General features: G+C 39.7%; 1 protein-coding gene across 4 annotated transcripts; it reads left to right on the top strand.

Moving 5' to 3' along the window:
* Positions 1 to 31,340: 31,340 nt before the first annotated feature.
* Positions 31,341 to 114,359, top strand: IGF1 (insulin like growth factor 1). 4 transcript variants are annotated; one of them, XM_008004439.3, is made up of 4 exons: positions 31,341 to 31,662; positions 36,148 to 36,304; positions 90,071 to 90,252; positions 91,772 to 93,851. In XM_008004439.3, exons 1-4 carry the CDS (start codon positions 31,600 to 31,602, stop codon positions 91,994 to 91,996), a joined length of 627 nt encoding a protein of 208 aa, XP_008002630.1. In that variant the 5' UTR covers positions 31,341 to 31,599; the 3' UTR covers positions 91,997 to 93,851. The 4 variants fall into 4 exon arrangements, with proteins under 4 accessions (XP_008002630.1, XP_008002633.1, XP_072877143.1 ...); XM_008004442.3 differs by lacking the exon at positions 91,772 to 93,851 and adding an exon at positions 107,309 to 114,359 and having other exon boundaries at positions 31,346 to 31,662; XM_073021042.1 differs by lacking the exons at positions 31,341 to 31,662; positions 91,772 to 93,851 and adding exons at positions 33,037 to 33,480; positions 107,309 to 114,359.
* The last annotated feature ends 29,820 nt before the right edge of the window (positions 114,360 to 144,179 follow it).

Here is a 144,179-nt window from a genome sequence, read left to right as displayed (position 1 = left end):
TCATTATATGTCTAGAGTTTTTGTTTGTTTGTTTTTGAGACTGTGTCTTGCTCTATCATCCAAGTCAGAGTGTAGGTACAGTCATAACTCACTGCAACCTTGAACTCCTGAGTTCAAGCTATCATCCCACCTCAGTCTCCCAAGTAGCTAGGACTATAGACAAGTTAACACTAGGTTCAGCTAAGTTTTATAAAATTTTTTTGTAAAGATGAGGATGTTGCCCAGGCTGGTCTCAAACTCTCAGCCTCAAGCAATTCTCCCACTTCAACCTCCCAAAGTGCTGGGATTACAGGTGTGAGCCACCGTGTTCAGTCTTAGATGTTTGTTTATAAAAAATCTGAAGGATGGGGCACCCTCAATATTCAACCAGAGAGGCTTGATTAAATAAATTATGGCTACTCATAAAATGGAATCCAATTGAGCTACTAGAAATCTCACATAAAATAAGAAAGGATAATCTATTGCTAAGTGAATAGAGCTAATTATAAAAGAGCATAGTACATTTTTTTGGTTACAAAAATGCACCAAAAGTTTAACATTGGTAATATCTGCATGGAGAGATTATTGATGATTTTTGTCATCCTCTGTGCTTTTCTACATTTTCCAAAATTTTTGCAATATGTATAAAGTACTTTCAAAATTAGGGGTAGAAAGAATGTACCTCTTTGTTTCTAAGTACTTAACACATAAGTAACTATCTAAATAGCACCCTGCCACAGGAGAACAGAGCAGAGAGCAGAGACTTCTGAAAATGAGGGAGACACTAATGGCCATTGTTATATCATTGTTAGCAAAGGTCTGAGGATCAACCTTGTTGCAATTTCCATGTTCTGCATCAGTGCATATTTAAACGATGTTGTTGTGAGCTTTCCAAGCTACGTGGAAAAGATTCCCATGACCCAGTTGTATTCAACTCAGTGCATAACACAAAGGAATGTCTGGGTAGGAAGGAATCTTTAAAATCATTTTGTTTTGCTCTTCCCTTTCTTAAGTGAGGCATCCAAGCTCAGAGAAATCAAGTGAATTATCTTAGGCCACCAAGCTGGTCATGTGTATGACATTCTGTATGGCATTCTGTACTAAGTACATTGGGGTTCATAGGATGAATAGCGAAGGATTATCACAGATTAGGTGGACTTGTCACAAAACATATCAATTTGGAACAAGTTGATATATAGACAAAAGCAGCAACAAGCCAAGATAAAACTATTTGCCAGCATTCCTCTTCAAGAGAGCACAGTGTCTGTTTCAAGAAATGTTATGATAGGCTTACTTGGAGTAGACGCTGAGGCCCTGGGGCCATGAAATGGGTGGTACCATGGCTTCAGGAAGAGGGGCAAACTCCTCTGTACAAGAATTGTATTTGTTCCTCAAAGAGGGAGGGAGGGGAAGGAGGAAAGAGATGAGAAATGTCAATCATAAAATGTTGGTGAGTAGATCTTTTTTTGTGAACTCAGGAAATAGCTGAGTTCTGTACACAAGTTGGGGCAACCAACAGGCTTACAAGCTCACCCAATTTTACCAACGACCTTCCCACTTTTAGCAGTGATAGTCCTGTGTCCCATGAGCCCCTCAGTCCTGAGCAAACCAGGGTGGTTAATCCACCAAGGGCAACATGTGGATGGGGAGTTAGAGGACTCTTCTAGTATCTGCATTACAAAGTAAATTTTTACAAATCCAAGAGACTGTCAAGTTTTGCAAAACATTGTCAAATTTTGCCAACAGGTTAAATGAGCAAAATGAGAATGAGAACATCTCTTCTTATATACAAAGAACCTATAATTTTTCAAAAGCCACTGCCTAAGTCATAACAACACTTTAACATTATTGATAAATGTGAGAGCCTTGATTAGGAAGCTTCTCTCTTGCCATTCCTGTGCTCAAAGAATAAGGATTAAATTCCTGCCCTGCTTATTGGGCAACTCACCAAACATCTGTGATGTATGTAGAAATCACAACTTCTGTAAATAAAACCAAACAACCATATGTAAAATGGAGATATAATTATTGCACTCTTTCAAAGTACTGAGGTTTAAATGAGTTCGTATGAGTAATGATTACTTAAAAATTGTTAGTTTCTCTGGCTTTGGCTGGTTAGAGCCAAAAGGGCTGCTGTTTGCATTTATTTTCCATTTTCAAATCTTCTGCAAATACATGAATATTGAAAGCAAAAGAAAACTGAAGGGGAAAAACTCAACAATCATTCTGCTGGGCCAGAAGCTGCTCTCCAGTCCCCAGAAGCTGCTCTCCAGTTCCCAGAAGCTGCCAACTTTTCCCACTCCCAGGTTTTCCCTCTTTTTCTTTCCTAGTCCCTCCTGTTCTCAGAATTAGAATTTGGGTTGCCACTCTCTGTGCTCCTTTTACTTCAGAGGACAATGCGTACTCAAGAGAAAGAGTCAGACCAGGAGGGAACAGATGTGCCTTCCTCCTGGTCATTCCATTAAAGCCACCTTAAGGTTTGGCTCGACTTTCATATAGCCTTTCTCACGGTATCTTTGTAGATGCAATAGTAAGATGGAGTAAGTGGGAACTGATGTAAAGATGTCGGTTGAACAATAATACTATCTACTAAACTCCTAAGTAGCAATTAGAAAAACCCAGTTCTAGTGGGTAGAGAAAAATGATTCTCAATCCTGAATGAGAAAAGAATCACTAAGAGAATTTACCAAAAAGAGGGATGCGTAGGGACCCATCACAGGCTTTCTCAGTCTGCAGGACTATATTTCTAACAAGTACCTGTATATTTAAACTACCTCCTAGGGTGATGCCAATGTACTGCCTGGGTTGAGAGCCCTGAGTATAGCATATGTGAGGTACAGTGGGTCTCATGTGAGTGGTTCTGAGACAAGTGGACTGCAGGGCACACTTTGAGAAAGGCTGTGGTTGAGAGCACTGGCTCTGGACTCAGCAAGACTTGGGTTAGAATTCCAGCTCTGCTCGTATGTAATTAGACACATTACTGAACTGAGTTCCCGCTTTCCTCAGACATGAATTGGGAATTAAAATAGGGTTTACCTTGTGTTTGCTATGGATGAAAGGAGAGAGTATTTGTAAAGTGTTTAGCAGCATAGAACAAATTACACTGTAAACAGTTTTTTTTTTTAAAAAGTCAATACTTCTTTTTTTTTTTTTTTTTTTTTTTTGAGACGGAGTTTCGCTCTTGTTTCCCAGGCTAGAGTGCAATGGTGCAATCTAGACTCACTGCAACTTCCACCTCCCAGGTTCAAGTGATTTTCCTGCTTCAGCCTCCTGAGTAGCTGGGACTACAGGCACCTGCCACCACATCCAACCAATTTTTGTATTTTTAGTAAAGACGGCATTTCACCATGTTGGCTGGTCTCAAACTCCTGACCTCAGGTAATCCTCCTGCCTTGGCCTAAAAGTCATTACTTCTAACAAGTCACTTATTCCTCTTTGGGCCTGAGCATCGTCATCCATAGTATGGAATAGAGTGTACTCAAAGAGGTCATCTATAAGGCCCCTCCCAGTTCTAACTTTCTATGATTGACAAGGATATAAAGCAGGAATTGGCAAACTTTTTCTGTAGAGGAACAGATAGTAAATATTTTAGTCTTTTCAGGCCATATGGTCTCTGTCACAACTACTCAACTCTGCTGTTATAATGTGAAAGAAGCCATAAACAACATGTAAATTAGTGAATGTAACTGTGTTATTATAAAACTTTATTGACACAAACAGGCAATGGACCATATTTGCCCCTGGGCTGTAGTCTACCAGAACTCTGATGTAAAGGATAAAAGGAGAAGGTAGGCTCTCTCCACTCTGTGCTAATCAAAACAACTGCAGTAGTGTGTCTTCTCCAAGATACTACACTTTTAGAATACACTGAGGTACACAAAGGTTAAATAATATGCCTGATTTAGCTTATATGTTTCAAATATGGCCATTCTCGTCTTACAATAAGACTTAGACATTCTTCTCACCAAGAGCTGGGGTCTATGTCTCCTCCTTTTGACTCTGGGCAAACTTATGTCTATGGCACAGGTGGTACTACATGACTTTTGAACCTAGGTCATAAAAGGTGATACAGCTTATACCTGGTTCTCTTAGGACTCTCATCTTTGTAACCTAGACATCATGCTGTGAGAAAACCTAGCTCACCCTATATATTAGTCTGTTTTCAGGCTGCTGATAAAGACATGCCTGAGACTGGTTAATTCATAAAGAAAAAGAGGTTTAATGGATTCAGTTTCACATGGCTGGGGAGGCCTCACAATCATGGCAGAAGGCAAAAGGCACATTTTATATGGAGGCAGGCAAGAGACAATGAGAGCCAAGTGAAAGGGGTTTCCTCTTATAAAACCATCAGATCTTGTGAGACTTACTCACTACCATGAGAACAGTGTGGGGGAAACCACCCCACGATTCAATTATCTCCCACTGTGTCCCTCCCAAAACATGTGGGAATTATGGGAACTACAATTCAAGATGAGATTTTGGTGGGGACACAGTCAAACCATATCACCCGATGAAGAAGTTCACATGGAGAGGAACTGGTAATCAACCCCAAATCGCCAGTTCTGTGAATAAGCCATTTTGCAAGTGAATCCTCCAGCCACCAGATAAGCCACCCCAACTGAGTGGAGCAGAGATGAAACATCCCTGCTGACCCTTGCCCAGGTTGAAGATTCATGAACCAAATAAATCATTGGTTCTACCTTAAGCCATAAGTTTTGGGATAGTCTGTTATGGAGTAAGAGATAAATTAATTTTTTTTGTATGGGAATTGGATGTTGCCACTTTAAAAAAATGTAAAAAATGTGGCATTGGCTTTGGTACAGTAGGCAGAATCCTAAAAGATCTTGAAGAGAATTTTCGTAAAAGCCTCAAAAGCTTCAAGGAGCTACTATATCCAAAAGTAAAGTGAATAAAATGTTATTCAAAGCTACAGAAAAAGATCCCCATGTTATACTATGTAGTGGCAGAAAATTTTGTAATTCAGTTACCTGGGGTAGCATGGTCAAAATAAAATGTACCTAGTAGATTTGATGATTTAACCAAGGAGACTTTCAAGAAGAATATTAGGAGAGTCACCTTGCTTCTTCTAGCTGCCTATGATAAAATGTGAGAGGAGAGAGATGAGCTAAAGGACAAACCATTACATACAAAAGAGCCAGAATTTTCAGGGTTTGGAAATAAAACTGTGTCTCATCCCCAGCCTCTCCAAGATTTTCATATCTATAAATGGCTTCAAGGCAAAGAGGATTGAATACAGGGTGTGGCTTTAAATCCCTTGTTAAGACCTAAGAAATATTTAAGGTGGTACCTCAGAGATGTATTCAGATAAAATAACTTCTGAGGGTATGAGTGTCATCTCTCACAGATCTTCTCCATTAAACAATAAGGCTTCCAAGAATCATAAGGGTGATGTTCCTTAGGACACTCACAGAGGTCCAATGGAAAGAAATACCTGCCTCAAATCGGTCTGTGGATGACTTTTGTCTAGTGGGTACATGTCAAAATGATTCATAGAAAATCCAAAGAGTTTTTAAGAGAATTGTTCTGAGCTGAGCATGGTGGTGTACGCCTATAATCCTAGCACTTTGGGAGGCTGAGGAGGACGGATCATCTGAGGTCAGGAGTTCGAGACCAGCCTGGCCAACATGGCAAAACCCTGTCTCTACTAAAAATACAAAAATTAGCCGGCATGTTGGCAGGCACCTGTAATCCCAGCTACATGGGAGGCTGAGGCAGGAGAATTGCTTGAACCCAGGAGGTGGAGGTTGAAGTGAGCCCAAGATTGTGCCACTGCACTCCAGCCTGGGCGACACGAGCAAAACTCCACCTCAAAAAAAAAAAAGAGAGAGAGAGAATTGTTCTGGTAAAAGCACTGTCAATTCAGACTAAAAGGGATGGAAACTGTATACAATTAAAAGAGTGCTTTGGACTAAGATGTAGACTGAGAAAATCATTCAGCTGCAAATATGGCTACAGGAAGATAAAGGATAATTCAGAGTATGGAGCCAAAAGTCAGGGGGCAGAACCAAGAGCTGTGTAGAACCATTCCCAGGTAGTAGAATGAGGCTTAATCAAAGAACTAGCAGCAAGCATCTGGCTGTATTTCAAAACTGTTGTAGTGTGATAACAGTTGTGTGTCTCTTATTTTCTCCCTCTTTGAATGGAAATATCTATGGGGATTATTGTATGAAGTCCCCCATTATATGTTGGGTATGAGAGGAACAGACAACTTGACTCTTTAGTCATAGGTCTTTGGAATGACACTCAAGTGGCTGTACCTAATGTTATAATAGGATGAGACTTGGGGGTCTTGGGAGAAGGGTATGAGTATATTTTGCATAAAAATTGGCATGAATTATAGTGGCCAGAGGGCAAATTGTGGAAGATTGTATTTTTCAAACATAGTCGTAACAGTAAATTCAATCTCACATGCTCTTCTTACAAAGTAGTATTGAACCCTGTCTTAGTCCATTTTGTGCTGCTATAATCAAATACTTGAGACTGGGTAATTTATAATGAACAGAAACTTATAAGGAACCCACTCCTACAATAACAAACCAACTCCCAAGAAAACAGCATTAATCCATTCGTGAGGGCAGAGCCCTCGTGGCCTAATCACTACTATTAAAGTTCCCACCTTTTAATACTGTCACAATGGCAATTAAATTTCAACATGAGTTTGGTTGGGGTAGGGGGAATACTGGAACCATAGCAACACCCCTCTATCAAAATGTGATGCTCTGTGATTTCTGAGGCCAGACCATAAAAGGTGATACAGCTTCTGCCTAGCTGTCTTGAGAATACATCCTTGGAATCCAGCCACCGTGCCATAAGGAAACTCAAGCCATGTTGTCCAGGTTGAAATTGACAGCCATGTGAGTGAGTCATCTTGGAGGTGGTTCTTTGAACATTTGATGAGCCATCCCAGCTAACCCCATATGCAGAAAAATAAGCTATCCCCATTGAACCCTACCCAAATTGCAGATCTGTGATCTAAATAAATGACTTGTTTCTTAAGCCATTAAGTTTCAGGGTGGCTTGTAACATAGCAATAGATAACTGAAACACTTTGCAAATGGTAGAGCTCACATTTACACACAGGCATTCTGACTCCAGAGTTCATATTTTTAGTTGATACAGAAGGTTGCACTGTCCAGATCCCTATTCAGGACTGAAATTCCTGATTACTACCTCAAATGCTGCAAGTGTTGCCCATCAACACTTGAGTTCTGAGGCCTCTACGCCAATTGCTCTAGGGTGAAGACAGAACTTATAACCTTACCAAGGTCATAGCCCTTTCCAGGGCCAATCTGCACCCAACATTTGGTTGATGTAGGGATATAAAAACTCAGCCTCTCTGCCCCAACTTGGGCAACCCTCAAGGACTACCCCAGCTTTAGAGCTTTCCATGGGGTCAGCTAAGGCTTTGTTGCCTCCATACAACAGCCCAACTTCTCTCTTTTCCCAATCCGCTTCTTTCACTTCCTCCACAGGTGCTGATCCTGAGAAACCTCCCCCAAAATTTCAGCACGTGAATCTTCATTGCAGTGCCTTCTGCTTGGGGATCCCAATCTGCAATGCTATTCTTAACTACACCTAAAATAGTAAGAGTGGAATGAGGTGTTTACAAAGGTGGGTGAACTGAGGTATTCAAGCAAAGGCATTTGATGGGAAAAGAGTAGAGGGAAGTTAATCTACATAAACAACTTTTATTGAATGACTACTGCATGTTGTGACTATAAAGACGAGATTATATTTATCTAGAAAAGTTTGTCATCTAATAAAGGATATGGGCAATAAAACATAAAATTACAATACATGGTAGTAAGTACTGTGAAAGGGAAAGACTCTAACGGGGCCATGGAAACCCAAAGGGCCAGCATCTCTGACCTTGCAAATACGGGAGAACATAAGCTTCATGTAAAGATCAGTAAACACTGCAGAAAGCACAAAAATATGGAAAGTGGAAAGTGATGTGGCTAGATACTTTGACAAGGATTGGACCATGAAAGGCTTTGAGTACCCTGGTTAATGGTATGTATTTTGCTTTGTAAGAAAATAGAGTTCCACTGAGTCTTCAGGAATTGGATCATCAGAGTTAAGTGCACATTCTAGAAAGATCACTGCAGTCACATCTTGGAAGATGATTTTAAAAGTGGCAAGACTAGAGATGGGAAGAGCATTCAGGGTTGCTGTTGCGATCATTCAGATAAGAAATTATTATCTTTGTCATTATTATTATTCAGTAATGCCAACAAAGAGAAATGGGGATTCTGTACCTCTCCCCCTACTCCCTGCCCAAAATTAAACCATCTAAGCTGGGCATTCTATTCTAAATGTGGCTTCCTATACTGATTACATGGAGCAATTAGCTGATTAATCCTCTCCTCCATGGAGAGGCTGTGAAAGCAGAAGAAACAGCAGCAGTTCAGGAGTTTCATGAGGGCAAATTAGTTCCTCTGCCCCCAGCATACCAGAAAAAGCAGCAGTTCCTCAAAATGAAGATCTACGTTAATCAGACACTTCTGTGACACACCACTTCTCAGCCAAATGTTGAAAAGCTTTGAGTACCCTCAAGGTACCCCCAAGGAGTGCCTTCCCTGCCTGAAAAAATGTCATAACCACTTAGGGGACTTTCTTCAAGGATGAGAACATTTCAACTGGCAACCAATTACCAAGGACATCTAGTACAGCCTGAGGCAGAATGTATTTGTTTTTTGTGTTTCTCTTAAAAAGACACTGATCAGCCATCATGTCTTTTGGTTGCAGAAAAGCAGAGACCTGTAAAAAATGCAACAGGGAAAGAAGGCTCTAGGACTCACTTTTGTGATCTGCTAGGAATGGAATAATCCCAACATCAGGGCTTCTAAGAGCCCCAGATAACTGTTGGAATTCTTTAAGATTCAATTCCCTTGAGATTAGAAGGTGGGGAATAGAAGCAGGGGAAGAAGTTTGCATTTTGTTTTATTAACTACAATCCATACACACATAAAAAGTGCCTGCAGGAGTAGGTGCACTTTCTTTTGCCCTTCACCTTCCACTCTATGAGGGCACAGCAATAGGGCCTCACCAGATGTCAGCACCTTTATTTTGGAACTGCAAGAAATAAATTTATGTTCTTTATAAATTGCCCAGACTCAGCACAAAATGGACTAAAGCAAGTACTTACCTTCAAAATTTCTGTCTTGGTTGACTTCTAAGGAAACCCAACTAAGAAGTGCCCTCCAACAAAGGTTGTAATAATTTGTACTTCCACCAACAATGTGTGTTTTCTCTTTCTGCATCAGTTTTATCTCTACCCCAACTCATCATCATTATTTATTCATTCATTTACTCATTTGTTCATCCATTCACTAGATGCCTGCTAAGCATATTCTGTATTAGACACCTTTCTGCCTGTTGCATACAATACAGGGCACTGGAAATCAGATATACTATCTCCTTTTTCTGTACTCCTGCTGTTGCTAAATGTTTTTTAAAGAAGGAAAGTCCAATATCATTCCACAGCTGGAGAAAATACATTTAAAATACATATTCTCAACTAAAGCAACACATGAGTGAGGGATTCCAACAGTCTGTAATCAGCAGTGACAAGATTGATTATCAAATCCTTCCCAGGTTTGCTAAAGGGTGGGGTTGAAGAGAACGGGAGATGTCAGACCCCTGAAGCAGGTCAAGGGGACCTGGGACAGAAGACAATCTTCAAAGATTTTACATGTTGATCTAGCCTAGGGTCTGATCCAGGACAAAAAGAAACTGCATGCTGAGCAATTTTGTCACAAGGTTACAAATGTTCTGCTTTCATGATTTATGGACATGTTTTTGTTTTTCAGACTGCCTGTTTTCATAGTAAAGAGCTTTATTCCCAGAGCGCTCGTTAATGGAGGTATTATTGTTCTCAAAAGAGCAAGAGAGAAAGTCACCCCTACCCTGGGTAAATTCCAGGCAGCCTTCTCTGCCTCTAAACCACGGCTGCCAAGTGTTGGGAGAAGTCTGTCTATTCTGCAATCATGGAGTCCAACCACAGCTGAGCCCTTGCTGCTCTGAATACAGCATGTGTTTGTCCATAGTCAACTCTCTCCCTTTCTCCTCAGAAGCTACTTCAGGCTTTCTCCTCTCTAAACCTCCTGCTCTGCTACTTTCTCCTTTGCTCTAAGCAGAGGAGCTTCTTTTTTATCTTAAGGGAAAAACTGGGCAATTCAAAGATGGTGAGGCAGGAGAATCACTTGAACCTGGTATGCGGGGGTTGTAGTGAGCCGAGATCGCATCACTGCATTCCAACCTGGGCAACAGAGGGAGACTCCGTCTCAAAATAACAAAAACAAAAAAAAAGGATGGGCTCCTCCATTCACAAACCTCTCCACATCTGCCGCCATCCATGACTCTCAATTACCTGCCCCTCCATCTGCAAATCTCGCCTATTTTCTCTGGTCCCCTCCAGCTCATTAAGATAGCATTTGCCTCCTGTCCCTCCCATTCCCTTCTGTTTCTCAAGGCTTCATTACAGCTCTTTGGCGTCATTAGATAAACATGCCCAAATCTCTTTTAACTTTAAATGAAAAGGCTTTCCCTGTAAGGCCCCTATCTGACTCCTCTTTCTTATTTTATTGATTGATTGATTGATTGAGACAGAATCCTGCTCTGTCACCAGATTAGAGTGCAGTGGCTCAATCTCAGCTCACTGCAGCCTCTACCTCCTGAGCTCAAGCCATCCTCCTGCCTCAGCCTCCTGAGTAACTGGGATCACAGGCATAATTTTTGTGGAGATGGGGTTTCTCCATGTTGCCCAGGCTGGTCTTGAACTCAAGCAGTTTGCCCGCCTAGGCCTCCCAAAGTGCTGGGATTACAGGTGTGAGCCACCACACCTGGCCTCATTTATTTGATAATTGAATGCCTTGAAAGAGTTGTCCATCCTCACTTTCTTCATGTCTTCTCCTCCCAATTGTTCCTAACTCCCTGCATCTTTTTCCACTCAACACAACATAGATATGTTTTTTCTTTTCCTCATTTTCAAAACCAATAAACTTTTCAAATCTCAACTCACTCAAAATCTTTAAAGCAGTGGTTTGCCATCATAAAACAAATGTCACCTGGGAACATATTAGAGACTGAATTCTTGGGCCCCACCCAAGATGTGCTGAATTAGAAACTCTGAGATGTGACCCGGTAACCTATGTTTTAGCAAGTCCTCTAGGTGACTCTGATTCATACTTTGAGTTTGAGTTTAATATTGCTAACCTCTCCTTATTCTTTTTAAAACACTTTCTCCACCTGGTTTCTATAAACTAATATTCTTACTTTTCTTTTTTTAAAATTTTTATTGTAAATCAGTAATTTATGATTGTATAAATTTGTGGGGTACAAAATGATGTTATGATTTAAGAATACAGTGTGGAATAGTTCAGTCAAGCTAGTTAACATATCCATTGCCTCAGATACTTAACATTTTTTGTGGTGAGAACATTTGAAATTTACTCTTAGCAATTGCAAAGTATACAATACCCTATTATGAACTATATTCACCACACTGGGTAATAGAACTACAAAAATGTATTCCTCTTTTCAAGCTGAGATTTTGTACCCTCTGACCATTATCTCTTCATTTACATTTACCCTTCCTCCTAACCTCTGTAACCACCATTCTACTCTCTGCTTCTATGCGTTTGATTGTTATAAATTCCACATGTAAGTGAGAATATGTGGTATTTGTCTTTCTGTGCCTGGCTTATTTCACTTAACATAATGTTCTCCAGTGCCATCTATATTGTCACAAATGGCAGAATTTCCTTCTTTTTAAAGGCTATTAATATTCTGTGGTATATATACCACGTTTTTATCCATTCATCTGTTGTAGACACATTGATTTCATAGTGCTGCAATGAACATGGGAGTGCATCTTCAACAAACTGATTTCAAATATTTTAAGTAGAATTGCTGGGTCATATGGTAATTCTATGTTTAGTTTTTTTGAGCAACCTCCTTACAGTTTTCCATAGTGGCTGGTACTAATTTACATTCTCATCAACAGTATACAAGGGTTCCCTTTTCTTCACTGCCTTGTCAACACTTGTTATCGTTTGTCTTTTTTGATAACAAGTATGACCAACATTCCTGTGACCACTTATCTAATCCATAGACCCATCATCTGTTAATCTGAATCTCTCATATGAAGTCTACCCAGTCCTCTTGCTCCTAGTCTTGTCCTTTCCCCCAATGTTCTTCACATTGTTTCTGGAAAGGTCTTGCATTTCCAGACAGTGCTGAGGGCTGATTTGATGTTTGTGGTCAAAAATCTAAAGTGAGGCCATTCAGCTTGGCTATGCATTTTCTCCAACCATATTCAGCTGTACAGGTGTAGGCATGGAGTTGATGGAGATTCAGAACTGTGGTTTTCCTTTACAAATGTGATGGGAAAAGACATGGATGAGGTACGTACACACAAGGGATGGAGTAAAGTGATGGATCACGGAATGGGTCACAGAATGATGGGTTGAGTAAAGGGGAAATTGAGGGCATAATGGGATAAGGAATAAGGAAATATAGAAGAATCAAAGGATTTGAGATCCCAATAGTGGCAAGGAATGGTTAGAGATGGAGTACTAGAAGAGGTGAGCTGGAAAAATAGAAAATGGAATACAGGGAGTGGAACACTTACAATGGAGACCTTGGAGGTAATGCAAGTTACCCAAAGTTTAGGGTATGAGAATTAGGACTGATATATGAGGTACGGTGGAAGAACAGATGACTCAATGCAAGGAGGCAAAAAAGCTGAGGAGCCAGATTGTCAAAGAGACTGTCTACATAGATGCCAAAGTACTTAAGAATGCTAACAAAGTCAATGGTGGAAAGAAGGCAGTGATCCAGACAACAAATCTTTAATGAATGAAGGGGACTGACAATAACAACAATGGATAGTGGCAACAAGGTGGGAGAGCAGGAGGTATATTCTGATAACTTGTGCTCCAGAGGAGCTGGAGATGGAGCAGTTTGGGAAAGAGGGAGAGAAATCATCTGAAAATAGTCATAGGGATTGAAGAGGACATCTATCCATCATCTCCAGACCCTGGTGTGCATGAAATACAAGAGAAAAAGAAACAGTCTCCCCAGAGAGGACTAGGCAGAATCACTTTCCTCCAGAGGCACATGGGTTTCAGTTAAAGAAAAAAGAGGAAGCAAAAGAAGATGAGGAAATGGGGAATTTTGCTGACGACCTGCTATGAGTTCCAGGGGCACAACAGAAGGATTTGGGGGAAGGGTATAGAAGATTAAGTCAGATTGAGAGATGGACAGAGCAGTCTAGAGAGTCCCCATGATGGGATGTCAAGAAGGATTAAAAGCATGTAGGATGACCATGTGGTCTTTAAGAAGGAAGTGAGTAACCAGTTCTGACTGTAACCTCCTTTTTGAGACTAGTCTTGGAAGCAGTTTTCAGTGAGGAGGTGGGAGATGTTGGAAGGCAATATAGTGTTGATGAAAAGCATAAACTTTGTTAGTCTTATGTAAAACCCCAAAGCAATTCCTATTAAGCTCCCAGTGAATGTAACCTTTCCAGGGATTGTTTGTATTTTTAAGAGAGACAGTTTTCCTTAAGTAGATGGGGAGGAAGGTATTTTGAGCCTCTGCCTCTCACTTCTTCTGACCTGTATTTATAAATGCTGTTTCATTCAAAAAAAAAATTTTTTTGAGTCCCTCCAGCTCTGCTTGAAGCTCTAGCATAGATAATTACTGAGTAAAGTCTTCCCTTAAGAAACTGAGATAACTTAACCCTTTGCCTCTATATCTATTCCTTAAGGAAGATTCCCTTGCTTCCTTCCCTTTCCTTCCTTTCAAGGTACTTGGATCAAGTACCTTTGTTACACTCTTTCAAACAACAAACAGAAAGAAGGAACATGTATTTCTTGTATGATTCACAGCTCAGCTTGTAAGTATACTTTAATTAGTATAATTGTTTAATGAATAATGGTCTCCCTGCAGTAGATGGTAAACTGCCATAAGAGGAGAGATGGGGTGTGGCTTTACTCACTCATCAACATGTTCTATTTCATGGCATGTTGGCTATTATGCTCAATAAATATTTTATGAATGAAAGAATCAATAAATATATGGATACGTGTCTACATATTTACATACATGCATAGAAAGAAGAAGTCATGACTCAAGTGATATGGGAGTTCACAGAGGTGAATCATCACTTCTAGCTGGTGCAGGGGTTGGGGGCACAGAAGAGACGGCAGGAGGATTAATGAAGGACAGGTGGTAAATGTGCTCAACTTTTCAGCCCAAAACATAGGGATTGAGGTGGGGATGAGGATTCTTTAGCAGGAGCTGAGGGTGCACACGGAATGAAGCACGTCTAGAGTATAGAAAGTAGTCCAGTTTGATCAGAAGGATGGGTGAAATTATGTAATGCAAGGCATGTATGCATATTCATTTGCAAAGGTCAGCCAGGTTGAATTGTAAAGGGCTTGGGTTGTTGTATTGATTTCATAATATCTCCAACAAAAAAAGTTAGTGCGATTCAACACATTACCCTCCAGGATAAAGAGGGTTTGAAGCAGATTTCTACAGTCTAAAAGTCTAAATAGTTTTTAAGGGAACTCATTAAAGACAGCTCAAAACTAATTCCTTTTGGAGGAGATTTTGCAATTTAAGCAGCACAATGAGTGAATGTCTTTTTCCAATAGTGCAGGCCATTGAACAGTCTGATTTTGCACAGGTCTATTATTCAGTGATCCAGTCAATCTGATATGCATGTGCATTTATTTCCTGTGTCCCTGGACCTTATTGGTAAAGGCTCAGCTTGACAGTAGAAATGAACAAAGTGTTGTGAGGTTGAAATGGGAAAGAAAGAGCTTAGGTGCAAAGGTCCTATAGTATTGCCTTTTCTTGCTCTTTCTTTTTTCCTTTTCTCTCTCTCTCTCTCCCCACTGCTTTTTATATGTTTATTTTATTTTGCACATATACACTTACTTAACTGGAACTATGAGATTTAGTATTATAATTCCAAACATACGATATTTCAAGTGAGTCTCTGTTTCAATTACTAAAATCAGACTTCCTGGACAAGAAGAAAGCCCCCACTTTACTCCCAGCAAATGGTTGGGACATAATGAACATCTGGAATGTATACTCGGCGTCTTTAGATGATTACTGATAGACCCCACCCCATTGCGTTCTTTCAGGGCTATAAAAACGTGCTAACATAGTTACATCACACATTTCAGCTGGTTTGCATAAGGCATGATTTTACCCCATGACATTTATTTAAGAAAGTAAATAATAGTCTCATTCAAAGAGATGCTGTAGTTCAGGGCACCTATGTGAATGCAGCCTGGTATTTCCTGCCTGTTTTCTGGACTTAACCTACTTGTTTGACAATGAACGGTATTAACATATTTTCCAGGCAACATAATTTAGTAGTTCCAAGAGAACGAAGTTTTCTCCAATCTGGGGTGACCTGGCTTCCATGCGAGTAGTTGGATTGCCCCCACTAAAGAGTTGCATCTTGCAGTCATGCATTTCAGTAATGGTTCACAAAGAAAAATCCCTTCACAAAGAAATTCCCTCTTGTATTATAGGATAAAAACAACACTGGGTTTAGCATGCTTGGGACATGAGTGCCACTGAACTTTTTCAAAAGGGTTCAGTGGAGATCCTGTGGAACTGGTATTTATAAACAGTAAAAATGCAAATTTGCCACCACTGGTGTTGAATGGTAACAACTGCTATTGTCCAGTTATTCCTGATTTCACTTAGCATAGATTATCAGTTCTTTCCTCCCACTGGAAAGATTCCCTTCAATTTCCAGCAGCTTTGGGTTTTATGTTTTGTGTGTTTTGTGTTTGGGTCCTAAGAGTTGTTTGAATTTGGATCACAGGAGTTCCTTGCCCCACTGAGCCTGTCCTTGGGGGCACCACTTGCTGAATAGTCACTAGTTTGGAAACATTTGCTTTATCTGCAAAATCCACAAAAGTGAGGGGATTGGAAAAGGCCAGATGTTGGGAAAACATCTTGGGAAAAATAGCGGTCCTCATGGGAAAAATAGATCCCCTCCCTGAGAAGCCCTAACTTCTCTCCAAACTTTGCAAATGCTACAATTGCCTCTGGATGTCTTCTGCTTTCCAAAGCAGTGGAGTGAATTTAACAACTTTGGCACCTTGCAGAGAAGCTCACCAGTCCAGGATGTGGGATTGCTACCTCGATGGGAACCCAAGCTGGTAAAGAGCCTGCCAGTGGGTTGGCAGTGCTCTAACCCCTGCAAGATCCAAATCTGAAGTCACCATTTTCCTTGTGAAGAGTCAGGGATGTGAAGCCAGAGTAGTTGATTAAAGGGAACTAGTTCAGCTAGTATTCATTAGCCAGGAAAAGAGGGAAAAGAAAAGAGGGAAAAAACCCACAAAGAACTGGGAGCAAAAAGCCAAAATGCTAGTCAGTAAGCATACAACCTGGTCAAACCATACTATCTTGAATTTCAAGAAAGTCAGCATGACTTCAGAAACTGTCTCTAATCTACCATGAGCCCATTTGAGAACTGCCAAACAGGGAAAGTAATAGCTTTCTGAAAACTCCCAAACTGCACTGATTCTGGGGCAGGTGGAAAGGAATTTGCCATGTTATTTATCCTAGGACAACATGTAGACGCTTCTTTAACCTTAGGAAGTACAGACTGAGTTTACCCAAGACTCTAGGATTGTAAATAGAGCATTCCAGGCTATTAAGTGGGAATGTTAAGGCTTTTATGTCTCATCAGAACAAAGCCTGTCCAAATCAGAGTGTGACACACTAGATAAAAGTTTGGCATTATGATTTGCTTTACTTCAGTTTCCCACATCTAAGGCTCCAGTAAGACATACCCCAGAAAACCTATCCTTTGCTCTTTGCTCTTACTATAACTGGAAGAGTATAAGTGGCTTCCTGATAGGATCAGACTTTGCCTGAGATTCTGGCTTGGGCTCTTCCAACTCTTGCTTATGGAGACTAATTGTCTATTTATGCTTCTCTGGCTGCTTGTTTTGTTTTGTTATAGGTAACATAGTATAGTGAAAAGTCTGCATGAATTTGTAATGTTGGGCTGGAAGAGCACATAGCGTTGTGTATTAGAACAGCCTGATTTTGAATCTGGAATCTGTAATTTAGTAGCCATATGACATCAGCCAAATCATTTAACTTCTAGCCCAATTTTCTCTTCATTCATCCAACAAACATTTTTGGGTATCTAGTATGTTCCAAGAACTGCCCCCAGCCACTTTGAACTAAAAATGGAAATAGAGTGATAGTTAAATGAGATTATTAAAATTAACATGAAATAAAGTATTAAACATAATACAAACTCAGTAATGGTAGCATATATTAATATCATTCTTAATATCTAAATATTTATTCAGCACCTATTAAAAACCAAGCACCAAGCTGGGAGTTGGGGCATACTGGTGTACAATAACAGGTTAGTTATGAAGAAGCCATTCTGAACATTAGCAAGAGATGAGGCTGCTGAGGAAGAGAGTGTTTTGAATGGCAGGAGGAGGACTTAGATGTGATCAAAGGACTCTGAGGAGTCATTGCATGTTGCTGAATGTGGTATGTGTGGAAGACGATTTCAGCAACAAGACAATGGCTAGATTGCCATGAGGGAAGACTAGTTAGAATCTCATGCAATAATCAGAATTTCATCAATCCATTATGGAACAATGCCAGACAACTGGAAAGGAAGAAGATGGACCTGAGAAGCATTATAAAAGAAAGTGGAAGAATGAGGGTGAGGTTTGATGAGCAAGTGAATACAGGTGTCAAATAAGCAAGCCAAGACCAAGGTAATACTTACAGAGGCTCAAAAGCTTTCAAAAGTAAAGCGCAAAACTGAGTAACTAAATACACACCCAACTCTCTGGGCAGGGCATCTCTGAAAGAAAGGCAGAAGCCCCAGTCAGGGACTTATAGATAAAACTCCCACCTTCCTGAGACAGAGCACCTGGGGGAAGGGGTAGCTGTGGGCACAGCTTCAGCAGACTTAAACATTTCTGCCTACCAGCTCTGAAGAGAACAGTGGATCTCCCAGCACAGCATTTGAGCCCTGCTAAGGGACAGACTGCCTCCTCAAGTGGGTCCCTGACTTCCATGCCTCCTGACAGGGAGACACCTCCCAGCAGGGGTCGACAGATACCTCATACAGGAGAGCTCTGGCTGGCATCTGGCAGGTGCCCCTCTGGAACAAAGCTTCCAGAGAAAGGTAGACAGCAATCTTTGCTATTCTGCAGCCTCTGCTGGTGATACCCAGGCAAACAGGATCTGGAGTGAAACCCCTGCAAACTCCAGCAGACCTGCAGAAGAGGGGCCTGACTGTTAGAAGGAAAACTAACAAATAGAAAGCAATAGCATCAACATCAACAAAAAAACTCCATCCGTAGGTCACCAACATCAAAGACCAAAGGTAGATAAATCCACAAAGATGAGGAAAAACCAGTGCAAAAAGGCTGAAAATTCCAAAAACCAGAATGCCTCTTCTCCTCCAAAGGATCACAACCTCTCACCAACAAGGGAACAAAACTGGACATAGAATGAGTTTGACGAATTGGCAGAGTAGGCTTCAGAAGGTGGGTAATAACAAACACCTCTAAGCTAAAGGAGCATGTTCTAACCCAATACAAGGAAGCTAAGAACCTTGATAAAAGGTTAGAGGAATTGCTAACTACAATAACCACTTAAGAGAGTAACATAAATGACCTGATGGAGCTGAAAGAAACAGCTTGAGAATGTTGTGAAGCATACACAAGTATCAATAGCCAAATCGATCAAGCAGAAGAAAGGATATCAGAGATTGAAGACCAACTTAATGAAATAAAGCATGAAGACAAGATTAGAGAAAAAAGAATAAAAAGGAATGAACAAAACCTCCAAGAAATATGGGACTATGTGAAAAGACCAAACCTCCGTTTGAATGGTGTACTTGAAAGTGATGGGAAGAATGGAAGCAAGTTGGAAAACACCCTTCAGGATATTATCCAGGAGAACTTCCCCAACCTAGCAAGACAGGCAAACATTCAAATTTAGGAAATACAGAGAACACCACAAAGATACTTCTCGAGAAGAGCAACCCCAAGACACATAATCGTCAGATTCACCAAGGTTGAAATGAAGGAAAAAATGTTAAGGGCAGACAAAGGTTGGGTTACCCACAAAGGGGAGCCCATCAGACTAAGAGCAGATCTGTCTGCAGAAAACCTACAAGCCAGAAGAGAGTGAGGGCCAATATTCAACATTCTTAAAAAAAAAAAAAAAAAAAAAAAAAAGAATTTTCAACCCAGAATTTCATATTCAGCCAAACTAAGCTTCATAAGTGAAGGAGAAATAAAATCCTTTATAGACAAGCAAATGCTGAGGGATTTTGTCACCACCAGGCCTGCCTTACAAGAACTCCTGAAGGAAGCACAACATGTGTAAAGGAAAAACTGGTACTTTAAAGATCATCAACACTATGAAGAAACTGCATCAGCTAATGGGCAAAATAAGCAGCTAGTATCATAATGACAGGTTCAAATTCACACATAACAATATTAACCTTAAATGTAAATGGGCTAAATGCCCCAATTAAAAGGCACAGACTGGCAAATTGGATAAAGAGTCAAGACCCATTAGTGTGCTGTATTTAGGAGACCGATCTTACATGCAAACACACACAGGTTCAAAATAAAGGGATGGAGGAAGATTTACCAAGCAAATGGAAATAAAAAAAGAGAAGAGGTTGCAATCCTAGTCTCTGATAAGACAGACTTGAAAACAACAAAGTTCAAAGAAGACAAAGGATATTTCATAATGGTAAAGGGATCAATGCAACAAGAAGAACTAACTATCCTAAATACACATGCACCCAATACAGGAGCACTCAGATTCATAAAGCGAGTTCTTAGAGACCTAAAAAGAGACTTAGACTCCCATACAATAATAATGGGAGACTTTAATTCCCCACTGTCAATATCAGACAGATCAATGAGACAGAAAATTAACAAGGATATTCAGGACTTGAACTCAGCTCTGGACCAAGTGGACCTAATAGACATCTACAGAACTCTCCACCCCAAATAAACAGAATATACATTCTTCTCAGCACCGCATCACACTTATTCTAAAATTGACCACATGATCGGAAGTAAAACACTCCTCAGCAAATGCAAAAGAATGGAAATTGTAACAAACAGTCTCTCAGACCACAGTGCAATCAAATTAGAACCCAGGATCAAGAAACTCACTCAAAACTTCAAAACTACATAAAAACTGAACAACCTCCTCCTGAATGAATACTGGGTAAATAATGAAATGAAGGCAGAAATAAATAAGTTCCCTGAAACCAATGAGAGCAAAGACACAACGTACCAGAATCTCTGGGCCACAACTAAAGCAGTGTTTAAAGGGAAATGTATAGCACTAAATGTCCACAGGAAAGAGTGGGAAAGATCAAAAATTAATACCCTAACACCACAATTAAAAGAACTAGAGAAGTAAGAGCAAACAAATTCAAAAGCTAGCAGAAGACATGAAATAACTAAGATCAGAGCAGAACTGGAAGACATAGAGACATGAAAAACCCATCAAAAAATCAATGAATCCAGGAGCTGGTTCTTTGAAAAGATTAACAAAATAGGTAGACTGTTAGCCAGACTAATAAGGAAGAAAAGAGAGAAGAATCAAATAGACACAATAAAAAATAGTAAAGGGGATATCACCACTGATCCCACAGAAATACAAACTACCTTCAGAGAATACTATAAAAATCTCTATGCAAACAAACTAGAAAATCTAGAAGAAATGGATAAATTGCTGGACACATACACTCTCCCAAAACTAAACCAGGAAGAAGTCAAATCCTTGAATAAACCAGTAACTAGTACTGAAATTGAGGCAGTAATTAATAGCCTACCAGCCAAAAAAAATCCCAGGACCAGACAGATTCACAGCCAAATTCTTCCAGAGGTACAAAGAGGAGCTGGTACCATTCCTTCTGAAAGTATTCCAAACAAGAAAAAAAGAGGGAATCCTCCCTAATTCATTTTATGAAGCCAGCATCATCCTGATACCAAAACCTGGCAGAGACACAACAAAAAAAGAAAATTTCAGACAAATATCCCTGATGAACATCGATGCAAAACTCCTCAATAAAATAATAGCAAACTGAATCCAGCAACACATCAAAAAGCTTATCCATGATGATCAAGTTGGCTTCATCCCTGGGATGCAAGGCTGGTTCAGCATATGCAAACCAATAAATGTAATCCATCATATAAACAGAATGAAAGACAAAAACCACATGATTATCTCAATAGATGCAGAAAGGGCTTTCAATAAAATTCAACAGTGCTTCATGCTAAAAACTCTCCATAAACTAGGTATTGATGGAATGTGTCTCAAAATAATAAGTGCTAATTATGACAAACCCACAGCCAATATCATACTGAATGGGCAAAAGCTGGAAGCATTCCCTCTGAAAACCAGCACAAGGCAAAGATGCCCTCTCTCACCACTCCTATCCAACACAGTATTGGACATTCTGGCCAGGGCAATCAGGCAAGAGAAAGAAGCAAAGGTTATTCAAATGGGAAAAGAGGAAGTCAAATTGTCTCTGTTTGTAGATGGCATGATTGCGTATTTAGAAAAACCCATCATCTCAGCCCAAAATCTCCTTACTTCAGCAAAGTCTCAGGATACAAAATACTTGTATCTCAGGATACAAGTATTCCTATACACCAATAACAGACAAACAGAGAGCCAAATCATGAATGAACTCCCATTCACGATTGCTACAAAGAGAATAAAATACCTAGGAATCCAACTTACAAGGGATGTGAAGGACCTCTTCAAGGAGAACTACAAACCACTGCTCAAGGAAATCAGAGAGGACACAAACAAATGGAAAAACATTCCATGCTCATGGATAGGAAGAATCAATATCATGAAAATGGCCATACTGCCCAAAGTAATTATAGATTCAATGCTATTCCCATCAAGGTACCATTGACTTTCTTCACAGAATTAGGAAAAAAAAAAAAAACAAAAAAAACCAAAAACTATCTTAAATTTCATATGGAACCAAAAAAAAAAAAAAAAAAAAAAAAAAAAAAAAAAAAAAAAAAGCCTGTATAGCCAAGACAATCCTAAGCAGAAGGAACAAAGCTGGAGGCGTCATGCTACCTGACTTCAAACTATGCTAAAAGACTACAGTAACCAAAACAGCATGGTACTGGTACCAAAACAGATAAATAGTCCAATGGAACAGAATAGAGACCTCAGAAATAGTGCCACACATCCACAACCATCTGATCTTTGACAAACCTGACAAAAACAAGCAATGGGGAAAGGATTCCCTATTTAATAAATGATGTTGGGAAAACTTAAATGGAAGACTTAAAACCATAAAGATCCTAGAAGAAAACCTAGGCAATACCATTCAGGACACAGACATGGGCAAACACTCCATGACTAAAACACCAAAAGCAATTGCAACAAAAGCCAAGACTGACAAATAGGATCTAATTAAACTAAAGAGCTTCTGCACAGCAAAAGAAACTATCATCAGAATGAACAGGCAAACTACAGAATGGGAGAAGATTTTTGCAGTGTATCCATCTGACAAAGGGTAATATCCAGAATCTACAAGGAACTTAAACAAATTTACAAGAAAAAAACAAACAATCCCATCAAAAAGTGGGCAAAAGATATGAGTAGACACTATTCAAAAGAAGACATTTATGTGGCCAAAAAATGTATGAAAAAAAGCTCTTCATCACTGGTCATTAGAGAAATGAAAATCAAAACCACCGCCCGTTAGAATGGCAATCATTAAAAAGTCAGGAAACAACAGATGCTGAAGAGGGTTTGGAGAAATAGAAATGCTTTTACATTGTTGATGGGAGAGTAAATTAGTTCAACCATTGTGGACAGCAGTGTGACAATTCTTCAAGGATCTAGAACCAAAAATACCATTTGACACAGTAATCCCATTACTGGGTACATACCCAAAGGAATATAAATCATTCTACTATAAAGACACTTGCACACGTATGTTTATTGCAGCACTATTCACAATAGCAAAGATTTGGAACCAACCTAAATGCCCATCAATGATAGACTGGATAAAGAAAATGTGGCACATATATACCATAGAATACTATGCAACCATAAAAAAGAATAAGTTCATGTTCTTTGCAGGGACATCATTCTCAGCAAACTAACACAGGAACAGAAAACCAAACATCGCATGTTCTCACTCATATGTGGGAGTTGAACAACGAGAACATGCGGGCACAGGGATGGCAACATCACACACCAGAGCCTGTCTGGGGGTGGGGGGCTAGGGGAGGGATAGCATTAGGAGAAATACTTAATGTAGATGACAGGTTGATGGATGTAGCAAACCACCATGGCACATATATACCTATGTAACAAACCTGCATGTTCCACACATGTATTCCAGAACTTAAGGTATAATAAAAAAATACACATCCACATAAACACACATGTATATGCTACATTTTCAGTTAACACAAAGAACAGATGGTACAAATAGCACCTATCAATCATGTTTCCAATAATTGTTTTGGGAGACTTTTCCTGACTGTAAAACGCTGGCTTAATGTAAAAAAAATGCAGAAAAGTATTAGAGGTGCTAAAAATCACTTGCTTCATGCTACACAAAGGTTCATAGCCCCACATAGGGTCAGGGACAGAGTCAGTCTCTAGAGGCATAAACATGTAAAAACTCTCTCCCAATGTTGCTAAAGGGCAGGAAATCATCCCAACTCAAATATCACCTTAGGCCTGAAACTTCTCTCCATTGGTCTAAACAGCTAACTTTCTTATCAGGGAATGAGTGTACTTTTATTATCTAGAGAAACTAAGCACAGGTGCCTATTTTTTTATTTGTTTTCATGTGTTTGAGTGGTGTGCATGTGTGTTCTAGAATAAGACAAATAAAAACCACTTTATTTTCTTGTTGCCAATGAGCGTCATCTTCATAAAATATTAATGACACAGCCAAGGCAAGTGGCCACAACTTCTTTTTGGCAATGATCAAGAAACAGTAAGTGCAGGAGTCACAGGTGTAAGAAAAATGAATGAGAAGAAAACTTAGAATTGGAAAATTTAATTTATTAACTTGGGTTCTCTTTTTTGCCACTTGGAAAATATTATTATTACTATTCAGTTTTAGTGAGGGAGGACCAGTGAGTGCACCTTTTGAGAGGCACTGATATGATGATTAATTTTATGTGTCCACTTAGCTAGGCCACAGTACCCAAATACTTTGTCAAGCATCACTGTAGATGTCTCTGTGACTTTTTAAGGTGAGATTAACATTTAAGTCAGTAGACTTTGAGTAAAGGAGATTACCTCCATAATGTGAGTGGTCTCATCTAATCAGTTGAAGGCCTTAGTAAAAAGAGACTGACCTCTCCCTCAGAAGAAGAAATTCTGCCAGCAGACTGCCTTTGCTCCCCTCCCTGGTTCTCCAGTCTGCTGGTCTACCCTGCAGACTTTGACTTTCCAAGCTGCCACAATCATGTGAGCCAATTCCCTAAAATAAACCTCTCTATATATACTTGTATACATCCTGTTGATTTTGTTTCTCTGGAGAATCGTGAACCGTGACTAATACAACTGGGTTTAACATTTTATCTGGAGCTCCAAAAGAAGCTGAGGCCTTCACCAAGGTATTGTGAAAAGGAGCAAAGGGTGTCCTAGGAATATCTGAGTGTCTGCAAGGTGTTTAACCCGTGTTAAAGGGTTTGTGCTGGGCAAAGGACGAGATACTATTTTTTTTTTCTTTTTTTTTTTTTTTTTTTTAGACAGAGTTTTGCTCTTGTTGCCCAGGCTGGAGTGCAATGGCACGATCTTGGCTTACCACAACCTGTGCCTCCTGGGTTCAAGAGATTCTCCTGCCTCAGCCTGCTGAGTAGCTGGGATTACAGGTACCAGCCACCATGCCCCACTAATTATTTTAGTAGAGTCGGGGTTTCTCCATATTGGTCAGGCTGGTCTCAAACTCGTGACCTCAGGTGATCCGCCTGCCTCGGCCTCCCAAAGTGCTGGGATTACAGGCTTGAGCCACTGTGCCCAGCCAGGACAAAATACTATTTTGAAGGGTATGTGCTTCCCAGATAGAGCATTACGAAGGGCTCTTCTGGATGCAGCGTCCCCTCTGCAATTGAATGTCCTAACTTCTCTTTATGCAGGGGACCCCAACAGGAAGCACCCTGAGAAGTTCCACAGTTAGCCATCTGGAGGTAAAAGATTGAGACTGGGGCTGCATGCCCTGCTTTCATGGAGCATAATAAAACTTCCTTAATCAGCCCACATGAAGTGTGTGATGCTCTGATGAACCTGCATTCCTAGAGAGTTCACTGCTCCCCAGAAACAAGATCTTGCCTCAACTCTTACAGTGGAAAATCTTTATCAAGTGTAATCATTTCATTTTTCTATTAAAATCTACCTCCCAAATATAAACACTGCAATTAAGCTTTACAAATGTAATATCTGGAAACGTGAATAGATGATCAATATGTACCTCAGTTCTTACCCAGGCCTGCCTCTCGTGGGCCTAGGCTTTGATGTAACCCACGTCTGCTATTTACCTTGAGGCACTCTGCCATTCCCAGGGCTAATCACAGACTTAGTTACACACAAATCTTTGTGTACAAGGGAACATGAGAAAATTAAGACTGTTTTCCAGTCTTCCGACTGTGTGAAGGAGGCTACTAATGAGGAGTGGGAGGTAAAAAGGTTCCACAGGGCAGGACTCTGAGCTCTCAGCCACAGTCTCATCTCCCACATCCCCCCATCGCTGTGAACTTTCTCATCCCTACATAACTTTACTCATGCTGTTCCCTCTGCCTGGAATAGCCTTTATCATTGTTTTTCCATCTTGGAGGTGAATTCATGCTTCAAGGCCTAACTCAGATGCTTTCCTGGCTGACAACCCCTCTTCAACATTTCCAGTCTCTGTGAAAGACTGAAGTGAAAAATGAGTGAGCTTAATGGAGATCAAAATTATCTAGAAATGTAATTAATACATTTATATGTTGGCATCTTTTTATGTAGAGGGTCTTTGTTCCCTGCCTTTATGTTGTGACTATGTATTTGCTTTTCTAACACAAAGGCATGTTATTGTAGTGATTTCCAAACACCAGGCTTTCAAACACCACCTACAATTGTGTGTCATAACCATCGGCCACCTGTCAAATTATTTACTTACTTTAAATATATATGTTTTCTTAACTTGATGTTCTTAAGACTTATATACATATGTTTTAAAACTAAACTTTAAAATATCTATTTTAAATATAGCATCATTTGCTTTAAACAGAAGGTTTGCTTAAAAGCAAATTCCATGAAAACAGAACAGTATTAAATTCTGGATAGAAACTTCTGCCGGAAAGACTTTGGACTGGAGAGTCACTTTTTGGTTGTTAAAAAGAGAGGTTTTTGTAACACAAAGGATAAATGCTTGAGGGGGTGGATACCCAATTCTCCATGATGGGTTTATTTCACATTTCATGCCGGTATCAAAATATCTCATGTGTCCCATAAATATATATACCTACTACATACCCACAAAAATTAAAACTTAAATTAAAAAAAATAATAAAATAAAGAGAGACTAATGAGTGCTAGGGAAGCACTGAAGACAAACTAGTGCCAAACTAAGACTTTCTTCTTTGGAAATTCAGGATCAGAAAGAGAATTGTAAATGGAACCACCTCTATACTTATGTGATTCGTTAATGCCACGTCTTTGACCAGGAGTGTTATAACCCACATTTTGAAAACTAATATGATAGAAATACTGCAGAACAGACAGGGAGACTGGGTTTGAATTCTATTTTGTGAGCACCTAAATCTGTCTTGCTTGACAAGTCATTTTTCTATCCTCCAACAGCCCCTCTTCCTGGTTTTATTTTTCTTATAAAATGAGGAGGTTGGTTATTTTACCCTCAAGGGGTTTATGCAATTTTTACATTCTACCTTTATCATCATTTGTTTTCTAGACTTTCATTCATTCAACAAAATGTTTCGAGCTCATGCACCCGGAATTAGGAGCTGGGAATATGGCCATGAGGAATCCATCCATGCCCTGATGAAGTTTATGATCTTTCTTTCCCCCATTATCAATCTTCCCCTTTTTAAACTACAGTGGATTGAATATCTATCTTACTTATTTCAAAAGACTTAATAAAACTAAAGATAAGTGCAGCTTAAAATGTATTTAAATCCAGAACTTTCAGAAAGCCCCCACTCCTGCCAAAACGCACAGCCACGGTCAAGAGTGCAGTGGCAGTTTCTCAGAAGTCCACTAGAGGGCGCGCACATTTTTTTTATTCCCCAAGAAAGCGTTTACGTGGGTCCTGCCCCTGAAGTTTGGCATTGGTATCTGTTTTCCCCACCTTCTACGCAACGTGGGGCAAATGTGACGAGTCCTCAAGTTCTCTCACTCCACCAACCCACCCTTACCCCATGCCGTGACTTCTCCTGTGCCATAACGAAGAAGAACTTTGCTCACACAACCACAACAGTTTCGTTTCTGTTTCCAGCATTTGTCCTTTTGACATTTTAGAAGAAATAAGATCCAAGTTTGATGTTGAAAAGAAAGCACTGATTTCTTTACTGAGAGGATTTCTCTTCCCTATATCTGTTTTCCCTAGTCGTGGGCGAAACCCTTCTTCAAGGAGTTAGAGCAGCTCCTTTGAGCAAATCTTCCTGGGGAATCACAGGAATCTTTCTGAGCAGATGTTTTGGAGCTGACATTAGGCCACTTGCTCGGCAGCATGTTGAGTTTTTGAGACTCTGTCTTTTCCTCTGAGTTTTATATTCTGAATTGACAAGTTCTTGACCTCAAACATTAGTTTGAGCAACCCATAACCAACCATCCTCACAAACCATGATCCAAGAGAAACATTCAATAGTTTCCCCCAAGTTCTTTGCCTGGTGGTTGCCCTAGAACCTTACGCCTCACCCTTTATTTGATTCCAAAATTCCCTTACCTCCAAATGTCCATTCTGAGCTTTCCTTGGGAATCAGCAAAGACATTAATGAAATAAATTGTAAACATGCCCTATTGTACATGGATATGAAATTACCTTTTGGACTAACGCCTCTCCAGTTAACACAGGAGACTGGGAACATGGCTTGAGAAGGAAAAAAAAAAGTTAGGGAGAAGACAGGGCCTCCTTGCCCACCCCACCCATGCTTTCTGTGAACCTTAGCCAGCTTGCCCTTTAAGGAAATGAACAATTTTTTCTGTGTGTGCGCGAAAGGTGTCAGAAGGTTTCTGAGGCTGTAGCTTTATGCAAATATGCTACTCAAGAAGAAGGCTTTAGGGGAGAGTTATTTATATCCCACAGGCATTACACATGCAAAAGGTGAAACTGTGAATCTTTGAATTTCCAGGAGTGGATATTCTTATGATGAGCACATCCTTGCAGTTAGCTATTTTGGTGGCCATATCTCACTGTCAGATTTTTTGCAGGCAGGAGACTACATAATCATTCCGTGATTTTATAATGACCCTAGATGTTTCTCTCCAATGGGACTTCATAACCTGAACTCTTCTTGGGCTTTAGATTTATTTACTACTACCTTGAATTTGTAGTAATAGGTGCATTCATTTCTTTTACTCCTAAGCAGGTACAGCACTTAACCATTAAAAGTAATCTGGTGGCACGTTTATTGCTCTTTCATTTTTGTATTGACTCCTGGAATTAGCAAAGAAAATGACCTTTTCTCTAGGAATTATTGCCCTGCTCCATTGCTGGCTCACCCTGTCCAAAAATATAGACCATTCTCCCAATTGAAATATACATTAATCACTTCAGGAAATTGCTTCCCCCATTGGAAACTGATAGCTCTCATCGGAATGTTTCCAAAGCACAGCTGATGACAATTACGACTCACTGAAATTTCAGTTTTCTTTGATTGTGACATAAAAACTGGGACATAAATTAAAACCTAATTATCCTTTAAGGGTAATTGGGGTTATAAAACCGAGAGACTGTGAGTCAGTGTGTCAATATCGCTGGAGTACAGCATCTGTCCCCAAAACAGCCTTTCATATGAAATGCTTGTGGATAAGGTTATCTGTGCACCGAGCATGTCAAGAGAGCACATCAAAGTGGGTGACAGACTTGAAGACATATAGTTAGCTTCTAGGACATCTTGGAACAATTAAAGTATGCTAAACTGCAGTGGGAAGGGGTTAAACAAAGTCCTGGCCTTCACCTGTAATGGTGCCCAATGTTGGAACAAGGAACTTAGCACCAAGACTCCAGCCAGTGTCTGACTCTCCAAACTTGGTTAAAGAGGTTCTTTCTCATCTGGAAGACAGGTGAGATCAGCTCTTTTGTTCCATACAATCTACATCATCGAAGTCCATAAGAGAAAAGACATTTTTCAGAAAGGGTGCGATCCACAAAAACTGCAGAAAAGAAAAAGATTTGTTGTAAATCAAGTGCACAAGGAGAGCTTATTAAAGGAAACCACGGATTATTCTTAAATGCAGGGATTACTCACACAGCTACACATGTGGGTAATCCCTGCATTAAGAATAATCCAGGGCCACCTACCGGGCCACCTCTTGATGATACCTCTTAGTATACTCTTTGGGTCAAATCCTATCCACTGAAATTTCCCCACATGGTACCCCAAAGCCTCGCATGACACAGTTTGCCTCCCTCATTTTGGATTTTCCAAAATATTTTACTCCCCTGTCTTCCCAGAGAATGTGTCACTCCCTCTCATTGTGCACTGTTCATGTTTTTAAAAAGAGCAAATGCCCATCACATGACTGTGAAGTTTTCCTCTTTGTCTCTGACATTCAGCTGCAAGTCCCTGAAGGGACTCGACCATATCTTCTTCCTCATTGTTTTCCTAGGGATGTGTGTAGTTGGGCACATAGTAGAGCTCATAAAATGTTGCTGAACATAGTGCACCATTGACACAACATAATTTCAGATTTCTAACTTTGATTTCTGAAAGGTAAATATTGCTACAAGGTATTAACCACACAGAAGACCCCAACAAACCCAACCCCCTTCCAAACAAAACAGGTTTGTTTGATTTTTGTTAGGGCATCCATTTCTACAAACAAATTTCTGGCCCCAGGATAACATAAAGAGCCAGAGTAGGATTTCAAGCAGAACTCTGTTTTCAGTTGATGTGTCAGTCCCTTGAGAGTCATGTGGGGGAAAAAAAAGAAGAAAAGAAAAAATTCAAGGTCTAGGTTATTTCTACCACTCCTGGGAAACCAGGCCTGGAAAGCTCTCTAGGGAAAGAGGTATGTCTGTTCTGGGCTTTTGCAACCTTATTTTATAATCCACTTTCTTATCTACTGCTTCACAAAACCAAAGGGAAATAGGTACATACTGTATCAACAAAAGATCAGAACTGAATTCTCAATGGCAAAGGCAAGTGTACATTATAAATAGCAAAACAGCTGGCTTGGACCATGTTGCCGGCCAGTCACCCAGTTGAGGGATTTGAATGACATCATAACCCTTGAGAGGGTATTGCTAGCCAGCTGGTGTTATTTAGAATACACAAAAATCAGAGAAAGAAAACACACTCTGGCACACGGACTCCCTCTGTCTCTCTCTCTCACACACACACACGCACGCACACACAGGTTTGAGTTATGTGGAAAATTCAAACAACAGGAAAATTGGCCCCCAGGTCCCCTTCTCCCAGAGTGCTGGGGTAGGGAGGGAACAGTGACAGGCAGCCTAGTTAAAGAATAAAGGAAAATGTTCTATTTCAGTTGGTTTTTACAGCTCGACATAGTCTTTGCCTCATCGCAGGAGAGAAAGTATGAGACAGTGTCCTAAAGGGACCAATCGGATGCTGCCTGCCCCTCCATAGGTTCTAGGAAATGAGATCACTCCGCTTACTTGGCAACTAGGACAAGGGGTCACCCGAGTGCTGTCTTCCAATCTACTTTACCCCAGTCACTTCGGGGTTAAAATTTAGAGTTTGCTGGAGAGGGTCTTATCGTTCTTTCTTTCTTTTTTGTTTTAAATTTTGCATTTGCTCTAGAATGTAAAACTGATCTCCCATCCCCCATGTATATTCCTTTAATACTGGTAAGGTGTATGAGCAGACGTGTGTGTCTTCGTGCCCAGCAGAAAGTTAATCAGAAAACAGATCCTTATTTTCTATGGCAGCATAAGTATTTTAATGTCTGCTAACCCTGTCACTAACACACATTCTTTTAAGGGAAAAAAATGCTTCTGTGCTCTAGTTTTAAAATGCAAAGGTATGATGTTATTTGTCACCATGCCCAAAAAAGTCCTTACTCGATAACTTTGCCAGAAGAGGGAGAGAGAGAGAAGGCAAATGTTCCCCCAGCTGTTTCCTGTCTACAGTGTCTGTGTTTTGTAGATAAATGTGAGGATTTTCTCTAAATCCCTCTTCTGTTTGCTAAATCTCACTGTCACTGCTAAATTCAGAGCAGATAGAGCCTGCGCAATGGAATAAAGTCCTCAAAATTGAAATGTGACATTGCTCTCAACATCTCCCATCTCTCTGGATTTCTTTTTGCTTCATTATTCCTGCTAACCAATTCATTTTCAGACTTTGTACTTCAGAAGCAATGGGAAAAATCAGCAGTCTTCCAACCCAATTATTTAAGTGCTGCTTTTGTGATTTCTTGAAGGTAAATATTTCTTACTCTTTGAAGTCATTGGGGAATTTTATTTAAATTGTGTACTGTTTGCTTCTGCCTAGAACTGTTATTCACTTTAAAATTTTCATTGTTTCGGAACTGGGAGTTATTTATAAATTGCTGAACATGCAATTCTGTGGAATCTGAAAAATAGCTCGGGGAGATGGATGCATTTGCACAGATATCTGTCTGAGTAGAAACTATTGCAAGGTACTTATGCTAAATCCCCCACTTCTGCAAGGCTTCCGTGGTGTCATTATAGAAGATTCCTTTAAATCCTGTCTATGGCTAAGGGCTATAGAGCGTGGATATGAACTTGGGGATTTTTTTTCTTCTTTTGCAGGTGCAGATGTTTTATTTTTAAGACCATGTTCTTGTGCATGTGTGTGTGTGTGTCTGTGTGTGTGTAACTCATCAGGACTTTATTTACAAGACATGCTATATATGAAGAGTTATATTTTAGATGATATTAAAGCTTTTAAATATGATCTTTGGAGCTAAGGTCCCGGAACTCTGCACTTATGCCCGGAGAGAGAGTTAAAGTTAGAGTAAAGTGTAATTTGCTCTTCCAAAAAAAGAACTCCTTGACAACTCTTGCTGACCTTGCATATTTGCATAATTTAAACAAATACATACTGTATATGGAAAGCAGAAACTTTCTAAGAGCTGCTCGCCCAACTTTTCTGTTTAGAAGAGGACTTTCACGGGCAGAGTTTGGACTTGGGGTTTTGTGTTGTAAAACTCTGATTTTATATTCGGTGTCGTGAAGTCCCTTTAGGTAAATCTGGCTGCTGCTGTCGGTGCACCGACTTCTCGTTTCCAATTGCTGGCTGTAGTTCTAGTTTCCATTCTCAGCAAAATTATGTCCTTCAAGACTTGTGTTTTTTTTTTCAATTTGCAAGCGCTTTTAAGCTGCTGTCACTGGCTCCACCGATTCAATTGCCTGAGGGCTCAATTCATAAGACGTCTCTGCCACTTAGTGCAGCATTCAGTTGCTGCTTTCAAACACTTCACCGCTAGGACTTTCCCTAGTCAAGTAAGTGGCTCTGGGAGTTAAAGATACACCCTTGTCAGGCACCTGATTCTGCTGTTCCTGAGATGCCAACACATGCAGGCCACCTTGCTTTCAAAGAAATGACGTCACTGTGCATACATACTATGTGATCTAGCAGCTGGAGTTTTTGTCTCCCTACTTAGGGGATCATAAAAGAGGCTGTGGAACGTTATCTCTGCGTTAATTACAAGTTAAGAAAATTGTTTCCAAATGCACTTTTCATGCTGTGTATGCTGAACACTTCAGAAGTGGAGCTCTTAATAAGTTGTTACTTTTTTCTGTACTTGAAGCAGGAAGTGGTTTGAGGGAGCTGCGTGGTCTTTCACATGTAATTCAGTGAGTAAAGGTGTCCTGCCCAGAGGCAGAACTCACAAACTGATTGTACTCTGAGTCTCAAGGTATTTCCAAGTGAGTGAGTCGGGGGAAGGGAGTAAGGGAGTGGACTGGAGCTTGGGTCACTATCTGGGCGACTACAATAGGCATACAATGGAAATAGGTGGCTTGGTTGGGGAAAAAAGATTGACTTAAATCCCAGCTGTGCAATTTGTTCATTGTTTCAATGGACAAAAGGCAGTTTACCCAGGCTCATAGCATACCTGCCTGGGTGTCCAAATGTAACTAGATGCTTTCACAAACCCCACCCACAAAGCAGCACATGTTTTTAAGACCTCAGTTTTCTATTCACATCGGCCTCATAATACCCACCCTGACCTGCTGTAAAAGACCTGGAACAAACAAAAATGATTACACCTACAGTGAGTATTTTCTTATGACTGTTGCCCTCAAATTTTACAGGGCATTTTCATTGTAGCCCAGACATCTGGAATCAATTAATATTCCATTTATTTAAAATTTCTAAAAAAGAAAGAACTTTTAAAATTTGGGTTTGTGAATGATTTTTGAGAAAGTGTTTTCTGATTTTTTTTTCTCATGTCTTTCTGATTCTCCCCTTTTTTTCTATCATATCTTTCCTTTCTCTCTATTCATTTCTTTTGTGTTTGGCAAAATAAAAGGCCAAGAAAATAATGAACATATGGGACCACTTGTTTCACACTTTTAACTCCTAAGCAAGTTCGGTATTGTTTTCCCTTGTGGGAACATAATGTGATAAATTATCTGGTTCTCTGTGGGTGTACTGGACTGTTCCCTAAACTAAAAGAAAATGCACTAGAGGTTCTATCTTGTCCTAGAACTATAAGTACTGAGATTTATCTGACAATATAACTCAGCAAAAAAAAAAAAAAAAAAAAAAAAAGGAAAAGAAAAATCTATTAAAAAATATTAAATTCTTAAGTTCTAGAGATTTATATGTATTGCTGCACTTAAATGTGTTATACTAGAGCTCACTATTAAAAATATAGTTTTGACATATAATGAAGTTTGAAATTCACTAAGGCTATAACTTGAGTAATTTTATTCCCTGGATTTCACGAAAACTGAAGGACTTGAAGGCATCTACCATTGCAGGTGCTTAGACTTCAGCATTGCTATACACTCAACAAAGAAGGGAGGGGTGGAGAAATAGGATTTGGTAGAATAACATACTTTCTAGAACTGGCCCATTCCCGCAGTGCAGGGGTATGCTCTGCAAGGTCAATCACAGGTTTGTTCTTTTGAAAAATGCCATGAGGTCCAGTTGGGTTGAATTTGTTGAGGTTTCTAATGGAAATACTGAACAGGAAAACCCCACTAATTTTACAACTAAAAAAAAGAAAAAAAATATGAGAATTGGATGATAACTTGCTTCTTCCAGTCCCAGTGTTTTGGGCTATGTAGGGGGATGGAAGATTTCCATGTAGAGATCCTGTTGAGAAAAATGCAGTAAATATTCAGTTGAGCTTTTACCTCCTTTTCTATTTTATGTCCATTATTTATGATCATTTGCAAATAGAGGGCGCTTTTCATCTTCAACTGCTTTACAACCATTAACTAAATATTTACATTTTGTTAACAAGAGACAGGGGTTTGGGTTTTTTTTTTTTTTTTTTTTTTTCCTTCAATTGCTGAGGTGAAGGTCTGACTACAAAAATGGAAATCTTCATTAGAATGATGGGGAAAATTTTGCCACTGATATAGAGCCATTAAATTGAGAGTCCATGGAGGGCAAGGAGAGTGGTCAGAAAATTAATGACTGTTTCTTCAAAAGTGCTGGGGTTGAATGGACCTGCCACTACTGTGAGGTTCAAAAAAGCCTCTTTTTATAATTATAGCTTCCAGAGTGACTCCACAACCCTTTTAATAGGGCCCCTCACCTAACACCCTGTCAGTGACTCTTCCCATGATGTTGAAAGTAGATGCATCTGAGAGAAGTGAAACAACTCACCTTGGGAGGCTTCTTGGAAAAAGCCACATCTTTGTGCCACAAGTAACAATATGGAAAAACTTAATGATTGCCTCAGCATGGTTTCTACTACTTAGAGTGAGGATGGAGACTTGAGCCACAGGACTGCTGCTTTTGGCAAGGCTGCTGTTTGGCTGTCTATCACTGACTAAGTCATGCCAACCAGGGGTCCCTGGGTATATTTTGCTATAAAATAGTTACAGTGACACATAAGTCCCTCCAAGAGATGAAGCCAGAATTCCTGTGACTAAAAATAAAATAAAAACACACAGAAGGGATTCTCAACATGTGTTGATTTGATATTGGACTTGAGGCCAGGGGCTTTAGAATGCAAGAGTGGCTTCTACTAGAGCCAATTTCATTCTTTGATTCTCATATTTTTTTCTGTTTCTGTTATTTTCTTCTATTTGTGGTTGTGTCAACTGCTGATACTCCCCAGGTAAGGAATCAGTGTCTCTCTCTCTCTCTCTCTGTCTCATAATAAGAGAAAAAAAAAAAACAAACCCCTATGATGATATATAGTATTGTCAAAAGCCATTTTTTTGCCATAGTAAATTATTTTTAGTCAAAAATAGGGAATAATGTTTTGGTTAAAAATATTCTGCTCAATAATGAATGCATGTACCATCTGTGGATGGCCAATATTGAGAAATTTAAATTAACAAAACTTATTTGGCCCCAAATCTGTACTGAGCATAATCTTTGATAATTCAAAAGTCCTACCAGGGTCTCAGAGTGATATGGGATCCCACTGTAATAATAGCATCTTTCATTTCCGTAGTAAATGTTTCTAGATATTTTATCTCAATTCATTGAAATAGGAACCCATCATGAAAGGGTTCAGAGAGGACTCCTACAAGGATCCACAGTAGCCAGGGGAATAAACACAGGTTGTTGGATGCCGAGACATGCTCCATTCATAACTCCCACTGGGTTCTCATGTACTCTATTGACTTCTGTGCTGGGTAGTCCTGATTAATGACAGTCGTGGAATCGTGGGAGTCAATGCACTTCTGTCCAACCCCACTCCCCTTGCAAGGACCAGGGAAGAAACCTGACCCTCCCTCTGTTTCTTGGGCAGGTGAAGATGCACACCATGTCCTCCTCGCATCTCTTCTACCTGGCACTGTGCCTGCTCACCTTCACCAGCTCCGCCACGGCTGGACCGGAGACGCTCTGCGGGGCTGAGCTGGTGGATGCTCTTCAGTTCGTGTGTGGAGACAGGGGCTTTTATTTCAGTAAGTAGCCCTCCCTCTCACTGTGCTGCTCAAGTCTAACGTGTACAGCTCTGTGGATTTACAACCGCAGGGAGTGTGTGAATAACTGAATGACTGCCCGTGTCTGGCAACCATCCTAGGCCTCTGAGATTCCTCACCTTAAAGTAAGCATAGTGTTTCGGCGGGGCTTTGGCAGGTTTTGCAGATCTAGGATGGAATTTTCCTCCTTTACAATTCGTCTTTAACTACTTCCTGCTAAGCCTTCTTTCAACTATTATGATCTACCCTCACTATTTCATTCCTTTCAATGAAAGGATGGGAAAAAATAGCCCTGAGGTATTGATGTTTTTGTTTTCAAAACCTATGGTTGCACATATAAACATATGGAACACATGCAGGGCTGCTTTAAGTGCCATGTGATCTGGAGTAAACTAGTAAGGACTCTCCAGTCATGTGGATCTGGGAAAAAATATTATAGGGCATATCCTAGATGTCTCCATTCAACATGAAATCCCCATGAACAGACAGAAGGTGAACTCCACTTAAAGGCAGGACTGTTTGCAAATACAGAGACTGTCTCTAAATGCAAACTGAAATGCCATACGAATTTGCCCTCTATGCCAATTGACCTTGATTTTTTGTTGTTGCTCTCTTTTGGCATAGTTCTTCTCTGGGACCCTTCAATGATGTCACCATCTGGAAAAGGGTCTCTGACAAGTACAGGGTCACTTATCTCTTAAGTAGCTCTTAGGTGATTAGAAAGTCAACAGCCAATGAAAAGTAGACAGCCAAGTCAAGGTGTGTAAATAATATACACAAGCAAAAGTCAATGATTCCTATAGGAACTGATCACTTAAAGAATCTAGCTCCCATGCATCTATCTCACTGTATAGGACTGCAAAATATTTAAAGCCAGATGCTCATTCCTTATAATTCTTTGGAGTTTTAGAGAGTTCCAGGAAACTGAGCATGAGTCATTCTTAAAGGTTCATATCACTCCAGTGTAGACAGCTTACCTCAGTTACCCACTATGCTTTGAATAGCTCCCGTAATGACTCACACACTTGAAGTCTCTCTCATCCTTCCCAAATGTCAGCTTCTCTCTAGGCAGGTGGGGTATGTATGTGTATGACTGGCAGGGTAGAGGGTGGCCTGTGTATACCAGTCTGGAGATCAGTAAGGGAGATGGGAAGGAAAAAGCTTGTGAGGGGATTGGTGATCAGTACTTGCAGTGGATTTGGCAACAAATCGTTTTTAAATCACCAGTGATAAAGAATCAGAAGTACCTTCTACTATTTGAATAGGCAAATTCCCACTATTTGCTTCCAGCCAGTGCTTTAATTGAATGAACTCATTTATTTTTCTGGCAATAAAGCAATTCTATCCAGTTCTCTATTGCAGAGCAGATGAATGAGTGCATTGGGTGAGTGGTTTTCCAATAGCAGACTTGTTTTACCTTTAAATACCCTGTGGAAGATAACTGTGGGACATCACATGATCCAACAGTGGGTCATAATTATTCTATAATTTGCAGCTACTGATCTTCATTTTCTTAAAAAATGAAAACGTGTTTCTCACTTATTATGCCCAAGAGGACTTTTATTCCCCTTGATAATCCATTTGTGCAATTTCCTTTGATCCAGTTCACTAGGTAATTGCCAAGCCTAGAAGTGTCCTCTGTTACGTGCCAGGTTGAATTGTGATGTTCAACATGACATGCTCCAGAATTTCCATGCACAGTGCATGAAAATTGGATCCTTCTATGCCTATGATGTTTGCATTAAATGATGAAAAATGAGAATGGAAAAAATGATTGTTCCTAAGTAACGGTATGATACTTACATGTTTTTGCACAGATACTTAAGAACATTGGACAACTAAAATGGAAACCAATTTCCAGGTTCTCTTGTTCTGTTACTGCAACAATCAAATTTCAGCAAATTTTTAAAAATTGTGTCTGAATAACTTGAAAAGGAAATGTTATATATAGCAAATCTTGATGTTTACTGTATGGCTTTAGCTAGAAAGTGGTTTTGTAAATCATATATTGTCAGTATTGTCATTGAAAGTATGTGTGTCATGAGTTTTGCCTTCTAGAATTCCATGACTTATGTTAATTCGACATACCCTCATGCACAAAAGTATTCTTGTTAACTTTCTAATCAACTGGACAATCTTATTTGCCCAAAAGAAGTTAATCCATTTAGATTATTTTAATTTAATTCAAAACATTGATGGAGCATCTGTTATGTGTAAGCATTAAATGAGATATGAATGAGATGCCTAGAAATGAATGAGAGATTGACCTTGACTTCAAGGGGCTTACAGTTGAGTTGAGTGGTAAAAGAAAAATGCAACTAAGTATTATTGTTGTAATAGAAAAATAACCATGGAGAATAGATTATATCCTTTATGATTTTCCTGAATATTTTGTCCCATTTGTGGTCTTATCTTACAAGGGTCTACCCTGCCAAGAATAATACCCTGTCAATGGGTTCCTTGATGCCAAAGGACATATTTATTTACCTTTGAATCCAAGTGTCTAGCTCATTGCCTGGATGCTATAGTAGCTGCCCATATTTGATTGTTGAACTGACAGGATTGAATTGAATTGAATCCAGTTGAATCCAATTGAATAGAATGGAATTACTTGTTTGGGATCTTAGTCTTAAGAACCATCAAGAATTAAGGTTGTCAAATACTGTGGACAATACTTCTCACCTCATGGTTATCCAGATATTTAATAAAACTGCTTTTATTTTTTTGAACTGAAAAAATATATACTAAAAATGACTTAGAGGCTGCTGCATTTTGGTCATCCCCAAGCTACACTGATGTCTGTTTTGTGTCTGAGCCAATTATTCCTACAGGCATTAACTGTTGTCAACAAATTTCATTCAGTTTCCTTTTCATCCCCTGAGATTTACTGTGTGTGGAGAAGTCAGCTCTAAGCACAGTCTTTGAAATACTTTTTAGAGGGAAGCATTCTTCCCCACCTCTATATACTGTCAGTTGACTCTTATTATTCTCTTTACACTTATTTTCAAAGTTTGATTGTGGCTGTGCCTTTTATTTTAAACTACTTCAAATCCATTTTGGATGTATAATTCTTTTAGTTATAGAAAGCAGTTTCTGATTTTAGTTTGAAATTCAAACATCTAAAAGAAAATTGCCTCCATATCTATCATTTTTGTCAATCTGCAATATTTAACAAGGAGAGTTTTTTAACTCTATTAGAACTGTTCTGAATAAAATATTTTGTAATGCTTATTGTGTGTAGATTGACCCAATGATGTGAATGAGCTCATATTTCCCTTCAAGCCCAAGTTCCACTACAGCACAGTGAAAGCAACCTTCTAGATTATCTGTTTGTGAACATTATCCCATCATAAATGGAACAGTTCATGTATAATTAATGCAGCTTCCCTAGACATTTTATGAAATGAAAGACCCAATGAAGAGCTAATTACTCATTCTTTCCTATGCATCACAGGGAAGATAGGAGAGCCTATCAGCCAGCCTTGTGTTCTTGTAGTCCTGTGAGAAAAATGGTGGCATAATGGAGATGAAAGCACATTGGGAAGGAGCTAGCGATTTTCCTACTAGATTGATGGAGCCCTTATAAAGGGTGGCTCATTACAACCTCATTTTACATGAAAAACACCAAGAAAAAAAAGAGCTTCAAATGAAATAGGAGAAGTGAAGCTTACCATAGATATAATTTTTGACAGCCATGGTGATTAACCATTTTAACATGCTGCTATGGGCCTGTGGAATTTCTCTCCTTGGAGATTCTTAAAAAATTGACAGACAACCAACCATCTTGGATGGTTTCAATTAAGAGCAACTGAAAGAGAGTTTCTGGGGTCTTTTTTAGTTTTAAGAGTCTATAAACAGTCCCTTAAATAAACTGTATATGCTTTACCTTGGCGGTCTGGGGAAATGGAGAAGTAAATCAATTAGAAAAGAAAGTTGGATATTCTTTCAGCTCTTCAGAATTTATAGCTTTTGTAAAACATACTTCCAATGTATAGTTATTAAGAACAGGTCTGAATAAACGAATGGCATTCTTCATGTGTTAAAACAGACTGTTTTGTAAGGGCTTCAAGTGAAACTTTACAACGAACTTTCATTGTTATTGATTGCAACAACCTTCTTAGATCTAGGTTATTATTATTAAGTCAAGCTTCTTTCCTTTGATATATACGGTCCAGAAAACTACTCCCAGACCTGTCATTCATTAGCTGTAGGAGTTTGGCAGGCATTTAAACTTCCTGGGTCTAAATGTCCTTGTCCATAAAACAAGGGAATTGTATTAAAATAAATGACCTCTTCTAACTTTAACAGACTCATAGTCTAGGTTGTAATTAACAAAGCTCTGGTGCTATTCAAGAAAGAAGAACCTTGGATTTAAGTAGTGACCAAATAACGTTTAGTCTCTTTTATCTTATTTACATAGTTTCTGTTGGTCCCCAGAGATAGGAGATTCCACTCACTTAAAGTAAAAGGAGCCAGATTCTTCGTTTTGTTTTGCTTTAAGCTGGATTTCAACCCCTCGGGGATGGAATAGAAACTTAGATATGACCAAATACATGCAGGTCTTTTGGACCAAGGAGCCAAAGAAGCACATGCCTCATGAAAACAGACTGTCATTTTTCCCTGTTAGGATAGACCCATTGACAGTTCTCATCTTTACGTTCTCTCACTCTCCTGACTGTGAGGTTGAGTTAGTACGTTCATTTTTAGATGCCCTTTATTAAATTAGAGGGGACAAATAAGAATCTACGGGTTTCTAAACCTTCACCAAAAGCCTCTTCCCGGCCTATTACCTTTTCAATTAAAGAAGAGAGTATATAATCGGGGAATCTGGCATCACACTCACCCACCATTAGCATTGTTTTGAGTGGGGCTGGATTTGAGTTGCACCATTTTCATTCCTTTTATTGGTACCCCTTAGACGGCCTGCTATGCGTCTGTGTGACAGCTGGTCAAAGTTAGGGGTACAGTCACTAGCTGTGGGAAAGCTTTTCTCTTTGAAACTAATTGGTACATGTGGGGTTTGACCTTATGACCCTGGCCTCATTAGTACCACTAAGCTAATAGGCCACAGATATTATTAAAGAAAAGCAATGTGTTTTTATATTGACCCCAAATGCTTGCTACTATCTTTAAATAGTAAAGGACCAGTCTCTGCAATCATAGGACCACTAAGAAAATGATGCAAAATTAGAAAATAATTTACATTTGTTTCTGACATGCTAATGCCCTTCGAGACCATCTCCCTCCTGAGGGAGAGTTATAAACAGGAGAGCAAAGGGTTCAAGACCAAGAGCATGGCCTCTATTGCCAAACACTTCAGGTTTGAACCCCAGCTCTGCAACTTACTTGGTGAGTGATCTTGAGCAAGTTACTTAACCTGTTTGTTCCTCAATTTTCTCATCTGTAAAATGGAGCCTGCCTTATAGAGGTGGTGTTAGGATTAAATTAGTTATAATTATATTAGAATATGTTAACTTAGAATATTGCCTGGCACATAGTAAGCACCACATATGTGAGCTATTACACTTAATTATTCTCTTCTGAGATCAATTGCAGAATCTGTTGCCAATGCTGAGGTATATGAACTGCCCAATTAATTACACATTCATTTCCTCTCCTTGGAGGCAGCTGATTAAAAATCTATTATGAGTAGTAAGAATTATGTAGTAGTATTAGTAACAATAACATGAAGAATGTTGTGTTTATCTAGTATATTTACTTTTTCAAAATCCAGTTGTGTCAGCTCTCTCACTTTGTCTTTACCCCAGTCTTGGTGGGCAAAGATTATTGCTTCATGGGACAAATGAGAAATGTGAGACATGAACATTTTGTAACTTACCCCACTGAATGGTTCCAGAAACAAAGCTAAGTTCTCTTGCCTCCAAGAAGTGTGTAGCATAGGGAGATACTTCCAAAATCCTGGTAGTCTTATGGGAGATAAGGAGCAAGAATCCCAGGATGACTAAATTGATATTGAACACTTCCTTGAAGAGAGGCATGAGAGAGATATCTATTTAATGACCCTATATTTTAGCTTCTGGAAAAATTGAAGAAATGCTAAGAAAACTTGCTCAGGATGCACAAGGAAAGTCTTCTTTGATTAGAGGTTGCTGCTGTACAAGACCTTTCACAGGCTGAATTCAGACAGAACACTGCACCTCACCTGTGTACACCAGGATATGCAGTTAGGATCTGGGGAGCTTCTCTTCTGGCCAACTACAAATCTTCTTCCTCTTCCTGCAAACCTCAAGTGCTTCATTACTTGCAACCATTTCTTCCATTGGTTTTTCTCAAAGACCTACTAAAAAAATGCTGTTTAATTGGACTAAACTTTTTCTTGGGGTGCTTTTAGAGTGGTAGTAATGGGAGGTGGTCACAGACACCATAATCCAGACAGGAAGAAACTTCCCCAACTTGACTATAAAAGGAGATGTGGGAGCAGCCAGTGGTTGGGATGCAAGACCACCACCTTTGCTGGTATTACTCAACCAGTTGTTTGAAGACCATTGGTATTGAAATGTATCCTATCTTCAGTGGCTGGTAGGGGAGACATTTTGGATGCAGGAGAGAATTTTGGCATTCTGCTACTTCAATGGGCCTCCAGTACCTTGACCAGACATCTTGTGTCATGCCATCATTGCCCAAGGTCTCCATTAGAGCTGACTTCATCTCTCCAGCAGCCTCTCTGCTGGTTTTACAGCCCACACCAAAGATTCAGACACAGTGAAAATGGCCACAAGGTCTCTCCCAAGGAGATGTCTCATTGTTCTCAATAAAAGCCTGCAAGGGCTTTGCTCTTTTGTGCAGCCAGACGTCTTTGACAACCCATGGTGGCAAAAAATCATTTTTGCATTGAGCTGCCACCCTGGCAGAGTTCCATCCTACACCTCTCCCTGAGACATCCCAAAGAATTACTTTAGGTTGCCTGGAAAATTCAAACCCCCAGGCCTTATTAGCTGTTAGACTAAGGAGATGACAACACAGCATTTTGTTTGTCTTTATCTATACGTGAGATCATGTTTAAAACATAGCAAAGAGCTGTTATTTGACATGCAATTCCCTAACTGCAGTAAGTTGTATGCCTATTTAATGCATTGTTTAGTCTCACATTGGCTAAAGCCACTTAAAGAAGCACTTGGCAAGCTCTGGCTTTTCATTCTTGGCATAGCTGCCCCTCTTACTTTTTCACTGAACCTTAAATACCAAGAAAAACCCTTCACTTAACTTTACATCTGGCATATTGCTTTCTGCAACTGGCCAGAACCTTTGCACATGGTCGTCTGCATTTGTCCTAAGGTAATTAATGGCTTTGCAATATTTGATCATCAGCAGCACAGACACAAAGAGAAGCTGTGCAACCAGCAGAGACCACACAGCCTCTTTTAAATTAAAATCTTTTGCATTAAATGCTCAGGCATTCTGCAGGAATAAAGATTTCCATGCCAAAAAAAGAGGAGTCAAAAAGAGGGGAGGAAATACCCAAGAACCTGATTATTGATTAAGTATACGTCTCTATAATCTCTCCCTCTTAAGACTACTTGATTGTTCAAAGAAAATAAAATTGAAGATTGCTACAAACTTAGAAGTCCTTTAGAAAAATAATCTTGTCAATATTATGCAATCTAGTCGTGTATCAAAACTGCACTTTTACCCCATATATTCATGTAAATGAAAACAATAATAATAAGAATTAGCCAAAGGCTGACTGAAGTCCAGAGAGAAGTGACACGTGCAAGGTCACACAGCTAATTAGTGACGAAGGGAGAAGATACTGTCATTCTGTTTTCTGCTCCCACTGCAGTATTCCTCCATTTAGCAGCAATTAGCCATGTCTGTGTCAGAGTTACCTGGTAAATTAAAATGACCAGAAGAAGTCTCCAATCAAATTCATCCAAATGAGCATAGATCTTGTTGGTTCCTTCCTTTCAATAAATTCACCTGAGACTTAGGTTAACCCTTTTATTCCCTTGCTGTGGAAATTTGTACAAACTAAAGTAATTCCCTGCCTGTCTCCTATATGGTGTGAAAAGCATTCACATGTACTTCGGGCATTCCAAGTCCACTTAAGGTCATAATTTGACTATTATTGTATATTATACTATTCTGACTCTTTGGTCACTCTCTCCAATGTCAACTTTGGTAGAACTGCTTTGGAATGACTTAGCAAAGCTGCGCTCCCGGAAAATCTGAAACAGTCTGATGAGTTGTTGGATCAGCTTTTCTTTCTGGAGATTTCTCTGACTGTCCCAAGCCAAAAGAAATTTACACCTGATTTTTTTGCAGACTCCCAAGCAAATACTCTATGAATCTCTTCTGGTTTTCTTCTTTCATCTCTGATCTTTATGAGGTACTAAAAGGCTGTTTGAGGGACCTTTTTAAACTTTGAAAATTTGTCAGACATAGGAGCAATCCAGACAGTATTGCTGGGAAGATGGTACTACCCCTGTGCCATTTACCCTGATGAAATGGGTCTTTCATCAGAGGCAAGTGATTTAGAAAGTGTGCACTGAGCCGACCCACACGCAGCCCACTCCTGATTACCTATAATACTGGGAAAAGGACCACCAAGAGTTAGAATTCTGGATTAAATGGATTTAAGGACACTATAGATTTTTCTTTCTCCCTCCTTGCTGACCCTATCCCCAACTTCTTTATGAGACTAAGTGATGTGGGTTTTTTTCATTTTTGTTTTTGTGTTTTTGAGACAGGGTCTCGGTCTGTTGCTCAGGCTGGAGTGCAGTGGTATAAACAAAGCTCACTGCAGCCTCAACCTCCCAGGCTCAAGTGATCCTCCCACCATCTCAGCCTCCCCAGTAGCTGGGACAATAGGCATATGCCACCACATCCGGTTAACTTTTGTATTTTTTGTAGAGATGGGGTTTTACCATATTGCCCATGCTGGTCTCAAATTCCTGGGCTCAAGTGATCTGCCCGCCTCGGCCTCCCAAAGTGCTGGATTTACAGTCATTAGCCACCGTGCCCAGACTGTTTTAAAATCTTACCTTATTCTCATACTCCTCACTCAACTTTCCCCAAGCACCATTGGCAACAGACTTTTTCAGCCTCAGCACTATTGACGTTTTAGGCCAGACTGTTTTTTGCTGGGAGAGGGAGCTGCCCCATGCATTATACAATATCTAGCAATGTACTTGGCCTCTACCCACTAGGTGCCAGCAGTCCCTTCCTCCCAGTCATGACCATCAAGAATATTTGCAGACATTGCCAAATGTACCCTGGGGGGCAAAATCACCCCCCAGTCAAGATTCCTAGACTCGACAAATCTCCAGAAGAGAGGCAACTAGAGAGATTGGAAGACCATAAGTGAAAGTAACATATCAATTCTCAGTTACTCTGTAATCCAGAGCCTGTGGTCCATTGCCTGGAGCAAGCCATGAGAAGAGTCATTGTGGTTTTGAAAGCTTTTCTCTGAAAAATAAAAGTTCTTCCTATGGCCTATTTAAAACCTTTTGCAGGCCTTTTCTTTTTTGCCTTGTAGCCATGGAATTCATGTATTTTAGTAAGAAAAGGAAGGGCAGGCAGAAATGGTTCAGAGCAGAACCCCGTGCTTAGAAGTTTGATTGAGACCACCTGGAGCAAATTAAAAAGAAGTTGGTTATCTTTTTTTTGTTTGTTTTTGAGACAGTCTTGCTCTGTTGCCCAGGCTGGAGTACGGTGGCATGATCTCGGCTCACTGCAACCTCCACCTCCCAGGTTCAAGCAATTCTCCTGCCTCAGCCTCCCAGGTAGCTGGGATGACAGGCCTGTGCCACCACACCCGGCTAATGTTTGTATTTTTAGTACAGACGGAGTTTCACCATGTTGGCCTGGCTGGTCTAGAACTCCTGACCTCAGGTTTTCCTCCTGCCTTGGACTCCCAAAGTGCTGGGATTACAGTCATGAGCCACCGCACCCAGCCGCTTGTCTTTGACCTTAACATATGTGGCTGTCCCCTTGTCAGGCACATAATAAATAAACTCTCAATTCCTCACAAGTGAAAAAGCCTGGTTCAAAGGTAATGACCACAATTTTTCTCCTTCTTTCTTATACCTTTCCTATCTGAGTCCTATCACAGTTATTCAATTGCTCAGAAACAGTCAGAAGTTCCATATTTGGGCCTGACCCAGCTCCCCTACTGAACAGTTCTGTGACCTTGGAGAAGTCACTTAACATCCCTGAGCCTTATATAGCTTATCATAAAATGGGAATAAAAATACTCCTCGGAGTTGTTCTGAGGCTTAGTTGTAGTAGGGCTTTGGAAATGAAGGGCCATCCAAATACGTCACGATTGATGAACTGAATTGGATGCTTTTTGCCTTGTATCCCTAATCATGGCTCACAAATTAGATCAATGGCTTGACTTCTGTAAAACCTTAGGCAACAATTATAATCTGGAAAAGTTAATTTGGCAGTATATCTTCTCAACCTCATTAATTAAAAAGAAAAGCATGTTGCTGCCTCCTGTTCACGTATCACTTTACATTGAGACCACCCGAGAGTTAATTAATGGATCCTCAGAATGCTCACTCAGTATCACCATTTATTTCCTCTCATTGGGAGAAGTAGCAAAGAGATGAGGCCTATCATTTTACCACACTGAGCTTGCTTAAAGACTTTGCTCTCCACGAGGTGATTGGGTAGTCACTGAGAGATATCACATATAGGCAAAAGATTTCTGTTCTCTCAAGTCAGCTATTGGTGATTTCTGCTTAGTCTCAAAAAGCAGCATTCAGCAGAGGAAATGTACTCACTAATCAGAAAAAGTATCTTTGCACTCTCAAGTTGTACATCCAAACTCTTTTCTTATCACAGCCTGACTTAGGGGAATTAATTTTTTTTGGTTTGAGAATGGCTTTCATGAAATCAAAATTGTGAGTTTTATCACCATATGGATCAGTGACTCTGTGGTTCTTCTATCCCAGGGGCCTCACATCCCATGGCTCCCAGAGACACAGCATTTGATGCACTTATAACACTTTTGAACAACACAATCAAATGCTACTGCTGCTACTGTAAATTTTCATTCTCTCTATTTTATCTTGAGCATTTTCAGAAGAACACAGACTAAGTTTTAACGGCTTCCCCCCCCGCCCTGTTTTTCACAGCATCTAATATGGAGCACTAAATACAATTTCTTGATTTGATATTGAAAATGTCATTCCAAAAGCTATTTCCTTCTTCCAGTCCCTCGAATATATACTATGACTTACAATTTGCTACTGCCATCATTTTGCATCTGAGATTGAAGATATAGGAGAAAAAAGTCAACAAGTCTACTTTAGATGTCGCCTCTTAGGACCTCTTCACTGCTGCTCCACTGAAAATGCCTAGCTCAAGAATAAGCTAATTCTAGTCAACAGGTAATTTTCAAAGGCTACTAGACCCTCACCAATAAGGTCTACTTATGAAAGTGAGAACGGAACCTCCACTCAGTTTCTCTCTACTTCTATCTGATTTATTTAATAGGAGTAGTGGTGGGCAAGGGAAGGTATGCAACAATTGGTACATCCCTGGCTAATGTATGAATCACAGCTGGAGCACCAGCCCTTAGAGAACACTACAAATGGTTTCTATTTGCCAACGCAGAATTGAAAAATTAAAGAGTTAGAAAGAACCATATAGAGCAATCTGGTCCAGTGCTCTCACTTCCCAGATGAGGGGACCGAGGTCCAGAAAAAACATCATGTGCATGAGGTCACAAAAGTTGGTCGGAAAAGCCGGAGCTACTGGTCAGAAAGCCAGGGCTACAGTTCAGTCACCTCACGCTTGGTCCAGAGCTCTTTGCACAGCTGGACCCTTTAAACTTAAACTCAATAAACTCATCTGAGGGTAGTGCTCATAACCACAGTCCATAAACTCAAAGTGAACTGCTATGTCATATGCTTCTGGTATAACACCTCAGAATAGTTTCTAGAAAATTAAGCTCTTAACCATTCATGAAATCTTCATTTACTGATTTCTACCATCCATTGGATAACATCATGAAGTTTCTTTATCCCAAATCTGATCAACCTGACTGTGGGACTGTGTACCTTAATAAACCCTAGTAGTTTGAGAGATTGGAGGCTTACAAAAGAAATAAAGGAAGGAGCTGATTTTAATTTGAAGTCAAGCCAGCACGTTGTATTGCTCGCTGATTCAGAAGCGACCCCAAACAAAAGGTATTATCCATGTGTTGTCTGTCTTCACACATTCCTGACTTGCTAGTCTTCCATGAAGGTCTTCCATGAAGAAGCTTAAATTTTCCTACGTAGTTTGAGTTTTATGTTTCTTTCCATTAAAGTTTCCAGCCGTTCATAGACATATTTAGTTTGGCAGAAGGTAGTGGTGACTCATGGAATGAAGAAATTTGAAGGCAAAGCTACTGAAAATGGATCTAATTTCTTTTTGGGGTAATTTGGGAGCGAGCAATTGATAATTTGTATAATTTTCCTGGTTTCATCAGCTGCCACACTGCCAAATATATGTTCCATATGGATGCTTTGTTATTCCTGAAACATATAACAAATTTCAGCTGCAACTTTATCTAATATGGTCAAAGGGTAAGACTATTGTTGGCTCATTTTCTCATTGTTTTTGGCTGGACACCCTCAATCAATGGCTATTGAGTGAAAAAACAGGATCATATTGAAACCATTTTCAGCATGTTCCTTCCTATGGATCCAACCATTTCACTGTGAGTTTGTCAAGCACAGCAAATGTTCCCTATTAAAGGGATGACTATGTTTTCAACATAGATGTGACTGCCAGTTAATTGCATTCACCTTATAATTCCACTCTCTCAGTTTGGTGTAGAGATGTTTTTGGCTCTCCAAAGATTCCTTCTTTTCTGCTGATTCTTACCTCCTAGTATGGAACAGATATTTGAGGATGAATTTTGAGAAGATCAATGACACACATACAATAAGTATCATTTCAGGCTTCCCTTAAGTTAGACAGTCTGTGGTCCCTGAGTCATATGAATCATAAGACTTGTGAAAGGTATTAGTGCCACAAATCTGGCTGGCATTTCTGTAGATTATCAGTGCTTTGCATGCAATTATGAAAATCTCCCTTACCAGATAAGTCAGATGGGGGTTCAGTAACATCGCACAAAAGCATCATGATGTGTAAGCCAAAGACACAGAAAGGCTTACTTCTGGCTGGTTCTGAAGTAGACACTGGCCACTTAGTGTTTTAAAGTCCTTCAGTGGATGATTGGTTTCAGTGAATATAAATGATTTTGATCTCCCTCCCCAACACACATATCAAAAACAATAGTAATAATAAAGAACAGAAACGTCTATCTCTTAAAAGAAACCAGATTTGATTACTGGCTAGGGAAAGTGTTTTGTGGCAGGAAAAAATCTCTTGTATCTCTTGTTTACAATGGGCTAATTGGTTTGATTAACAAATTGTTTAAGGGGAATGTATCAATGTTGCATAGAAAAAAAAAAAGCTTAGTGTGTGAAAATAGACATAGACATAAAGTCTTACTACTCAAAGAAACCTGAGGGCTTTCTAGAAATGCAGAGTCAGGGGCCCTGATTTTGATGATTAAATCAAAATCTGCATTTTCACCCGATACCCACAGGATTTGGATGCATGTTAAGGTTTGAGAAGCCCCATCTAGAGAATGGCAGGAAATAAAAGGTACGTGCTAATTCGTGGCTCACATTTGATAAGAGAGAATACAAAAAGATCAGAGCTCAGCTCTCACTGCAGATTTCAAAAATGATGTTGAGGTCAAACCTGCTTGTGGCCATTAACAATATATGTGCTGATTCACTTGTATTCAGTCCAGATTCCCTCAAGTTGGTGGAACCTTTCCTTGGAGGAATTATAGAACTGCTCCAAGGATAACCCCATGGCCTGACCTTCCGTGAACTGGAAATTGGAACTTCTAATTGCTGTAGCTGCAATTTCCAAGCCCATCACTGGGGCCAGGAACTGAGCCCCAGTCCTTAAGATCTTGCCAGTTTCTTTTTCAATAGTTACATTTTTCAAGAACAGCCAGGCAAGAGTGCTTCAAAAAAAGTAAAAAATCTAATTGCATTATGTGGACGAATGTGTGTTTTACTCATATCAAATATCATCCTTTGTTATACTCAGCCAGATTCTAATATTATTTCTTATGGGTCTGAGTTAATTAGTTCTATTAGGGTTCCCATTGCATTGGGATTTTAGAGAAATGGTTTTAAGGTAAGAAAAGTCTATTTTGGTCACCTATCAGAAGGTGAAGGGTAAACTTTAAAGCTGCTTTTCAAAGAGATACAGCTGGCTTCCAGCCTTCATGAGGGTCATTCTGAAACTCAAATTCCCCAGCCTTAATGAAGGTTTTTAATGAAGGCCTTGATATCTGAAGGGTGTACTTCTTCAAAAGGACATTGTCCCACAGCAGAGCTGGTAAAGTGAGAGAGGACCAATTTTTAACCTGTATTTCTTGAAATTACAATAAAAAGAAAGGGAGGGCTTTGGATTGGAGAGTTAGAAAATCTTGGATTTACTCAGAACTCTACCACTAAATAACTTGGTAGATTTGATGATTAGTCATCTGGGTCTCAAAATTTGTTGCCATTGAAACAATGATATGTAAATGAACCAAGACATTCCACCTTTGAAATGTGATAATTGTGATCTCTCTTTCCAGTTTGGCAGGGAAAAAAAGTCACTAATACAGTTTTCACATTTTTTTCACACACATTTTACTTGAACTTTAAGAACATGCCACTTCTTGACTGTATTCTTGACAAGGATAAGATGGTATTGGACTTAGACCAAGATTATATATTTGATTTGTTTGAATTTAATGCACATTATTTTAATACAGTGACATCCCTGACTCATTGGCACTCCACCCATTGAATTGGTGTTGACAAGATAATCTCTGATACCTTTTCCAGAATGAATATTTACTGTTGTTCATGAAAATCTCTAAAAAAAATCCCTTAAGAAATCTGACTGGATATGGAGATTATTGTTTGTTTCTTTGTTAGCATTCTCTCATTCCTTTTGCTGGGTGCTTTAGTAATGTATGGAAGTAAAATAACAGTTCTGCCCAATTTAATTGCAGAATCATCAGCTGGGCACCTGCTCTGTATTTAGCAATACCCAAGGGACAATGACACCATCTTCAAAGAGGTTTCTTTGTGGGAGGACCCATGAAATTTCAGTCATACAGCCGCAGACTTGAGTCAGATGGGAGTATTTGTCCCCTATGGTATCCCAGTACATACCATCTATTGAGTGTCTTCTGGTTAGCCAAAGCTAATGATGAAAGAAATGAGTAAAGTACAGCTCTATGCACATGGAATTGATATTCTAGAGCAATGTCACAAAATGTTTCCACTCCCACCCCATCTGCATCTAGTTCACAGACATGTTTTGTTTGGTCCACCCAATATGTATTTGTTTTAATTTTGGAAATATAAAAATCAAGAGATTATTTAAAAAAACAAAGATTAACAACTTGTCTTATAAAAAAAATGGTGCAATCCAGCATGGCTGAGCCTGCATTCTTGAGTGGCAGTTTTTGGTTACCCTTTTATGTGAAGTGTGTGCCCCTGCAGGATTAATTTAGTCATTATATACCTATCTGACTCAGCATACACTGATCTATGCCACTCCTGCTCCAGATATGCAAGATTTCATTGGATATTAACTATACACCTGTCTCTTTTATTACATTCAAGACATATCTATCGCCTTTGTGCTATCACATAATTACCAGACTAACTACTGCTGGTTTATATAAATAAGACACAAACCTTATCTTTATAGAACTCTATAGCCCTCCCCAAACATAGCAAGGGTGCAGCTCAGCTAAAATTTAAAGGACAATCAAGTCATTCTGGTGAAGGAAGGAGGCAGATTTTAAAAACTGAACATTCAAAAATTTAGACATCATCAAAGGGATATTTCCTCAAGAGCAAGTGGAGTTTTTGGCCGGTGACCTTGTAAAGCAGGAGAGGCCAGGTTCCCAGCCAATTCAATGGATGGGTTGCACAATCACCCCTAGTGTTGAGCACAGTGGAGACCATCAACTCAACTCTTCAGACAAAACAAGTTGTAGCATTACAGTTTGTTTTGCACCAAGATGCAGAACAGCTGTTACTGATTTACTGGAAGATCCTTCCAGTCCCATCACTGTTTAGATCCTCCTCATCGCCCACCAAAACTATTGCAACAACCTCCTCCATTATCATGCTGTGTGCAAGACTGCTTGAGGCCAACCATCCCACCCATGAGATTAATCTTTCTAAAGCAATTCTTATCACTTTATCCCTTTTCTAAACAACATCCAGGGACCATTCATGGCTATGTAAATTGAGTGAGTCCAAACTCCCCAATTTGACAGTAAGGCATTTTATGTAAGGTCTCTATCTGACTTTCTTAATGTATCCCTACAGCACAGTTCACAAACTGGCAGTCTGTAAGTTGTATCTAGTCCACATAAGTGTTTTTGTGTGGTGAATACAGTGTTTTTACTAAAATTTGAATCATCTACCAGTATTTACTAAATGACCTCATATTGGCACATGCTTTCTGCTTTACCAAAAACCCCCACCACTCTCAATTGCCTTGCTCTGGTCCACTTCACTTGCCTGCATGACTTGCCATAGTCATTGAGACATTGACTTGATTGACTCACTGAGTTTACAAATGCCCCCCTACATATTCCAACATCCAACCTATGTGACTTATTACCACCTATTTTATTGTCCTGGGCTTTCCTCTCTTCTTCTCTCAAATGTCACCTCCTCTGTAAAATCTTCCATCAGATGTCAACCCTCTTTCCTCTGAGAGAGAAGCAATAATATTACTTTTACAGCACTTTGTGTTTTTTTGGTCAGTGTTCCTACCATCTGCTTAACTATAAGCTCCACAAAGGTGAGGGCTATGTTTTATTAATCTCCGTAAGATCCCACTTACTCCCTCATACACTGCACTATCCATGTCTGCATGAAATTAATTGTTATTCATTTTTCTTTGGCCTTATGGGCCTAGATTACTTATGTATGCCCTTAAGAAGGCAGTAACTCATTTGAAATGTAGACATGGCTGAGTCGGAAGGCCTCCATGGACTTTTCGGTATTTTCAAGTATGGAGTGAGAAGTGCTGTATCTAAAGGAAACTACTGAGGGAATTTAGGTAAACAGAACATGATCCTTTTTGTTGGAAGCTGGCTGTGATCTCCAGCTTAAAACACTATTGCATGCCTCAGGAAGAGCATCAGCAAATCCTTTAATATGCGCAACTTGTGTTAGAATGGCAGAAGTCAGTCTATTCCTGGGGGCTGGGCTGAGATAATGAATTGAGTCAATGCCAGGTAGAGCACAGATACACTAGAAAAAATGCAACAAAAAGAGCTCCATGTGCTACACTCAAAAGTATCAATTTCTAAAGTTTCTGAGTAACTAGAAAGGGGCTCGCATTCCTGTTTGCCCTGCAGAAGGATTGTCAACAAGTTACAAGATTATAGAATCAAATCTCAGGTGCCAGAAATGGATCCAACTTAGTGAATTTTGACTGGAATGCTGGTTGCAAAATATTGACCAAAAAGAAGAAAGTCATTATTTTCAATGTCATTAAATTCAGTAATGTTTTATGGATAACTGTGTACCTAGAATTGTGCTAGAAACCAAGGGGAAGCTGAAACGAAAAAGCCAGAGCAAAAAACTAATGTTCATGAACGTCCATCACACTCCCAAAAAGTAACATACAAATCTGCCTTAAGGTTAGCTTCACTCTGGTTAAGAAAACAATTCTTACCCGTATGTCAGAATAATCATCATAAACCGATACAATTAAAGTAAGTAACAATATATAAAAATAACATTTTTTCTCATATTCTTCCTGGATACGGCAGATCTCAAAACATGTTTACTGAATTTCCAAAAGAATACAAAAAATTTTCATCCTTCTCTCTCTGTATACAGTCTTGTGAAATCGTCTACTAATGTTTAAAAGTAGGTGGAATTTGCACCTTCATGTACTGTCTGCCTGGGTCCTTGGCTAGGTAGAGGTATGGTTGTGTTCTATAGCCTGAGAGAGGCCAGAAATACTGGGCAAACAAGCTGCTTTGACTTTGAGTTGATGAAAAGCTCAGGAAAAAATCCCTCCTTTTGTAGAGCTGCCAGACCAGTCTTTCCAACTCAAGTTCAATGATGTGTCAAAATTCTACCTGTAGTCATGAGGTTCCCCTCCCATCTTATCCTCTGTATCCCCCGGTCCAGATAGGATTTGATGCAGATAACATGGGCACTGTTGGTTGCTTTTCTTTTAGCATGAGGATTCCTCAAAACAGAGTTTTGTTAATAAATTAAGCAGAATTTGAGTGAATTTGGGCAGAGTTTGAGAATTTAAGTGAATGTCTGGGTATATTTGAATAATATTTATTTTGGTATCAGCACGACAACACTGGATATCAAAAAGAGTTCTGAATATGAGCTGAGGAGACCTGGACACCCTGAAAAGCCTTGAATTCGCTGGTCAGCTGGGTTCCATCAGGCAATTCTCTCCCTTGTAAAATGGATACAGTCAGCCCTGCCTGCCTACCAAAAACAGTTTTTTTAGTACCAGGTGAGATAATACCTGTGGAATTGCCACAAAAGTCTTAGAAAATCAGAACCTGCTACCAGTTTCCAGAGGTAATTTGAATTAAGTGTTGTTAGAATTGAGGGAGGGCTAGGCTAGAGTACATCCTGAAGTTGAAAGTGGGTTAGCCAAGATGCATTCATGCCCCTTCCTTTGGAACGTGGGGACTGTCATTCCTTTTTGGGTCATGTATGATTTCTGTGGACTGGAATTACAAGGGCAAATGTAGGAATTGCTGTAATATTGGTCAGTACTTTTCACATTCCGCCATCCCACGAGTAGGGATAAGAGGTTAATTAAATACATCTCTCGGGCAGCAGAAATGATCAAGGCTGTCCCTGGAACACAGTTGCTTCAAAAAGTAGGCTTTTGTTTCAGGGAAAATCTCCCACAGAGAAACATGGAACACCAAAGAGAACTATAAATAGGACTATCATTTATGTCAATTATAAATAGATTTGTTCCCTTTTGATTAGAAGATTAATGCTAGCTGAAACTCTGTAGTTGAGCAGAAATGAGGGAAAAACTCCTGACAAAATATTATTACATGCTAACAGTTAGATTCGATACCTTTTCCTCCCTGAGGTATTTTCTCTGATTTTTTCCTAAATGAAGACTGTCTTCTCATTTGAATTTACAGTCCAGTTTAGTCTTTGAAGTGCATTTGTTCATACTTCATTAGCTCCTACACACACACACACACACCTTTTTTAAATGGAAAAAATTGAATAAGTTGAATGTCCGTTTTAAGAATTTAGAAGGGGGCAAAACTTTCTCCTCAGATGCTCCTAAGATGGCCACTATGCCCTGCTCCAAAAGTTCTGCTTTCTATGAGGGAAATGTTTTACCAAATTACCATGCACATATGGATCCTTAGCAACCCATATTAACACTGAGCATAATGACCAAAGAGATAAAGGAAAAGATCAGTAGAGGAAGGGCCATAAGCCATTGCTGCTGAGCACCTGCCCGATATGGAGCCATATTTTTTTCATTCTCCAGGAAGCAATATCCAATGGGATCCCAACTCTACATATGGTTAGCCAACTTCTTGTCCTTGATTGTGTTCATGACTCCTCTCTTCCCAGGGCCAGAGAGAGAAATGACAACATCCCATCCAAGCTGACTGCTAGGTTCATCCTGGGAGGAGAGATTGCAGGGTGCCTCAGTCCTCTACTGGACATACTGGAATGCTTGTCTCTTCCCTGCTGGGATGACAGGATGGGGAATTTTGCCTGAGTCTGCCCACCTTGCCTCATGGAGGCTTTTAATTTCAGCTACTACAAACTAAGCATTAAGGAAAGGGGTGCAGGTAGAGACTGGAAGAGAGGGTAGATGCAATGAGTGGAGACCTCTGTGTGGAGCTCCTCCCTGATTTGAAATGCCCTATTCTGGTTTCACTGTGAGATATTTCCAAATGAAAGTGTCAATTGAAAATGTACTGCCTGACCTGAGATTTCTGGAAAAACATGAATCAGAGATTTGGAAAGTCTGGGTCCTAACACATAAAGAAATATATTGAATATTTATAAAGATATAACATTCTTAGAACTGTTGGACACGTTTCTGTGTGTGACCTCTCTCTTCCAAGTGGCATTGCTCAACAGCCCAGCACTCATCAGAAGGCTGACATTATGCTGTTGTGCAACTTGCAGCCATAGCAATGTCACTTTGCTAACTGCGCTTGCTGTGCATTCAACTACTGAGAAGCCAAACAGCTTTAGGTTTGAGTCAGAAGTTCTAGGCAGGATCATTCTTGTGAAACCTGAACCCTTAGTTCTTCTAAAAAGTCAAAATACATTTGGATCTTGCAAATCGAGAATGTCAGAGCCAATATTTTCCTCTTTAATCAAAACCCAGGAATGGCACAGTGGGTGGCTGGGGCCACGTCCTCCCTTCCTCCCCTTCCCTTCCCCCACACTCCCAGCCAAGATTCTCCAGGCTTGAGAGAGTTGATGTGGAAAAGCAGCTCTGGCCCTTGTGTGTTCAGCCCTGAACCTCTCTGCCAAGCACCACATTAATGGTGGACGCTAACACACTGTGATACAGAGGCATGAGCCTGAAATCACCAATTTGTCCTCAGACTGATAGGTAAAAAGCAAATAGGAAAGCCTTCTTCTTCCCTCTCATTCGTGTATTCCCAAATATTTGGGGCTCTATCCAACAGCCTGGCTCTACACCAAACATTTGCCTCTGACTCAATTGACCCCTTCATGGGGAACCTTCCATCCACATTGGATAACTCTACTGGCTCAATCTATGAACAATTTTCAAAACTGAGGAAACAAGGCCCTTTTCCATTCTTAAATAGGCTGGCCTAAATATTCTTGGGAGCTTCATGGAGAGTGTCATGCCCTGGCTTATTCACAAAGGTGGCAATGGCCTTCAGACTCAGTTAAGACAAACATTGGCACATGCAGGTGGCCATCAGATGTTAATGTTTATCTTGTTCCTCTGTATTGCTGTTATCTTTCAGGGAAATCCAGGAATAGCAGAAAGATGAATCTTCCCTTCCCCATGGGGTATGTACTTCCTTCTAGGGGGTACGAAGAAAAAACCCTGTCATTCCCTAGACCTTATGCGTCACTCTGCAGGGTTGGTAGTAGCCATGGTTAATGGCAAGTTTCAGAAGGGGAGAGCTTCCAAAACCTTGCCACAATGCCTGTGAAGTGCAATGAGGGTACTCATGTTTCTCTGGAAGTCACATCAAGTGTTTAAGGTAGGCCTTCAACAGGGAGGACTTTGATAGATGGAGAAATTCTGGACACAGAAACTAACTCAATAGAAGAGCACATAGTCAGCAAAGTAAGGAGTATGTTTGCAGGTGCATAAGACATCCAGCCAGTTGTTTGGGTGTTATGCTAGTAAAGAGCAGTGCAAGATAAGCCCAAAAAGATAGGTTTGAACATCTATATTGAAGAATTATAATAGCGAGCACTTTTCAAGTTCTTACATGCATGACACTATTTTAAGCACTTACATGTATTAACTCACTGAATCACCAAACAACTCCGTGAAATAGGTACTATCATTATCCTCACTTTACAGTTGAGGCCACTGAGACACAGAGAAGTACAGAATGTGCTTAAAGGCACATAGATTCTAAGTGCAACAAATCCAGGCAGCCTACCCAAGCATGCATGGTACCTGACAACCTTGACAGCATGTTCTCCATAGCATACATTTATTCTTTGCTTCTTCTTCCATCCCCACATCCCTAGCCATGGAAATGCTGAGTAACTTGTAAGGCCAAGCTCATCTCTTCCTTAGCAATGCCTTTTCCAACTTCATCATAAGAGAAACTTAACTTTCCCTGTTACAGGCCTCTCTTTATTTGTACATACAGTAATTTTCCCAACCTTACTTATATTAGGGTTAAGAATGTGTTCATCTGTGAACTTCTTCAGACCAGAGTTGGCATCATATTCCTCTGCATGTCCTCAGAACCTGGGACAGTGATTTGCATGTAGAAAGTGCTCAATTAACATTGCCTGAATATAATTGAATACCAGAGGCCACTAACTGAGACCTGAAGAAAAGTTCCCTAATCCTACCGTACCTCTTTAAGATCATCTTTCCAAATTCGAAACAAAGCAAAACAAGCAAACGAATCTAAGAAATGCCAAGCCCTATAGGGAACTCTCCCACTCCTGAAAACCTACATCCTATAAAAAACACTTCGGAAAAGCAAAATGTAGACCCTTCTAGACCACACACCTAACACATTATTCCAGCTTTAGCCTTGCTTGACTGTGAAAGAATGCTAATGGCAGCAGTGCTTCTAAAGGCAAAAGTGCAGCCACACGTGAATGATGTATCTCACTAAGAACTGTGGGGTTCCAGGATTTCTGAGAAGACTCCTTTCATTGTAATAAAGTTCTCAGCTTTTCTACCCCCAAACTCTAACTCCCTGAGGAAGATTCAAAAACACCCAATTTAATTAAAACTTTTTTTCTCACATTGAAGTCACAAGTTTTCACAGGGTGCAACGTGTTGCTAACCCAGCAATTTCCAGAGAAGGCTGCTCAGCAAAGCAGGTACTGTTTTCTTTTTAGGGCCAATGTCCTTAAATTGCTTTGCTGCTTACACGTCTTGAAGGGCCAAGTTTCTCTGGCAGATTCCAGACCAAGCGTTCCTCTTTGACCCAACTCTTTCTGGCTCAGAAGACTTCTTTTTCCCATAGGTGCAGTTAGCCAATAAGAAGAGAATGTCCTATCTTTTTAAAAAGTACGCTTTCAATGTCTTCATTAGTTATCTTCAAACTCAGAGGGTCAATAACCACAGTAAGAGGAGCACCATGCCTTCTGGAAGGATGTCAAATAAGCATGCTGAATGGCCTACAATTTTGTAATTGGCAAGACTGCCCTAACACAGATTGAGTGTTATAGATCTGCAAAGTTCTGTGCTAAAATATGATTGATTAGTGCACAAATATTTACTGAGCATCTATTATATGACAGGCTTTATAACAGATGAGGATATGACATTTGTACTAGTCCACTTTCACACTGCTATAAAGAACTGCCCAAGACTGTGTAATTTATAAAGAAAAGAGGTTTAATTGACTCACAGTTCCACATGGCAGCAGAGGTCTCAGGAAACTTATCATGGCAGAAGAAGAAGCAGACATATCTTACATGGTGGCAGGAGAGAGAGTGCGAAGAGGGAAGAGTTCCTTCTAAAATCATCAGATCGCATGAGAACCCACTCACTATCATGAGAACAGCATGGGGGAAACCACCCCCATGCTTCAATAACTTCCCACCAGGTCCCTCCCTCCACACTTGGTAATTACACTTCAAGATGAGATTTGGGTGGGGACATAGCCACACCCTGTCAACACTGAACCAAACTGACAGGGTTCCTGCCTCAGATGCTTAGAGGTTAGCCAGAAAGGTGAACACGACCAGTGCCAAAGAAGAGCAAGGAAGGGAGAGATCCCTGTACACTGGAATCATGTGAGCGGTGAGCTATACAATATATTCCTCAAGCTTTCTTTCCTTCCCAATGGTTGGAATATCTTTCTCATCAATCTCCTATCTTCTTTTCACTTTCTCTTCTTTTCATCATCCACAGCATGCATTGTTACATGCCCATTGTTACAAAAACTGGTATTCGATTGTTGTAGCAAGAAAGCCTCACTGTCCACAGGGCTACATCTCAGCACCTTGGTCTTGAGCTTCTAGAAGTTCTGGCTTCCTGGAAGTTCGTTACATACTCTGTGTAAACAAATGAAATAGAGAATAATAAAAAACATTCAGTAATTCTCACATTATTTGTTTGACATATACTGAAATGATCTACAGAAAGGAGAGCAATACTCTCTGATCCATGAAGATCAAATGCGTCAGGGAGTTACGGGTTTTGATAAAAACTTCATTGATGAACTTAATTCCTACCCAGGAATCATCTGGTCTATGTAGAAGAGTCCTGAGAATAGAAAAGCTACACTAGGTGTGCGGAACCATTCTTGAAATTCTGCATACGAAACTGTGATTCACTTGATATAACTTTAGAGAGTATGTTTTGACACCTGCTTATTTTCTTCCCAGTAGCCTTTCTGGTTTTCCAAAATCTTTCTCCTTGTTATCCACTGACACCATCAGACTAACCTACTATAACAGGTTAACAGACTAAGCAACTATAACTAATCTACTATAAAGATCTTCTAAAGCCTCTTTCAAGGCTGAACCTCTGTGACTCTGTATTCCTAGATCCCAAATCCTGTCTTCAATTAACAGAGGTTTAGGAGAAATGACCCAAGATCCTTCTTCTGAAAACCCATTCAAAGTATTATTGGAATCTTATTCAAATTAGAAAGAATGATTCAAAACTAGAGGCAGAGACAGAAGTATATTATTGTATCAACAAACAGCATGTAGATATTGAGAAAATGAAATTAAACGCAGCAAGAGAACTTATTTAAGTCTTCCAAATGAGTTTGAAAGAAAGGCAAATATGCCCTGTATCCGTATTTGCCAACGCAGAAGAGTAATAATAACCACCTTCAAATTAGATGACGAAGGTCTTAGCCTTCAGATAGAGGGTGAAGAAGAGATTGAAAAATCTGGAAACACAGCGTTTTATCAAGCAGAATTTAGTCCCAGAGCAATTGGGCATCCATTTGTCTCCAAGTGGAGCAGTGTACGATGGCTGTGTTTCCATTCGTGCCAGAGAGCTGCTGGGGCCATCAGAGCAAGAGAGGCTTCACAAAGAAAGTTGGAAAGCAGCGCCAAAAGGCAAACACAATTCCTGTCACATCCAAAATAGTTCATTTAGCTCTTTATGCTACTCTCTTACTCTTTGTCATAGAGCAATTTCTAGGAGAGTTGCATAAAAGTAGGGAGATTTTTAGCTTTGAGCAGCAAATAAGTGAACTGGGCAAGGACAGCATGAAATTTAGTGAGGAAAAAGAAAAAGAATGACAGGGGAATAATATAAAAACCCTGGGAAGAAAGCACTTACCCTGTAGAGAATCTACTATATGAAAAGTCATTCCTCTAAAACAGATATACTCAGGATGGATTTTCTCCATTCGGAAGAGTCCATCACTTTAATAAAACACTTTTGAAGACTTCATCTCATAACCTCACGTTTGACATGTCTGAACACTTCTTCTTGGGAATTCACCCTCTCTCTATGCTACTGGATGAGACAAAAGGAGAATCTGTGAGCCTGGTGTTCCTTGGAGGCCTCTCTACCTACGCACATTTGTGCTTCACTTCTGCCAAGTGAATATAATATGACAAGGCTTAGAAAGCCCAGGTAATCCAGAGAGCAAAAGTTTGTGTCAAGAATAGAGGTAGAAGAACCATCAAATTACACGGCTGTAAAAGACCTCGAATTCATAAAATCCCTCCTCAGAGAAGGGGTTAGGATTCACCCCTAGAGGAATGTCAGCACAGGCCTCTCTCAGGATGTCCCTTCTCTGACATCGTGAGAGAGGCCTGTGCTGACATTCCTCTAGTTGGGGGTGGGGATGGGGGGGGAAAATAACTTTACTGTCTTCCTGTTCTGCAAACAGAAAACCGCAGCAATGGGGTATCATACCAATTTTAAAAATTATTATTATACTTTAAGTTCGGGGATACATGTGAGGAATGTGCAGGTTTCTTACATAGCTATACACGTTCTATGGTGGTTTACTGCACCCATAAACCCGTCACCTACATTAGGTATTTCTCTTAATGCTATCACCTCCTTACCCCCACCTCCCAACTGGCCCCACTGTGTGGTGTTCCCCTACTGTGTCTATGTGTTCTCGTTGTTCAACTCACACTTATTAGTGAGAAAATGTGGTATTTGGTTTTCTGTTCCTATGTTAGTTTGCTGAGAACGATGGTTTTCAGCTTCATCCATGTCCCTTCAAGGGAGATGAATTCATCCTTTTTTACGGCTGTACAGTATTCCATGGTATATGTGTGCCACATTTTCTTCTTCCAGTCTATTATTGATGGGCATTTGGGTTGGTTCCAAGTCTTTGGTATTGTAAATAGTGCTGCAATAAACATACATGTGCATGTGTCTTTATAGTAGAATGATTTATAATCCTTTGGGTATATACCCAATAATGGGATTGCTGGGTCAAATGGTATTTCTGGTTCTAGATCCTTGGGAAATCGCCACACTGTCTTCCACAATGATTGAACTAATTTACACTTCCACCAACAGTGTAAAAGCATTTCTATTTCTCGAATGCTCTCCAGCATCTTTTATTTCCTGACTTTTTAATGATCGTCATTCTAACTGGCGTGAGATGGTATCTCATTGTGGTTTTGATTTGCATTTCTCTAATGACCAGTGATGATGAGCTTTTTTTTCATATATTTGATGGCTGCATAAATGTCTTCTTTTGAGAAGTGACTGTTCATATCCTTTGCCCGCTTTTTGATGAGGTTGTTTATTCTTTTTCTTTTTCTTCTTTTATAAATTTGTTTAAGTTCCTTATAGATTTTGGATATTACCCTTTGTCAGATGGATAGATTGCAAAAATTTTCTCCCATTCTGCAGGTTGCCTGTTCACTCTGATGATAGTTTCTTTTGCTGTGCAGAAGCTCTTTAGTTTAATTAGATCCCATTTGTCGATCTTGGCTTTTCTTGCTGTCGCTATTGGTGTTTTAGTCAGGAAGTCTTTGTCCATGCCTATGTCCTGAATGGTATTGCCTAGGTTTTCTTCTAGGGTTTTTATGGTTTTAGGTCTTACATTTAAGTCTTTAATCCATCTTGAGTTAATTTTTGTATAAGGTAAGGAAGGGGTCCAGTTTCAGTTTTCTGCATATGGAAACGGGCTAAATGCCCTAATTAAAGGCATAGACTGGCAAATTGGACAGAGTCAACACCCATCGGTGTGCTGTATTCAGGACACCCATCTCATGTGAAAAGACACACATAGGCTCAAAATAAAGGGATGAAGGAATATTTACCAAGCAAATAAAAAAAAAAAAAACAAGCGCAGGTTGCAATCCTAGTCGCTGATAAAACAGACTTTAAACCAAGAAAGATCAAAAAAGACAAAGAAGGGCATTACATAATGGTAAAGGGATCAATGCAACAAGAAGAGCTAACTATCCTAAATATACATGCATCCAATGCAGGAGCACCCAGATTCATAAAGCAACTTTTTAGAGACCTACAAAGATACTTAGACTCCCACACAATAATACTGGGAGACTTTAACTCCCCACTGTTAGTATTAGACAGATCAATGAGACAGAAAATTAGCAAGGATATTCAAGACTTGAACTCAGCTCTGGACCAAGCGGACTTAATGGACATCTACAGAACTCTCCACCCCAAATCAACAGAATATACATTCTTCTCAGTACCATATCACACTTATTCTAAAATTGACCACATAATTGGAAGTAAAACACTCTTTGGCAGATGCAAAAGAATGAAAATCATAACAAACACTCTCTCAGACCACAGTGCAATAAAATCAGAACTCAGGATCAAGAAACTCACTCAAAACTGCGCAACTACATGGAAACTGAAAACCTGCTCCTGAATGAACACTGGGTAAATAACAAAATTAAGGCAGAAATAAATAAGTTCTTAGAAACCAATAAATAAAAAGAAAAAAAGAAAAAATCTCTGGGACACAGCTAAAGCAGTGTTTAGAGGGAAATGTATAGCACTAAATGCCCACAGGAGAAAGTGGGAAAGATCTAAAATCGACACCCTAACATCACAATTAAAAGAACTAGAGAAGCAAGGGCAAACAAATTTGAAAGCTAGCAGAAGACAAGAAATAATTAAGATCAGAGCAAAACTGAAAGAGATAGAGACATGAAAACCCCTTCAAAAAATTCATGAATCCAGGAGCTGGTTTTTTGAAAAGATCAACAAAATAGATAGACCGCTAGCCAGACCAACAAAGAAAAAAAGAAAGAAGAATCAAATGACACAATAAAAAATAATAAAAGGGACATCACCAGTGATCCCACAGAAATACAAACTACCATCAGAGAATACTATAAACATTTTGGATTCTGGTTTGGGCATTTAATAAGTGAATGACCTGAGACAAATAAATAAACTTTTCTGTGGCTCAATATTTTCAACTGTAAAGTGAAGACGATAACAATGTCCATCTCATAGGATTGTTGTAAAAGGTAAATGATATAGCATATGTATAAACCAGATGCACTCAGGTTTTCCAGTCTCTTTGGGTCACGCTTTTCTCCAATATCTACATAAAATAACTCGTGACCCCTTTTCACAAACTGAATCCAGCAGCACATCAAAAAGCTTATCCATGACGATCAAGTCGGCTTCATCCCTAGGATGCAAGGCTGGTTCAACATATGCAAATCAATAAACATAATCCATCACATAAACAGAACCAATGACAAAAACCACATGATTATCTCAAGAGATACAGAAAAGGCCTTTGATAAAATTCAACACCCCTTCATGCTAAAAACTCTCAATAAACTAGTGATTGATGGAACATATCTCAAAATAATAACTGTTCATGACAAAACCACAACCAATATCATACTGAATGGGCAAAAGCTGTAAGCATTCCCTTTGAAAACCGGCACAAGACAAGGATGCCCTCTCTCACCACTATTCAACATAGCATTAGTTCTGGCCAGGACAATCAGGCAAGAGAAAGAAATAATTTTCAAATAGGAAGAAAGGAAGTCAAATTGTCTCTGTTTGCAGATGACATGATTGTATATTTAGAAAACCCCATCATCTCAGCCCAAAATCTCCTTAAGCTGATAAGCAACTTCAGCAAAGTCTCAGAATACAAAATCAATGTGCAAAAATCACAAGCATTCATATGCACCAATAATAGACAAACAGCCACATCATGAGTGAACTCCCATTCACAATTGCTGCAAAAAGAATAAAATACCTAGGAATCCAACTTACAAGGGATGTGAAGGACATCTTCAAGGAGAACTACAAACCACTGCTCAAGGAAATCAGAGAGGACACAAACAAATGGAAAAACATTCCATGCTCATGGATAGGAAGAATCAATATCGTGAAAATGGCCATACTGCCCAAAGTAATTTATAGGTTCAATGCTATTCCCATTAAGCTACCATTGACTTTCTTCACAGAATTAGAAAAAAACTACTTTAAATTTCCTATGGAACAAAAAAGGAGCCCATATAGCCAAGGAAATCCTAGGCAAAAGGAACAAAGCTGGAAGCATCATGCTACCCGACTTCAAACTATACTACAAGGCTACAGTAACCAAAAACAGCATGGTACTGGTACCCAAACAGATATATCTACCAATGGAACAGAACAGAGGCCTCAGAAATAACGCCACTCATCTACAACCACGTGATCTTTGACAAACCAGACAAAAACAAGCAATAGGGAAAGGATTCCCTATTTAATAAACGATGTTGGGGTATCATACCAATTTATGAGATGGTCATTTTACTCTTGAGTGGAGGCCACCCCTCAGTGACTCAGCAAAATTTGTCCTCTGCATGGTCCTTGTATCTTGTACCTCGTGAGGCACTCAAATATATTCTGCTTTATATCATAGTTATTTATGAGTTAATGCATCTCCTTACTGGGTCCTAAATTCCTTGAAGGTTGCAACTTTGCCTTGCCTATTCATTTTCACATATTACACAGCACTTAGGGCAGTGCCTTCAATGTAGTAGGTAACCAATTGTTTTGCTTGCTTTATAGTAGTTGTTTTTAAATTGACTTTCAGCTTAGTTCTGCAAGAAGACTATCTAGATGAGATGATTTTGTCATCATAAATTTAAAATGTCCTTAACATTTTCTTAATATTTAATCCATAAAAAGTATTCCTGGCACATAGTAGATAGTAAATAAGTTTGTTGAACAAACTTATTGGTAAATACATCAATGACTGACTACTCATGGAGGGTGCCCCCCATTTTGCCCATGAAGTTGAGGTGGTGTGGGGAGAATGTTTTCATTTCTTGATCCTAACTCTCCTGTTTCAGTCTAGTATTGTCAATACAAAGGTGTCATCATTACCGTTAATCCCAAACTGATGTAATCTGAACTTTTGCTCTGTGTAATCACAGATATGGGGTACATTTCCTAGAAAAGAACTGCCCTGGACAAAACTGTTAGGTAGAAAAGAAAAAGGAAATTGGATTTCTTTTTTCCATATTGTCAAGAGCAGAGAGGACCTCACTCTGCCCACTCCCTCTTGACTCCTCACACCCAATAGCAGCACCAGTGCCTGCCACAGAATTATGAGCACTTCAGCCAGGCATGGTGGCTCACACCTGTAATCCCAGCACTTTGGGAGGCTGAGGCAGGTGGATCACTTGAGGTCAGGAGTTCAAGACCAACCTGGCCAACATGGTGAAACCCCATCTCTACTAAAATACAAAAATTAGCCAGACACGGTGGCAGGCACCTGTACTCCCAGCTATTCGGGAGGTTGAGGCAGAGGTTGTAGTTAGCCAAGATCGTGTGCCACTGCATTCCAGCCTAGGTGACAGAGTGAGACTCTGTCTCAAAAAAAAAAAAAAGTTATAGGCACCTCAAGGTTGCCTGATTTTTGCCTACTGTTGCTTCAGTTATGTACTCTAAGTGATCTGTTACCTTCCTTTCCAGAAACTCGGTGTAAATATATCTTAATTGAATGAACAAAGCCATAATGGAGACATTTGAGGCATTAGTAACCAGCCAGTGATCTGTTCTTTGTTCATTTAAGAGGAGGTTATCATGAAAATATTCTGAGAAACAGAGTTCCAAGATTACATTGGCTTAAACAATATGGAAGTTTATTTCTTTCATGTAGTAGTCCCAAGATACATAGTTCAGAGCTGCTGAACCATCTGCTGTGCAAAGTAGCTCTGTGCCACAAAATCTTCAAGACCCAACAATTTCTAGCTTTCTATTTCACCATCCCAGCATGGTGGCCCTCGTCTACAGGACCCAAGATGGCTGCTGGAGGTTCAACATTATACCCATGCTCTAGCCAACAGGAAGATAAAAAAAGCAAAGGATGCATTTTGGTTGTCTTTTAATGAAGGATCCCAGAAGCTTTCATGTGACACTTTCACTCATATTTCATTTCCTAGGGCTTGAGCACATGGCCACACAGAGCTCTAAGTTAGGCTGGAAAATACAGTTAGCTGAAAATTAGGGTTTCTGTTATTGCAGAAAGAGGGAAAATAGCTATTGGGAAATTACTAGGAATCTCTGCCAAAGAAGCTATCCCTGAGCTTCTTACGTTCTATCACTTGAGTGCCCCAAATCAAGACACTACAAAATGAAAGACTGATCTAGTGTCAGCCAGATCCAGATGCCAGTCCTGTTAGCATCACTTAATGAGCCGCGTGATCTCTGAACCATTTCCCATGCTATCAAAAACAGCAATAACAGCTCCCTACTAGGTTCCTGTAGGATGATATAAGATAACCAATGGTGCCTAGCACAGTGCCTGGCATATATGGTAGATACTTAGTCAACATTTATTATTATCATTCTGTCTGCATATAAGACTGGCTCAGCTTCAGAGTTTAGATCAACTTGGGCACAAAAACATTAACATAGTTCCTGGTGGCCATATTTCTTGAGCAATTTTATACTCTATGCATTAGCCAGATGTGTTAGAGCAAATGAGTGGCTGCTCAAAAGAATGTCTTTATCCTCACTTGCCTTTCCTTCCTGTTATTGTTGGATGGTGTCAAACAAGACAGAAGCAGTTAATAAACTTGTCAGTATCATAAGAGATGACAATTAGAATCAGCAGAGCTTAATAAAAAGGAGCCTAAAATGATAGGGTTGAGGTAGTGGGGTTTTTAGAATGCAAAGAGCATGCATTTTCATTTCACTCTATTTATCAGGCCAAGTAAACTAAAGTGAAAAGTCACTTGTGGAAAAAGGTGAAGAAAAATGTACCTATTTTGCATCACCCACTATGTCGTATCAAGTAAATGAATTAAATCTCATGTCAAGTACTGGGCTTTATTCCCCATGGTTTCACACCAATTTTCTCTTAGAAGATACTCTAAGATGCACTAAGCTTTCCCAATGACTTCTGTCTAGGCAGGAAGTTTCTACTCAAGTTAAGAAGCAGTGTTGCCAGGTGCAGTGGCTCACTCCTGAAATTCCAGAACTTTGAGAGGTCAAGGCAGGAAAATTGCTTGAGCCGAGGAATTTGAGACCAGCCTGGGCAGCATAGTGAGACCCTATCTCGACAAAAAATTAAAAATTAACCAGACATGGTAATGCATGCCTGTAGTCCCAGCTACTCAGGAGGTTGAGGTGGGAGGATCTCTTGAGCCTGAGAGGTTGAAGCTGCAGTGAGCTGTGGTTGTACCACTGCACTCCAGCCTGGGCAATAGAGCAAAACCCTGTCTCAAAAAAAAAAAAAAAAAAAAGAAGAAGAAGAAGAAGAAGAAGAAGTGTAATAGAATGATTTAGTGCTCAGAAAGTCTTGAGTGGATCCTGGTTTGGGCATTTAATAAGTGGGTGACCTGAGACAAATAAAGAAACTTTTCTGTGGTTCACTATTTTCAACTGTAAAGTGAAGATGATAACAGTGTCTATCTCATAGGATTGTTGTAAAAGGTAAATAATATAGCATATGTATAAACCAGATGCACTCAGGTTTTCCAGTCTCCTTGGGTCACGTTTTTCTCCAATATCTACATAAAATAACTTGTGACCCCTTTTCACATTCCATGGGAAGCCCATGCTCTGCCCAAGAGCTCTGAAGATTTGGGGTATCATGCTTCTCTCAAGTTATTTCACTCTGTAGTCTGTTTCCCAAATATGGCCCACTCCCACTTGTCATTCTTGAAATCATTATTCTATTTCCTGTCCCCTTTGCTTCAGCTCATCTAAAGGGCAGGAAAAAGCTGGAAGCAGGAGAGTCATGAGTGCCTGAAATTTTGCAGGAGCAGCAGGCAGTAAGAGTGGGAGGACCTGAGATCTATGATAGTGAAAGACATGATGCAATATATTGCCTGCCTGGTTAAAGGAGCAGAAAGGAGTCAAAGATGACTGTAACATTTTGAGTCTGGGTAAGCAAGAAGCTAATGGTGCAGATATGAGCAAGTCCAAAGGAGGATTTGACTTTGTTGACTTGACTCTGGTTGACATTGACTTTAGTCACTGGCAAAGATGTTGACTTTGGTTTCAGAGATACTGATGTATAATAGAGCTTTCAGAAAATAATTCCCATGAGTCACTAGGGTGCCTGTCCAAAGCTCAGTGAAGGGACTGCATAGAAGAAGAGGCTTGGAGATTTCCTTGTACAGGTGCTAAAGCATATTCCCCATCATAATATTAAATTTGTAAATTACTTTTAAAAATAGAAAGAAAATTGCCATTTTAGAGTCTCAAAAGGACTGACCACCATCCAATTACATCACAAATGATCTCCCAAAAAACTCATTCCTGTAGACCAGGAGCTGAGTTTCTATTCATTATTATTTTTGTAGCTAAAATTTCAAATCACAGAATCATAACATATTGCAGTTTGTATAAGCCTTAAAATGTTCCTGGCCCAAATGCCTCACTTAAATACAGGGAAACTGACCTGCTGGAGAGTCTGAGTGACCTATCCTTGTTCACTCAAGTTGAATAATGCTGCCAGAAATTCTATTGTTAGAATTTCTGCTCTCCCTTGCTCATTTTTTCACCTGCAGTCCAGCTACCAAAGATAGGATTTTAGACATTCTATCTACATTAAAAATGTTCCTTCTAACTGCAGCAGAAACACAGGTAGCAAGGATATAGTGTAGAATAAGGAGCCAGAGGCCTTTTAGTCCCGTGGAAAAAGAACCAGCTGCACTACCTGGAGAGAATCATTTAGTCTTCCAAGTTCTCAGTTTCCTGATTTGAGTAGCAAGGAGCTGGTTGTAGATTCGCTCTGAAATGTCTTGCAGCTCTGACACTCCATGATTCTTGGAGAAAGCGGCTGTCTCCAACTGAATCCACATCTTCCAATCCCACACAAATGGAGAAGCAGGCCCATCCCAGTATTTGCGGAGGTCCATCAGGACCAAAGCTGTCCTCTCTCTGTGGGGGCTGGAGAAGGGAAGCAGCTGAGGCAACACGATCGGTTTCCTTCCCGTTCAGAAGAGAACAATCGAGCTCCTCCCAGGGGAAGCCATGCTGATTTGGACAGTATGGGGTCTGTCTTATGATGGGAATGGAGGATTTCTGTAGAATGGGGATGCTTAGCGGCCGTAAGAATCAAAGATGGAAGGAAAGCCAAGAGGTCCTTAGGTCCGGTCCCTTGCCTCTAGCTAAGCCTTCCAAGGCAGATGGTTGTCATCCTACGTTTAAAGATCTCCAGAGTAGCAATTGCTCAGCTTCCCACAGCGCCTGGGGTCAGCATGTTTCCCCTTATAATCAAGAAATTCTTCCCGATGTTTAAGTGGAAATGCTTCCAGTGTGGCCCGAGTCTGTTTACCCTTGTCTAGTCCTCAGAAGAGATGAGGAAGAATCTTCTGTGTAATAATCACTCTTCTTATACCTGGTGCTGGTGATTAAGTCACTTCTTAGCCTTTTCTTTTTTGGGTTAGATCTTAACTTCATTTTCCACCCAGTCAATCTTTTTTTCTCCTAGCTGGATCTTTTCCAGGTTCTCCAAATGAGCCTTAAAATAGGAGAATGAAATCTGAGTTCCCACTCTAATTAAAACCTCAGCAATGCCAAGTTTTGTGGAAAGATTACTCTCTAGGTTTTCGTTTCATAATTCTCTACATACACCCGCCTCATATTACAATTTGTTGTAGTACTTTCCTACTCACTCAGGGCCCACAGCTATTTTGTTATAGTACTTGTCTCTGCCAGATGGAGCCCATTTTTGTCTATTTTAAACATCTTTCTGTTTTTAATGACTCCTCGCTTCTAAACTGTTAAAGGTCTCCTTAAATTCAAATCCTACCTTCTAATGTTTCTTTACCTGACTTAGTGCCATCTGAAAAACATTCTAGTCTATTACTCGTCATTGAGGAAGGAAACTCAATTTTATATCAATCCAAGAAGGGCCTGAATAGCACTCATTTCTCCTAATACTCACAAGCATAGTTTGAGCATGAAAAACAATGCAGGCCACCCCTTCTCCATTCATTTATTCATGAAACATCTTTTGAACACAGGGTAGACACTGGACACACAGCGATGAACAGTTTCTGTATCCATTCACTAACGTGTTCCTACGTGTGTACAAAATATATTCCTTAAGCACTTACTCTGTGTAAAACTGTTGCCAGTGTTGTGGCTACAGCAGTGAATAGGGAATAAAAGGCTATTGGCTTCATAGATCCCACATTCCAATGGGTATGGGGGAGGACAGAGACAAATTACAAGTCAAGCAACAAATAAACGAGACCATGTCAAATTTGATCAACATTTTGAAAGAAATAATGGGATGATGAACCTGCGGGTGGTACTGCCTTAGATGGACTGGATGGAGGAGATCCCCCTCAGAAGGAGGCCCTGAAGACCTTTCAGTTTAGCAGAGTTCTGTTATTCTGAACCAATCCCCTACAGCAAACCTACTTTCCCTCACATCTTCTTCTCACAGACCCAGCAGTAACTTTTTCTGGGCTGTTCGTGGTTTATAATGCCTTGTTACTCAGTAATTATTTACATTGCCAAAGGACTCTCTCATGTTCTTTAATCAAAAGAAGAGATAAAAGAAGGAATTTCAGGATACAGGCACCTTTGTTCCTCAGGAAGTCAATGGACATTCCTGGAAAATAAGAGTCCGGTGGTCTATTGTGTGGAGAAAGTGGACTTTAGTACCATGAAACAGATTTCTTCACTGTGGAACCTGAATAGGCTGTTCCCCCACAATCTTGAATAGGCTGGTGAACTTTAAGACTCTGCAAAATAAGATAACATTTACAGCCGTTTCCTAAGCTTTTTGCATGGAACTCCTTGAAGAACACTCTTCGGTGAATGCTAAGCTGAGATCTCTTGGATCTGTAAGTGTCCTTTGACACTGGATCTGGCATTTGGGATGTGATTCCAAATCACCAGCAGCCAATGTGCAGGCCAGTCGTCGATGTCTCCGAAGAGTGTGATAGAAAGAAGACCGCAGAGGAAAGCAGGGAGTCCTTCCTGACTTTGCCTCAGCTTCTCTTGTGACCCTGGTCACATGTGACCTGTGCTTCTTTAGTTTTCTCAGATCATGGAGTCTTTTGAGAATCTTCTGAGTGACTTCTTTCCAGGAAAATCCACAAACATACCTAATTATACATCATGCAGAGGGTTGATATGCCTCCTACCAAAATGCATCTCTGAACTGGAGGATTTCTAAGGACCTGTCTGTCCATTGCTAAGGTTCAAATAGGTTTCTGCTCTGGTCATATTGACATCTTAGTCCATGGTGTTTTGGTTTGTATGTTTGCTTTTAATTGACACATAACAATTATAAATAATTATGGGGTACACGTGATGTTCTGATACGTGCATACATTGTGTAAAAGTCTAACAGGGTATTTAGCATACTGATCATCTCATACCTTTATCATTTCTTTGTGGTAAGAACATTCAATATCCTCTTTTTTAGCTATTTTGAAGGATGCAATACGATATTGTTAACCAGAGTCACCCTATTGTGCAATAGAACACCAGAAATTATTCCTCTTGTCTAACTAACTTTGTACCCATTGAACAGTTTCTCTATCTCCCCACCTAACTAACACATCCCAGTCTCTGGTAACCACTATTCTACTCTCTACTTCTATGAGATTAACTTATTTAGATTCCATATACGAGTGAGATCATACAGTATTTGTCTTTTGACATTAGTTTGGACAAGACCCCAAAAGCAACGAAAGCAAAAATAGACAAATGGGATTACATCAAACTAAAAAGCTTCTGCACAGCAAAGGAAAAATTAACAGAGTGAAGAGACAATCTCGGTCTGTGTTTTTGATTAGCTTGTGTGCTCCTTGGGACAAGACCAAGCATCCTACCACCTCTCCAGCTACTTTCAGCCTTCACCACAGAAGTGGTGCTAATATGTGTTTGTGCACCTGTGCCAGGTTGCTCTGCAGAGTCCCGAGGTGGCTGTTGCATGAGAAACCGCTAGGAAGGCCAGGGAGACCCCTCCACACAGAGGTACTAGCCAGCCCTGGGGATGCCCCGTTGACTTCTCAATGAGTGAATGAGGTCATTTTTCCTCTGTCTTTTCCAGAAATAGATTCGTTGAGAAGGCATGTGCTGAAATGACCTAGCAAGGCAGCAGGAAGGAAGTGACTAGAAAGAGAATCATTAAAAACCCAACTTCTTATTTAGAGGAAAACGGAAACAGGGACCTGGAGAAAGGCTCTAATTGGGAAGCCAGCAGTGGCCCCTGCCTTCCCTCCCAGCACTCCCAATATGGATTTCCTGCCTTCGGGCACTGTTGGATTTAAAGCTATGAGAGCTGCATACACAGTCTCATCAGAAGGGCTCAGAAAAGAAACAGAGCTTCATATGCCTTCTTCCTGCCACTTATGTATGCAATCAGTTGCATTAATTAACCCTGTTTCCTCAGTGAGATTGATCCTATCACTCGCTTGAGAAATTCTGATTCGGTGTAAACTAACTGATAAATAACAAATTATATTTTTTTTGCAAAATTAAATGTCCTCTGCTTTGTATAATTACCATGGTTCTATGGGCAATCATCAGTGGTGTATTCCCTTTCACCCTCCTTTGCCACGAAGTTTGAATGATCCATGAAAGGATATTTTGACGATGTGGTACTGAAGGTGCCCCAAACCCACACTACCTTTTTGGCTTCTCTGCATTACGCTAGGAGGTTATAGGGCAAATGCATAGGAAAGGTCGATTTGGGTTCCTGGGAAGTCTGTCTTCTGAGCTGAATTTTACAATTGAGCAGGTTGGCTTGACTGGCCATCTGACAATTTTGAAAGCTTAAAAATAAATTGAACTTGGTATTTAGAAAAGGCAGCTTTCAATATCAGAAGACGGGCTTGTGTTTCTAGCTTTCCATTTGGCTGGAGAATCTATTAAGGCTCTCATTTCCTTCCCTGAGAGCTGGCTTGTTGTCTTCAGGTGCTAGCTGGAATTCAGAAGGACACAGACTGTGCAAATAAAAAATGCAGGGAAGGAAAAAAGGTCAACATGTGTTTTTGTTTCAGTTCAGTTTCTTACTTTGAAGGGTTATAAATTTTTTCTTTCTGTTTTGCAATAAGACTGGTTCTGCTACCAGACTGACATATAGATACCTTTATTAGGCAATTATCACAAGTGATATGAAGGTTTTCTGTGTAAGAAAGTGTAAGAGGTCTTTCCCAGGACTGCAGTCTTTATTGACTCTTCCCTTCTCTCTAGTGCTCCAGGACTTAATCATATGTTATACACACATATTAGAAGTTGATATTGCACACAGGCATTGGCATCATCTGAGAACCTGTGGAAAATGCAAGTGCTTGAGCACCACCCCAGTACCTGTTGAAACAGCAACTCTAAAGGTGGGGCCTGTTGGTCGTGTTTTAATGAGCCCTCCAGGTGATAAAGATGCAGGCTCAAGTTTGAAAACCACTAGTATGTGTTAGTTATCTTGGGGACTACCTGCTTCAGGAACCCCCACAGATTTATGGGCCTGAATTTCATCCTTTCATGAGGTTTGGGGACAAGTATGTGGGTGGAGAAGTCTTGCCATTTGAAATCAAAGGAACTTCCAGATTCATAAGCCACTTAAACTCTCAGTTTTTTCATCTATGAAAGTGAGAATAATTCCATTGGCACCATAAGGTTGTTGAAATGGCTGATGCACAAAATGTATGTGAAAATGATTTTTGAACTGCCAGGCACTCTCTGGAGTTAGCTATATGGATTGATGATGCCAAAACACATTATGGACTGCAGGCATGCAGGGGGAGGTGGGGAGACTGTGTATCCTGTGTCCTCTTCTATACTCTGAGCACCAGGCCCACGCACAGAACGGCAATTCACTGAGTCTTTGCTGAATAATTTTAACTAACATTGGGTAAGTGTTCACTTACGCATGCATCACAAGCACCTTGTGAGGTGAGTATGTGCCTCCTTTTGGATGCAACCTGAGAAGTTAAGGAGCTTCTTCACATCACGTAGTTAGAAATGGTATGCTCAAGGCTCTTCTGTAAGATGGTGTGGTATTAATATTTGCATGTAACCTATGCACTTCCTCTTGTGCGCTTTAAAATCATCTCTAGATCACTTATAACATCTAATACAATGTAAATGCTAGTAAACACCTGTTATACTGTATCTTTAAAATGTGTATTATTTTTAATTGTTATATTGTTATTTTTAATTTTCTTTCAAATATTTTCTATCCATGGTTGTGGACATGGAATCTGCAAATACAGAGATGACTGTACTTTTGAAATGCTCTCTGAACTCAAATGATGAAACATGTGAAATCAAAAAATTTGTTTTTCAAATAAAAAAAAAAATGGTTAAGCCAGCACCTGAACCCAGGCAAACTCCTCCAGAGCCTGTGTTCTAAACACTTCACCACACAACGTCACAATCAGTTCATCATAATGATGCTAAGGAGGGTGATGTGAGATGACATGCTGGGAGTGCTTGCTCAGTGTCACAAGCTGTCTCAAGCTCTCATTGTGCCTTAACTCACAACAACCTTGGAGAGGGAAATACGATGATCATCCTCTTTTAACAAGAAAGGAAATGGAGACACAGAGACTGGCGCTGGTGTTAGGTTTCTTCTTTCCAAAGTACGAATTTCTTCTGTTGCTTTTCTCTATGTACCGTTTGTGTACCCAACTTGTCAATCTACCAATCAGTGAGTACTTGTGAAGTGTCCAAGTGCCCAGTATTGTGCTTCTAAACACAGAAGCATGAGATGACACTTTCTGCCCTCAAGATGCTAAAATCAAACTGGAAAGAATATGCCAGTCTTCACAAAACAGAAAAAAAAAAGACTAATATACAGTTAAGACCTTGTTTATGATACACAAAGTAATCATTTTCCATATTTAGAAGGTTAATGGGAATGAAGTCATCAGACAAGAATTCTCATGGGGGCCTGAAGAAATTTTGTGTTGCTAGACTGAGACTTCAACAATTTCTCTGAGCAATTATCCTTGAACTGTTGAGTCCAGCATCCCTGTGTTGCAGTTTCCTTTAAGTTTGTTACAGTTATCCTGATTATAAGGAGATAGTGACCTGTTATCCTGTTTTTGTCTGTGTTGTTAACTTCTTATCCCTGGTACTGAAAACAGCATCTAGACTTCAGTAGGTGCTCAAGAAACATATGTGATCGAATGTTTATAAAAAGGAGAATAATAATGTGGTGAAAGAAGGACAGGAGTGTTCAGCCAAATTTTGGATTGAATGAGAAGGCAGATTGTCAGGGATATCATGACCCAAACAAAGGTGGAGAGACACCAGATTAGGGAGGAGCCAGGTTCTCCAGAGAGGACCTGGGCTCAGAAGGAGCACAGGAGCAGAGCCTTTGTTATTTAGGATGCAAACTCTCCCACTCCCATACACTGAGGTGTGGTGCTGTCTTGGCAGCTGTGTGATGAACCCATCTCCCTACCCTAGAGAAGAAACCTCATAGGTACTTGGTGATTTTCAAAGTTGAGAGAACCAGAGTCTCTTGTCATCAATTTCATTTTCCTTGGTTTCACTTCTACTTAGAAAACCTTTGGATGCCAAACTCAAGTCTTGGTTACACCCCGTGTTTCCTTCAAAGGAAACTTCACTAGTAATTGAAAACAGAAATTGGTTCGGATTTATTCTAACTCACAGGACACAGGTAAGATCCCTGTCTGTGCCCCACCTTGGCTGTCTCTTTTCTAATCCCGGGAGAAAATCTGGATATAATTCTCTGCTTTGTTGATTAAATTCCTCTAGTCCTTATGCAAAATTGTGGGCTTTCATCAAAATAGGATTGTCTGATAATACCCTTTGACTCAGTAATTCCATTCCTGGGAATTTATTCTTATAAATGATCTATGAGTAGTAGAATGCTATGTGTACAAAGACATTTATTGATGCATTAGTTAAAATGATGATAAAAGTAGAAATAGCCTAAATGCCTAGTAATAGGAAAATGGTTAAAGAAACAAATGATGGCATATCTACTCAGTCAAACATTCTGCAGTTTTAAAATTATAATTATGAAAAATATATGCCAATATGGGAAATGCTTACAATGTCATGTTAAGTGGGAAAAAATAAAATGCTGCATTAAATTTAGATTGTGGCTGGAGCTATGCCAAAATAATGTATGTATCTGGATGAGAAACAGAAACAATTTTGAAAAATGAAGATAAAGTGATTTGCTGGGATATCAAGATTATGGGTAAAAACTTCTCTATTTCAGTGTCTGCTAAAGTTGTTATAACTTTATGCAATTCAAGGGTATTGGCCGGCTATGAAACAAGGCTGACTTCCCCATCTGAAACTGAAAGGGTCACAATGTACTGGGTAAGATGTGAGCATGCAAGAGCCATGTCCTAAACTGCAGAGGTATACAGACTTCTGTCTCAAGGGAAAAAGCTATGCATGGCATTCCTTCTGGCATTCTCTAGAATACCTAGGATAAAACTCTGTGCACTGCATGTGCTCAAACCCTGGGGTTAGTGGGTCCACTTAGATGCCCTCACCCATATTCTTCATTGATACTAGCATCATGTGCCCACAAGGATCCAGTAAAGGTATCAACTTCAGATTTCTTCATCACCAGGGAATTCTCTCACTTTCAAGGTGTCCCCGATTAAGGTGACCTGGCTCTGCAACTTACTAGATGTATGATTTGGGTCAAGTTACTTAACCTTGCTAAGCCTCAGCTTTCTAAAATGTAAAATGGATGTAGTAATAATGCTGACTCCATGTAGATACTGCACATGGGTAAATAAGACAAGAAAAGTAATATTTACTATAGTAGCTTAGTAGGAAGCACTCTATAAAGGGAAGCTATTGGTAATGTACTATTGCAAAGGCCCTGGTTTTTCTAAATGTCAAGGAGAAACTTGTGTTTAATGGAATAGTTTTCAACTTCATTTGACTATATCTTTGGGTCTTGTTACAGTGCCTTCTGTCTCAGTAGCTAACTAGTATCCTCTAAGTTTGAGTCTTCTCAGGTGTTCATGCTTCCATGGAAGTGTTTTCTGCACTCCTGTGTTTAAATCACATTAGAGAACTTAACTAAGCTTCAAGTCTTGTAATGTGGTATGTGTAGTCACTCTGACATTTAGAGAAATGCAAAAGTTCAGGTCAGATAGAAGGCTAAGAGAAAAAGACCCCTTGGTGATGCCACAGATGACTAACCCAGATGGGGGAGATGAGAAGGCTGGGGAGCCAAGAGCCATAGCCAGACACAAGAGAGGAATTTGGTTTGAAAAGAGAGTATTAAGACATCAACAGCCTGGAAAGAGAAGTACAGGGTGATTTGTGACCTGTTGAGTACCAAGAAAAAAGATGTGACAAAAGAAGGCACAGATGTTCTGAAAAATGCGAAGAATTTATGATGGCTTGGAGTCCAACTGAGGGAAATGACTGCCAAAGGCAGATCTCAGTGGACCGTGGGAGCACTGGCTTGATGAGAAGACATGAGGAGGCTAGGACTTCATAAGTGACTTTTACCAGAGTGTCTTCCTGAACCAGAGCAGGGAAGAGAGATGAGGAGAAGATGAACAAGTTGTTTGAGAAGAAAAATAAATTAGCAAGTCTTTACAAGCAGGTTAAAATATTCCTGAACCAGCAGTCTGCTTTTTACTAAAATTCTTTTTCTTAAGTCATCTTCAATGACTTGAACGTACAGTTCAGTTATAAGGATGTGTGTAACTCTGTCTACATTCTCTTATCAGAATTCCTACTACTCAGAGTCAAAAGCTTCACTTCTTTCCTCCTATCCTTATCATATGGAAGCTGCTACAACACCTTGAGGGTCATTTCATTTATCAGCCTAAAGGTTTTTAAATGTAGCTTTTATATAAATAGGCATTCAGTTAACATAGTGGAGATTAAAAAGACCATACCCAGCAAGAGGTCAGTGGATTTTGATATTCTCCTTTTTCCCCAAGGGGAAGAGGCTTCCCACTGGGGTTACAAAGTAGCAGGTACTTGACAGGAAAGCTGAGAAGAGAGAATGGAGTCTGCCCTGTTGAAAGACTGTATATCAGAAAGGAATGTTTAAATCCTGAACTTAGGCCCTCACTTCTGCTAGAGCGGGGCAGAGTTACTTATGCCTAAGTATTGGCATAAGTGATGCCTCCACACAGCTTTCTCAAACCCAGATGTGAGACAAAGACAGCAGACAGAAGGCAAGTGTCCAGGGCAATAAAATGGCCCACAAGCAGTTATCCTGGCCCAGTGTCCCTGCACCAAAGGAGCTTCCCCAGCTGTGTGTCACATTAGGTCTCACATTGCGTATTCTCAAGGAGGCCAACTAATTCTGTAACCATGGATAGGTTCTGTGACAAATTGGAAAATGACTTCTGGGGCAACAGTCTCCAGTTCTCAGAAAGGAAATTCACAGAAGTGAGCAGTTGGCCAGAAGGCCAAAAGGCCATTGCCTCAGAGTGGATCCCAAAGCAGAGTGATGTGGCCATTCACAGCATGTTTGAGTATGTAAGAAAAAAGAAAAATAAGAAAGAGTATGATTTCTCCTGCCAATATCATAAGCTGAGAATATTTCTCTTTGCTGAATTCGGTAAAACAAATCAGAGATTTTTCTCGATGGATAATTATATTTGTTAAAAAGCATTTAAGGAGGTTTGGGAATCTGGGCATGATGTTGGTCCCAGATGAAATAAAGATGAGAACATGATTTAGCTTGGAGAAAAACTGTAACTTAACCACACCTCTCTCTTTTTCCTTATGCATAGTTCATTTCTTCAATTCAGAAAAATAGTTTTCGGGGGGAGGGGACTGGGAGGAGTGTAATGGCTAAAAAACAGGCTCAGTGAAGGCCAGAATATTACTAAGAACCTATTCAGTTGGCCTTGAGTTTGCTACAATATCCTAAGATACATGGCATTCTAAAATACAATAATTTAAGGAAGGCACTTAAAAGTTTCACGGTCATGTTTAAGCAATAACATATTAAGAATAAAAGGGAGAGAAATAATAGAAGCAAAATCCTGCAGAAAGAAAAGAAATAATGGTCTGATGAGTCCAGATTTTATCTGAAATTTCCTGAAATAATATAATCACACCCTAAATGAACCATTCAGCCTCAGTCTGCATACTTGCTTGGCATTTTGGAAAAATAATACCACAACATGCTTGAGCACTCTTCGTATAGACTTTTAAATTTTACTGACCTTAGCAGTAATTTATTTTACCAAAAAAAAAGAGGATGGCATTTGAAAAACTATGTTTAATCTTTATCTTCTGATTTTATATTCTGGGCAGATGTTGGATACCAATGGCATAGATGATGTCCTGTCTGGAAGCCCATTCATATTACCAAAGATAACATGTAGTTATGGCTAGACCTTTCCAAGGAAACTATGCATCTGTCCACCTGGAAATAAGTGAATATCACACAGAGAATTCATGTACCATTGACAGACACCAAGGAAATTAGTGAAATAAAACATTGGTCTATGTTGAACACTAGGAAATTAAGCAATCTGGTCAACAATATTAACAGTCCTCCTAGGGCAGAAAGAGTCATTTGCTTACCTTATGAAGATGCGGCTTTGTGAAGAATAAAAGTAAAAGGCCATGCCCAAGGATTGTTAGAAAGACTCTTCTCATACTAATTCTCATTTCTGGGTGCCCACAGAAGTGAGGGCCATCTCTCTTTCCTTAGGACTCCGGTTTTCAAAGTATAGTTTGATTCTATCAACTGCTTCAACAGCTCCAGCAAATGCTCTCTTAAGGGCTCTTTGTGCCCTACCTTGAGCTGGCTTCTGCAATCCACATAGATGGACTTGTCACCTTCCCCTACTCAAGCCTAACTCCAAATTAGACATTTTCCTTCATCAAACTCAACACCAATCCCTGCTTTCCTTAAATTCAGCTTATAAATCTTGTTTACATCCAAAATTAAATCGAACGAAGAGGAAACTCTTGGTTTTCTCATCAAACTTCTCTTCACTACTGTACTCCCCTATTATTATCTAGAAACATTAATATGCCATATATATATATACACAAACATTAATATGCCATATATATAAACATTAATATTCCATATATATAATATATATATATACACACACACATTATTGATTACAAATTCGGTAGTGCATGACCATCTGGATATTTCGGGTCATCTTTTTAGAAGGGGTGCTTGATATTATCTAGTACATTTGGTTGTTTACATGAGAAACTGAATCTCAGAGAATTTAGGTGACTTGTGCATCCACACAGAGGATTTAGGGCTGTAATCCAATGTTGTTTTCAATATACCATATTGCCTTGTTTTTATTCCCTCTCTGCATATGGCACTGTGCTAGGTGCTATAGAAACATTCCCCAGGACCTCTCAATCCAAGAACAACACTGTTGATACACCAGCATGAAAGGGACATCACACACAACCCAACTGGCACTCGAGTCTGCACCATGCAGTTATTTATATCATGTAACACCATACCATCTCCTCCCACTCGCCCTCCCTCCCTCCCTCTCTCCTGTGTTCAATCTGTCGCTGACTCTGGCTGCTCCCTTCTCTGCGACAGTGCCAAGGGCTGCTTCTGCTGCTGTGGAGGCTGTCTTCCAACAGTTTACTCCCTGATGCAGGCCCGGATGCCTCTCTTTAAGGAGCCTCCACCTCCCAACACTCTCCCTCCAGACATGCCAGACTTCCCTGGCAGCCGCCACCCCTTCACCTGCCATCCTGACCATATCACTCCCACCCCTGGGACAATGTCCAGAAGTGCCCTGAGCAAAAAACAGATCCCTGAGTGAGGAGACTAACGGGGATCAGGGCCCCTGAGAACAGAGGGCAGGTGCCAAGTTGCAAAGAAAAAATGAAATGAAAGACTTTAGAGAGAAACTAAAAATAAAGAGAATGTGTTTTAATATACCTTTGGCTGATTCATCTTTCTGTGGCACCAGAAAGAGGGCGTTACCCTCTACTCACAAATGCCTTACGTTTTGTTACAAGGCCTCTCTTCCCACATCTGAAAGAGTAAAATAACAATAAGAGTGTAAGTACAGGAGATAATGCTGGTGGCATAGCTACAATCTCCAGACTGGAGCCAGTCTCAGCTTACAGTTTTTGTCAGTCTTTCTAAAAAAAAAAAAAATGAGATAGCTAAGGCCCATGTATGCGATTCCTCAACATCCCTTCTTATTCCTTCTCTGGCTGTCTGTTTTCATCTCATTCAGGCATGGGTCCAAGATGGAGTAGTGATTAAGCGGGCCTGGTGATATTGTATACCGGGTAACTGTTTATTCCCAAAGCATGGCTGGCAGGAGAGGGAGCCCTGGTTTTCAGTCATTCCAGGGAGGAAATGAAATGCTAATACCTAGCCTACCATAAACTCCACAGTGGCATAAGCCTTGCTCAAAAGTACATCAGTGAATAAAAAGAATGTCAAAGGCTGTCAATAGCAGGAGAGGAAAGGAAATAGAAAAAGAAGAGAACAGAATGAGATGAGGCACGAAGTAGACAGAGATGAGAGAAATACTATGCTGGATGAAAGTGATTGGGAAACCATTCTGACCATGTGTTTCACCACATTCATCCCAGGCCTTGCAGCATCGTTTTGAAATAAGAAGCATTGATATAAATACCAAAAGGTCAATGATTTTAACCAGTGGATTATTTGGGACAAATCAAAGGTAACAAGGGGTCAAGAGAAGCCCATGTGCCGTATTTGACGTGATTGAAAGATTCATTCTCATAGTGTCTATTCTAGATTAAAACTATTCAGACCAGTCTATACAACAGAAAGTTTGCACATTCTTTCAAAAGAACAGCTATTCATTTACTTTAGTGAACAACAATATCTAGAAAGGTCATCTGCTTCAACCAAACTTTGGAAAGGATGCATTTTTAAGATTAATGGAGAAAGAGGATACCTGCCCAACTAGCTATGTTAACCAACTCAACACCATAATAATAATAGTTAACATTTATATAGTTTACCATACACCAGCCACTGTGCAAAACACTTTGCATACATTCTTACTTAATCTTCACACAGGTCCTGGGAGGTACTCTTATATATCCATTTTACATATGAGTACCCGAATCTTAGACGACCGAGTGCTTTGCCAAATCAAAGCTTAATATTAAAAAAGTGGTAGAATCCAGACTGTCTGGTTCCAAAACTTGTGCTTTTAGCCACTTCACATATTGCTTCTGTCATTGGTATGACAGATGTCAGAGGCAGATCATACTCAAATTCTGTAATATGTTCTAAATAATACAAACAATGTAACTAGAAAATGGTAGCTAACTTATATAGCAGGCCCCACTGAAATAATTCAAACATAAAAATGACCTCTTGGCATTTGATTATCTTTCACCTTAGACGTTGATAAACCAAACCATTCCCTTAGGACAACATTTTTCTGTCCAGCAAAGCATTTCTCTTGCCAAAGTATAATTTTGTTGGCTACATCTATCTCCTCCAAGCCCTGGAATCAGACCTAAGCTAGTAAATTGTGCTGTCCTGGCAAGACGCTCATCCTCCAGGGCATTGTATCAGGCTAAAGTAATACATCATGTTGCTTCCCACTCTGTCTGCCCATTTCTCCAAAGAGTCCTAAAACAGTAATGTTTCTGCTTTGAATCTCTTGCTGTTATTGCCCCCAGGACTTGTACTTTAGCTTCCTGGCCTTGGAAACCAAGGTGAGCTGAATAGCACTCTTTTCACACCTGCTCTTGACTTGGGTTTCCAAAAGAAAGGAGGCTCTCAACAAAGGGGCAGTCCCATAGAACTCTGCTTCATTCCTTTTAGACTCAGAGAAACAAAGACATTGACTTCATTGGGTAACAGAACACTTTCGTCTTTTGGGTTATGGGGATTTAGTAGCTGAGAAAAAGCTGCTGAGTAGTGAGGGTGGGGGCAGGTCATAGAGAGCCATAATTCCTAGAAAAAGATGACCTCGTCCAATTGAGAGGTAGTGAGACCAGCAAACACTGGCAATTAAAAATTAACACAGGCCAAAAGTGAAATCGATGCCTAAATTTGATAGGTTTTCGAGAAAAGTTTATGACATGCAGTTCATAGAAAAGAGAACATTTTCTCAGTGTTCACTTTTACAGATGCCAAAGGTCAGTCTTACTTGGAAAGATCCTTCCACAGAAAAGCAGAAATGTACAGGGTCTTCTAGCAAAGTATAAGGCAGGCAATAGATATATTAGAAAATCTTTTTTTAAAAAAATCCTAATTTCAAAGTGTTTTACAGCAGCTTTGATACCACAGTAAGTCCCTAATATGTGTTTGAGTATATGTATGTACATACTCATGTTATTCTAAATGTGAAAAGATGTGGCTAGTTGACAGTATTAAAAGCTTCTTTCCATATCTTTACTAAGCACATGACAATGTATAACTCAATAACTACTTTAATTCAAGTTGCGATTTCAATAGAAAAAAATTTAAAGGCAAAATATTGACTGTCAAAAGCTTTTAAAGTAAATGCAAATCCTATGAATTCTGGAATTATCAACCATTCAATGTATTACATTGGGGTCTTGGTAATAATATAATCACAATTTTCCTTATATTAGAAATTTATGAAAGGACTCAAGTTTTCCTTATGAAGTCATCAGAGATGTAGGAAATATTGGGAGGTGATTCTCCCTTTTCCACAAATGAAAATAGTAATTAAAATGCTAAAGTGAAGACTACTTTAAGATTATTCATATCTTATACAATTTCCCTACTGGAATCCCATGCAAAATAATGCAAACCAAATGAATTTATATTAAATAAGGCAGCCCAGGGAGAAAATCTCGCCCTAAAAAACTAACCGTTCCAAGTTATTCTAAATTGGCAATGTGTCTGGAGTTCTGAAATAAATAACTGGTGTGAAAAACCTAAGTTTCCAGATTCTTCAGATCTGAACTGTAATATCTGGTTGTGTAATCAATCCTTAGTTAATCTAAGTGAAATATAGATTCATTTCTTATTAGCTAATAATTTCATTTGTGTATTTTATCAGACACATAATTTAGCATTTTCTAGAAATAGCCCTTAAAATCCAAGTTAATTGTCTTACCTCTTTTTTCCTCCTTTCAAAAAAAAAAAAAGTGATCAACTTTGGAAACTCTTCCTGTTAGCAAATTTCTAAAGAATAGTTTTATTCCTTAGAAATCAAAGAATAACAAATGTATATCTTAAGAACTAGTTGCATCCCAACTCGAAAATGTTTGCATTTTTTATTATTTAAATACTGACTCTTAAAATCAATGTCTTCCCTTTCCAATGATAGAGTTGAAATAGTTAAAATAAAACAAGCAAGATGGGAAGTTTCAAAGGAAATTAAAGCTGAATACATTGTGTCAACTGCATTCCCAGAAATCTATAAGAAACACAAACTTAGGCAGCATCAGTAGAGAAGGTAGTACCATTTTTACCAGTGATGAACGACCGGAGTCCTTTGTTCTAGAAGTGATGACCCCAGTTAAATCTCAGCATTACACATTTCCCTTCAGAGATGGAGGGGAGCGAGTTGCTTGCATCCATGACAAAATGTGAGACTCAGCTAATTGGTGTGGTTTTGATGATGCCACAGTTCTGCCCAAAACCCTTGTAACTAGCAAGTTTGCCCTGAAGATTATTGAATTACTCCCCTGACCATGCATTATTTAAAGGGAAGTGCTGTTGTTATAGAAGCCAGCTGTTTAACCGTTGGAATTCTGTCTGTTGGCCAACTTTTAAGATATAGCAGTACATTGTAACTAAACATTATGTCTACTCATGGAGGAGTCAAAGTCTAGGTTAGGTGGTGGCCAACTTGTCTGGTAAGCAATCTTTGGTCCACATGCTATGAAACCTTTGAAACAAACTGACAAAATAAAGATATAAATATATAAATTTTCAATGTCAAGACTTTGTCAGCAAGAAAAATTATGTGGCACATTGTACATGACTATTCATTCTAACAGTTGAGTAAGTTCATGAACACTTCATCACGCCAGTACAACAGAACTCTTGGACCACACCTTGCTGTGTAGAAGGGACTATACGCACCTGTCTTTTTTTTTTTTTTTTTTTTTTGTAGCATCGAGTAAGGACAATTAAAAAGTGTTTAGAGCATCTTGGGGAACTCCAAATAGAAAACAACTTTTCACCTTCTACATTATAATATATTTGAACCTCTTTCTTGAAGTGGTTTCCAACCATACTGAATATTGGGCCCAAGCCAGTTTTCTCCTTCATTTCTTCACTTGTTATGGAATGTCTGGATGGAAAAGACCATAGCAGTCATCCACTGTGTTCAACATAGGAATCTTCTGCTAGGATCTCTGATAGACGTTTATTACAGCCTTTACTGAACTGTTTCCTGCAATGGGGAGTTCATTACTTTTCATTGAAATCTGTCCCACATCTAACACTTGTAAATTCAAATTGTTAGGAATGCTTTTCTTATATTAAGCCAATATTTGTTTTTCATTCACCTACCAGCTCTGATTCTGCCCACTGAAACAGAATTATACAGTACCTAATGAAGAGTTTCTCAAGGCAAAGATAGAACAATTAGTTCTATCTCATTTAAAAATTAGTCGAAATGACAATAGTTATAATTTAGAAGTCATTAAAAATAACTATTTATCTCAAATAGGAAAATGTCAAATACTGAAGCAAATTGTTTTATTACCTTTCTAATAAATTACATTGTATCAGGCTTCTAGTTGTAGACCATAGCAGCAAATATCTTTATTGTGGTTCTGGAAAAAGAAACAATATGTAGCATTTGAAGATATGGAACAAAACTTTGACCTTCAACTATGATCTTTCAATTGGTGAGAAATGAGATTTTCGTTTGTTAAATATTTTGATGTAGAGCCAGAAGAAATCAAGCTTACAGGGCACTTCAAAGTATGAATTAAACTTCAAAAGGCAATAGGTAAACACTTGTTATATTCATATATTCCCAATGACGTACAATAAGTCCATTGTAGACATTATGAGGAGACAAAGAAAAACATCTCTCTAGGATTGTGGCCACTAGAGATAATTGGTAATTATATTTATGGCAAAATCTAAGTCTGTATACCACCATTTCAACAATATTTTTTAAAAAAACAAACGTAAAACAAAAGATCAACTTTCTCTATGGAACACTGCAGAAAAGTCCTAAAATTCTCTGTACCTAAACCCATCGATCTACAGACTAAAAAGCATGAGCTCAGAGTTAGATGAGCTCAGAGTTTGACTGAGTCATGTCAAACTCTGAGCTCATTTAAGCAAGGTGATAAACCAGATACCTAGTATTTCCTGGTTTTGTTTTGTTTTGTTTTGTTTTTTTCTGTGATGATGATGATTTTCTATTTTACAAGAGGAAATAGACATGTGGTGAGTTTCATGGTTGTTTATAGTCACCAAGAAGCGAATATGCAATCATAGAAATGATCTCTGCCATCCCAAGATGAAGGTTAGTGTCTTCCTCTTATAGCAGACAAGGAGCTCCAGCACATGTGGGACCTCGGAGGAGCTTGAAAGTTAGAGGAGTTTGAAAGGGAAATACTAAATAGGTCCTGGAATCCCAAAGCCTGCCCTTGTCTGTCTTCAAAGGCTAACCATGAATTTTGAAATCAGTTGTTTCTGAGTTGGCTAACCTTGAAAGTTTCTGGAGCTCCTCCTACCAGTCCACCCCCAAATATCAAGTTACTATTTCATAATCAACAAACGAATCCCAATTACATCCCATTAAGAAATTTATAGTTTCAACAAAGGGCAATCATTACCTGTAATGGACAAAAGATACAATGATCACAAAATAGGCCAAGTCACCTTTTCCTTCCTCCCCACCCCCAAGAGGGAAGCCAAGGGGTATCAGCTGTGCTTTACTGGCTAGCCACTTAGCAAAAAGTATGTAGAAGTCCTTTGCGGATTACAAAGGACCACGTAAGCCCATTTGTGTCTTTCCTCTAATTTATAGTTCCAGGAAAAGATTATAAAAACAAAAAAACAAAAAAACATTGTTTACATTGCTCAGGGGACCCGCTGAGGCGCGGCTTGCCAGGGCCCAATCCCTCCCAAATGCCACAGCCATCGAGACCCCACAGGGTCTGCTCTGAGAGCTGCACAGCAGACCCCGCCCAGAAAGACCACAAATGAACCCTCACTGAGTTACTACCTCCAGCTGCCCTAAGAATGACAATAAACCTGCCTTACGGGAGGAAGCAGCCACCAGGGTCCTGTGCCAAGCATCAGGAAAGCATTTGGGTTCTTAGTGGATGCCATGAATGCTGGCCCTTCCAGCAGGGAGGCAGCCAAACTGGTTTGGTAGCAGGCCATTACCATGGGCCTGATCTCCCCCAATGAGGGAGTGCAAAATACATGAGGATTCTGACTTTCAAAACCCTATCCTCAAGTAATGGTGTCATTATCACAAAAACATAGACTTGTGATTTAAAACATAATGTTTTCTTCTGTCAGGAATTAAGATTGAATACATGTCAGATTAATTAATTGGATTCTTCTGTGTCTGTGATTTATAAAATGTCTTCCATAAAGCCTGAGCATCCATGGAGAAGACCAGCAGAGATAAAGGAAGAGAAGAAAAAGCAAGTTTCTTTTCCTCTGCCCTTGCCTGAGCTAGAACAGAATCACATGAAAGATGGACATTTTGTTCACTGTTTCAGTTTGGTGGTTACTTGATAAGAAATAGAATTCATTGTTCTGGTCTCTTGGGGTGATAAGAGCAGGAGCCCTACTAGATTGGTATTGTAATTAGTTTCAAGTCCCAAGACTTCTGTATATGGTCAATAGTGACAATGCTTCTCCACAAACCACATAGGACCCTGGAAACGGTGCTCATAGAAAGCTGGCTATGATTAATTTAGGACCTACACTATACGTCAGGTGCTGTGCTATGCATTATTCATACTTGATTTCATTTAATCTTCAAATAATTCTTACAAGGGAGATATTACTAACTCCATTATATAAATGGGTGAACTGAGGCCCAGAGAGCTTAGTGACTTTTCCAGAGTCATATAAGAGTTCTCTTGGGCTCCTCAATGAGGCACTTGGGCTTTGCAGCAAGTAGATCTGAGTTTGCATCTTGACTCCACGATTTACTGCATGAATGACCTTGAGCAAGTCTTTGCCACCTGCGTGTCTCAGTTTTCACATTAGTAAAATGAGGAGCCCTTTCCAAACTTAAAACCTCCTTGATGTTCAACCTGACTATGTAGTCAAAGCAGTTAAACAAAAAGGCAAACATGTGAGCTGTCCTGCTTATAAAAACAATGCAGAGTTGCCAACAAGATTAAGAAAACAATGTACGGTCTTCTTTTGATATTTCTGTCATCCTCTGAGCCAACATATAAGAAAAGAGTAGGATTGGGCATAGACAAGATCCTTGCCTACAGGTTGCAAAACTTGGGGAGAATTACCACAAATAGCGTGGTGAATGAGTTAGTGCTAATGAATGTGGTACAGACTCCAGGAGACATACTGGCATTCAGAAAGATCCGCGGGGTCAGGAAACTTCTTGGGGAAGTTTCAAGAAGAGGTTGAGACTTTGCAGAGTACGTAGATTGACTAGATGTTGGGAGACGCAGGAGCTGGGTGGAAGACTGAAGAAAACAGATTCCACCCTAACATGAGGCCACTCTGTTTGATTTGTACAGACAAGCCCACAGGGTATGGCTCCAGCAGTCGGAGGGCACCTCAGACAGGCATCGTGGATGAGTGCTGCTTCCGGAGCTGTGATCTGAGAAGGCTGGAGATGTATTGCGCACCCCTCAAGCCTGCCAAGTCAGCCCGCTCTGTCCGTGCCCAGCGCCATACCGACATGCCCAAGACCCAGAAGGTAAGCCCACCTGGGTGGGATCCACCCATCCTCAAGTGGTCTCTCTCGTGCATGTGGGTGGGCCAAGTAGAAACCCTTCCCCATAGTCTCCTGGCTTACAAGTCAAAAAAACTCATTTGCACCAAAGGGATGGATTACGTCCTCATGTCCTCATCGCTTTGGTCACTCTGCATTGCAAATTTCCCCTTCCACTGCTATGGACGATGTGATGATTGGAAGATGTAACAAAACAGTGGCTAAACAAGCATGGGCTTTGGTATCAGACAAAAGTGAAGTCCTGGTTTTCCCATACACCAGCTGAGAGCTTTTGCCAAATAATGTAACATATCCAAGCCTCAGTTTCATCGGTAACATTGGGATAATAATAATATCTACCACATCAGTTGGTTGTCAAAATTAAGTAGCTCGTGCATATATTTTGAGATGCTTTACACATGCCTGCATGAAGTAATTGTTGGACCATCTTTAATGTCGGTCATAATTGTACTTAATAATGAAGCTTGTAACCTTTCAAGTTCTGAGATTCTGTAATCTTGCAAAGAAAATAAAAGGCTAATGGGAACTATTCAAAATTCATATTCAGTAGCAAACATAATTAAATAAGAAACATTAAAAATAGAAATTTCTGTTTGGCTATAAGAATGCCTAGAAGTTTGTAATGATCAAAATCTGCAGGCATCATTTCCTAAGAGCTAGACTGTAAACAAACCTCAGAGGTACCATCTATGCCATCAGAAGTACATAAAACACCCAATGCACATTTAGTCACTTGATCGATTTTTCTTGAATGAGTGAATGAACAAATGAATATAAGAGATTAAAATTTTAGCCATTAAGTAGAAAGAATATGAACTAAAGAGAAGGTAAAGGAGGAAAAAGAGAAGGCAAGAAAGTTGAGTAAGGAAAGAAATAGCTCTCATTTCAGTCTTTTGGGGACTCTGCTGAAAAAAGAAATGCCAACATGTGGTTTTAATCTTTGGAGCTAGAACTAATAATACTGTGCAAAAGCACAAGATGAGAGATCAAGAAGTTCACAATGACACCTTCGCTGCTTCCTGGTCTTAAACCTCAGCTGAGACTGGAAGAGGACCATGGTGGCTTATTGGAGATGTGACCCCAAGGAGTCCCTCTGAAGGATGGAAGGGGACTGGGCAAGACCAACACACACAGAACACAGTAGCCACTGGCCAGGCAGGAAGCAAGGATCTCAGAAAAGACTTTTAGGTGAATGTGACAGGAAAGTGTGCTTGCTGGGGCAAAGGCAGATTCATTCTTTCTCTTCCCAGGTGACCCAGTGCCTCTTGGTTTCTAAATGGGGAGGGGGTAGGTGTCAAGAGATGCATCCCAAAGTTCTGGAATGGTGGGTCTTGTGACTGAGGTCTAGACCCCTCTCCAGCACGAGTGCTGTCGCCTGCATCATATGGAGCCTGGGCATTCTGAACTGATTCAAAGGCTCTGTCTTCAGGGACACCATGGGAACCACTTGTTCTCAATGCAATTATTTTTGTGATGTTTACAGTATCAGCCCCCATCTACCAACAAGAACACGAAATCTCAGAGGAGAAGGAAAGGTGGGCCAAAGACACATCCAGGAGGGGAACAGAAGGAGGGGACAGAAGCAAGTCTGCAGATCAGAGGAAAGAAGAAAGAGCAGAGGAGGGAGATTGGAAGTAGAAATGCTGAATGCAGAGGCAAAAAAGGAAAATGGAGGACAGGAGGACTAAGCAGACAGAGGCAAGGATGATGAGAGAGGAGCAGACAGCAAGAATGAAAAGCAGAAAATGCAATAGAGGAAATGAAGAAAAGTAGGCCTGCTGAAGCTAGATGATGATGTGATGGAAATAGAAGTAACCTTTTAGAGAATGTCACTAAGAAACATGGCGAAAATGGAAAACAAAAATGTAATGCCCTAGAAAGCCTAAAGAAAGACAGTGGCAAAAATGAAAAAAAGAATAAAGATTATAAAAGAGGCAAAAAAGACACACTATTCTCTGCCTCTAAAACACAATTAAATAAAAGAATTCAAATAAAAATTAAGGCTTCTATATGCATTTTTAAATTTTGTATGAATCTGTTATGGAAGAATTGCCTATGTCAATATATGTTCAGAGTTAAATATTAGCCCCAAATGCTCAGCAAGACTGAATTGTGTCATAGAAGTTCCCAGATTCCCTTTTCCCGCAACGTCATTGGAGGCTGCATTTCTTAGTCAAGTCCAGGGTTTAGGCCAAAGGGCATCTGGTATTGCCTAAAACCCTGTGAGGTAACTTTTGAGAAGAGGTCACTGCACTTTTCTTCATCTTTTTTGCACTTTGGAATCAGATATAAAAGATGTATAAGTTTGCTAGGGCTGCCATAACAAAGTATCATAGGCTGGGTAGTTTAAACCACAGAAATGGATTTTTTCATAGTTCTGGGAGTTGAAAGTCGAAAATCAAAGTCTCAGTACTTGCAAGAGCCTTAGAGAAGGCTCTGTCTTGGGCTCCTCCCCTTGGTTTGTAGGTGGCCTCCTTCTTCTCACCCTATGTCTTTACTTCATCTTCCCTCCATACATATCTCTGTGTCTAAATGTCCTCTGTGTGAAAGGACACCAGCCAGATTGGATTTGGGCCCACCCCACTGACCTCACTTTAACTTAATTATCTCTGTAAAGATTCTGTCTCCAAATACAGTCATATTTTGACGTACTGGGAGTTAGGACTTCAACACATGAATTTGGACACAATTCGGCCAGTGACAGAAGACTTCTGATGTCTGACGATAACCACTGCATTTTGATTACAGTTCCTAGAAAACACTCCGCTCCACCACCCCACCACAGATCTATTTTTATATCTGAAATCCTGAGTCTCTGCTCCATGAGAACCCCGGGAACATACTATGTTAGATCTGGAAGAGGCCTCAGAAATCATTTGGTTCAATCACCTTATCTTGAAGACTAGGACACTGAGATCCAGAAGTAGGTAAAGATGTGCTTGGGTTCTAAGCTGCTCTTCTTCTGGCCAGCAGACAACAGCACATAATCAAAGTGGGTCAACTAAGAAAGAATTACAGAAGGAAAAGAGAGGGCAGAAATGCTGTGTAAAGTCATTACTAATTTAATATTTTTCCACCAGAAGAAAAGGAGTGAATGAGAGCAAGAGTGCTGGATTTCCCTGAGAGTGAAGACAAGTTAAATAGAATCACAGAATTCAGATTTTAGAGATCTTCTCCTTCAGATCCCTTGGTTTAATCGGTAGGATTGGGGTCTTCATAGATAATAAAGCAAAAAGTCTCGCCATCCTCCAAGTTGCGAATTAGAAGAGCTGAGAAAGGGTATAAGACAGAAGTTCTCAAGCAAACAAATGATGACACTTTGGGGTAAGAATATGACTAACCCAGAAGTGAAGCATTTCATCCAGGTAGTCTATTTTGAAGATGTCATGGTATAAAGGAACCTCCTTTCTGCCTGGTCCTCCATGCCCCTGCCATGTTTTTTATTCCAGGATCACCCTTTCTAGTGGTTCACTAAAATCCAGGATTACTTAAATATGATGGACATGCTCAAGGCTCAATCCAGGAGGAAAAGGTTGAACTGAAAGCATGCCGAAGCCCCCCATGGGAGCCAAACCACTGCTGCTGTGGTTGCAAAGTAGATCCTGGCTTATCAGAGCAGAGAGAAGCCAGGCTGGTGCCTTAGCCCAAGTGGCCAGTCACCTTATTCAGGAGATGTTAAGTTCTCCAGCTAAGACATCCATGCTTTGGGACCAGCTGCAGGCAGAGGCCAATTCCTACTACAACCATCACCTTAGAGTAGCATATAAACACAGATGGCTCTTCAAGGGACCACAGTTCCACTGAATAACTAAGAATTCATGTCCTGTGGAAAAGTTTGAATAAACTATAATTATACCCAATCATAAACTTTATTCAAGAAGAACTAAAGCAAAGGCAAAGAGAGAGAGGAGAAGGAAGGAAGGAAGGAAGGAAGGAAGGAAGGAGGGAGGGAGGGAGGGAGGGAGGGAGGGAGGGAAGGAAGGAAGGAAGGAAGGAAGGAAGGAAGGAAGGAAAGAAGGGAGGAAGGAAGGAAGGAAGGAAAGAAGGGAGGAAGGAAGGAAGGAAGGAAAGGAGGGAAGGAAGAATGAAAAGACTTTCTAGTTAAAGAATGCTTAACTAGCAAACTACGTGCTACAAGACAGTTCTTTTCGGAGTGAGTTTTATCAACTCTAAAGCAATTATCTTGAATGCCTACATGTGATTACTGAATAATATGAACAAAGAAAACAGAAAGAATCTATTATTATCTTTCCATTACCTTCTTTCTAGTGTCAATACCCAAGCGTCTAGTGATACATGGCATATAATGTTGGCTGGCTGGCTGGACGGATGGATGGACAGATGGGTGGATGGATGGGACAAATGAGTGACACAGGCTGATGAATAGTGGTAGAAAGACACACCATGAAAACAAGTAGCACTGCTGAGATGAAATGATTCCTTATTCTCCTGCATAAGACAGTGAGGCAAGTACAGAGTGAAAAAGGAAAGGCATAGGAGCTATGTTTATACAAGTCTTGCATGTTTGAAATTTCCTTCTCTGGCCAAATTGAAATTGTTTAAGGACCTACTGCTACAGGTGGCAACTGGCTAAGAATTTCATAGTGAATGTTATATACCTGTTACTCCTCTTAATGTTTCTTTGAAGTAGGCAGAATATTAATAATCATTTAAAATTCCAGTGTTTCAACTTCAACTGTTTCCTAGGGCAAATTGATAATTGTGTGTACAACTAATTGGAATGTATATGGAATAATCATCCTGAAATAAAACTGTTGAAAAATATTTTTTTATTGAGCAACTACAATGTGCAAACCTCTGCACTAGGCATGAACAAGAGTTATAAGCATTGGAGATGCTAAAATATAGTCTTTAAGGCTTGGTACAGTGGCTCATGTCTGTAATCCTAGCACTTTGGGAGGCCAAGGCAGGCAGATTGCCTGAGCTCAGGAGTTCAAGACTAGCCTGGGCAACATAGCAAAACTCCATCTCTACTAAAAATATTAAAAAATTAACTGGGTATGGTGGCACGCGCCTGTAATCCTAGCTACTCAGGAGGCTGAGGCATGAGAATTGCTTGAACTTGGGAGGCAGAGGTTGCAGTGAGCCAAGATCCTGCCACTGCGTGCCAGCTTGGGTGACAGAGTAAGACTCTGTCTCAAAAAAAATAAAAAAATAATAAAATACAGTCATTAAGAGTACAAAATGTAGATTCAGATTATCTGGGTTCAAATCTTGGTTCTTACTTGCGTTGTAGCTTTGGGCAAATCATGTAACTTATGTGTGCCTCAGTTTCCTTATCTGTTAAATAGGGGTAACAACTGAATTTACCTTATATAGTTGTGAGGGTTTATTGAGATTGTGTGTGTGTATATGTGTGTGAGTGTAGAGTGTGCATGTGTGTGTCTGTGCAAGGAGTGGGAGGTATATATTCGAAAACATATTATAGTGCTTAAAAAGGCATCTAGCCCATAGTAAGCATTATTAAAGTTTTAGTTAACATTATTTTACTTACCTCTGAAAATTGGAGCTATGTGAAAAAGAAGTTGGTCTCCTGAAGTAGAAGCCAGTCTTGTGTCACCAAAACCTTCAAGCCCAAGCTTGCCAACCCTTTTCCATGATGTGGTAGTAGAGTTTCAAGCATGTGGTAGGAGAATAAGAGAACTCAATGACCTAAGAAATATTCCAACCCAGAGAACCCCTGGTTCTATGAATAATTCCAACTTAAATGGGTAGCTTGGCTGTCCCAAGTGAGAGCCATTGCTTCTGTTTCCGGGTCATATAATGAACTTTCGGAAAACCATCATTTTTCTCAACTAGTTAAAATAAAATGTAATACGTGTTTTCATTTCATGGTGCCTTGGGAAAATTTAATTGTAGAATGAACTCCAGTTCTTGGTAGTTTTAAGTAAAATTGCCAAAATAAATAGAAATGCAGGATATTTCCAGGCTCACACAGCTTCCGGGGCACTTTCGTTTCTAGGGCTGCCAATCCAGTGCCTTTCACAAGCATTTTATCTTTCTTCAAACATCTCTTGAAAACAAACAAAACCTCACACAGCTTCTAATGTGTGCACTGTTTGAATGTAAGGGTGGAAAAGGAGGCAAATAAATGAGCTCCCAAAGAGCAATTCCCCTTCTCTCACCTCTATCCCTTGAAGACCTCCCTCCCACTAAAGAGAAACATTGTTTTCTTAGGTAATAAATTCTGCAATGTCTCAAGTCCATTAACAGCCACTGGGGAAGATGAGGTCTATTCTTTTTACTTGCCCATAGGAAAAGAGTAGGGCTTTTTTGCAATATTCACTAGATAACACAGAGTTGACTTTTAATCCAAGGGCAACACTGATAGTCTCTAGTTAAAGGGGAAGCCTTCAGGAGCAATGAAAAGATTAATAGTTTTAGATGAAGCAGAATCCAAATCCCTTTTTATGAGATTTGAAATACCCAGTTTGTATGCTCACCTCAGTACTTAAAGCCCAGTTACTGATTCCTTTGGCCTAAGCAAGACAGGTCAATTTTTAAAGAGGGAGTAGCTGAGGTTAGCAAAAATTCTCCAGGTCCACTAAACTTCCAGACCTGCGAGGTGAAAATGAGCTTTTCCATCATCCCCAAAGGCCTAACTAGAATCAGAACTTTTCCCTGATGCCCACATATTTGAGGGTCCTTCTTTAATGGGACTCCTTAATGCCTTTAGTGCCATCCCATTTTCATCCAGTGACCAAAAGAGATGATTTAAAAATATAAACTTATGTTTAAATTCCAGAAGAGAGAAATGGAGATTGAGAACAGCAGGGAAATGATGAGAGACAAGGGACAAGAGATGTATGAGTCCATGTCTGATTTTTCCAGAGAGCCCCTAAAAAAGTTCTTACCATACCATGAACTCAATTATAACTCCCATTGCCTATTGTTAGATAAGTAACAGGAACTAGAAAACATTTTGGAAATTCCCATCTTTATTTTATTAATTAGTATGGTTATAGTTTTAAGAACCAGGGTCAAGAAGCTAACTTTTTAAAAAGTGGTAGTATGATGGTTAGAAATAAGAATGCTAAAGGTGCATCAAACTGATTTTAATTCTAAATGTCCTTGGCAGCAATTTAGAATCTGTAATAAACTATAGCAAACAGTTTTGAGGGGAAGGGGACTATTCTCCTCTTCGTGTGTGTGTGTGTGTCTGTGCCCGCACGTGTGTGTGTCTGTGTGCACCTTTGTGTTCTAGCATTGTTGCACCCATTAGGGAGCTGGGGGGGAAATACTTTCCAAAACTATAGGTGAGAACAGTTTCCTGGCTTTTCTTTCAGTGAAGGTAAATTCCTATGTAAAAACTAATCATCATTCAGTAAAAACTGCAGGATTCCTTTGTCTTCTCAAAAGCCTGTTTCTCATCCTAAATTAAAAATTATTCAGGAAATAAAGGGGCATTATTGGGGGGGTGGAAAGAAGTTGGTTTTCTTTTTATTGTATCTTTCAAGGATCCAGGGACTTCGACCACTTTCCATCTAATATACACAGAAAGATTCTGTAGATCCCTATCTATAGATCGCAGTAACTTTCCCATAGAACCAATCTGCAACTTGAGAAACTTCTAGGTCTAATTACTGACCCATTACAACCGAAGGTCAATGCATCCAGCCAATCTTCCTTCTATCATCCCCTGCCCCTTCTTCTATTAGGGACTGGGGTTATTGACAAAACCCATTAAACACCACTTTCCCATGTCTGAACCATTAGTCTCTAACTTCCTCTATTCAGTCTGTCATATGCCTTCATGCCCATCAGGTCAGATAAAGGAACATTCATTTATTTGAGTAGGCATGTGTTGTGATCATTCTGGAAAAAAGATGGCAATGGATTACCTTGTCCTCCTGGGCTTCTCTAACTGACATGGTCAAAATGTCCATATGAAGATATAATGTTAAGAGCAAGATCTATGAAAAGCTGAGTGTGATGGCAACTGTTGTCTCATAAAATAACTCCAAAGTTACTAGCGAAAGACCAAGAAATTTTACATCAAACCGAAACCAGCCAAATGGTCCAAGCTTCCAAGCTGGGATCCATGGCAAAAGTTTCTACAAAATTCTCTGTACAATGTATAAATATTCACTTGGGGTTTTCTGTCTTGCCAGCACCAAGAGGTTAAGTAATTGAAGACCAACTAGCCCTGCCATCTGTGAAAATATGATGTGCTATTTTCACAGCTTTAGTTCACAATTATAGCAAGACAAAAGTTCCAAAGGATTAGGGGCAAGACCATGGCAAGTAGAGGGTTGAGCAAGGTTCTCAATCAGCTGACAATTGTAGAGTTGGGGGTATGCAATGTTTATGTCATGGTGCAAGTATGTGCCATGCTTGACTAGCTCGTGAGGCACTGGAAGACTAGAAGGAATAAAAAATATGAATGAATCAATAAATGCATAGTATAATTACTGTTACTTTGTCAGTATTGTTTTACCTAGGTCACTACTGAATGCTCTGATTTGTCTATAAATAATAATATCTTTTCTTCTTCAAAAGAACACTAGGATGAAGGTAGAGGTGCTTTTGGCACAATGCCACAATTCTGATTTTTTTAAAACTGTATGCATGCATAAAATGTTCTTGAGCTATTCTCTGCCTTGGAATAGCACTGGCTGGCACTCTGCATGTTTACTTTTATATGCTGAAGGCTGCCGTCAACCTCAAACAGATGCAAATCAATTTAACTTGTCACAGTGTTATTTTGTTCATCCTAAAAGTTCAAGAGAGGCTTCCAAACTTCCAGAATTTATCTCAATCCAGTGAGGAGGAAAATTCAGAACACAGCATGCGAATGTTCTGCCCAGATTTGTCACACACACAAGGAATGAGTGAAAGAGGGCAACACCCTTTCCTCCTAACCCTGTGAACTCATCACTATTGCTTTGAAATGACACCAAAAAGTAAAAAACCCTAGGCCTCACATCTCCCAAGGACACTGTAATAGGAGTAACTGCATACACCAGTTTAAGTAACTCTAGCCTAAATTGTATATCAGATGAAACAACGGCATTTCGGAGGCTTAAGAGAAAAAGAATCACCAAATCCAGTTTTTAGGTACAAATGTGCTGAATCTTTAACAGATATCAGCAAAATCGCTAGAATCTGGTGTTTCACTTTTTAAAATACCACATTTGAACCTTTCGACAATTCCAAAATCAACTCCCTCTGCGAAAGATACTAAGCTTAAACATTTTTTAAATTTAAAAATGTAACACAAACAAACAGCTAACTAAACAAGCTGCCCATAAAATCAACAGTCTGGGGAGCCCTGATCCTGAAGTATTTTACAACATCCTTCATGACTATTAAAGGCAACATAAACACCTCTTGTCAGCAAAGGAAACTACCCTTGGCATTTTCTTTTCTTTGTTCCCCAGGCTTTTAAACCATTTTGATAGAGATTTTTTAAATCACAGGCAGAAATATTTGAAATAGAGTCAGGTGGTAGTCTTTAAAGAGTAAGAAAGTTGCTAAGTCAAGATAATCTTGGAATAAAGTCCTCTGACTCCTGAGGATTCCTAGGAATGCCCCAGTCACTAGAAAACAGAGCTGTAAGTCCACTCTCCCAGCACTCAAGGGAGCTCTGGAAACTAAGGAGGTCGCTACTGTTTCGCCACATTCAGCAGGAGAAAGGGCAGCACTCTAGCATGGAAACTGCTTTGACAATAGTAACAATTAAAAAGTAAATTTAAAAGATCATAATAGCTGATATTGATTAGGTACTTGCCCTGTGGCAAGGGTTATAGGGAATCACCTCATTTAATCGTCACATGAAGCTTGCAGAGTGAGTACCACAATTATCACTATTGTATAGATAGGAAATCTCAGGCTGAGTATGGCTAAGTGTCTCACCAACGTCTTGGGCTAAAAAGTGGTCAAGCAGAATACAAACCCGAGATAGACAGACCACAGTGTGTTAATCAAGCACTGCACTCTCTCCTGCATTTCTTAGTTGATATTTACCATATACAACCTGTCACTTGTATGAGATACAAGGGGGTTCCATGCTATTTGTCCTTGTAGAGAATACCACAGGAGGAAAAGTAAGCAGCCATGCAACATTTGCTGTTGACCTGACTCCATTCCATCATTCCTGCAGGAAATTTGCGTCCATTTAATGAGCCTTTCCTGGTTTGCCACTTTGCTCAAGCACTTTGCTTGGGTCTGGGGAGGATATAGAAGTGAAGGAAATATTCTACCTGCTCTCAAGGAACTGATGTTTTAGTGGAGAGACAAACATGCAGAATTTACCCTACAGAAGACCAATGCTTGAACAAATGTAGACACAGAGAGGGCTCTTACAGCACACAAGCCAGAACAGACTGATGGTGCTAACAATTAGGTTCAAGTTTTTTCTAAACAGTAGACCCTCCTGCACACAACTTTTACCCCATGCCGGGTAAATGACTGAGGGTTATTACATCCAGTTACAACACCACTCTGAGGTAGGTGATCTTACCCCACCCTTTCATTTTACAGAAGAGGAAATTGAGGACAGCACAATGTAGTGATTATCAAAGGTCACACAACTACTGTGGGGGAGAGCTAGGATTCAAACCAGATGCGTAAGACGAGGTCCTCCAAGGAACAGAAGATGAGAAGGTGTTAAATGAACAGGAGTTTTATTAGGGGGAATTAATGTGTGAACCGAAATAGGGGAGGATAGGCAAAGCCATCAGATTGCAAGGCAAGCCTGAGCCCAAGGGAAGAAGAGAGGGAGAGCAGATTGGTTGGAAACATTTTAGGTGGGTCTATGGTCTAAGGAAAGTTCAGTAAAGTCATCACAGAGTTTTTGAGCTAAAGTTGGGCAATAAAGTTGCCCAACAAATTTCTGTGTCTCTTAGAAATAGGTCTGCCTCGATGTCCCCACCATGCTTGGTCACTGGCTCTTGGGAGGGGCCTGCCCTGGTCCAATCCACTAGAGCCAAAGAAGAGCCGTTGTAGTGGCAGAGGGTGGGGGAATTTCCACAACCACATAAAAAGTGGGGTGAGGGTTCCAGAAAAAAACGTGACGCTGGGCTGACCAAAACTGTGTCCAGTAAGTACATGCCCCTTACTCTGTTAAAGCAGCAGCCACATAAACGAGGAGTACAGGTTTCTCAAAATGTGCACCTTGTTCTTTGGTTTTAAAGTCATATCCCAAAGTGCTGAGTAGATCGCATGACCCTCACTTTACCTGGCTGCCAGAGAGGAAAGACTGATCCAACTCTCCTGGAATTTGAACTGTGATTCCCTGAAGCAGAGATATCAAAGTTGATACTGAGACATCTAAATCATCCTCCACCATTTCACATGTCCCCAGGCCAAGCCAGCAAAATTGCTATAGCACGTCCCTTTCAACAGGTAAAGGGCTGATATCTGAGCCCGCTTTCCAATCATCCACTGCTCTTTTCTTCTCATTTTGCCCTTTTTGGAAGAAGGTCAATGCTGAGTTAGTACTTTATGCTGTACAATAAGCTGCTGATATTCCATGCTGGACAGAATTTTCCCAGTATTTTTTATAGAGTGCCAGGCTTTTCCTAGACTTCATGTCATACAATACTTAACTTGTTTGGAGTGGGTGGAGATGGAAACATAGTCTACTGAAAACATCACTGCTTCCTCCCTGAAGTTTAAAGAGCCTATTTTTATCCTTTTAGATTCTATCTGTCAGGCAAAATCTCATAAAGATAGCTAGGGGGCAGGTGGGGGGTGGCGGGTGGGGTGGGGAAGAAAAAAAGGGGTTATAATATCCAGGGAGTTTGCTTTTGCTAATTGAATACTGTGCTCCTAGACTTCTATAAATACCATTACAAATGGGTCCCAGCTTGTGGTAATACTCCGGCTCCTCATTGAGTCTTCTGTCCCATGGCACGGCCTTGCCCTCTAAACCAGCATCTACCCCCATCTGGGAGCAGGGGCAGCTCATGATATTATTAACTATTGCTATTGGAAAGAGATCTGGACTTGAAAGCACTAGATATTTTTTACCTCTTGAGGAGGCAGTTTAGCGGAGTGGTTAACTGGTGAGCTCCAGAATCAGAAGGAATAGGTTCAAACTCCAACCACTACTACATTTCCATCATAAGAAGTTAGGCAAGTTGTTTGCCCTAGGTTTCAGATTCCTTAAAGATAAAACAGTCAAGACAGTAGTATTTATCCCTGAGAGAACTATAGGAAAAAAGAAAATATATGCAATTTACATACATACCACAATCCCCAGCACATAACAAATGTTCAAGTAATGGGAACTGTTATTATCTTAGCCCTTGGTCTATCAGTTTGTTCCTCTGTGACCTCAAGCATATTACTAAATCTCAGCGAGCCTCAGCTTGTACATGGGACTGACAGGAATAACACCGCATCACCTCACATGGTGATTGTCAGGATTCAGTGATATTATATTGGAAACTGTAAAGCCTCTGCAAATGTTAAGCAACATTATTATTATTGCCATTGTTATTAGTCCTCAGTGATCTTTTTTTTTTTGGAGACAGAGTTTCACTCTGTCGCCAAGGCTGGAATGCAGTGTCACAATCTCAGCTCACTGCAACCTCCGCCTCCTGGATTCAAGCAATTCTCCTGCCTCAGCCTCCCTAGTAGCTGAAGCTACAGGCACACGCCATCACACCAGGCTAATTTTTTGTATTTTTAGGAGAGACGGGGTTTCACCATGTTGGCCAGGCTGGTCTCGAACTCCTGACCTCAAGTGATCTGCCCATCTCAGCCTCCCAAAGTGCTGGGATTACAGGTGTGAGCCACCACACTTGGCACAGTGATCTTATCTGAAAAGTCTGTGGATAGGTTTCCAAAGGAAAGCTTGGAGCTAGGATAAGAACCAAGAGATAATGGGAGAAGGTGAATGGCCTCTTCAGGGCCTTTTCTAGTGCCCTAAATATGTGTGTCTGTACATAATGGGTAATCATATATATCACAAATTAAACCCTCCACAAACTTATTTTCTAATGAGTTGGTTAACCTTTCCTTCTGAAGGGTAAACATCTTTAACCAACCCCAGTGAGCTGGAGGATCAACGTTTTCTTAATAGTCTTACCTTCGTCGGTGTCAATAGGAAACAGTATTTACTCACTACTGTTTTCCTTTTAAAAATCTGTCTACTTGCATACTAGAAACAGTTTCAGCTGGTTTGTTTGTCTTGGACAAGCTGTTGAAGTGAAAAGTTTTTGCTTGACTGAATGTGGGACAGTTTCATAACCCTTCAAGAAGTGCACCGAAGGTGGGTGCCAGCTCCGATGATGACGGCTGCTTCTAACATGCCTCCACTTGCCGCCCATTGTCAAGGGTGGCCAGCATAATTAAGTTAAGACAATGAGCAAAGCAACAGATGCAACTGAGACCAAGTGCCTGAGTGCTTTTGTTTTGTCACTGTCATTGTCTGCAACAAAGAAGTCACATGTGACAGCCTGGGAAGAGAGCCAAATGCAAACCAGACGACATCCCAGCTGGTTTGAATGGCCTCCACCGTGCACGTGTGTGCATGGGAACCATGCTACTTGGCACAGCATCTGCTTCACTCAAGTGAGTCTCAGCCCCTGGCTTTGCTGTGATGCTGAGACAGACCCAGAAGAAACAGACCAGGGGATCCCTCTGCTCAGACTTTACACTTTATACCTTGTGCTTTGAGAGAAAAGAAAAAGAATCTCTCTATTGGATACGAAAAATAAGATGTATGTGGTTGGCCAATCTAACCTCAATTCTTTTTGCTATAGCCCCCCGCTAATTTAAAGAGTAAAGCATAGATGGTGCTTTAATGTTTTCTTGCAGAAATTTGGGATTAATTTGGCTTGAGAGGAAGAATGGAGATTAAATGCTTTATGAGGCTTTCTTTTAATTTGTTCCCATTTCATTCCTGAATATTTTCTTAGTTTGGGCATTGCAGATGCTTAAAGATCTTCTTATTTGGAGCTGGTATGTCTCTTAAACAGAAAAACAAAAGGTAAAATTCAAATTAGTGTGTTTCTCTGCCTGTTAATTAATTTGGTTAGTAGTTAGGCAGAGAGATGGCATCCTTAATAGTATCTATTTTGGGGATTTGATGAGCTACAGACCATCAACAGTGTTGATTGAGAATTGAACAAAAACGTCTCAAGGAATTTGGGAACGTTAATGATGCTATTCTGTGGCCCCATGTGCCCTTCTCTCATTTTTCTAGAGAACTCCTATAAGAAAGCAGAACACGGCCAGTCATGGTGGCTCACACCTGTAATCCCAGCACTTCAGGAGGCTGAGGCAGGCAGATCACCTGAGGTCAGGAGTTCAAGACCAGCCTGGCCAATACGGCAAAACCCCGTCTCTACTAAAAATACAAAAAATTAGCTGGGCATGATGGCACTCACCTGTAATCCCAGCTACTTGGAAGTCTGAGGCATGAGAACCACTTGAACCGGGAGGCAGAGGTTACAGTGAGCCTAGATCGCATCACTGCACTCCAGCCTGGGTGACAGAGTGAGACTCCAACTCAAAAAAAAAAAAGAAAAAAAAAGGAAAGCAGAACCCAATGTAAGATTAAAAACACAAGTTTAGCTCACACCTGTAATCCCAGCACTTTGGGAGGCCAAAACAGGTGGATCACAAGGTCAGGAGTTTGAGACCAACATGGCCAATATGATAAAACCCCATCTCTACTAAGAAGTACAAAAATTAACTGGGCGTGGTGGCAGGCACCTGTAATCCCAGCTACTAGGGAGGCTGAGGTAGGAGAATCGCTTGAACCCAGGGGGCAGAGGTTGCAGTGAACTGAGAACGCGCCATTGCACTCCAGCCTGGGGAACAGAGCGAGACTCCAACTCAAAACAAAAACAAAAACAAAAACAAAAGAAAAACACAAGTTTACCGGGAGCTTAGCAGTAGATGCTTTGCACCACAACAAACATATCTTAAGTGGTCTTTTGTGATATTTGAGGGAAAGTGCCAGGATTTAAAACATGGCATTTCAAGTCATTCTATGCAAATGCCCAGTTTCTTTCTACCAGCTTTTTTTCCTTTTTGCAGTCGTCACTGAGCTATTTGAATGTTTTTACACAATAATGCCATCTTACTTCTACTTAGTCAGTACAAGATGTTGACCATCAACTCATACAATGCTAACTACCTTTCATGAAGGACTTGGTGATAACTCTAATGTTCCAGTAGAACTGGAAAACATGTGTAAGAAAAACTGCCAGATCCCTGTGAACCTTGGCCAATAGGCATTATTTCCGAGGGGTGGCAGTTGATCTTTTTCCCCAGCCTTCATATTAAAACCTCTCACCTTCTCCAGGTCTCAGGTCTGAGTAATCTCAAATGTGCTTTAGCTCCTTACAATGTTGTGACTGTGTGGGTGTTCATCACCTTAGCCAGAAGGAACAGTTTGAAGATTCCAGGTATCATGGAGAGAACTTTTGTTTCTAGTTATGAACCTCATTCTATACCAATAATTATTACATCCTTCTGTAGAGGGCTCTCTGCCTAGAGGTAAAACCAAAAAAAAAAAGATGTACCTCAGGTTTATGCATATAAGTGCCAGTTCCTCTTTGATTATTTCAAAACCCCGTCTACATACTTTGCAATTTACATACATTCAAGGATAAAATAATAACTGTAGGAAAAGTATTATAATATAATGACTTAGTTCTGCACATCACGAGGGGGTCCCTCATACACATTCATTCATTTCACTCATTTTACAGATATTTATTGAGTACCTACAATAACCTGGACACTGTTCTAGACACTGGGACTATAACAGTGAACAGACAGACACGTCTCTGCTCTCACAGGGCTTCTATTCTAAACAAAACTCAATATCCAGGCTGGGTATAGTGGCTCATGCCTGGAATGCCAGCACTTTGGGAGACCAAGGCCGGGTGGATCACCTGAGTCCACTAGTTGAAGACCAGCCTGGGCAATATAGCAAAACCCCATGTCTACAAAAAAAAAAAAAAAAATTATCAAGGCATGGTGGCATGTACCTGTGGTCGCAGCTACTCAGGAGGCTGAGCCAGGAGGATTGTGTAAGCCTGGAAGGCAGAGGTTGCAGTGAGCTGAGATGGCACCACAGCACTCCAGCCTGGGCAACAGAGAGAGACCCTGTTCAAGAAAAAAACCCTCAATATCCTTAAGATAACATCATTGCTTGTTGATGAGTGAATGGTAACACCAAATTAGGAACCCAGGACTTTTAGTCTTGGCACGGTTACTTTCCAATAAAGGTGACAATACTAAGAAGAGGAAAAATGAGTTAATAATAATAACAGCAGCTAATACTTATGTAGTGCTTACCATGTTCCAGGTCTATTGTGAGTGTGTGTGTGTGTGTGTGTGTGTGTGTATGTATGTATATATATATATATATAGAGAGAGAGAGAGAGTTTAATCTTTGATCCTATAAGGTAGATATTATTGTTACCCTAGTTTATGGATGAAGAAACTGAAACACAAGAGATTGCCACTCGTACAAGTTTACATAGCTAGAAAATAGAAGAGCTATGAGTTGAGCTCAGCGCAGTATGTCTGTGATTTTACAGACTCAAAATTATAAGATTTCCTAATCTTCGATTTCTAAAACTCTGCCTTGCTCTAGAGGAAAGCAAGAAAAACAATGAAAAATAAATATCTCTTTTTTACAAAAATTAAAACAGAACAAACTGCAATAAAACAACAGAGGATGAACCCAGAATGTGATTGATTTTTTTTCTTCCTAGGAAAGGATCTAGAGGTCAGAGGGCTGGATTTTTCAGGATCTCCTTTCAATCGATGAATCTGTGATAGAAGCAGATGAATCAAATCTCATCTTTGTGTGATTATAAAGCTGCCTGTGGTATTCACGCCACCAGGGGTACATAAAGGTCACTGAGTGAGATTTGGCAAAAGTACTAAGGGCCTGTCCACCTATATATGCCCTCTATTAGCTCAACTGGTAAGGCGTATGATACGGAAGATTGAGACCCAGTGTTAGAAATAGATGGTTACATAAAACTTCATCGAGCTAATGTCACTTTTTCTTCCTTATTTATAGGAAGTACATTTGAAGAACGCAAGTAGAGGGAGTGCAGGAAATAAGAACTACAGAATGTAGGAAGACCCTCCTGAGGAGTGAAGAGTGACATGCCACCGCAGGATCCTTTGCTCTGCACGAGTTACCTGTTAAACTTTGGAACACCTACCAAAAAATAAGTTTGATAACATTTAAAAGATGGGCGTTTCCCCCAATGAAATACACAAGTAAACATTCCAACATTGTCTTTAGGAGTGATTTGCACCTTGCAAAAACGGTCCTGGAGTTGGTAGATTGCTGTTGATCCTTTATCAATAATGTTCTATAGAAAAGAAAATATATATATATATATATATCTTAGTCCCTGCCTCTCAAGAGCCACAAATGCATGGGTGTTGTATAGATCCAGTTGCACTAAATTCCTCTCTGAATCTTGGCTGCTGGAGCCATTCATTCAGCAACCTTGTCTAAGTGGTTTATGAATTGTTTCCTTATTTGCACTTCTTTCTACACAACACGGGCTGTTTGTTTTACAGTGTCTGATAATCTTGTTAGTCTATACCCACCACCTCCCTTCATAACCTTTGTATTTGCCGAATTTGGCCTCCTCAAAAGCAGCAGCAAGTCGTCAAGAAGCACACCAATTTCTAACCCACAAGATTCCATCTGTGGCATTTGTACCAAATATAAGTTGGATGCATTTTATTTTAGACACAAAGCTTTATTTTTCCACATCATGCTTACAAAAAAGAATAATGCAAATAGTTGCAACCTTGAGGCCAATCATTTTTAGGCATATATTTTAAACATAGAAAGTTTCTTCAACTCAAAACAGTTCCTTCAAATGATGAGTTAATGTACAACCTAATTAGTAACTTTCCTCTTTTTATTTTTTCCATATAGAGCACTATGTAAATTTAGCATATCAATTATACAGGATATATCAAACAGTATGTAAAACTCTGTTTTTTAGTATAATGGTGCTATTTTGTAGTTTGTTATATGAAAGAGTCTGGCCAAAACGGTAATAGGTGAAAGCAAAACAATAGGGGAAGCCTGGAGCCAAAGATGACACAAGGGGAAGGGTACTGAAAACGCCATCCATTTGGGAAAGAAGGCAAAGTCCCCCCAATTATGCCTTCCAAGAGGAACTTCAGACACAAAAGTCCACTGATGCAAATTGGACTGGCAAGTCCAGAGAGGAAACTGTGGAATGGAAAAAGCAGAAGGCTAGGAATTTTAGCAGTCCTGGTTTCTTTTTCTCACTGAAGAAACAAACATCTGCCAGCTGTGTCATGGACTCACCACTGTGTGACCTTGGGCAAGTCACTTCACCTCTCTGTGCCTCAGTTTCCTCATCTGCAAAATGGGGGCAATATGTCATCTACCTACCTCAAAGGGGTGGTATAAGGTTTAAAAAGATAAAGATTCAGATTATTTTTACCCTGGGTTGCTGTAAGGGTGCAACATCAGGGTGCTTGAGTTGCTGAGATGCAAGGAATTCTATAAATAACCCATTCATAGCACAGCTAGAGATTGGTGAATTGAATGCTCCTGACATCTCAGTTCTTGTCAGTGAAACTATCCAAATAACTGGCCAACTAACTAGTTGTTAAAAGCTAACAGCTCAATCTCTTTTAAAACACTTTTTAAAATATGTGAGAAGTATGTGATTTTCAATTTGATTTTGAATTCTGCATTTGGTTTTATGAATACAAAGATAAGCGAAAAGAGAGAAAGGAAAAGAAAAAAGGAGAAAAACAAAGAGATTTCTACCAGTGAAAGGGGAGTTAATTACTCTATTTGTTAGCACTCACTGACTCTTCTACGCAGTTACTATATATCTAGTAAAACCTTGTTTAATACTATAAATAATATTCTATTCATTTTGAAAAACATGATACTTCCTTCTTTTCTAGGCAATATAAGGAAAATGACCTCAAATTTGAAATATTAAAATAATATCTAATAAAAAGTCACAAAGTTATCTTCTTTAAAAAACTTTACTCTTATTCTTAGCTGTATATACATTTTTTTTTTAATTGTGTTAAAACTTGCTTGACTAGAGTTGCCAATTGAAAGGCAAAAACTTCCATCAAAACAAGAAATTTGCCATGCCTGCTTAGAAGGGTAGCCCCTAGCTCTCTGTGAATGTGTTTTATCCATTCAACTGAAAATTGGTATCAAGAAAGTCCACTGGTTAGTGTACTAGTCCATCATAGCCTAGAAAATGATCCCCATCTGTAGATCAAGATTTTCTCATTAGAACAATGAGTTATCCAACATTCAGATCTTTTTATTCACCTTAGGACTTTTTGGTTAAAAGTACCCAGGCTTAATTATTTCATGAAAATTGTATATTTTACATTCTGGGAAAGTCTATATGAAAAACAAAAAGAACATCTTCAGTTTTTCTCCCACTGGGTCACCTCAAGGATCAGAGGCCAGGAAAACAAAAAGACTCCCTGGATCTCTGAATATATGCAAAAAGAAGGCCCCATTTAGTGGAGCCAGCACTCCTGTTCAGTCAACAAGTATTTTAACTCTCAGTCCAACATTATTTGAATTGAGCACCTCAAGCATGCTTAGCAATATTCCAATCACTATGGACAGATGTAAAAGAAACTATACATCATTTTTGCCCTCTACCTGTTTTCCAGACGTACAGGTTCTGTGGAATAAGAGACTGGACTCCTCTTCCCAAGATGGCACTTCTTTTTATTTCTTGTCCCCAGTGTGTACCTTTTAAAATTATTCCCTCTCAACAAAACTTTATAGGCAGACTTCTGCAGACTTACGTGTTTTCTGAGTTAGATGTGATAATTCTGAGACTGTCTATGACTTATTTCCTTCACTTAATTCTATCCACAGTCAAAAATCCCCCAAGGAGAAAAGCTGAAAGATGCATTGCCATATTATCTTTCTTAACTTTTTCCAACACATAATCCTCCCCAACTGGATCATAAATAAATTGAAAATAACTCATTATACCAATTCACTATTTTATTTTTTAATGAATTAACACTAGAAGACAAATTGATGCAAACCCTGGAAGTCAGTCGATTACTATATACTCCAGCAGAATGACTCGGATTTCATAGAAAGGAGCAAACAAAATCTCACAACCCAACATTTTACAAGCTTTGCTTCAGAATTAGATTGCCTTATCATTCTTGAATGAGGCCATTTCAAGATATTTGTAAAAGAATGGTAAACATTGGTAGGAAGGAGCTTTCAACTCATAGGCTTATTTCCAATTTAATTGACCATCCTCGATACTTAGGTCAAATTTCTGTTCTCTCTTCCCCAAATAGTATCAAAGTATTATTTGAACTTTTTAAGATGAGATGGTTCCCCTGAAAAGTTAATGCAGCGCCGCATCAGAATCCACTCTTCTAGGGATATGAAAATCTCTCAACACCCACCCTACATACACAGACACAGACACAGACACACACACACACACACACACACACACACATTCACCCTAAGGATCCAATGGGATACTGAAAAGAAATCACTTCCTTGGAAATTTTATTAAAAAACAAACAAACAAACAAAAGCCTGTCTTCCCTTGAGAATCCTTCCTCTCCTTGGAACATCAATCTTTATGTAGATGAAACCATCTCATGCTCTATGGCTCCAGGGTTTCTGTTACTATTTTATGCACTTGGGAGAAGGCTTAGAATAAAAGATGTAGCACATTTTGCTTTCCCATTTATTGTTTGGCCAGCTATGCCAATGTGGTGCTATTGTTTCTTTAAGAAAGTACTTGACTAAAAAAAAAAAAAGAAAAAAAGAAAAAAAAGAAAGCATAGACATATTTTTTTAAAGTATAAAAACAACAATTCTATAGATAGATGGCTTAATAAAATAGCATTAGGTCTATCTAGCCACCACCACCTTTCAACTTTTTATCACTTACAGTAGTGTACTGTTCACCAAATTGTGAATTTGGGGGTGCAGGGGCAGGAGATGGAAATTTTTTAAAGTTAGAAGGCTCCATTGTTTTGTTGGCTCTCAAACTTAGCAAAATTAGCAATATATTATCCAATCTTCTGAACTTCATCAAGAGCATGAAGAATAAATGTGGGAAAAAAGATCTTACAGCCAAATAGAAGAACTTAAAAGATAAGTAAGTTCCTTATTGATTTTTGTGCTCTCTGCTCTAAAACAGATACTCGGCAAGTGGAGAAAATAAGAACAAAGAGAAAAAAATACATAGATTTACCTGTAAAAAAAATAGCTTCTGCCAAATCCCCCTTGGGTATTTTTTGGCATTTACTGGTTTATAGAAGATATTCTCCCTTCACCCAGACATCTCAAAGAGCAGTAGCTCTCATGAAAAGCAGTCACTGATCTCATTTGGGAAATGTTGGAAAGTATTTCCTTATGAGATGGGGGTTATCTACTGATAAAGAAAGAATTTATGAGAAATCGTTGAAAGAGATGGCTAACAATCTGTGAAGACTTTTTGTTTCTTGTTTTTGTTTTTGTTTTTTTTACTTTATACAGTCTTTATGAATTTCTTAATACTCAAAATGACTTGGTTCTTTTCTTCTTTTTTTATATTGGAATGAGGAATAATAAGTTAAACCCACATAGACTCTTTAAAACTATAGGCTAGATAGAAATGTATGTTTGACTTGTTGAAGCTGTAATCAGACTATTTAAAATGTTTTGCTATTTTTAATCTTAAAAGATTGTGCTAATTTATTAGAGCAGAACCTGTTTGACTCTCCTCATAAGAAAGAATCTTTCCATTCAGATCACATGGGCTTTCCACCAATATTTTCAAAAGATAAATCTGATTTATGCAATGTCATCATTTATTTTAAAATAGAAGAATTGTGAAACTTTATGCCCCTCTCTTGCAAAGATCATAAAGTCCAGATCTGGTAGGGGGGAAGCAACAAAAGGAAAATGTTGTTGACCCTTGGTTTTGGATTTTGTTTTGTTTTCAATGCTAGTGTTTAATCCTGTAGTACATATTTGCTTATTGCTATTTTAATATTTTATAAGACCTTCCTGTTAGGTATTAGAAAGTGATACATAGATATCTTTTTTTGTGTGTAATTTCTATTTAAAAAAGAAAGAAGACTGTCAGAAGCTTTAAGTGGATATGGTACAGGATAAAGATATCAATTTAAATAATCAATTCCTATCTGGAACAATGCTTTTGTTTTTTAAAGAAACCTCTCACAGATAAGACAGAGGCCCAGGGGATTTTTGAAGCTGTCTTTATTCTGCCCCCATCCCAACCCAGTCATTATTTTAGTATCTTCCTCAGACTTTTATAGAGGGCTGACCAAGCTGAAACTCTAGAATTAAAGGAACTTCATTGAAAACATATATTTCACGTGTTCCCTCTTTTTTTTTTTTTTTTTTTGAGATGGAGTCTCACACTGTCCCCCAGGCTGGAGTGCAGTGGCACAATCTCGGCTCACTGCAACCTCCATCTCCTGAGTTCAAGCGATTCTCCTGCTTTAGCCTCTCAAGTAGCTGGGCTTACAGGCACCCACCACCATGTCCAGCTAATTTTTTGTATTTTTAGTAGAGACAGGGTTTCACCATGTTGGCCAGGTTGGTCTCAAACTCCTGACCTTGTGATTTGCCCGCCTCAGCCTCCCAAAGTGCTGGTATTACACGCGTGAGCCACCACGCCCTGCCCATGTGTTCCCTCTTAACGTATGATTACATTGATTGTAAACATGGTCCGTCTCTCCTCATTCTTCCACTATCTTTGATAGGGGTCTTTCAAGGGGAAAAAAATCCAAGCTTTTATAAAATTAAAAAAAAAAAGAGAGGACACAAAACCAAATGTTACTGCCCAACTGAAATATGAGTTAAGATGGAGATAGAGTTTCTCCTGAGAAACTCTGAGTTTAATTACCTGAGCTGAATTACCTGTCACTTTCAAAAACATGACCTTCCACAATCCTTAGAATCTGCCTTTTTTTTTTTAATATTACTGAGGCCTAAAAGTAAGCATTACTCATTTTATTTTGCCCAAAATGCACTGATGTAAAGTAGGAAAAATAAAAACAGAGCTCTAAAATCCCTTTCAAGTCACCCATTGACCCCACTCACCAACTCATAGCAAAGTCACTTCTGTTAATCCCTTAATCTGATTTTGTTTGGATATTTATCTTGTACCCGCTGCTAAACACACCACAGGAGGGACTCTGAAACCTCAAGCTGTCTACTTACATCTTTTATCTGTGTCTGTGTATCATGAAAATGTCTCTTCGAAATATCAAAACCTTTCAAATATCATGCAGCTTATATTCAGTTTACATAAAGGCCCCAAATACCATGTCAGATCTCTTTTTGGTAAAAGAGTTAATGAACTATGAGAATTGGGATTACATCATGTATTTTGCCTCATGTATTTTTATCACACTTATAGGCCAAGTGTGATAAATAAACTTACAGACACTGAATTAATTTCCCCTGCTACTTTGAAACCAGAAAATAATGACTGGCCATTCATTATATCTGTCTTAGTTGAAAAGCATATTTTTTATTAAATTAATTCTGATTGTATTTGAAATTATTACTCAATTCACTTATGGCAGAGGAATATCAATCCTAATGACTTCTAAAAATGTAACTAATTGAATCATTATCTTACATTTACTGTTTAATAAGCATATTTTGAAAATGTATGGCTAGAGTGTCATAATAAAATGGTATATCTTTCTTTAGTAATTACATTAAAATTAGTCATGTTTGATTAATTAGTTCTTTTGGATAATGTTGGTGTAATGTGTCATTCCTTAAGAATTCTACTGTTATATAGCATTTTTATTAAGGTCATTGCAACAATTAAACATGAAAACATGAAAACACACCTAGAAAAATAAAACTAATCATACACAAAAATGAAGATATCTCATAGAATTTACAGATTCTATTTAAAAGTAAATATGTTTCAAAGGACTTGCAAAAGCTATGTAAGAGATGTATGAATTGTACAATATATGCATTAACAATAAAGCAGTTGTACATAAAATCCCCTCACTGTCACCCAACAGTGACTTATAATCCCTGACACAAAGTGGTTGGGAAAATATTCTCCTGCCAGAAGATTCAAACATATCAAATAAGGCACATAATATATAAATGGCATCTAATACATTCCCATACCAAGAGATTTATAAGAATGTTATCTCTCAGCATTGAGTTTTCATTTCAATAAATCGTTCCAATTTTTTTACTGAATAGATACTGTGAATATCAAACTCACAACAGTGTATATAGAAGTACAAAGTATAAAGATTGGTAATCTCCCTCTTGTTTAAAAGCATCTCATTTCATTTTTTAAAAATTCATTAACTATTTGGAAAGTTACCTAAATAGAAAAAAGTCTCGTAAGTTTTGTACTTAGTTTTAAGGAAATCATAGTAAAGTTTTCTCTAATATTTTCTCACGTGCCATTGGTGTCCCATCTCACATTCATTCCCACCTTTGCTCCCTCAAGATGTCCAAGAATCTCTCTGGGACTATCATTGTGTGGGCCCCTTCTTCCTCCAAATGTCTTGTTCATGCTCTTAGCATTTTGCCTCCTGTAGTCATGGTGTTCTGTATCACTTCTCTCCCCGCTCCACTCCAGACAATCCCTCTCTCCTTTCGTTCACACTAGGGTGATCTAGCCACAGTCTTTCACTAAAGATTTTGTAGACAATGCAAAGGGGGTGAGTTAAGCACAGGACAGAAAACGCCTTCCATTTCAATGGCAAACATCACTATTACTATGAATCCAAGGAATTTCTGGCTGCTCATGTGCCTCCTGTGATCTTAGCAAGATCTTTCCCATTCTTCCGCAAACTCTCCCAGGAACCACTTTCTATCAAACCCTTTATCCCCTCCTTTGGAAAGAACTTATAAGAAAATTATATTGCATTCTTATGCAGGACAATCTTCTACCATCACAGCTTTGCCGGTGGTAGGGGTGGGGGCAGGGCTGGCTCACCTTTTATTACTGAATATGTACAAGTGGTGTTCTTTCCTAAAGGAAAAACCAATTCTATCCCTAAGAGAAATTCTATCTTCCTTCCAGGTCATCTACATCAAATAACAGCCTCTTTTTTTAAAAGAACCTCTTTTTCTTCTGTAAGATCTTTATTAGAGATAATTACCACCACTCTAACAATAAGAGTGGTTAATAGTTACTGAGCACTTACTGTGAGTCAGTCATTATGCCAAGTGATTTACCTATATTATCTCACTCATCCTTCCAACAAGCTTATGCATCAGGCACTATTGTAAACACTGACTGATAAGGAAATGGAGGCTCAAAGACATTACTTAGTTTACTGAAGGTCACAGACCAGCAAAGAAGGCTTGAATCTGGGTCTGAGGACATTACATCTGAGTCTGAAGACATTTGCTTTTACTACTCCACAACTTACACCCAATCCAGACATGAGGACAGCTCAGAATACTCACTGATACTTTCTTGTTCAAAACTGGCTTTACACACTACAGACAGACACATGACTAATGGCACCTCTGAGTGATGACCTATTATTGAGTATGATATTATCAGGATAAAGAAGCATTTCTGCATGGTAACCAATGTATCTAATAATGTGTGATTCCCCACTGCCATTGTTCTGTGTGTGTACGTCAGTTCTGGATAGTGCTTCACACTATGTACGTAACACCCAGGGATATAGAGCCAATCTTGGAATACCTCCATGAGGAAGGTTATGTGTTGGCTCTTATACAGTCCAGGAATAAACCATTCCCACCTAAGTGAAACTGGAAGCTGATTATTAAGAATCTTACCAAGACCTCTGGCAACAATCCACCTATTTTTCTCTTAACAGCTTATCAAAGTTAGTGTAGTCTCAAGTGCTATGGTTGAATCAGGGCTTCTGGAGAAACACTGTGGACTTAGAGCCTAGAGTTCCATGAGACGCACATTCCCATATCCCTGCCCTCCAAAGCGGCCTTAGACAGTCCACACAAGCATTCACAATGGGTGGAGTGGTGCTGGTCCTAGATAATTTGGGAGACATTTGGCACTGTTGCAATGACTGGGGAGAGTATTTCTGACATTTATTGAGTATGGACCAGGTCTCCAGACATTGCAAGTAGGAGATAATCCTGTTTATAATCACCTAAGTCCAGAATATAACTCCAATTTATTTATAAACTCAGAGTGTTTCTGCACAATTCTAACATAAACCTAGTTCTTCAGGGATGCAATTACCATACAAATTAAGAAAAGGTAGCACTTTACCAAGTCTTTTTCACTGTTTTAGAAAATCACATCATCAGTGGCGATGCTAATTGTGCTGTTTGAATCTTTCCACTCCACATCTGCATCAGTCTGCACATGCAGCTGTCCCACGCATGATTCTCCATGAGTATAAACATCCGACCACTTCAGTGTGTTTTCTAGGAGAGTTGTCCTAAGCATTCTATCTTGTAATGCATGTTATTTTATTACAAACTCTTTTCCTTTTATTTCTCCTTTATGTTACAGTTCAGGCATCATTTTGTTTTTTGTTAAAATTGCATATGTTGATATTACCTGTGAATTTCACTTTAGGACATTAAAGGGTAGATCATAAAATATATGTTATAAAAAGGAGAGCTTTGGATCTGATAGGGTTGAAACTACTGGGCTATACCCATCCAGTATGAGCCTCCCCGAGTCATAATGACAGATGGATGGCAGAGCCTTCGCCTCCTTCTCAGTGAAGCATCCTAAGCGTAAAGATCAGCTGAAAGCTGGTATCTTCCTCACCTGTTTATGGATAGAGATTAAACCTCTGGGATCCCATAAAGGATAATGGTTATAGTTAATACAACATCTGGTTTCTAAATGTTCTTTTCTTCACCCTGTGATGGAATGAGATGGCTTGTAAAAGAATAAAGCAATCACTAAAAACAGAAGCAGATGTACATTGGATTTGAGACAATTGCAGCAGTACATCAGAAGTAAAATTTGACCTTGAACTACAAGTAAGGTAGGAAATGTGGCCTGGTAGGGAGGTTTCTCTTTTAAGAGGAGATTTAAAAATTGAGGAACTGTGCTATAATTTTCTAACTCCACCTCACTTATTTTATTCAGTGGTTCCTGCTTATGTCCAAACCTCCTTCAGAAAGGACCCTAAGTAGGGTCTCTCCCTTCAAATGGACATATAGGTGATAACAGGGATCATAGAAATGTCCCTATAGATGTGCTATGGCTGAACCTATCACTCCACCCCATGAATATGGAACTGTCTTTCCCAACCCCAAATCTCTAAAACAGAAACAGAGGTGGGAGGTGATTGTTCCTGCAGAGAGGGAAGGAGACAAGAATAAGAAAGAAACATGACCCAGGATTGTGCTTCTCCATTCTATTTAGTTCAGAGCTTCTAATTCAGCCACCCTTATAGGATCTAAAATACTCAAAAATAAGGTTACCCCAGAGCCAAATTTCTTTTTATTTCTTCTGCTTTAAAGATGAATTGGAAATAGAGACATCCTCATCTCTCAACTATCACCAAGTAGATTCTCTTAGATAGTTAATATTGAAAAGCGTCCTCTGGTATGTCTAGACCTCACTGCTATAGTAGAAGGTACAGTGGAAAAACTGAATACAGATATGTGCTAGAATGTGCTGGCTGATTACTTGTTTGCTCTCATATTCATTTCCCAACATTCCCTTGATTTGCTCATTTTCACAAGGAGCTACATTTCTCTGCACCTGCGAGTTCTGGTTTCTGGGTAAGTTTGGGCAATAGGAGGCATTAGCAAAAGACAAAAGACAAGAAGAACGGAGAAGCCAGGTATTATCATCCTTTTCTCTTTGCCTCCAACAGCATCTTCAGCAGTACTTGCAGCTCTTGGCTCCATAATCCCTTCCTCCCAGTGCAAGCAGCATTCTGTTCCCCTAGTGGACCTAGATCCATGGAGATGGTTTTTCCCAAACACCACCCCACCCCCCGAGTATCTCTAGCCATAGGAATGGTAGTGATTTTAGGATGTTATTTTTTCTGGGTTGACTCCCCTCTCTTAGCGACTCATCTCTTCCATCACCTGTATTAAATCCTCTCTGTTGGTCATACACAGTGGCTCAAACCCATAATCCCAGCACTTTTGGGGCTCAAAGCAGGAGGATCGCTTGATTCCAGGTGTTGGAGACCAGCATGGGTAACAGAGTAAGACGTTATCTCTCCTAAAAATAAAAAATAAAATAAAAAAAGCTGGGTGTAGTGGTGCGCCCCTCTAGTCCCAGCAACTCAAGAGGCTGAGGTGGGAGGATCACTTGATCCCAGGAGGTCAAGGCTGCAATGAGCCATGATCATGCCACTGCATTCCAGCCCAGACTAGGCAACAGAGCGAGACGTCTTTAAAAAAAAGAAAGAAAGAAAGAATCCTCTCTGTTTAAAATGCCTAGCCTAGAAGGGTTTCTGCTGTCCTTACTAGGCCCTAACTAGCACAAACAGGAATTATACAGTAGTAAGAAACAAGTGCTGAAATCAGGCAGATGTGGGCTTGTGTCATGCTCTAATATGTGCTTTGGACAAATTAAAATGACTTCTGTGGGGTTTAGTTTCCTCTTATTTTGATAAAAACAGCAATATCTGCCTCAAATTTGTATTTAAGAATTAAACATTATCATACAATAGTTTCTAAACTTCTAGATTTCTCAAAATAGTGAAATTTCCAAAAATTAAAGTAGAAATTGAGAAAATCTAAGGTGGCAAAATCTTTATTTGCCTAAAATAAGGACATAAAAAAAATCATCTATCATCACCATTTATCACTAAAAATGAATTCATTTTTTAAAAACATAGCATGAATATAATCTAACAAAAAAGGGCAGACTCTTTAATTGTATAAATTAAGCTTTATAGAAAACTCATCATTAATTTAATTTTTTTCATCTTTTTAATTTTCCTGTGGCTAGATGAAACCACTGGCGTAGTCCAGCACTAGTCTGCTTATCAACTCTTGTTTTGTGTGGTTTCTGGCATTTTTACTATTACTTTTATTATCATTACTTCTGCTGTTATTAAGAATGAGAGTATTAATTAAGGATCTAAGATAGCCAAAGTAGAATTCTCTCCATTGGCTTTGTCACACCATTTTCTTTCTTTCTTTCATTTTTTATTTTTAATTATACTTTAAGTTCTGTGGTACATGTGCAGAACATGCAGGCTTGTTTCATAGGTATACATGTGCCATGGTGGTTTGCTACACCCATCAACCCATCATCTACATTAGGTATTCCTCCTAACGTTATCCCTCCCCCAGGCCCCCACCCTCTTACAGGCCCCGGTGTGTGTCACACCATTTTCTGTATATATTCTTAACTCATGGCCTCAACATTTCTGACACTGACCACATTTCCCCGAATTTGATTCTGACCAGAAAATCAGGTGAAAAGGGCTAGTGCGGATCCTTGCACCACAATGCAGATGTAAAAATTTCAAGTCTAGCATTTTCTTACTGTGTCATAATTCTTTATCTTTCTTCACTCCAGCCCATCCCAGCCAGCAGGCATACAACGTTTTCATATAATAATTTTTAACTACTTATTTGATATTTTCAGGCTGTCCCTTTATAATATTAAAATAATTTCTCCTCAATGTAATCAATTTGAAGGAACAATGCAAATAAGTATGTTGCTTGTCACTGTGTACAAACCGAACACTAAGAATTTTTCAACCAGTTTTGCTGGATTCATTAGCATATAATTTTATTCTGTCTTTTACTTTTAGTCATATTTACTCCATGGCATATTCTTTTAAGACATCACTATTATTCTTAGAAATCAATTAAATAGGATTAGATGGTCTGGTCTCTTACTTCTCAGCCTTCAAAATTTTCCATAATGTCAAATAAGAGAAATACCCCTGGTGTAGCAATCTCCAATTCCCTGAAAGAGAAGTGAACTTGAAAAGAATTTTCAAGTCCTTTTTAAGCCATGAAGATTTATTTTGAATCTTTCAGTATGTGCATAACATTATTCCAAGTCCTCCTCAGGGTCACTCTTGTAGGACCCCGGGTATATCTGTCAACTAAAAAAAAGCAATTTGAGAACCTCTAAGACTGATTTTCGAAAATGCAGTATCCACAAAACAGATTTTAGATGCCATCCCAGCAGGTGCTGGTAACTCTGTACTTGTGTGGAAGATGCCTTCTGTGGGTTTGTTTAGGAGCTGTTTTATGGATACCGGCATTCTTCTTAAGAACACTGAGCATTCTATGCTATATCCTTGTATGACCACTTCACAAGAATTCTGTGTTGACTTGTATTTCCCAGTAAAAGTATGCAACTAGCAAAAGCAGCCTGATAAGGAAAATCTGTTGGGGAAAGGTTTGCTTAGAGAGTCTTTTGGGCACATTCATGCTCTCTAGGGCTTTTTTGTACAACACTAGTAAGCTAGTTCTCAAAGTCAAACTGATAATACTCCAATACTTACAAGTAGACACTTGTACCAAAGAACCACAGGCTCCTGGATGCTCACACTGCCCTTTGCTTGAGAAGTAAATGAACATAGGAATGCAGATGTGGGCAGACATGAGAATGACAGTTTCACGTGCATTTGTTCATGGTGTTGTCTCTGAAAAGGTGATCTCTGTCCCAAGAGTTGAGGAAGAAGGGCAGACAAAGCTTCCTGAAGAAGCAACCTAGATAAACCACCCATCTGGAGTTATTCTCCCAGCGGTTTAAATAGATTTGCACACACAACCGCTCACACTTTCTCACTGGGCCCCCTTGGGACCAATGCTAGATAGTTTTGAGACAAGCAGACAGGATTAGGGGTGAAGTCTGTGAACCATGGAATGCAATTTTCCTCTCCATGAAACTAACTGGCCCTTTTGGGGATCAAACCCATGACCTTGAGCTCGTTAGCACTCTACTCCAACTATACCAAAAACAAATACAGGTCTGAAGCCAGAGGAGCTCCAAACCACACATAAAAATGTAATCAACAGAGCCACAAGGAAACACATAAAGTAAACACTTTCTATATAGGCAAAAAGAACAGAAGATTTGGAAAGCGCCTACATTCTCTGAATCCCTTAGTCATCCGAAGGCTTACTGGAAATTTCCACGTGGATATCTTCCAACACTTTGACTTCAACCCATTTTCCTCTCTCAGTCTCCACCTCTAAAAGCAATTTGCTATTTGGAACTTTCTGTCTATGGCACAATAATTCAGTCAACCAAGTTCAGAACCTTGGAGTTTTCCTCAGCAACACATTCAAACATCTAGTGTTCATTAGGTCATCCTTCAAGGTCATTTATGCCAAATAACAGCCTCTTTTTAAAAATAGAGATCAAAATATGCTATGGCCATTATTCAAACATCTTTTATATCTCTCCTCCTGCCTACCCCCAAAGGCATCACCCTTGTTAATCCAACCCTTACTGCCTTCTGGACAATTGCAATGGCTGCTCACCAGTACTCCTCTCTCAATCCACTTGATATAGCATTTTAAAAGTTTTGCTTGGCATACTTTATGAAAAACTTCAGTGGCCACCATTTTCAATTTGATATCTTTCTTCTTCTTAACAGCTATTGCAACTAAAATATTCACATGCACCACACCTTTGCATAAATCATTTATCCTACTTGGAAAGCTTCCCCTTGCTTCCCAAATATTCAAAGGCTAGCCATCATTTAAGGCATAGACCATGCTTCAATTCTGTATTTCTAGGCTCCTTCAAAATCAATGACTCTTTCTCTCTGTTGAACTCCTGGACCCCACATTAGTAATATCATTCATTAGGAATCTAATTCTTTATGAATCTATCATTAGTATATTTTTCCTCTATGTAATGGTTCCTTACCCATCATATTGTAAATTCTCTGAAGGTAGAGATTTGACTTCTAACTCACAACCATTTACCGCGCACTAATGTGTGAGAGATGTTATTCTGGAAATATAATTGTGAGCAAAACAGATTTACATTATGGTAATGAGGAGATGGACAGTAAACAAATGCATGAGCAAGATGCTTGCAAATAGTAGAATAAAAAAAAACCAAGAGGTGAATATGTTAAAAACATGCATTGAATCACTATTACCAATTCACCTCTTTTCAGGGGCTGGGCAGTCTAAGGGAAAAACCAAACCTTTGCAAAATGAATCGTTCCCCCATTCTGTCTTAGTTTCCCTTCTCTTTTAGTATTCTCTCTCTTACAAAGTTCATCCTATTACCTGGCTTCCTCTTCCATGCAGGTAATTTTAGATTGATGTCTCTCTTTTGAAATGCAGCTATCACAATCTACTGCCTGACAATCACCTCCACCTAGAATTATACTGTCCAACAGAGTAGCTAGTGAGCACTCGAGATATGGCTAGTACAAATTGGGATGTGCTGTGGGTATAAAATACATATGGGATTTTGAAAACTTAGCCTGAAAAAAGGAATATAACATAAGCAATATTTTATGGCAATTACATATTGGAATGAAAGTATTTTGGCTATATTTGGTTAAATAAAATATATTTTTAAAATTAGTTTCATTTGTTTCACTCTACTTTTCTAAATGTGGCTACTAGGAAAATTTAAATGACACATGGCTTAAATTTGTGGCTCTCATATGTCTATTGGACAGTACTGACCTAGATCTACCAACCATTCAGATATGGAGCACTTACGCATGCCATGATTCTACTTGGTGCCTAACTTCCTACACTGTCAGTACTTCAATTTGGTGAGTCTAAACTGAATATGCTCCTTCCCCTTTCTCATCCCAAGGTTACTGTACACTTCCACTTTGCCACTTTCATCAGTTACTATGTTCCAACTTTCCAGAGTTAGAAAGTCAGACATCTTTATCTTTTCTCACAGTGCATCATTTGCCAGGTCCTATGCAGTTCCCTCAATAATGTCCTCTCTGTTTTCTCTCTCCCCACTATTCTCATGCCACTGCTCCTGACATCTCTCAATGGACAACTTAGTAGGCTCCCTGCCTCCTGCTCTTCCCACTCCAGTCTAACGTATATGCTGCTGCCACATCAATCTTCCTAATGCACCAAAGTGATGTCAGAATAAAAGAGTGGTACATTTGAAGGGGCCTTCCAAATTTCTGTAGACTCCTTTCTTTTTTTGTTTTTGAGACAGAGTCTCACTTTGTCGCCCAGGCTAGAGTGCAGTGGCGAGATCTTGGCTCACTGCCAGCTCCACCTCCCAGGTTCATGCTATTCTCCTGCCTCAGTCTCCCAATTAGCTGGGACTACAGGCACCTGCTACTATGCCCGGCTAATTTTTTGTATTTTTAGTAGAGAGTTTCACCATGTTAGCCAAGATGGTCTCGATCTCCTGACCTTGTGATCTGCCTGCCTCAGCCTCCCAGAGCTCTGGGATTACAGGCATGAGCCACCGTGCCCAGCCCTCTGTAGGCTTCTTTCAAAATCAGATGAATAGATAAGATTTACAGAGGAAGTACTGCCTATTTGCCTCTGACTATTAATAGCTCATATATATAATCACATGAAATCATTCCAATAATATTATGAGAGAGGTACTTTTTTTTTATACCCATTTTGCAAATGGGAATCCCAAGACCCAGGGAGATTAAGTAACATACCCCAAGGCATAACATTATTTGTGAGCCCAGGTCGATTTGCCCCCCCAAGTGTTGCTCTTGAATTCTATGCTATATTATTAAAGTAACTGGGGAAAGTCCTTCATAGTCCTCTCCCCCCAAAACTTGCATCTTTCTAGATCAGTAAATACTATTCACCCTATGTCAGATCAAAAGTTTAAGCCATTTTTGATGCTGTTCTTTCTGTCACACTGCAAATGAAATCCATCAACAAATCTCATAATCTCTCTCTTAAAAACATACACCAAATCTAACTTCCTACAATCTTCATATACGCACTATCATCATAAGCCCTGCCACTGCTCACTTAAAATTTAATTTGGTTACTTAATGCTATAGTGGGTTGAAATGTATCCCTCAAAAAGATATGTTCGAGCCCTACCACCCGCACACACACACTTATGAATGTGACCTTGTTTGGAAATAGAGTCTTTGCAGATGTGGTTAGTTAAGAATCCCATGACTCAATCATCCTTGATCTAGGGTGAATCCTAAATCCATTAAATGGTGTCCTTCTAAGAGCAAGGAGAGGGCGATTTGGACAGAGACACTGATACATGGGGAAAGGCCACAAGCCAAGGAATGCCAGAAGCCACCAGAGCTGGAAGAGATAAGGAAGGATGCTCCTCTAGAGCTTTCAGAGAGGGAGTGTGGCCCTGCTGACACCTTGATGTCTTACTTCTGGCCTCCAGAATTGTGAGAGAATACATTTCTATTGGCTTAAGCCACTCTGTTTGTGGTAATATGTTGTGGCATCCCTAGAAAAATAATACGCCATCCTTTCATTTTTCTACAGTCTGTTCTTAACACAGGAACTTCCGGTTTCCGGTCTTGCAGGTAAGGAGCTTAGAAGTCAAAACTCCATTCTCAAAACAAGTAAAAAGCTGAACAGAATGAACAATCAACAACTCTTTTCAGATCCCTAAGAGAAGGGAAGACACAAGGCAAATTGCTATCCACAAGACTGGAGACAGACAGGCAAATACAGGGAATCATGGCTTCCCAGGACAGGCTCATGAGCAGAAACTTCCATGGGAACTTGTGCTGTGGAGGAACACCCGAACTGTAATTGACTAATTACTGGGGACTCAGTTCTGACAAGTCAGATAATTAAAAACTTTAGGGGTCTCAGGAGCTCAACCAAGTTCCCACAGTAAGCCTAAGAGAAAAATCCCCTCATGCTTCCAGCAGGGGAAGGGTAAAGGAAACCATTTTGAAGTAGGCCAGGGAATTCTGTTTTTAACAAGATCTTCCCCAGAAGAAACCAATTAATCAGATTCTAACCTCCTAGGATATCATCAGAAACTAACTGACCTGGGGGAAAGGAAATACCCAACTGTATCCCACTCTAGCCATGCTGTTCCACCTAAAAGGGAAGAAAAAACTGAGGAATACTTGTGAAGTTCACAGTTCAAAGGCATAGACTCACTAAAGGACTGAGACCTAAGCATATGACTATAGATTGCTTGCCTGCTCCCCACAGCTTACCCCACATTACAAGGGGCCTACTTACCTGATACATCACATCCAACTACCAAAAAATTATAAACCATACCAAAAGACAAAAACACCATTTGAAAAGACAGAGTAAGCATCAGAACCAAATATGGCAGCCATATTGGAATTATCAGACCAGGAATTTAAAACAACTGTGATTAATATGCCAAGGGCTCTAGCGGATAAAGTAGACAGCATCCAAGAACACATGGACAATGTAAGCAAACAGACAGAAATCCTCAGAAAGAATGAAATAGAAATGCTAGACATCAAAAACACCATAACAGAAATAAAGAATGACTGATGGGCTTCTTAGTAGACTGGACACAGTTGAGGAAAGAACCTCTGAGCATGAGGATATAGCAATAGACACTTAAAAAACTGAAAAGCAAATAGAACAAATACTGGGGACAAAAACAGTACAAAATATCCAGGAACTGTAGGACAACTACAAATGGTATAACATATGTATAATAGGAACACCAGAAGGAGAAGAGAAAAAAGCAAAAGAAATATTTGAAATAATAATGGCTGGGAATTTCCCCAAATTAATATCAGGATGACAAAGTGTTGCAAGGAGCCCGTTAGTGCTCTACTGCATTGAAGGGAAATAAAATATTCAGTAAGGTTATTTGTGCTTTTCCTGAGTAGTTTTGGTGAATTAGAACGAACATCACATTGAGGCTGAAGTAAAGAATGAGTGAGAGGTGTGGAAATGAAGGAAAAAAAAATGTGTAGAAGACTTTTAAAAAGAATGTTGACCAGAAAGAATCAGAGAAACAGGGCTGCAGAATTAAGAGATTTATTTTTAATGGAAGATGCTAGAAAAGATGCTAACAGAAATGACAAAGTGAAATGACAAACCCACAACCAACATAATACTGAATAGGGAAAAGTTGAAAGCATTCCCTCTAAGAACTGGAAGAAGACAAGGATGCCCACTCTCACCACTCTTCTTCAACATAGTACTGGAAGTCCTAGCCAGAGCAATCAGACAAGATAAAGAAATAAAGGGTATTCAAATCAGTAAAGAGGAAGTCAAACTGTTGCTGTTTGCTGACGATATGATTGTTTACCTAGAAAACCTAAAGACTCCACCAGAAAACTCCCAGAACTGATAAAAGAATTCAGCAAAGCTTCTGGATGTGAAATTAATATGCACAAATCAGTCGCTCTTCTATACACCAACAGTGACCAAGTTGAGAACCAAATCAAGAACTCAGTCCGTTTTACAATAGCTGCAAAAATAAAATAAAATACTTAGGAATATACCTAACCAAGGAGGTAGAAGATCTCTACAAGGAAAACTATAAAACACTGCTGAAAGAAATCATAGAAGACACAAACAAACTGAACAAACCTCATGTTCATGGATAGGTAGTATCAATATTGTGAAAATGACCATATTGCCAAGAGGAATCAACAAATTCAATGCAATTCCCATCAAAATACCACCATCATTCTTCACAGAACTAGAAAAAACAATCCTAAAATTCATATGGAAACAAAAAGAGCCCACGTAGCCAAAGCAAGACTAAGCAAAAAGAACAAATATGGAGGCACCACATTATTTGATTTCAAACTATACTATAAGGCCATAGTCACCAAAACAGCATGGTACTGGTATAAAAATAGGCACCTAGACCAATGGAACAGAATAGAGAACCCAGAAATAAACCCAAATGCTTACAGCCAACTGATCTTAGACAAAGAAAACAAAAACATAAAGTGGGGAAAAGACATCCTATTCAACAAATGGTGCTGGGATAATTGGCAAGTCACATGTAGGAGAATGAAACTGGATCCTCATCTCTCACCTTAAACAAAAATCAACTCAAGATGGATCAAGGACTTAAATGTAAGACCTGAAACTAAATAACATCAGAAAGCCCCCTGTAGATATTGGCTTAGGTAAGGATTTAATGACCAAGAACCCAAAAGCGAATGCAATAAAAACAAAGATAAATAGCTTGGACTTAATTAAACTAAAGAGCTTTCACATGGCAAAAGGAACAGTCAGCAGAGTAAACAGACAACCCACAGAATGGGAGAAAATCACAATCTATACATCTTCAAAAGAAGATATAGAAATGGCCAACAAACATGAAAACATGCTCAACATCACTAATGATCAAGGAAATGCAAATCAAAACCACAATGTGTTACCACCTTACTCCTTCAAGAATGGCCATAATCAAAAGATCAAAAAATAATAAATGTTGTCATGGATGTAGTGAAAGCGAGCACTTCTCAGCTGCTTGTGGGAATGTAAACTAGTACAACCACTATGGAAAACACTGTGGAGATTATTTGAAGAATGAAAAGTAGAACTTAACATTTGATCCAGCTATCCCACTACTGGGTAACTATCCAGAGAGAAAGAAGTCATTGTGCAAAAAAGATACTTGCACATGCATGTTTATAGCAGCACAATTCGCAATTGCAAACATGTGGAATCTACCCAAATGTCCATTAATCGAGTAGATAAAGAAACTGTGATATATATATGTGTGTCTGTATATATATACATATACACACACATGTGTGTATACATATGTGTGTATGTGTATGTTTATGTAAATGATAAAATGCTACTTAGCCATAAATAAGGAAAGAAATAATGGCATTCACAGCAACCTGGACTATTATTCTAAGTGAAATAACTCAGGAATGGAAAACCAAACATTGTATGTTCTCAGTCATAAGTGGGAGCTAAGCTATGAGGATGCAAAGGCATAAGAATGACACAGTGGACTTTGGGGACTCAGGGGGAAAGGGTGGGAAGTGGGTGAGGGATAAAAGACTACAAATTGGGTTCAGTGTATACTGCTCAGGTGATGGGTGCCCCAAAATCTCACAAATCACCACTAAAGAACTTACTCATGTAACCAAATACCACTTGTTCCCCAAAAAACCTATGGAAATTTAAAAAAAAAAAAATCCAGTATAAAGTTAGAGGCTAAGGGGAAAAAAGAGAGAAAAGAGAAAACTCAAAGAATGAAGTCTTTGAGAAGAAGAGAAGGCATAAAATCCAGAATCTTGCAGGAGAAATGCTACTTCCTTGATGATAACAGCGAGGGAAGAAGAAGAAAAAAAAACAAGTGCAGCTGCAAGTAGGTTTATAGATTAGCAGAAAAAGTAGGGTGTGCCTATATGATAGTGTCTACTTTCTCCATGAGGTAGAATTCAAGGCCATCACTGAAAGTGAGGACAATGGTGAAGAAGCATGCTGCAGGGTGGAAGTTTGAAGTGAGAGTAAAAGGTATAAAATGTTCATTGTGGAGCAGGCATGATGGCTCATGCCCGGAATCCCAGCACTTTGGGAGGTGGAGGCAGGTGGATTGCTTGAGCCCAGGAGTTTCAGACCAGCCCAGGCAACATGGTGATACCCTGTCTCTTAAAAAAAAAAAAAAATTACAAAAAATTAGCCGGGTGTGGTGGCACATACCTGTGGTTCAAGCTACTTGGGAGGTTGAGGTAGGAGGATCTATTGAGCCTCAGAAATCAAGGCTGCAGTAAGCCATTATGACACCACTGCACCTGGCCAATGGAGTGGGACCCTGTCTCAGACAAAGAAAAAAAAAATGCTCATTGTGGCAGGCAAGACAACTTTAGTAGAAGAAAGAAAAATACATCAACAGAGAAGGTCCTTTTGAAGTTCTGAATTACAAATAGATAGTGACACCAATATGACTGTCACTTTCGCCCCAGGTTGAAGGTACAAAGGAGAAAAGTCAAAGTCTTTGCTAAATGCAACATTAAGTTTTACTTTCTTTCAACCTTCAATAAATTCCTTGCAGTCAATCAAAAAGTGTACACTCCATCTGGTATTTATTTTTTGAGACCAAAAAATTGTTTGGGGAATATTTTTAGTGTTGCCTTGCTGAAACAATCCTGGGTAATTTTCCATCGCTGAAATAAGTAGTATCTTTTTTTTCTTTTACAAATGAACTAAGAACAAATATGTATATACAGGTTATCTTCAACTCCTCTGTTCTCACTCCTACAACTATCTGTGGCCATCAAGCCCTGCACACTCTGCCTCCTAGGTCATTTTTCAGTCCATCCTCTTTCTCCATATCCGCTGCTATCACTCTAGCCCTACACATCAGTGGGTCAACATATAGCTGCACATAAGAAACCTCTGAGCCATACCCAACTGGCTCAGAACTTCTAGAAACTAGGACCCTAAATATCCATTTGTAATAAGTTCCCCAACTGACACTTCTTCTGTCAACATCTGTCCACATTTGGAACCCATTCCACCATATGCAACCTGTATTTTGGACTTCCTTGACTTTGAAATAAAGCACCTGCACCTAACAGAAAAACAAATCTGAGACAGAAAAAGAGCATTCCATTTTTGAACCAATACATGATCCTCAGAGATGACCACTTGAGTCTGGAATACACATGGCCATTTTGTGTGTAAGAATTAATGTTTGTGTAATGAATAAGTGCATGGATAACAGTTGATCCCACAGGAACGAATGAGGAGGTGCTTCATTCAGTGTGGACTTGTCAGGAACTTTGCAATGTTGAAGGTCTGCCAGAGAGAAGAAATGCTGAAGGCCAAGGAAAAGTTTTGCAAGAGGAAAACTCAAAGAGGAGTATGGAAGTTTGAAAGGAGCCACATATGAAATAAAATGTCATTTATTCTTTTCTAATCACAATGCAGTTTAATAAGGAGATTTGGCAGGGAGGGAGCCCTGGTTGGAAAAAAGATATTCTGTTAACCAGGGAAGGCAGTGGAGATTACAGTAGCCAAATACACTGGCCTTCCCTAACTTACCAGCTGTTTCCTTTCTGTTGAATGGAAATAGAAAAACTAAGGCTTCTAAACTCAATATGAAAATAATTTTTTCAGACTCTAGAGAGCATGATCAGGTTCTTACAAGGGAAACAACTTAGCAATGACTTAATAATGCATCCCCAGAATACAAATTCAAGGGACCAGACATGGAATGTTCAGCAGCCTTTCTAATGACATTCACAGAGTTATTTTTATGCTTAATCAAATGAGTCTCAGACAGCTTTTGAATATGGAAAGGATGATACACAAATGTTTGTGCCAATTTCTGGTTATGCACTTTGCTTAAAAATTGACTTGGACTAGCTGAAATTTTGGCTGAAGGGATTTCTTGGTGAAAACACAGTAAAATATGCAGGCATTTCATCTGAATTGAGGGAGGTGTCACTTCACTTTGAGTTTCAGGGTTGTAAAAGGTCAGCTAGGTGACAAAGTGACAAATTCTCATTACAGTATTTAACAAGATTTTATAGATTACACGTTGAAGTAGGCAATTTCCATTACCATTTCCTGGATGGGGAATACATTGAAATCCTCTATTAAAAGTACAATAAATTACTCATAACCTAAAAATTAAGCATGTTCCCTTCATTTGTTTTTGCCTTAGAAATACAAAATTATAATACGATATAATTTTGAACAAAAAGACACATGAAAACATTTACCTTAAAACATCTGTTTCACAAATAAACAGAAGCTGTCAGATTAGAGCACCTATGAGCTGACTGGATTTATGGTAGCACTGCCAACTTAGTACAACGTTCCTTATATGTTATATATCGGGAATAAGACCAGGACTCCCCAGATACCCCGTGGATCAGCAGTTTTCATTTCCCTCGAAGTCCTTGTCTTTATATCTTACCCACATTGTACTGGTTTCTAGGAAATACCTGGTTTAATAATGCAAAGCAAGGAAGGGAAGACCCTAGCAAAATCTCACCAAAACGAATTCATTTCAAGAGAAAAAAAATCATTTTTTCCTTCGCGAAAGTAATTTGGTTTGGCTTTCCACATGACCCAAATTCACCAGATAATTACCAGTTCTCTGTTTCTCTTCGTGCCGTTTTGGTCTGGCCTTTGAATCCTGGGTGTACCCACAGTCCAAGGGATTAACTGAAAATTTCCCCTGACATTATTAAACCCATATACCATGCATTTTATGGCCTGCTGCAGGACCCCAATTGCCAGTACTAGGAAATGTGCTCAGCAGATTGGCCCAGGCCCCAAAATCAGATAAAGGGAAAAGAGTTATTGGAATAGACTAGTTGTAGTTGTAAACTACATGAGGGCAGGGATATGCCTATCTTACATGCCATTTTATCCCTAGCAGTTGGCTCAGTGCCTGATAGACACGTAGAAGGGACTCCATAAATATTTCTTGAAAGCATATACAAATCAATGAATAGAAAATCAAATTAACAACCCCAGAAAGGTGAGATAGTGAATAAATAACTTCTCTTTTGGTTATTGCAAAAAAAGAAAAAAGCTGTCAGAGATTGTTAGATCTGTACCATACACACACAAACACACACACACACACACAAATTTGACTGGCACAGGCAGTAAGAACAACTACAACTAGCTATCATTAAACTATACTATGTAGCAGGCATTGTTCTAACTAAGTCCTTCCTGTGTATTTATTTATTTAGTCACTGCAAACTATGTTGCAGAAATTATGATACTGTGATCTGGGAGACAAGGAAGCTAAGGCTCTACGCGTTTCATAAACTTCCTTAAAATTTCCCAGCTAATAAGAGGAGAGAACCAGGATCTAAGGTAGTTGGTCTGATGCCAGAGACCACACTCTTAATTGACACGCTGTATCAACTCCTAAAATTAAACCCAGGACATGAGGATGGTTACTGCACCCAGTATAAATGCTGAGGGCCTATGCTCTACATCTCCAAGCATCTTCTGGAAATCTTGCCTATGTTTCATGGTATTTATTAGTGACCTTGGTCACTGAAAAAGAGATATCCAAATAGATAACTCATATGGACCTTAGCAAAATCTGGGAACATTGTGGGGTATCACTTCTGCTGAAAATCTATGGGTTGATAAGTAAGCACATGTTTACAAAAGGTTCTCAGCAGCAAAGGCTGAGAGAGACAGCTAACATGGCCCTCCCCTAAATGGCAAAGCATGGTCTGCAAGGTACACTGTCCCCTTACACTTGCCGGGTCTCCTCCCCATAGTCCTGTCTAGCATCTTCATTCCAACCCTCAGCCTATCACTTTTCTCCCTCCTCTAATCAGGTGAGTATCAACTACCCACTAGCCCAGAGAAGGGGTGGGGTGACCTGGCTCTTCCCCTATTCTCTTTGTAACCTAACTTTATGTCATAGACAACTTGCTTCCTTAAAGACTTTCCCTTTGGATTCTCAAGCTTTTTCCTCTCTCATAAAGAACCTGGCTCTTGCAAGTCAAAGCTTTACCATTCGAATCCATGTTTTATTGTGGGATGCAAGAATCTATTTTATTAGTTTCTTTTTGCTGTCCTAATCTAACAGTCCTAACTCTCCTCAAAGCAATATGGATGCCTCTGGCTGAACAGGAAACATATGCTCTAAACATAAGCATAGATGATATTTCTAAAACAAAAACCATCCTTCCATGCTAATGAACTATAGACCACTCAGTTTAAGAAATCATCAAAGCATCCTAATTTACCTTGACGTGTTTTGCTTTGCTGTCTCCTCCCCAAACCTGAGGAAACAATTCTTAGATGTAGCCCCCTTTGCTCCAGAGTGGAAAGAAGCCCTAGATCTTAATTTTTCTCCTAGATCTGCCATTAAGCTATTGTTAAACTTGGGCTAGTCGTGTGCCTGCATTGGGGGATCTTCCCAGCTGTACAGTTTATGGAACAATCATCTCACTCACTATTTATGAGGCAATTACTATGGGCCAGACCCTCTCTGGGAAGGTGTACATGCATTGCCTCTCTCGACCTTACAATGATCTTCAGAGCTGGGAGGTATTTTTATCACCATTTTACAGATAAGGCAACTGAGGCTTATCACCCAGGTATAGTGATAAATTTTGATTCCAATTCAGATTTGCTGGGCTTTGAAACTCTTTCCACTCTACAACTATATAGTGTTTAGATTAGTTTTCGGTGTGTATTACTACAGAGCTGCTAAATCTATCATAAGGGAAGTTTTAAGGGGCAAATACAAAGTCTGAAACACATCTATACCCAATACAAGAAAGAAAATACCCAATAGTTAGACACCCCAGTCGAGGGACAGAGTCATGGAGGTACCCTTGTCCAAGAAGGTACTAGCAGCAAATGTGATTCAACAAGCAAATTCCCTTTGGTTGACCAATCTGGGTTGATTACGTTGATGGGATAATTTCTCACCCTCCTAAGACAAGACCAGAGTTGCAAAATCTTGGGGAAAAACAGGGTAAGGCAAAGACCACAAGCATTCTGGTAAAAATCTGATTTGCAGTGACTTCTCGTGCTGACATGTTTCTGCTGAAATGATAAGGATTTCAGGCAGGCTCTCTGGGCAGGAAGCTCCAGCCCCTAGGGAGGGAGCCTAATTGGGAAATGGACAATGAACCATACGCAGACTCTTGTATCCCTGACACAGCATAAAAACTCCCTTTGCTCTGGATGGCAAAGTTGTTTTCCCACTGTGCGCGTGGGAGAGTGATGATGCATTCTGTGACAGTAACTGTGAACAGGTGGGGGGAAAAACAAGGGTCACTTCCAAGAGGCCTGTTAAAACTTTCCCTTTTCAAAGTCTGAGGAAATAATAATGTGGCTGCCCAAATGAAAACTTATCTGTTGCTATGCGTTCGGTGTACACCTTGCTTATCCACTCAAAAGTCTCAATTAAAATCACAGCTGTTATTTATGCATTGGGTTCAGATGCTCTCTCACAGCCATGGCAAAGGAACAAAGGAAAATACCCTTGTTGGTTGTTACACCTGCAACTGGAATAAATGGTGGTTGATGTCAGCTGCACTTATATTGTATCTGGAATAATAATAATGCTTTTCATTTGCAGAGAGCTTTACAGTTGATGAAACCCTTTTACATGCATTTCATGTATTCACTAAAATTAAACATGGTGCCTCCCTTACAGAAAATAATACAAAGGGATCCTTTTCCAAAAATCAGTTCCTGCATCATGTGGATGGCCCATTTCTGCATATTTGAAAATATTTGTTACATGGTCATTATGATGACCCTAAGGTTTCCCACTGAACAATTTTTTCTCTACTATAACAACAGCAGCAAATACACACACACACACACACACACACACACTCACTCATGTTTCCCATTTTTAATTGACTTTTCTTTTTTGCTTATTGATTTGTAGGAGTCACTTACATATTCTTAGTATGAGTTCTTTGTCAGATGTGTGATTTTTTTCATATCTTCCAGACGCTTGTTTGGTCTCCAATTCATATACATTCTTTGGCCTTTAGAGTTAGAAAAATTGCCAGTGATTCTTTAGCCTGACCTCTTCATTCACAGTTGAGGAAAATGGGCCCAGAGAGAGGTTCATGTAACTACTTAATAATAAGATTAGGACACAAATCTTCTGACTTTTTCTGCTTGTCTGTAGCTAATACTCTGCACTGATGAATTCTTAAGTTGTGGTAGTCTTACAATTCACACATTGCAACAACAAAAGGACTCCTGACATATGCAACAATATGGATAAATCTTAGACACAAGGTTGAGTGAAAAGTCAGACACAATGGGTTATATACGCTGTGGTTCTATTCATATGAAGTTCAAAAGTAGGCAAAACAAACCTACAGTGATAGAAATTAGATCTATCCCTTGACAGAGGGTAGTGAAGGCATGAGGAAATTTTCTCCAGTTCTCAAAATGTTCTGTATCTTAATTTGTGAGATAGTTACATGGGTGGATACATATGTAAAAATTCCTCACACTGTACACTTAAGACTTGTGCATTTTGCTGATGTATATATGTAATATATCAGTAGAGAGCAAAGGAGAAAACCAAAGCAAAATAGAGATTTAACTATTCCTCATTAATGTGATGGATATTGACCAAAGAGAGTAATTCTGGCCCTCAAATGATTTTTTAACCTCAATTATTCTTTTTGGCTGATTTTTCACTATTACACAAGCCATGAAGTTGCCAAATCTCTACTTCTTTGAATAATCTGGCTCTGCTTTGAACAAGTTGTGGGTTGGGCTAATTGACCTTCAAAGGGTCTCCTAAGTCCAAATTTCTGGGATTTTTTTAAAAAAGGGATGCCAATCTCTGAGTGGGAAGGAATGTCAGAAGTTGTCTTGCTCTTGTCTGTTATTTTGTAAGAGAGAAGAGTGAGCTTGGAGAAAGAAAACGACTTGTTCAAGATGACATCAATAGTAATTTGCTGCAGACCTGCAGGCCTCATCTCAACTCAACTCAAAAAATAACCCATGAGTGCCTGCTATTGGGCTAGGCACCGAGTCAGATGCTACACTGGATTCCCAGACTCCATAATGTCACAGATAACATTCTCATTGCACCGTTTTGTGAGAGAAGCAATGATCTTATCTTCCACCTACTCGTGATGGCACCAGCAAACAAGTTTAGAAGCCTTCAAAATGAAGCAAGACCAAACATCTTGGTGTTTTGTACAAGTTATGTAACTACATCCTGTCTTTTCCTGCACTCAAACACACAACCATCAGACAAAGTCTTTCCTTATCCTAGGGTAATGGTTCTGGGACTCCACATCATGATAATGAAAAACAGTGATTTAGAATCTACTATACAAAAATTCTACTCATATGGCCTAAAATTATGTAAACCTGAACTTTCCTATTTTATAAATTTCTACTTCCTTTCTGGTGAAACTTGCATTCTTAAGCAAAGCACATTCTTTCTTTAGTGAACTTAGCACACATGATGAACTAATTGCTATAGCCTTCTTACAAAGTGGTTGTAGGAACCAAACATGAAGAGTATACAATTTACCCCACAAAGCATGCAAAGCATGAGAATTCCCCATTGTGACCAGAGCATAGCACAGCAGATGCAGGCTCATAAAGAAAGTCAGAAGATACGGATCTGTTTGAATTCTACCACTAACTAGCTATGTGACCTTTTTTTCTCTGGACAATCATGTCTCCTTTCTGGACCTCCATTTGTCCATTCGCAAATTGAAGAGGTTGTACCAAAGAATCACCAACATTCTTCTTAGCTCTAAGTTTCAACAAAGGCTGTAACTTGTGGGCCAATTAAGAAATGTTGGAGTCTGGTAGGCTTTGCTATTGTTTCTGGGAGCACTATGGGTCGTGAGGATGCAGAGGGTTAAAGAAGAGGGGAAAAGACTGAGAAGATAGAAGAGGGAAAGGGGAGAAAATTGAGGAGACAATGAGAGGGAGAGACTTCATTGAGTTCTGTGTGACTAGCTGCTAGTTAGGGCCTTCAGGGGGCTCCGGCATTAGACTTCTGACCTCCTTTCCTTTTCCTTCACAACTGTACTCACAACATATCTGGTTCTACTTTAATCAAGTTGGTCCATAAAAGTCCCAACACCTCACTGTGGAGTGGTGATTGGCTTATAACTACACTTTCCCCCCTTACCTCTCACCTCTCCTTCTTCTATGCCATTGCGGTCCATCCCAAAACTTCTCTGTGCTCTGCAGGCACCATAGTCCATGCAACACATTTTCTTCTATTCCTGAACTTCAAGGTTGAAGTCAATACCTGTAACTTCTGGGCCTAATGGAGACCATGTGAATATATAGTGCCCACCACCAATCTCCCTTAGGTCTTCCTTCCATGAAGCTTTGCATGGCTCAGAATTTACCTGGGATACAGTTGAGGATTTTTTAACAGTGAGCACAGGATAGGTGCCCACTGTGTCTCTTAAGAAAGCAACAGGAGTATTCAGAGCCTCTATCTGAAAGAAGAACAGTTACTCTGAGGGCACAGCTGAGCCCACTTCATGGAGCGGTAGTAAGCATCCCTTCCCTCAACACCATGGGTGTACAAACCAGATTCAATCATGTTTTCTAACACCACCATTCATTGAGACCTATACAGAAATATGAGCTTGTAGGAGCCACCTCCCGCATTGCCTCTTCACCGTCTACAAAATCAAAACCAAACTCCCCAACATGGCATAGAAAACTGTGTGTGAATTTTTTACACCTCCATTATAATTTGTAACAGGTCTCTGAGTGCCTGCTTTGCCTTCTTGAATTTGATGCTCTCGTTCTGTTGTCCTCAAACTTGGGTGCAGTGGTTCCGTGCATTAAAATCACTGGTGGAGCTTTAAAAATGGAGACGCCCAGGCTATATCCCAAACCTCTTAAATGGGAACCTTGGAGGATGAGATCAGGCCTCAGTATTTTCTAAAGCTCCCTGATGATTATAATGTACCAAGGTAGAGAACAACTGCTTTATTTTTGGTTTAAAGAATCACTGAGGGGGTAGTTATGAAAAAACATTGTTAAGATTACAAATCAGTAAGTATGAGGTTAAGATCCTGAAATGTGTATTTCCAATAGGCTCCCCAAGGAATTACAGATGAAGATGGCATGAGGACCACACTTGGAAAAAACACTGCTCTTGGCCCACTGGGTGACTCAGTCCAAGTTGCCCGAGTAAATCAAGCACTCTCACTCTCCTTGGATTTGTTTCGGCTTTGCTCTCTGCCTGGAATGCCCTCCCCTCTCTCTGACCTCTGAGAGAACTTTTGATTACCTTCCAAATGTAAACTCTTCTCTGTGACTTTTCCTGACCCTTCCCAGGAGAAATTAATCACGCTCTCGTCTGAGTTTCCATAGCACTTTGTACATGCTTCTGCTAAAGCATTTATCACACAATATTATGGCTGTTTCTTTATGTGTCTGTCACACCCTTTAAACTGTGAGTATTTTCCTTTTTTCATCTCGCCAGCACCTAGCACAGTGCCTGGGACGTAACTCAAGTCAGTAAATGTTTATTGAATTAAATGAAGTTGTTTGTGGAGTTGATCACGGTATCAGATGTCCATCTACATGTGGCACGACTACAGACACTGGAATGGGGCACAGGAAAGAGCCTAGTGCCAGAGAGGAGGGCTGGCCATTATGAGGCAGGGTAAGAGGACTGCCAGCCCCAAGATGAGGACTAGGGCATGACTCCTCCAACGCAAAGGGTATGCAGAACAAATCCAGGTTTGTTTTCTAACACCAACAAGGACAGGGCAAATATGTAAGATGGTAATTTAAAGTTTGAAATGGACATGAAGCAAAGCTTAAGGCACAGGGATGTAGTAGATGATTATAAGAATAACTGGGGCACTCAATATTTAAATCAAAATAAAACAGACTCCTAAGCCAAAACTCAGACCTACAATCAAAATCTCCATTAGACATGCTGAGAATCTGAATATTTAACAAGAGCCCCAGGTGATTCTTATTATCAGTCCAGTTTGTAAAACATAGTGTATATTAGTTTGCTCTTATGCTGCTAATAAAGACATACCCGAGACGGGGTAATTTATCAAAGAAAGTTAATTGATTTACCTTTCCACATGGCTAGGGAGGCCTCAAATCATGACTGAAGATGAATGAGGGGCTAAGTCACGTTTTACGTGGCGGCAGGCAAGAGAGAGTGTGTGTAGGGGAACTCCCCTTTATAAAACCATCAGATCTCATGAGACTTATTCATTATTACAAGAATAGTATGGGAAAGACCTGCCCCCATGATTCAATTACCTCCCACTGGGTACCTCCCATAACACATGGAGTTTATGGGAGATACAATTCAAGATGAGATTTGGGTGGGGACACAGCCAAACCATATCATCCCATGGTTCCCACCTAAATATCATCTTGAATGTTAGCTCCCATAATCCCCACATGTCATGGGAGGGACTCTGGTAGGAAGTAATTGAATCATGGGAGCAGTAACCCTCATGCTGTTCTCGTGATAGTGAGTGAGTTCTCACAAGATCTGATGGTTTTATTAGGGGCTTTTTCCCCTTTTTGCTAGGAACTTCTCCTTGCCACCACCATGTGAAGAAGGATGTGTTTGCTTTCTCTTCCACCATGATTATAAGTTTCTTGAGACCTCCCCAGCCATGCTGAATTGGGAGTAAATTAAATCTCTTTCCTTTATAAATTACCCAGTTCTGGGTATGTCTTTAATAGCAGCATGAGAACAAACTAATACAGTAAATTGGTACCACAGAGAGTGGAGTGCTGCTGTAAAGATACCCAAAAATCTGGAAGTGATTTTAGAACTGGGTAACAAGCAAAGGTTGAAACTATTTGGAAGGCTCAGAAAAAGACAGAAAAATGTAGGAAAGTTTGGAACTTCCTAGAAACTTGGAGGACTAAGAAAACAGGAAGATGTGGGAAAGTCTGGAACTTCCTGTAGGCTTGTTGAATGGCTTTGACCAAAATGCTGATAGTGATATGGACCACAGAGTCCAGGGTGATCTCAGATGGAGATGAGAAAATTCTTGGGAACTGGAGCAAAGGTAACTCTTGTGCTTTAGCAAAGAGACTGACAGCATTTTGCCCCTGCCCTAGAGATCTGTGGAACTTTGAACTTGAGAGAGAGGGCTTAGGGTATCTGGGAGAAGAAATTTCTAAGTGGCAAAACATTCAAGAGAAAACACAGTATAAAAGTTGGGAAAATTTGCAGGCTGACAACGCGATAGAAAAGAAAAATCCATTTTCTGGGGAGAAATTCAAGCCTGCTGCAGAAATTTGCCTAAGTAACAAGGTACAGAATGTTAATCACCAAGATAATGGGGAAAATGTCTCCAGGGTATGTCCAAGACCTTTATAAAGTCCCCTCTCATCACAGGCCTGGAGGCCTAGCTAGAGGGAAAAATAGTTTCATGGGCCAGGCCCAGGGCCCCCCTGCTCTGTGCAGCCTCAGGACATGGTGTCCTGTGTCCCAGCAGCTTCAGCTCCGGGCATGGCAAAAGGGACCAAGGTACAGCTCAGGCCATGTTTTTATAAAGTGCAAGCTCCAAGTCTTTGCAGCTTCCATGTGGTGTTGAGCCTGCAGGTGCACAGAAGTCAAGAACTGAGGTTTGGAAATCTCTGCCTAGATTTCAGAGGATGTATGGAAATACCTGCATCTCCATGCAGAAGTTTGCTGCAGGGGCAGAGCCCTCATGGAGAACCTCTGCTAGGGCAGGCAGAAGGGAAATGTGGGGTCAGAGCCCCAGCAAAGAGTCCCACTGGGGCACTGTCTAGTGGAGCTGTGAAAAGACAGCCACCATCCACCAGACCCCAGAATTGTAGATCCACCAACAGCTTGCACCATGCACCTAGAAAAGCCACAGACACTCAACGCCAGCTGTAAAGGCAGCAGGGAGGGGGGCTATACCCTGCAAAGCCACAGAAGTAGAGCTGCCCAAGGCTGTGAAATAAATTAGAACACAAAGAAATAATGTGAAAATAAATTAGAACACAAAGAAAATGGAAGCCATGAGAAATTACAATCTAATTGAAGAGGATAATTCAGACAAATGAAACACAGGAACCCACCTGTGCAACAGCATGCCCTGGATGTGAGACATGGAGTCAAAGGAGATCGTTTTGGAACTTTAAGATTTAATGACTGCCCTATTGGATTTCAGACTTGCATGCAGCCTGTAGCCCCTTTGTTCTGGCCAATTCCTCCCATTTGGAATGTGTGTATTTACCCAATGCCTGTACCCCCACTGTATCTGGGAAGTAACCAACTTGTTTTTGATTTTACGGGCTCACAGGTGGAAGGAACTTGCCCTGTCTCAGATGAGACTTTGGACTTGGACTTTTGAGTTAATGCTGGAATGAGTTAAGACTTTGGGGGACTGTTAGAAGGGCATGATTGTGTTTTGAAATGTGAAGTCATGAGATTTGGTAGGGGCCAGGGTGGAATGATAGGGTTTGGTTGTGTCCCCATCTTGAATTGAGTTCCCATGTCCTCATCTTGAATATCCTCATCTTGAATTGAGCTCCCATAATCCCCATGTGTCATGGGAGGGATCCAGTGGGAGATAATTAAATCATAGGGGCAGTTACCCTCAAGCTGTTCTCGTGACAGTGAATTCTCATGAGGTCTGATAATTTTATAAGAGGATTTTCCCCCTTTTTGTAGGGCATTTCTTCTTGCTGCCACCATGTGAAGAAGGATGTGTTTGCTTCCTCTTCCACTATGATTGTACATTTCCTAAGGCCTTCCCAGACATGCTGAACTGTGAGTCAATTAAACATTTCTCCTTTATAAATTACCCAGTCCTGGGTATGTCTTTATTAGCAGCATGAGAACGGACTAATACATGGGGCTAAGCCAACATCAGGAAGTACTGGGAAGGGGTAGAAAAGGTTTTTAATTCAGAGGAAACCCAGCATCCTCAGGCACCTAATGATTTGCCCTGGTGGTACTAAGTCCCAGGTGTGATCGGAAGTGAGGGAAGTTGTAAGTTTATGGGACAGTGGCCAAGGGTCATTCCTGGTTCCCAGAAAGCCACTTCTGACTTTTAGAGAGCCTTAATAGTGAGCTGCACCAGCTGCATTGCAGGTCTTCCTGTCTATCCTACCTCCATGAAGCCTGGAGCTGAGGCAGGGATGAGTACACGGTGAGGCATATTACGCAGAGAGGGTCTGGAAGCTGAGAAATGAAGCCAGCACTAACACAGTGGGTGAGAAAATAAATTAGAACACAAAGAAAATCCAGCCCTGTCTCTCTCAAGCTACAACAGGGTAAAGGTGTCATTCCGGTCATATTTTAATATTCAGGAAAGGGGGGGTGGTAGGTTTTTCATTACCTGGAGTTAGCCAAACTGGGAACAATCTCCCAGACTGCCCTAAGTTTTGACACTAACTGCGAATTTGGGGAAGTCCCTAAACCACCTCAGGTTTGATAATTATTTAGGAAGATTCACAGAACTCACTGAAAACTATTATATTCACAGCTATGATTTATTACAGAAAAAGGATTAGGACCAGCGAAAAGAAAACACACAGAGAATAGAGTTTAGGATTCCAAATGGGGAGCTTCTATTGTCCTCAGTACAAATTATCTTTCCAACATTGATGTGTAACAATACAGAGTATTACCATCTTGGGGAACTCAGCTCAGTGTCCAGAGTTTTTGTTGGGGTTTTATTACGTAGGCATGATTGATTGATTCATTAATCATCAATCAACTGATTGCTCACATGGTTGTACCCTGTCTTCAGCTGCACTCCTGCTTTCTTAGACGTTGGGGGTCAGGCTGGAAGAGGCCTGAGCGGTGGCAGGGAAGGTATGCCTGGTCTTTGCTGTCTTAGGAATGGAGTTAATTCTTACACAACCAAAACTGGTTTTTCCTTGTGGTCACATTGCATAGTCATAGGATCAATCCAAGAACAGATTAGAACTAGTACAGCTGTCCTGAAAGTTTGGAATGGAGGTAAAAACACACACGGTAACTATATTTCAGTATAAAAAAAAATCAATTAGGACTCAATTTAAAAAATCAATTAATTCTTATAGAAAAAAGCATCCATTATGTGCCCAGTACTGTTCTAGATATCAAACCACATCTAGAAGAATCCTATAGAAACATGAGATACAATCAAGGATGCAAGAAATTACAATCTAATTGAGGAAGATAATTCAGACAAATGAAATAATAGACAGAGGTTTTCAAATAGAATGGAGTGGGGCATGTCAAGCTCTCTAATACTGATGATTACTGATGAAGAAATGTGGTGATGATGGGAATGTGTGAACTTATAAGTACACGGAGGCAGAAGAGTGTCTGAAGCCCTGAAGAAGTAATGTGTAACAGTATATAATTAAGGGCTTAGATGTGAGATATAAGCTATACATGTGAAAGGAGTTCAAGGAGAAGACCAGTAAGGCCTGAAAAAACAGCAGGAGTTTCCAGACAAACCTTGAAGCAGCAATGATTTGAAGCAGAATGATTTGGACAGAACAAGTGGAAAAAGAAGGCCACCTCAACTGCCCTGCTGGACAGTAAAGAGTTAACTCTATACTATATCTGTTTCACTAGAACCAGCCATCTGAGCAGCAGCCTGTACATTCTGATAATGAAAGTACCAAGCAGAAGCTTTAGAATAGCCTTCAAAAGCTGATACACAGAAGCAAATGGCACATTCATCAAGATGCTGGGCTACAGCAAATATACAAGGCCCCTTCCCACCATCTGTATGAAGCAGCTGCTGAATAATCAAAATATATCACTTAGAGAAGAAAATGTTAAACAAAAAAAGGGAGACAGGGAGAGAGGTCTATTGCTAGCTGGAAAAGGAAACAAGAGTAACCAGCAGGGAGGATTGGGGGCACTTACTGAAGAATAGGGATCAACATAAAAGCATCCCCAGAACAGAGCAAGCCATTGGCACAATTCTGAATGACCAAAGAACTTGGAAGACACCAAAGGTCCCTGAGCAATTTCAAAAATTCTCTGAAATAGCTTCTATTTTACTCCTTACTAAGTTATTAGAAATGTTAGGGTTCCAAACATCTTAGTCTGATTTCCAAGGCTTTCTAGAATCTGTTAATAAATCTTTTCTCTGTCATAAATGAATCAAATCATTTATTCAACAAATACTTGAGCACCTCCACTGTTCTAGGCTCTGAGGATTCAACAACCAACAAAAAGCCTCTCTCTTCATGGAGATTATAACCCACTGGAGAGGGACAGATAAGAAACACATACATGTCTAATATGTAATACAGTTACCAGTTCTGTCATGGGAACTAATGCACGGACAGGGGAAGAGAGAGAACATGGGGTAGTGCTGTTTATATAGGGTAGGAAGGGAAGGTTTCACTAACACGGGGCATTTCAGCAGAGAGCCAAATGAAGTGAGGGATTAAACCATCTGGATATGTTGGGGAAAAACATTCCAGGTGGAGGGAACAGCTAGTACAAATCCTTGAGACTGAAATGAGCTTTACCCATAGGCTTAAAGATGGCAGGCAATTGGATAAGTGGCATGAAATAGAGTGAGAGGGGTAGGCAAGTGCCAATTTACATAGTCTTTTGGAAGTCTGAATAAATTCAAATAAGTTGGAT

The sequence above is a fragment of the Chlorocebus sabaeus genome, chromosome 11 (assembly GCF_047675955.1).
Source record: "Chlorocebus sabaeus isolate Y175 chromosome 11, mChlSab1.0.hap1, whole genome shotgun sequence".
NCBI lineage: Eukaryota > Metazoa > Chordata > Mammalia > Primates > Cercopithecidae > Chlorocebus > Chlorocebus sabaeus.
This window is presented reverse-complemented; position numbering and strand designations above follow the sequence as displayed.

Bases quoted from the DNA above. Each gene is read 5' to 3' on its own strand.
- IGF1 (XM_008004439.3), top strand. From the start codon at position 31,600: ATGGGAAAAATCAGCAGTCTTCCAACCCAATTATTTAAGTGCTGCTTT. The intron at 31,663-36,147 runs GTAAATATTTCT...TTTCTTGGGCAG, and splicing joins GCTTTTGTGATTTCTTGAAG to GTGAAGATGCACACCATGTC. The intron at 36,305-90,070 runs GTAAGTAGCCCT...TGATTTGTACAG, and splicing joins AGACAGGGGCTTTTATTTCA to ACAAGCCCACAGGGTATGGC.